Source organism: Netta rufina (genome assembly GCF_964035555.1).
Source record: "Netta rufina genome assembly, chromosome: 1".
NCBI classification, from domain to species: Eukaryota; Metazoa; Chordata; class Aves; order Anseriformes; family Anatidae; genus Netta; species Netta rufina.
In genome coordinates, this window is record NC_140123.1 from 61,100,802 (window position 1) to 61,244,752 (window position 143,951).

Below are 143,951 nucleotides of genomic sequence, written 5' to 3' on the forward strand. Positions count from 1 at the left end.
ATCCAAGCCTGGTGCCCTCAGGTGTCAGTACCAAACCTGGGTTTCATTTTCTGATCTGGATACGAACAGCGCAACAACATGATAAGCACAAATGAGACAAGAGGGGGCTAACAGACCTCTGGCTCCCCCAGCCAGTACTCCTACATCATGGCTACACACAGCTTTTATCAGGATTGTGCTCGTTCCAGACATACGATGTTTCATAATTTATGGCAAGCTCCTCTGGATCTACTGTTATTTTTCTGCAAATTTGCCTGTATAGAAAATGCATTGTGTATGACCATCCATCAAACCACACAAATTCCTTACAACACAAAGCCTCAAATAACAAAGTGAGATAAATTAGAGCTTAGTGGGGAATCCTGTGAGCTTTATCTGTACGTCACATTTCAAAATCTAGTAAATTGCACCAGATTTTGGAAGCACTCAGCTTTTGCCAGAACTCCTTACCCATTGTATATTTTTCTGACAAGTACAGTGCTGAACTGTGCTATTACACTTCTGAACCTGGTTTATTCATTTACCCAGTACAAAGTAGTGACATGACTCATTTATAATATATACAATTTTGTGGTGGAACGCTACAGCACTTTGCTTGTTAACATCCCAGAATTATCTCTAATCAAACATGTTTTTTCTAACCCTGAAGACAGTTTGTTTACTCCCCTGTGACCCCACGTAATGCAAGTACATCCTCTGCTCTTCATATTCTAGGTACATAAATCCAAAGCAAATATTTTCACCTGAAGCACTTTGTTTTCCTCATGACAGTTTATACAATGATAACTTGCCCCATCTATCACCACTTCAAAGTGAGTATTCTGAAATAACTTACCCTGAGTCATCCTCCAAAGCTTGGCAGAAAATACAGCTGATGGGGCTGTCAGTCACCATGTTCCCATTACATTCTCATACATTCCCCTCAGCTTTGCCAGCCCAATTTTGGCAGAGGAGAAGTGAATGTTTACCTGCTTGACAGTCTCAGCTGCAGCAAACTGCTCTGTTCATCCTAACAGGTTTTGTCCCTCAAGTGTGCCCTTTTTGCAGTTTTCACCTGTACAGGTAGCACGTCCAGAGATCAAACCCACTCAAGCCAGGGGCTGAGGAAGATCTCTGTCAGCCAAGTGTTTGTTTTTTCTGCTTCATACAAGTCTTCATTTCCATCTCAGCTTAATATTGATATGGGCACAGCTGTGTAGGTTTCAGATCCATATGGCCAACCTCATTTAAAATACATGCCTTTCTTCCACCTACTGGAGCAGCACATCCAGGCAATCCCCTAGTGCGCTGGGCTGCGGCTATGCTCCAGGACAGCATCTAGGCAGGCAGTGGGAGGGAGTGCTTGGTTCAGAGCAGGGTGCTTTCATGGAAAGATGGAAAAAACTGAGTCCAAGAAGATCAGATTGCATCAGGGCTGCTTGAGGAATGGACTTTTCAGAGCCAATAAACTGAAAAAAGATTGCCCAGGAGCAGAGCAGCCAGCATGGAGCATGAGCTCTGTGCAGTCAAGAGCCAGTAACAGGGACACCAAAAGGAGAAAAGGGTTGGGAACAGTGGCAGACATTGTGCCATGAGCAGGAGAGACAAACACTAAGAGACAAGGGGGTTTGTGTCCATGATAAACTGATGATAAACTGTCTGTGTTAAACTGATGGAGCTGGGTTTTGGTGAGCAAGTTCAATTTTGCTCTCGTCTGCTTTGCTCAAGGTGCAGAGGGCATCTGTAACTCTTTATTTTAGTTTAGTTAGTTTAAACTCTTTATTTTAGTTTCTCTTTATTCACATTTCTCAGCTTATATATATATATATAATTTTCAAATATCCATACTTCACCAGCTAGCTGAACCTAACTAGGTTCAGTTATTGTGGGGAGGGGCAGTGACACAAAAAGGGGACAAACAGAGGGACAAACACCCAGCAGCACAATTCCAAAATTGATGAGCAGCTGTTAGTAAAGTAGAATTTGGCAATTAAACTAGCAAAGCATTATCAGCTTTACAAAGGGATTTTTAGCTGAACTGCAAACATCCACATGACCTTACAGCTGCTCACAGCCTCCAGCAGGTTTCATCCATGGCAGACAGCAGACGTGGACACGCAGGCACCACATCCTGAGTAGCATCTGCTGTTAGGAGTCATTTCTGCTCGCTGATATCCCAGATCAGCAGTACCCTGCTCATCACTGCTGTGGTAAGCACTGCACAAATCCTGTATCAGCACTCCTGGGGGAAAAGCCATGCTTCAGAATGAAATGCCAATGAAAATGGCATTTTCAATAACGTATGACATGGCAATAAAAATGGTATCTCTTACGCACATACAGTTGCCTTCTGCCCCATAAAACAACTGTGTCTGATGCAGCCCAGATCTGTCATATTACTTGCAGTTGTTTCAAGAGTGATGAGCAATTATCTGTTTCATTCCCAGTCTGCATACGCTGCTCCTACTTCACTTTCCTGAGGTACCAGGAACCACCAAATCACTTGGCCAGCTCATCTGCTTTCCATACTCCCTCCTAACCTGAAGAGTTTTTGAACCTCCTGCGAATTTCAAACACGTTTGACAAAGGTTCTTGAATTCCAATTAAGCCAATGCTATTCAGGTCTGAAGAGCTCCTTGACTAAGGATCCTCCTTAAGTCAAGCCAAATACAAATGCTGCCTCACTATGACCGACCATGGACCTCTTCTGAATACTTCAGCAGTTGAGGCAACAGGCAGGACAGCCTCACACCAGCATGTTTTTGCCCAGAAAGCCAGTAAATAGCTCACAGAATAGTTTAATATATCAGGATGTGCACAGTCACCACCTGTAAAATGGGTATATGTGCAGGGTAAACTTCTTCACTGCTTTCTAACCCTACCTGGAAAGCTTCCCCGTGGACAGCTTGAAGATATCCTCATTTGAATGCTAAAAGAGTGTGTAGCCTCCGTGTCATTGCCTGATTTAGAAGACTACCCCACATACCTGACTGTGAGAAAGCAAGCTGTAAGGAAACACACTAAAATTAAATGCTTCTTCATGGTGGGCACCCTGCTGGCTTTCTGTCAGCAACACTGAGAACGCAAGTTTCTGGAAAGCCACCTGGAATCAACAGGGAAAAAGCAGAGGAGGGACCTAAGGCACACATGCAAGAGAGAAAACCAAAGCGTTCAGCAGAGGCTTTTCCAGCTGCCCAGGACCTGCTTCCCCGCCGTTTTGCCTCAGTGCTGGGTCAGGTCACATAGTGTTTCGGATGGAGTCGTAGTCTCTGCCAGACATGGGAGGCATAACTCAGAGGAGAAACAGCGGAGAACAGCAGAACGAGGAGCTCAGTGCTCCGTGGACAAAACCCCACTACAAAATTTCCAGGCTCAGTAGGGACTGTGCCAGTGTGTTGTGCAGTATCTTTAGCCCTGTTTGCCCCTTTGCATCACACCTCTTCCAGTAGCCCAGGCTCTGAGCATCCCCAAGCTCCTCCTCGTCTGCCACTCCCCAGGCAAGTTTTCATACTCACGCTCTTCACAGCGAACACAGCACACAGGACGTGCTGCTGTGCCGAAGGATCATGCCAGTACTTTGCCTGTCAGGATAAAGAGGAAAGTGCATTATTACTGTATTTGTCTCACCACAGAGCTCAGTCCTGTGTCATAGCTCCCAGTTTCCTTCCCCCTATCTCCCCACAGTGCGCTTATGTTACACAGATGCTTCTGAGCATCCACAGCCTTGCAGAAGGCTTAACTGTTCACCGTAAGTATCCCATGGTGGATGCTGATAAAATGTGACACTCTTAATGAGCAGGAAGCCGTTTGGGATAGCTGGAGAATGGCGTGCTTTTCCTTTCAATCGAACGCTTCCCCAGCAGTCACTTCTTGCATTGAAGTGTTATTTCAATTTGCTTCCTAATAAAAGCCAGTTAATCTGAATTGCTTTAAAGGTGCTTCTGAAAGAATTCCAATAGACCACAAACTGACAGAAGCGAAAATAACCGGAATACAAATTGTTGTGCTGAGGCTTTCTGTTGTGTTCAGAATAACAGGCAGACAGCAAGAAGATAAACCATTTCAGGGGACCATTGCAGACTGAATTTCCACTATATTTTCTACAACAATATCGTATGCTTCTGACGTCCTTACAGGACAGCTTTCCTGTTTCACAACCTGCAGCAAGCAAATTATGCAGTCTTGATTTGTGAGGCTATCCACAGCAGATACTCGAGTATGCTGTACTCGTAAAATTGATCATTATAAATGTGTTTTACAGCTCCAAAACAAGGCCTGGCAATATTTCTATATAAAAATCGAAGTTCTCCATTCAACCAGAAATCAAATCTGTTAAATGAGAACAAGCTGAGATTCTTGCATCTATTTCTTTGTTGCTCTCCCAAAGTAACAACATGTAAATCTGCTTATTGTATAGTCGGCTGTCTTTTTCTTCTTTTCCACAAGCAGGAAAAATTGCTTTCAGTACCTAGATGCGCTGTCTGCGCACACACAGCCAGCTACTTAAAACTGAAGAGTGTTCATCACTTGCAACATCTGTGGGCAAAGCTCACCTCCAACCCTCTCTACTGTTCAGCAGGCAAGGTGAGAGGTGTCCCAGCTGCCTCTGTGCAGCGGTGTCTCAGAAGCAAGACTTGCACAAAGTTTGACAGAGTAAAGGAGAGTAACATGCAATGGCCCATGCCGGAGAACTCTGGTGCAGCTGGAAGCTCTGCTGTCAGCCTCCAGCTGCAAGGGGTGGTTGCACCACCGCTGTTTCATAACACACTGGGATACAATCCCTCACCCTGCTGGACAGTTTGAGTGCAGAAGCTGCCAAGGCTTTTAATCTTCTGGCCTTACAGCCAAGTCAGATCAAACGAGGGGATCGGACCTCAAAGATTAAGAAAAAACAAAACAAAACAAGTTCCCTGGCTATTGCAAGCACATAAAGATATTTCAGCCCTAGAAACTTGCTTTCTGTAACCAGGAAAAATATGTTCAAGGGGTCACTTTTGGCACATCCATGCCCAGCAAAGGGACAGGGCTCTTTACAACTAGGAAACATAAAATGAATCCTTTAAGGAGCTTGATCTATCAGTAATGGCAGTAAATACCTGGGTTTACTTCCAGCAAATAGTTTAAGATCACCGAGGCTAAGGGCTGTACCGAAGGGATAGAGGTAACAGACCACCAGGCCAACCAACTGGTCCATTTAGGAGGGAAGTGCCTGGCTCAGAATCAGTTCTGCTGTCAGTAACGTAATGGACAAGAAGCACATGTACGCTAACAACAAAATCCAGCCATCATTGAAGTCAAGAAACTGCATGCAGCAGGACTGAGATAGCACAGGGCCCTGGAAATCTTTATTCATAGCTCATAAAAGAGGACAACATCTCTCCATTGATAGACAGGAGATCAGCACCATGACTACACTGGCCACGCAGCCAGCAGGACCCCTGGAAAGAAACAGGGCACAGAAGGCACTGGGCAGGACCTGAAAACCCTCGGCAGCAAGCCCAGCAGATCCCATCTCACTGGGGTTTGCAGCAGAGGGGTCACAGCACTCAGCGTGTGAATCTGGAGAGGAAGCACAGGAGCACGTCCTACCACGCATCCCAGGCATCAGGATGCCTTCAGCAGTGGGAGATACCCTGACTGCATGGGCAGGCTTCTTATAAGCAACAACTGATTGTGCAGGAGAAAGATTTTGTTTTGTCAGATGCCAAACCTAGAGCCACCTCAGTGAGCTCTGGGGACTGCATTGGACTAAAGCAATGCAATTCCCAGTTAGTTAAAGGGATATGAAGTTTCAGTTCCCTCTTTCAGCTTAAAGCCATTACTCCTCATCCCACTGCACTCCCTGACAAGGAGTCCCTCCCTCCCCAGCTTTCCTGTAGCCCCCTTTAGGCACTGGAAGGCTGCTGTAAGGTCTCCCTGGAGCCTTCTCTTCTCCAGGCTGAACAACCCCAACTCCTTCAGCTTGTCTTCATAGGAGAGGTGCTTCCTAGCACAGGCAATATAGTTCAGTGTCTTCAAGTCCCAGCAGAAATACCACTTGACAAAGTAGGTGGCAGTAGCAGACACAGTGGATGGAGCAGGCATTGCAACAGAGTTCTGTGGGAAGGGATGAGACCTGTGCTAGACCCGTGCTGTAGCAATGGATGTTTCCCAGTTCCTCTGCCTGCCTTAGAATAAGGGCTGAGATTAAACGAGCCAGTGGTTGCAGCCAAATCCCTTGCTTAGTTTTTCCACGCAGTGAAACCTTATCTCATGTCAATTCCACGCTGCATTGTGTTGAGAGGACCCTTGTGATACTGAATGTACAGATGCTGATAAATCACGTGTGCCACAGAGAAGTGATAAAAAAAAAAACATACAATCCCATAGTCATGGCCAGGCCAAATGCTACACCTTCAGGCCCTGTGACTGATTATTTTCATCCAACAGGATAAAACATTAATAGACTATATTTCCTGGGGCTTGGAAACAGCTCCAAAATATTAAAAGAGCTAACTCCTGACAGCTCCAAAAGCATACAGAAGGACGGTATTAACAAATTCAGGGAAACCGTGAGTAGATTCTGACAAAGCAAAAGCTAACACAGTCCCCTGCTGGGAAAACACTGCTAAAACATGCTATTTCTCTATTGCTCATCTCCTGTCTATAATGAAAACAGAGCTGTCATGGTCTGTTTGACAGGCAAGGGGTATATAACAAAAACTAAGCAATATATAGGCTTAAAAAAAAAATAAAAAAAAAATAGGGAATCTCTGCAGGCCTATGTATAACATCATAACCTGGGTGCCACGGATGGCACATCCAGTTCCTGGGATTGGAGAGTAGCCAGTAGGTGAAGGATTTCTCACTGCACCGCTTTTAAAATGTCAGCCTAAATCCATCCTTGTGGTCAGACTCATTCCTTACACACATAGGGATGTGCACAGGGATGAACTGGAAAGCCACCAGATCCACTCACCTGTGTACATGGCCAGGCAGATGGGGGACATGTCCAATTCACAGCCACACGGGGCAGTTACTGGGGTAAAACACCCCTGTAAGCTCTGCCATGCATGGAGACAGCCCGTGGGTGTTCAGGAGAGAAAGGGGAAGAAACCAGAACAAACATCAAGGAACTAATGCGACCATCTGGGCCATCTTTGGGCTGCCAAGATTTTCACTGTTTGAATAGGAACAAAATTTTAATTGTTCACAGTAACTCATGCAATGGCAGCTCTCTTTTTCTTCTAACACAGTGATTAGATTTGGGCTCGGGGGCAGGCACTTGAATTAATGAAAAGCTCAGAAGGCCGACTTGGTTCCAAGGCACAGCTCCCCTTCCAAGATGATACTTGGTTCGTGCCAAGCAAAGAGAAAGCTTAAGCAGAGAGCACACGAGGTGAAACACAGCAAGCCTGCATCCCTTCTCCAGACTGTGAAGCATACTTTACAGAGCGAATTCATCTCAAACTTCATCTCAGCACTTCTCCAAAGTGCAGACTCTGCAATCCTCTGATCCCTCAGCATCAGCAGCCTGTACTTCCAGATACACACACATTTCACCCACATCTCTCCTGATGATTTTAGCCCGCTTTCTCCCATAATTAACAGTGGTGTCATGATTCCTCCTTTCCCATCCCTTGCCCTGTCAGAGCAAGCAGAGAAGTCCAAAGCAAACAGGTAACACCAGGGTTGCATCTAAATTTCTAAGCCTAGTAGGTGTAGCAGATCTGACAGAATATAAATTAAAGACTCCTTGGACAAGCAGCAGCAGCTCAGGGATGCCTAACCTTAAGTGGTGACTGCAGTCATTTGTGGTGAAAAGCATCTCAAGATCTTCTTACTTTCCTCAAAAATCCATCAGTGTATGAGCAGAAACAGCTCTTCGTGCTGTGCTGGCAGCAGGGTACCTTTAATCTGCTGCATCTTTAATCTGCTGCTTCTACCAGCACAGCCTGCAATGCTGCAGTCTTTGGGTCCATGTTCAGCGCTGCCTGAAGGAAGAACAGCCAGCACGGCCAATGCATTTCCTATGAAATACACGAATCTCACCTGTCAGAACACAACTTACATTGTGATTTTGAGGGCAATCCTGTACATGATTGAAAAAAACAACAGGCAGGTAAAGGGGTGAGCAAGGAACTGGAGGCCAATACACTGACAGGAGAAGCCTCCTGAAGGAGGCTGCGGCCCACGGGGGGCCTGGGCAGCAGCAGGCCCGAGAGGCCCTGCAGCCCCTGGGAGGACCCCCACTGGAGCAGGGAAAGCACGAGGAGGGAGGAGGGAGAGGAACTGCTAGGGGCTGACCACAAGCCCCACTCCCCACCCACCCTGTGCCTCTTGGAGAGGGGAGGGGTAAGGCAAAGGAGTCAGGGACGGAGTGAAGTTGACCCTGGGAAGAAGGGTCAGGTTGGGGAAAGGTGTTTAGTTTTTGTCTTTGCTCCCTCACCACACACCTCTAGTTTCAGTGGGCAATAAATTGTTTTGCCCACAATGGTAACTGTGGGTGACATTCTCGTCTTTATCTCAATCCACAAGCTTTTCCATCTTACTCTTTCCCCCTCCTTCCATTAACGAAGAGTGGATGGGTGGAGGTCTGACAACCAACCAAGGTCAACCCACCACAGTAAGACATCCAAGAAGAAGAAAAAACACAATATAAAAAATAAAGGGAGGTTTCAAATTGATGTGGTAAAAAGTCTTAACAATGAAGGACATAGAGAAGAGTTGAAAAGTAAGAATTTCTTCTGACTAAAGCTATACAGTGCTACACGTCAAGTCCTCTGTTCTTTAATTATACCTACTTGATAAACTGAGCTGGAATAGAGGTTTCATTTCAATCTAAGCTCAGTTATCAACCCCCTCAAATGTCTTGTCAAAAGACTGATACCATCTTTTCAAGCAAACGGCTCCCTACACCTTCCACTACCCATCCCATCATCCTGCACGAAGCATTGAAGGCAATGCTCCTGCCATCACACCAGCCCCACCTATTTCACATGGCACCAACCCAATAGTGTCCCTGTGATGTACACTTACCAGCAATTTCTTATCCATTCTGATCAATCATACACCTAGACAAGTATTTTATTTATGCAGTAATTTGATTTTCTACCATTTCTTATTTCTCTCCCTTTCACTAGCTGCTGTCTTTATCTCCCGTGTCTTACATTGCCCTAGGTCAGGTTGCCAAAGAAAGTGAAAATTCCTAAGTGCAAGAAAGTTAAAATCCTATTTTGCACCCCTTTAAAAAAACCCTCGGTTTGTTTCATAGGCATCGATTTGTTATTACAAAAGACCACAAAAAAGGCCCTGTCAAGATACTATTCCAGCTATTAAAAAGCAGAGGTTATTTGTATGAAAAGAAAAAAAAAAGAAATCAACAAGTATTCCTTCTTCATCTCATAACCCACATATTAGATGAAAGGTAACACTTCGTTAGGTAGGGGAAAAAATCATGGTTTAATTACAATAATGTAGCATAAACACTTTAGTAGTCGATATCAGGATATTGTGATGTCTAAGCTAAACTTGACTTCTCCACAGATACTGTAAACAGACACCCTAAATTCCCTAAATGATCAGCATTAAGAAAAATTTATACAAAGGCAGTCAGTTGTTTAATATTTAAGATGACATGACATGGTGAGACAAACACGCACACATCAATAAGTACAGAGAAATGTTATGCTACATTTTGAACAGTTCAGAACTGAAAGTGCTTCACATCTACAGGATAAGAAATGGCTTCATCTCCTCATCCCTAAATGATGAGAGCAAAGAAATAACCCTTTAATAGGTTAAATAAACAGTGCCCCATTTATCCATGCTTATATAAAGTTTCCAACAATTCAGAAGGTCCATGGTGAAATTTACACTCTATGTACAGTATAACAAATTGTAAAAGGAAAAAGTTCAGATATTCCTTGGTTCCCAAAGGCCTGACTCTTGCTCTCTGCACTAGAGCTAAGGACATGAGCTACATATAATGTTTGATTTTTTTTCCTTTTTTTTTTTTTTTTTTGTAAAAAAAATCATCCAAATCCACCTCAAGTAAAATCAGTCCCTAAGTCCCAGTCATATTTAACAACTGCTTGATCCCAGTGTTTAAGGCATGTTCATCAGATGTTGGTATAGGGGTACTGTCAGAAATGATTATAATCACAGGTGCTAAGTGTCAGCAGATTTACACAGCAATGCTACTCTTTACAATATAATGTAAAACAAAGCCATGTTATGATGGAAGTTGTTCCTGAGTTAAATTTTGCTAAATACTGCTAAGATTCATGTTTTTCTTTTATACTTCTTCCTCTGGAATGTCCTTTTATATATGCTCAATTGACAGTTAAAATGCACTCTAAGAATAGCCTTAGTGTCAGGTGAAGTAGAAGTGTTAGAGAAACTTTCATTATATTGGCATTCTCAATTCTAAATTTAGCCAATGTGCCATGAACTTGCACGGCTTAGTGTCACTTAGCTTTTAGCAAGAGCATTTTTCAAATATGAAGATTTACAGATGTCAGTCAACATTTTTGTGCAACCGCAAACAAAAGGAAAAGATGTTGGTATCAAGAATTGTCATAAACTTAAAAGTTCTGTGAGTGCATGTAGCTGGATACTGTAGACTTTCTTAAGTTTTCTTACCCAGTCTGCTCCTTTAGAATTAAGGGAAGACATTTTTAAATCGTAGGAATACAAATTAAAACACCTACAAATATATTCAGCTTGTAAAAATCAGACAATTCATTGTCTATTCAGATTAAGTACCTATTCTCACAGAATTGCTTCTCAAGTCTGTAACGTAATCATTTATGTTCTTTCCTATTAAAAAAGCTATCCACATTTCTCAGCAAAGAACAGCTTTAAAAATATTCTTCATTAGATTCAAATGTGCACAACAATTCTTACCACCCTAATCATTTCTTGCACCAACTCATCGAAGTTTATAGAAACATTTGCTTAGTTCCAAACATTATATTTAAAAAGAGTCAAAGGACACTAGAAAACCAAGAAGGGCAAAAGGCGTGACCTGGGTCTGTTGCTATACCTACACTTCTGACTGTCAAGTGAAGAAAAACCCCTCAGAAAATTGCACCACCTATAGCTTGATCCAAAGTTTGATGAAATCAAGGGACTCTTATAAATGAGCTTGAATGGGCTTAGTGTTTTAAGTGCTCCAACCGAAGCTCAGCATTTGCAGTAACGTCGCATCTCCTATTTTAAATACAGGAAAGGATTGCAGCAATTGAACCTTTCAGACTAGGGAATAAAAGTTTTCTTTCACGTTCATGATAACGTGCTTTCCAAATTTGCCAGCGATGCAAATTATGAATTACAGCATGACGAAAAAATCCGTATTTCCAGATTTGTTTCCATTTAAATCCTAGTAGTACAGAAACCAGCAGTATGCTGAGAAGACAGGATGGGAAAGGAATGACTCTGCTTCCACAGTCTGGGAATTCCAAACAAAGTCTTACATAGTGGTATAAAAACAAAGCTCTGAATGAATTTGGCCTAGCCCATGCATCTTATGCAAAAAAAAAAAAAAAGAAGTTAGCTAGAATTTAATTGTTGTGACCATAAAAAATAAATAGCAACAATTTATTCACAAAATTCTGGATTAGATTGATTTTTTTTTTTGTTTTAACAAACTGCATGATCCATTAAATTATCAGCCAGCTGTATGTTTAAGCACAACAATAGAAAATGTAGTACATAAACACCTAAAAATCACAGTCATAAAAAGCAGGCAAGTACATCAGTCTTCTGGTGGCCAAAGCACAACAGATTAGTCTGCCAAATAAGTGTACATGAATGTAAGTCGTGGGCATTAGTACTGTTAAAAATTGTTTCTACTGTCCAACAATTTTCTGTAGTTTAATACTGTTTTTAAACAATTGTAAACTGTTTTAAGATGTATGTGCAGACATAAATAACAGTAAAGGATTTAAATACACTGGTCAAGAGGAAAAACAACTTTCAAAATTTGCATGTGTGATGAGCGGGTAATTTGGAGCAAATCCGTAATTATCCACAAAGAACTCTGACCCTTCCTAGGTAAGACAGTACTGCCATCATTACTAACACTTGTGAGCATTGTAAGAACAAGAGAAAAAAATAACGTATCAGCCCTGATATACCAACCACATATGCATCCAAAATTACAGATATTTACAAGAAAAATATATATTTAATTAAAAAGCCACTGAAAAACATGGACTTTTAGTCAGGTGCTGCACCTTCTGCAAAATGAGGTAATTTAGATGCAAACAAATTAAGTTTAGTAGAGTTCAGGATCCAGAGTCTCCACACTTAAAGTACAGATTGCTTCAGTAAATGGCTTGGCTGTTTCTATATGTTCAGAGCAAGAAATCACTAGATCCAGTTAAATCCTGTTTTGTAGTGCTCTTGATGCAACACTGACTAATGTCAGAAGGCTTCCCAGCTCAGTTTTACAACTGGTCTTTCAATAGAAAGAAAAAAAAAAAAGGAAAAAAGTGGTTATAAATTGGTTTCATCCCAAGACGGATCGTTCATGTTCTTTAGTACTTTTCTAACAAGCTTCTCCAAGTCCTTGCGAGCTCTTTGTTCTTCTTCTAATGACTTCTTCATCTTTTTGTTATCCTGTTTAACAGAGACAAAACTATTAGTTTGGGTTTTTGATCATTTTGTTTTAAAAAGAGATCTTTTCTGACCAGGCAAATACTTTCAATTACAAATTCTGAAGGCTCTTCTCAGTAAGCCAGTTATTAGCAGCTCAAAAGGATAGCCTTCTATTAAAATTTTACGAGTTACACAGTTAATTCACACAATAAAAAAAAAAATAAACACCAAATGGAGACTGAGCTATTTTGTATTTATACTTAGGGGTCCTTCTGAATGCTACTGCTAGTAACAGATGGCCAATAATCTTGAATTCTTCTGCTCAAAGCTGCTCAACGAACAGTAGAGTATCTGTTGTTAATGGAGAAGGGAAACAGAGCAGAAAGAGTAGAGGAAGTATCCCTTTAAGAGCCTCCTGGGATTATAACTCCTTTCTTAGAAAAGCATCTGAAAACTTCATGCAAATTAACTTGCTTCATCAGGAAAGCAAACAGTTTGAAAGGAGCATCCCGAAAACCATTGTGAAGTGTTTTGTAACTAAGCTTTACGCCAGACAACCTAAGAGGAGTCTGAATTGCAAGAAGCACCAGCGCTGTGTACTGAGTCAGATCTCAGTGTTTGACACCATCAAATAATATTGAAATACCACAAACAACAGGACTGTAAGGATGCCACTGACCAAACCACAGAAATGCTTACATTCCTTAATCCAGTAGAGGCCAAGGTGATGCTGGCAACAGTGGAGAAGCAACCAGCAGATGAGACCAGGCTCCCAAGACAAAGAGTCTAGGGGTGTTTAACTCAAAACAGGTCTGCAATCAGGTCCCACTGGACTCCTGTCAGCTGCCAACTTACCGAAATGTCTAGAAACAGAATGGGACTCCTCAACTCCATTCTCTCCTCAAGAGAAACTCAGAAATTTCCATCTTTTCTTGTAGGTACAGACAATTTCCTTTTCACTTATTTATTGCCAATTCAGGACTGTACTGTTAAAGTGCTGAACAACAGTGATGAATAACTGGTCGTAGCTGCTACAGGACTTTGTGGCCAACTCTTACCAAAAGCCAGTCTGGGATTTACACCAGCTAGTGCCCCATGTGCTCCCAGACAGCTTTCATACATGTTTATGGTTATCTAGGACCCTGCCAGCTCAGAGACTATTTTTGCCACTTCTCCAGTCAGAAACAAAAAAGCAGCAGGCCAATAAATGCTTCTGAGATTCCTGATATACAAGAAAATGAAGTCAGGCTGTAAAAGGTCTTGGCTTTGGAAGATGCCAGATTATGAAGAGTGTATTTGGAGAGGCTCAAGGGAAGTGGGCTGTTGTCTGAACTTCACGAGAATGTGACATTTTGTTTAGAGACACAAAGAGATCTGCAGGGCCTCAGTGAGGCAGCACTTCTACCCTTTGTACAGAAGCAGCCATGCCACAGAAGAATTAGTGGGTTATTTCTGCCTGTATTAAGTGAATTGTGTTTCTAAAAAGACTGCCAAAATCACATCAAACCTAGGATATATATGTTTCAACATATGCTGAAAACAGCAAAAAAAAAATAACTATTTAATACATCAACTGTCCTATTTCAAGGGACAGGCATGACATCCTCAAAAATACTGCGCACGGTTATAGATGGGCAAAGAATTCAGATTCATGTTTACAGCCCCAAAACTGAAGTAATTTGAATACTAATGCATTTATTTTAACACAGGTGATTTTATGAGTCAGGTGACTTTGAGCAATAGGTCCGTTACGATCAGTTGGCAAATTCTCACACTGGACAATGAGGATAATACAACTATTTCACCTACACATTAAACAGTGAGTCTGTACTGTAGCACAAATATGGTTTAAATAGGCTCTGTCCTGTTAAGAAATGAAATTAAAACAACTCATTTGGATATTTAAAACACGCTTAAAACATCAGCTGGAACTACTATACCAGCAAGTCAGCGTGACCTACTCCAATTTCCAATGAGAAAAACAAGCACCAAACAAACAAGTTAGAGTTATCCTTCATTAAAAAGAACACACAGTAGGCAGTGAAAAGAACTCCATCTCCAGAAAGGAGACGCTTTATGAACTGGTTTGTAGGAGGTGGTCAGGTTACTGGAAGACTGTAAATAAAGGCCTAAGTAAATCCAGACATTTATACTACTACAATCCAAAAATGCTATTTCACAGTCTCCATACACTTACTTTGCTGGTGATGCACCAGAATTGAATTTATTTAATACTTTAAATGTTTCACAACTTGTAACATCCCAAACCAAACAAAACAGAGCTTAGTAAGTCCCCTCAGAGACAGGACTCTTCATACTCCTCTCACAGGTTGATGCTCCAACCTTTTGATGACAACCACAAAAGAAGGCATTTTTGTCAAACTGCCATGTTCTACTTTTAAAAGTGAATCTTAGACTTTCTAATCTAGTCCAAAATGCAAGTTAACTCCTGTCAAACTCAATCAGTTTACAAGCTGTGTTTGTTTTTGTTTTGTTTATAACATGCCATCTTTCCATTTTCCATGTTGCTCTAAAGTAGCAAATTACCAACCTGTCTTAGCTCCTGAACTTCATCCTTTAATGCATATACTGTGTCAACAAGGCTTCTAAAATGAAAAAAAAGATGATCTGTTACAACAGTTTTCAGGAAAACATCTAAATCTATTATTAAACAACTGTTCAATGAAAAGCATTAAAAAACAGTTAAGAGGTAATTTCAAATTTGCATTACAAATTATCTCTTATCTTGATTTACATTCATTAATCCTTCCTGGCAGCATGGAAGCAGCAAGGACGTGCTACCAGTTTCTGTGACAGGATACAGCTCTCAAACACGTAAGGACCTAAACTGGTTCCTATATCATGATTCTGTTACAGCAAGCAATTTTTCATTTCTGACATACACCTTAACAAAAGAAAATAGAATTACACTACACACAAACTAAAAAGACAACACCAATTTAATAGTGAAACCCTACAACAATTTAGTGCTATAGGGCTACTTCCAAGTGAAAACTATTTGCAGGTGAAGCATACCACTTCTTGGCACAGAAGAAAGAAACTGAGTACCATACACAGAAGCCAGGCAACAAGCATTTAAATGAAGGCCAACTGCACTTAAAAAGGACTGGCAGCACGCTCCAGACAACTCCGTCCCTTACTACTAATGTACCATACACACACTATTGCAAAAAGAGATGGAAGAAGGAATGAAAGTGCAAAGTTTACTGTCTTAATCCATCATTCATTAAATATTCTCTTACTTCTCTTCTATAACAGTCTGACCATTACTTTTAGTTTCTTCTACAATAATTTTTTCTTCTTCTGGAAGCAGGACTTGAGGAGCTGATTCTTTGCGGGAACCTGTTGTAAAAATAAATTACAAAATAAGAAACTTGCGGACAGAGTCAGGGATATTTTAAAGGTTATTTCATTCATTGCATGATACACCTGCATGACCAAGGTACATCTCTTTCAATTTCTCCCCTTCCCTCTACATACACGGATTACTGACTTTTTTTTTTTTTTTTTTAAACATTTGAATCCACAGCCTTATAACAAAAATAAGTATTGTCTGAGACTTCTATCCTGGTGACGATAACTTCTGTGTTATTGACGGGGATGCTACACAGTTCAATGAACAGTGCACAGCTCAACTATCAGTAAAATCTATACAAATCTACTGTAGCTGAGTCAGAGAAAGATAGATGCATTCAAGTAGTAGCAATTTAAGCCTCAAGGACAGATTCTGATCTCACACAATACAAATCCAAGATGTAATGCCACCCTAAACCAATTATTCTATCAGTAAGGAGCAGAATAGCGATATAAAACAATACAGCAATGGAAGAAAACAGTTAACAACCCTTTCCCCAGAACACCATAAACAACACAACTGTGTTGTGCACACTTTAAGGTAGTCTTCTAGTCCTATAATGAAATACATAGCTCATGTTTAAAATGTTAATAAAGCACTTAATGGTTTAACAACAAAGACTCAAAACATTCTAACATCTTCAGAACATTTTCTACAATTACAATCTTTAACATCAAGATAATTCACACAAATTCTAGTAGTGTAGCTCTAAAGAGAAAATCTGCTGTTCAGAGGTGTGCGTCCATTCATACATACGTAAAGCATGCATTCTAGAAATATTACTCAGGCTAAAACAAATTACAAGCATTTTTAAGAGGGCTGTAAATTGCTACCCAAGCATTTGTTCAGAATTCAAACAGCAGATAAGGCATTAAAATTCCTGTATATTTTAACCAAGATATGAGTATTAACAACCAAGGCATATCTGCCTATTAATATGTTATAATGAGTTTTCACTAGCAAGGAATGCCTTTATTCTAGCACAGTTTGAACAAGTTGATAGGTACTACAGGATTACATGTGTCAGGAGATAGCCCCTGCCGAACAGTTATTTGTGATAATAGTACTTCTCTTTCACTATTCATAACAAATATATAAGACATTTTTTATATATACATTATATATATAAATCTAAACACATAGAAAGTTAAGGAAATTGAGTTCATTGAAAAATCCTAACTTCCTTAACAGCTGCAGTCTTGAGTTCTGAACAACAAGCTTGTAGGGAACACAGTTCTGCAGTACTTGTTAAGCTCATTTAATTGGTTTTAGCAATGGCAAACATCCTTTAACAGATAAAAGTTTCCTTTAGGTAACAACAGCAAGGATCAAACATATCAGTACATGACAGTCACATTTTGTGGAATAGAGGTAACTGCGTATTTGAGAACAGAATCTCGTCCTTGAAAGCCTTGAGTTCTTCATCTTGCCAAGTGAAAAAATCCTTCCCAAAAAAAAAACCCCACACACCGTTTTGCTGGGAAGAAGCAACCTACAAAGCAAGCTCAGCAAATAGGGCTCATGGACGTTTCCTTGTTTGCACTATCAATCTTTAGTTGTAAAAAAAATATTACCTTCTGTTTATTTCAATTAGTTGGTGACTGGTTTTATTTGCCCGAGATGTAACACAACATTGAGCTACATGGTATTTTAGGAAGTTAGTTGGTACCAGCTGCTACTATATCACTAAATTTCAGGTCTCTGCACCAATTTTGACCACTTTAGCCTAGTGTGTGCTGAGGGAGACAGCAGTGCCACGTGTTTCTCACCCATGACGCCCTTCAACCAAAGCAATCAGAGCAACGTGTTACATTTATCTCTTTACAGAGATGCATCCAACTGTCTGCCTGGTCAGAGTAACATGGGTCCTTGCCAAATGCAGAAATAGCATGGAGAAGACAGCTTTAAAAAAAAGTCTGTCCTAACTGTACAGTTATATACACACACCCATGTGAAACAGATGTCTCCACTAGCATATCCTGATGCGTGTGCAGCGTAGCACAGTAAACACTTAATACTACCGAGACACAGCATATACAGCTTCATAAAAACAACACGTTCACCAACATTATACACACAAGGAGACCACCACAGAGTACACATACACACTTACATGGTGTAAACTGAAGCGAACATCGACCTTTCTGTGCCACAGCTATCAACCACTGTGGAATTCAGGACATCGCAGGTCCTACCCTCACCTTCACTGCTCTGGCACAAATGGGAAGTCTCTTTTTTAAACCTCACAAGCAGTTGCTAACTATTAAAGATTTACATATCCTGCAACAAAGGAGGGTCCTGACATCAAGTGAGTACACGCACAGTAATTTGATTACCTCTTTCTGTTTGTTTTGTTTAAAGATGCATTTTCTGGTAGATACACGTCTAGAACGAACTTCAAGCAGTGCCATCTCATGACCAGCATTCAGCAATATTGCCTAAACTACACCCTTCGTCTCCCCCAGTTTCTCTGTGACTATACTCCGTGTGATCATCTCTGAGGTTTACAAGCTACAGCTTTAGGACGTGAAGAGGGGGCTGCATCACAGCGCTGTGGAGCCTGTGCAAAGAGCTAAACTAAACTGACAGTTCAAGAAGTTGTTGCAAGTAACTTAGTCAAAGGCCCCTCCTCAAGACGTATTCCACATTTTCACAAAAATAATGCAGAAGACTCGAGAGTTGCTTCAGGTTGCCATATCTGCCCTTTGTCAATCTCAAATTTGCAACTTCTGTGCTGAACGGTATTAACTGTTTGACTTGTAGTGAAACTGGGCAGTGTCACTACAAGTCAAAGAGGAAAAAAACAGAACATTCAAGCTGACCTCCAAGAACTCTGCCCCTGAAACACCTCGACAAAACAACCAAAAAGTACTGGTTTAAAAATAATGAGGAAGGGGAAAGAAGAAGAAAAAAGAACAACCATCCCAAGCATTACAGCACAGGCTTGGTTTGGTTTGATTTCTTGAGGGAAGCTGTTGGGGGAGGGAAATAAGAAAGGATGTGGAATATAAAAATTGAGGAAGTTGCTGTAACTTTCCAAGGGGGAAATTCATAAATCTGGTGTCCTGGAAGACTTACATGCCCCCATTAGGAGTCTGTTGCATAGCAAAGACAAAGCCAAAACTCTAAACTACCATGGACATCGTTCAAAGTTTCTGTCAATTAGATACCATCAATCAAGCAAAGGTATCTATTCAGTATTAATATGTCACGGCCCTAGAGTGGAGAACAAAGAGCCTCAATGCTTTTTACCAATCCTAAACTGGAGGCTAAGTTTGCTGAACCTATACAAAAAAGCAACAGCAGAGCCCACCTGGGCTAGAGACCTGAGCAACACCCAGTGGGTAACGTCGTACAAGGGGCCTACAGAGCAGGCCTGTCAGGAGCAGGCTGCTGCTTTTAGTTTTCAGTGTCTGACCCCCTTCTGTCCAGGAACCAATTAAGCCAACAATAAAATGGAGGTGGGCATCCACTTCACCTACTGCAAGCTGCTAACTTCAGGGCCTCATTTCAAACCCTGCTCTCCTCACAGTCAGACAAGAAATGGGCTCCTTCCTCCTGGTGGCCATTTTGAGGAAAAGGCTCAACCGAGGTACTTTCCATGACATTCTCTGAAAGTCCAACTTCTTCCTGCAACTGTGAGGTTCCTAATTTAAGCTACTGAAATTAGACCCATAGTGATCTTTACTTAACTCAAGTAAAGTTAAACTTAACTTAACTTACTTAAGTTAAACTTAACAAAAAAGTGTATGGCATAAATTCAGGCCATCAGCAATGTTTCTTCTGCACAAGAAGTAAGAACTGGAGTTTTCTTCACTATAAAGGCACAATAAACATAAAAAAAGGAGAAAGAGTATTTGTAACTATGCAGCCCCTTTTCTACCAACTTTAATAGCTTCTTCACAAGCTAGGAAACTCTTCCAAATTACTTCCTGGAGTTTCAAAGGCAGAAGTCTGACTTGCCTCTTGAAGACAAGTATGTGCAACACAAATTGTTTTGTTTTCTTTTAGATAACTTAGCCACTGTTGTACACAAAAGACACGTCATTTTCCTGTGGAAGCAAGTGATGAAAAAAAACAAACATTACTTGTTATTTAAAACACTCAGTTCTTCATTGTATTAGTTAGATTCAAGATGCTAAAGTGGATGAGCAGACCTTCCAAGTTAACCTTCTCTTTCTCAGTGACTCTTTGATGAAGTCCTAGTGTGAAGAATTGTAAACATGGTGCTCCCAAACTCTGGGTATGTTGAGATTGAAGTATTGAGGGAAAAAAAAAAAAAAAAAAAAAAAAAGAAATCCTTCACGCTATAGATCTGTCAAAAGTCAAAAGGGAGCCCTTTAATATCTTGTGAAGATAACAAGAAAATAGAAACCAAACATCAGGCCAAACTTAAGCACACTGTATAAAATATACTTTTTTTTTTTTTTTTTTTTTTTGCAAACTCTTAGGAGTAGCAAAAAAAAAAAAGTTTGGCACGAAGCTTATTTATTTCTTTTTCACTAGCAGCAGTACACAAATAGGGAAGAACCCCACACGACTCAGATGACAGATCTAAGCAGTTTACAGCAAAACATTTTGATGATTAAAATGAAAATAGACTGAAACAAACATACAATTCTATGTGCAAACCTGAGTCACTTAATAACGGGATGAAGAGTTTGAAAGACAGATACATCATCTGAAGTGGCAGATCATCCCTCAAGATTTACTACATTTCACTAAGCAATAAAAAAAGAAACCAGAGGGCTATAGGACAAAAATTAGAGTTGCTGAAGTCATAGCAAAAAGATATTATATTTAACAGAACTAGATTGTATTTTTGTTCCATTACAGATATTTTAGTATGTGCATTAGGTTATTATTTTATTTTAAATCACTCAAATATAAATATCTTAAGAAGGAACACAAGAAGACTTGCTTTAAAGAGAAAAATGTTGCAATATTAAATCATGAAAGTGTGTAAAGCTTTTAGAAATAAATATCAAATTTATAAACTCTGTGGTAACAGGACCTGCAGTAGTATGTTCTAAATTGTTCAAAAAATTCAAATTTTACTGAAAATACACCAATTCTAAAAAAAAAAGTCAACTGGGGGGAGGAGGGGAGGAGGCAACAAAAACAAACATTTTAACTCTTCAGAAATTTTGCCACTTCACTCGTTTTTGCCATTTCTTTTAAAGATAAAGAGGATACATTATTTTAAAAATAAAGAGTATACTTTACAAGGAATTTCCTGCAGTTGTCAATTACATTAAAATAAAGATTATACACTTATGTCAAAAAAAAGCTTTTTCACTTCAGCATTTGATTCCTTTAAGGAGAGGGGAGGGAGAGAAAGGAGGCATGGGGAGAAATAGGGAGCAATATGTTAAGTTACAAGTTATGCTGTCCTTTCCCCCTGTGTAATAATTAAATATTAAAGTCACAGTCTAGCAAATGCAAAATTTATTTCAACTGTACATAACAGATGTCCTTTTTTATATAAAACAAAACACTTGATATATGCAACCACAAACAATATGCATACTGTACAGTACAATGCAACATTCAGATATACATCCATTTTGTATTTCCAAAAGGCAGTCACCTACTGAAGATGGCTTCTCCCATTCACAAATGAAGTGCACCATATATCATGTTTTCCTATGTTGTACGTCACTATATACACATTACTGTGTTTTGGCAGGATTATGCAAAACACCCAATTCATGTTGGTTGGCTTCAATTTATGGCAAATACTAATTTATGGGAACACTGTGTAAGCTGTGTGAGGAGGGGCTGACAATGGCTTGAACCTACCTTCTAACTCAGATTCTCCATCCTTCCAGTATATCAGTAACTGTACACATATATTTTACAGAATTGCATAAACAGAAGGTACTATTATTACCAGGACTCAAGTTCCACAAAAATAGAAACACTGAACCTTTGGACTGAATACCACCATTTCCACATTGCATTTTTTTAAGCATGGCATAGGAACACGCCTGATCGGTTCACAATAGCGAGTGGCCTGTAACACTGAGGACACTGAATGGTTTAAATGCGTAATAATGTTAATATGAAAGAGCATAATTATGATCCAAGTTAATGACTCAAATGCTACAATAATTAATGGTGGTAAACTGTCAAAGCTTTGGTGCATAGAAAGTCAATAAAATCTTCGGATCTCGACAACAAAACATTCTGTGTGATAAGGAAATTCAAGTGCAGCAACTGTATTTCAAACTCATATTTACACTGTAACATGAAACAGACATAAAAGAATTATCATTTATCCAATGCAGAAAACATTATTTAACTAGAACACCACAGCTCAACAGGAAAAAAAAAATCCATACTTTCCATTTATGTGAAACAAAAACTCAAAGGAAAAGGGGAAGTGAAGTGGCTTACAGATGCACTGTGGAATGGTATGGAGCACACATACATTTCTCTAAGCAATATTCCTCCACTTCGGAAAAAGTTTGAAATATATACTAACTTAATGACCAGGAACGTGTATGATTTCCAGTAAGATATACCCCTGAAAATTCTCTTCAGTAAGCGTTGCTGCTTTTGTTAGTCAATTTTTTTTAATACAAACAACAACAACAAAGGATAAAGCGTGTGTCCAAACAATGCAAGATGAAATGCAAATCAAGCTGTTTTGAAATAGCTTCTCCATGCTGATCACCTTCTGGACTCATTCATATCTAACAATTACTAACTTTCTGATCACGTAACCTGCAGGAAGATATTAATTACCTGGAAACTTTCAAACAGGGTGATCAAGTTCCCAGGCAGCAGTTAATTGCATTATGATTACTCTGAATTTATTCCTAGGCTAATACCTGAACACTGGATAACACTTGGAAAAGGATAAAAGAATTGTATCCAGGGATCCTGGTGAAAATGAGATTTCTGTCCTTTGATCATATGCCTTTCCCTAATGCTAGTGAAGGTTTGGAAAACATTTTGTTTCAATCCCAACTGCATTATCCACAAGACAGAACACACACTTCACCCCAGTCATGCCCCAGATGCAGGTTCAAGACCACCAGCTGTGTATAAGGTGCCACAGTTCTCTGAAATGCCAACACAATTGTAAGTGAAGAGCTGTTGCTGAAAACAAACCTGCTCGTGAGAGAAGTTACAAGACGATAAAATCTGTAACAGACATGCTCCAAACAGTAAAAAAAAAAAAAAAAAAAAAAAAAAAAAAAAAAAAAAAAAGCAAGCATTCTATTTTTAAGAACTTCATACAAGCCAATTTGATTGCAGTTGTACCTAGAGTTTCAGATGTTGAACACTTGAGCTTTCATCTGGGGAACCATTTTCACCTCGTCTTTTCAAGAAGAATGGTCACTTGACAGCTGTGCATTTTAACAGGCAAGTAAACATCTAAACCCTGTTTGCTGCCACACTACTGCATACAGTAAAGTGACAATATGACCATAGGTAATATGACATTATCAAAACACTGCATGTAATGAGCATGGACTGCCGGGCTTTCATGGGAAGTGCCAGACTGGGGGCGAGGGAGAGCAGTGCGATCCTTCGTATAGACGTCTAAGCAATGAGGAAAAGACAGCAGTATAAAAACAGAAAAAAATATGGATTAGCAAACGCTTCTCCAAACAAACGGGCCAGATACGTGAATATCTGAATGATTTTTTTTACAGCTCTTGTACTGTTTATTTTTAAACCGTATTTTTCTTCCTCTACCAGCTTTGTGTTTTGTTAATACGTAGAAAATTCAACAACTAGCACTGAAGTATTTCCATATTGCTGGCACTCAGCTCACAAACCAGTATGGTTTCAGTACAAAATACAAAAACGTGCTGTATCCAAAAGGGAAAAAAAAAAAAAAAAAAAGAAAAAGAAGAAAGGATCTGTTGCTACACTGACCAAGTCAAAAGAAAAGACCATTCAGAGCTACAAATTAGTATCTGTCACTTAAAAAACCCTCAAGAAATATCATCCTTGATAGGACATACACTTTTTAGAATGACTTATTCGTTTGTGCATTGAATTGGCAATAGAGCCTTCCACCAGGTATAACTGAAGTTTCAGAAGCTCCCTCAGAAGTTGTTAAAATATCACATTAAAGAGACAAGGAACAGCAAGAAAACATCTAAGAAAAGCAGGCTGTGATACAACAAGCATTTGTTAAGAAAAAGCTCAGAAGTGCATTAGTTCTGGTGAGAGATATATGAGCAACAGCTCTTACGAGATGTAGACCCCATTCTGTAACTATGGGCTGTCCATATACTGTCATAGTCAGAGTCTTCTGAGAGGTCTGAAGGCTCCAAACGAGAAAGACTACTGCGACGACCCAAGGAGTCTAGACTTGATTGGTCATCATCAGCCAAGACGTGATTATGCATCAGGTCAGTGCCTTGCCATGCTAAGGATGTATAGGTGAAATGAAATGGTGGATGTGGATAGGCAGAGGTGGGATGAGGAGGAGAACGTAAGGAATAGCCACAACCAAACACATGAAATAAAAGCAAAAGGTGATGGGAAGAGAAGGAAAAGAGAAAATATTGTTAAAAAGGCACCAAAGCTTTTTTTTTTTTTTTTTTTTTAATTTGTTTGGGGTTTAGGTATAAATTAAGCTCATCGTAATAGTTTTTGAACTGTTACAATACAATTTTTGGCAAGTCTTTTTTTAAGCTTCTAAGCAGCCTCAGTTGAAAATTTTGAGAAACCAAAATCTCATTTAAGGGTAGATTTTTTGGAAGGAGGAGTTTGCCTCCAGACCACGACTGTCCCCATACTTGAAAAGAACCAATCTGATGCGGAACAGAGCAACAAACCCAGTAAACCAGCAGGGTCCAGTGCTGACTAGCAAAACAATAGCCGCTTCCCCATCACAAATACATACCTCCGTCCTTTCCCTCCCTTGCAATGACACAGCCATTTGTACAGCTGCTTGGTGAACCAGGTCAGGGAACAGATTCAGATGAAAACTAACCCTGCAAGTTTGTTTTTCAAGCAGTTAACTGATTTCCCCACCAGCTCACAGTACAGCCACAAAAGTGCTTGTGTCAACACTACAAAGAGGAAAATGCAGGGGAAAAAGCAAAGGTTCTCATGCAGAGCAGGGCTGCTGACTTTCTAAATCAGCAGCACCATCCTGTACCCACTCAAAGGGGCTGACAAACTAAAGCCTTTCTGTGCCTGCAACCGTGATACTTGTTTAACCACGTGGAAGCTGGACTGATAGAAAATCAGGGCCAAGAGGCTAACAGCAACATAGACTGATCCATCCTGTCCCCTCACATACCTCTTCTTACAGATCTATCTCAAATGGTCTTCCCAGTTAAATACTTTAAGATGTCTATGGTAGCAGACAAAGGTAATTAACAGGACTTTGTCCCCTGCCTTTGCTTTTTTTGTGTATTGTGTGTTTTTTTAAGCCTGGCAATGTCTACGGACTAAAAGCCATGCAAGTGGCCACATTATGAGCCACAAGCCGCATGACACTGCAAAATATTTAAGCCCATATTCAGAGCAGAAATGCAAAGTAAGCAGCAGAATATAGCAAAATTGTTCTTTTATTTCCATGTCTGACCAAATTAATTTCTACATCTTCCCCACCCCAGCAACTGAAAAAAGTTGCCCTGCTACCTCTCATGCCATTGCCTTCCAGTTTGCAGTGGTGCCATAGCTACGCTGAACAGACATTGCCAAAAGTAGCACCCCAGGGGCTTTGGATTAAGTGCAGCTAGAAGAAATGCCACATCAGTGCTGTGAGGGCTGGGCAGAATGTTAACAGAGAAGTAAAAGTGAAGTAAAAGTAAAGAAGTGGCATATTTCATTGACAACAGGCAATTCTTTCTTTCTGTTCTCCTACACTGACTGCTGCTTCCACAGAAGCAATGCAGCATCATTTTTCCCCTCTTTACCAATTCTAATCTACAAAGGGATCTTCTGAAATCTGATGTCCTAGATGACAGCACTTTTCTTTCTAAACAAAAGAGCCATGTGCTTAATCAAAAAATCATTGTTTTTGCTGCAATTAGGAGAAAATAAAAGCTGCTGACTACTGATGTATGCAATGATACCTACTGCACTATGTATATTTCTTAAATATACATAGAAAAGAAAAAAATAGGCAAAAAAGCAAAAAAAAATCATATCCATTATGTGTCTGCACACACACAATACTGTGCAGGTGCAAATGTTTCCTCAACCATTTCTTGTCACATTATCCTTGGATATAACCAACAGATCACAGTCAATACATTTAACAGCAATCATCTCATTTAGTTTTGTTTGGAACAGCAGCATAGCTTCAGAATTTTGAACACATTCGTTTTCTTTTATCCAATTAAGCACACTACTGTAATGACTGTAGCACTAGAAAATAGGTCAATATTAATCAAAAATGATGTAATAGCAGCTAATTTACAAAACTGGCAGTTATCACCTTGGAGACCTACAGTTTGTCAAGAACAAGAAGTTGAAATTGAGGTTGTTGCTGTTACTTAAAAATTTTAAAAGTCTAATACGAGGTCGTATTCCAATTTTAAAGTACAGATGAATACACAATAGCTGTAATTTTTCAAGGTGATAACAGTAAGTGAATGTTATTAGGAAAATCCATAAACTATGTTTGCAAGTATATTTTGAGACTTCTCAATTTTCAGTATAAAGTGCTTTTGCTTGGAAGCAAAACAGGCACAGAGATGCGGTAGCAGTACCAGCGTTTACTACTGCAAATTTAATCAATTTAGTGGACAAGGAGTCTACGATGCCCACTCTTCTAATTCCTGACAACAGCAAAACTGGCCAAGTTTTCCATTAAAGCCATGTTCCATTATACTGTGTTCCAAGGATATCTGAATTAAATCCTTAATCAACAGTGCAAAAACTGTGCAATTTGGAACAAACCCAACAGCATTTCCTCCTTCCTTGTATAAGTGGGACACATGCTGGTGGACTCCCCTGCTTTGTGCAATGTTTTACTTACAACACAGAGGAACTCCACATGGCAACCTTGATTGGGATTAAATGAAGTAGAACCCCAGAGGCACATTACAGGTTTTCAGTAAGCTAGGTATTGATCTGAGAAACTGCAAATGGCTTTAAGCAACACACAGATCTGAGAACAGTTTCTCCTGAAATTATGAGATGGGATTAAGATTTGCAATTAATACTAAAAATAACTGGTGGCAATAAAATAAATCTTCACAGGTCTATGTTACTTTTTTGTACCATATGTCTTTGTTGAACAGATCAAGAGAAAACTATATTCCTCTAAAAATTATCACTTATTCTCCATTCCTCCTACTTACCAGCTTCCTGAAATTTATCAAAAAACATACTGAGCAACTGTCGACAGATGCCTCAAAACCTCTCATTTATTGATGAAGGTTTTATGCAATTTTAAACCACGACAACTAGCCAATTTTTCTTTGTTTTAAATAAACACTTTTCAGAACTATGATCTCTAACCATGGACCTTGGCTCCCAATACTTAAACACACTCAGCACTGATATTAAGCCATAACCAGATTATTACTTCTTCCAGGTCCAGCTTGTAATTTGCGAAGTTCTGAGACCATTGACACTACACTTCTCTTCTTTGCAAACTATCTGATTTGTGGCTTAATTAGTCATTTCAGTATTTTCTAACTTACTTGAATTTAGTGTTTGACGTGTTTTGGCACTTGTGCAATATGCTTCAATGACTTTAAGAATTTGAGCATCTTCTTCTAAAGCAGCTGTACCTAGAATCAATGGGAAAAATAAAATTTTAAACATGGATATATGTTTGTTAATACAAACAGGCCTTTGTAAATCATGTTTGTTTAAAGCTAAATACTATATATTTCAGTTGGGACCAAAGTTTGGCCTAATTAACCTCCCAAATTTCTCTTAATCATTTCAAAAATCAAGCTTCAATGACCAAAACTAACAAGAACTTTAAAAAATGAAAATACTATTACAATATATTTAAAACAACAAAAGACAAAATACAAATCAGAGAAATTACTCATACATTGAAGACATTTTTTGAGTATGTGAATTTGCACAGGACATCTCAAGGATTACAAACCAAACAGATGTTAAACTGAAAAATAGAGTACTGCAGTTATTCTTTCATAATATTATCAAAGAAATGAAGGAACCAAATATAATTCAAAGAAGAGAAATCTTGACAGCTTTTGCAAACGAATCAGATTTACCCTGAAAGGTAAACAGCATTCTACTGAGAATTAAACAAAAAAACACATTGGCACAATTTCAGCCCAGTGTGCAGTAACGTGTCACCACCATTCAACCGTACCTAAGAAAAGTGGAGTACATTCAAATTCCCAGACAGTAAGAAGTTAAGAGCATTATAAAAGAAAATAAATAAATCTAGCCAAACTTAACATTGCAAAATATATATATATATTTTCAATATACAGCAAACACACTTCTGAACAAATGTCAAAGAAGCACCATTAGTTTAGATAGAACCAGGATTTTTATGGGCAAGTCAAGATGAATTTTTGTTTTAAAACCACTTTTCCCGTCCTCCTCCTTCCCCCCAAAAAAAACCTCCTAGTCTTGCAAGTTCTCTGCTGCATGAATGTGAACTGCCTTCAACATCAAGATAAAGCACTGTGAGCCAGTGCATCCAGATTTATTTTTTGTGATTTATTACCACCACCACAAAGCTAACTGTCAAAAGATTTGGCAGGATTGACTGACAAGCTAACTGTTGAAGAAATCATCTTGACTAGGCATAGCTACCCCGCAATTTAAGAGACGCAGATATTCCCAAGTGCAGGTTATTTCTCTTTCAAGGCAGGAAAAATAATTTAGTTTTGTTGTGGTTAGAATGCAGCCCTATATTATTACCATAGCAAAACGAGCATTTTCACTTCTGTAATCAGCACTGTAAGGGCACTCAACTGAAACACCTTATTTAGTTTCATTTGCCTGTTATAAAGCTAATTTCACATAGCAGTTTTCAACACAGCCCACAAATCCTTGGGAATCTGGAGAAGCTCAAGCTTCTCCAAGCCCAAGAAGCCCAGCAGGCCAACTGCATCCTGGGCAGCAGGTGGAGGGAGGGGATTGTGCCTCTCTGCTCTGCCCTTGTGAGGCCCCACCTGGAGTGCTGCATCCAGCTCTGGGGCCCCCAGCACAAGAAGGTTGTGGGGCTGTTGGAGCAAGTCCAGAGGAGGGCCACAAAGATGAACAGAGGCTGGAGCACCTCTGCTATGGAGAAAGGCTGAGAGAGCTGGGACTGTTCAGCCTGGAGAAGAGAAGGCTCTGGGGAGACCTCATTTCAAATACTTAAAAGATTTATTAAAAAAAAAAAAAAAAAAAGGATGGATAAGGACACTTTACTCGTAACGACAGGACAAGGGAGAATGGCCTTAAACTAAAAGAGAGTAGATTTAGACTAGACATTAGGAAGAAATTCTTCACTCTAAGGGCAGCGAGGCCCTGGCACAGGTTGCTCAGAGAAGCTGTGGATGCCCCATCCTTGGAGGTGTTCAAGGCCAGGCTGGAGGTGACCCTGGGCAGCTTGGTCTGGTGGGTGGCATCCCTGCCCATGGCAGGTGGTTGGAGTTAGATGATCTTTGAGGTCCCTCCCAACCCAAGCCATTCTATGATTCAATATTGTCTTCCAAGAGTACAGCTGGTAGTATTAGCAAAGTGAAATGAACTCCTAGGGCTACATCATAAGGGTTTCCAGCGAAGTATAACTAAACTGGAAAATTAAGACTATTACTTTCAAAGTTGAGACTTTTTTTTGTCCTTCTGTTTCTCACATTCAAATAATGAAACATTATTTACAATCTAACTTCTAATACTGGGGTGTTTATTAACGCCCTAGTGGTATTTCAGTTCTCTGCTCCTTAAAAATTGCATCACCACAGAAGTATAAACTGCATATTTAGAAGAGTCAAGAAAGTCAAAAACAATTTTGTTAGGTAAAAATAGTCACTACCGTTTTTTCCCCAAAGTGAAAAAAGTGTCATCTTAAAGATAAAACTTCTATTATGCAAGCAACTGATGGAAACAGTCTTCTCCAAATGTTAACTTGAATGGACTAGAAAAAGATGTCTTCTTTCATATTATAGAGAACCATAACTGCACTTCGCTACAACAGTTTATAAGAGACTGCTTAGATTTAAATGAGGATGCTTCTTATGTGGTCAGTTCACAATAAATCTTTTGAAGACATGATAGAGAATCAAGTTTTTAAATCATGTCAGCCAGATGACAGTCACAAGTATTTAAGAAGCCTCTTGTAGACCATAAAACTTTATCACCAAGAGAAACAAGATGCCCTTAAACTCATCATGTAAATAAGGACCACGACTCCTTCATAAATACACCACCCAAAACAGGTCCAAGTCATGCTTTTTACTATTTCAGCTCTCACTGGTGTTTTTAAGTCTCAGTAACTTTTGTTTCTATATTCCAGATATCCTTCTAAACTATTCTGAATAGAAGCTACTACACATACTTGCTACTTAATGACCACACACGATGCACACAGAATACAATGAGATATACCTAAGAATACCATGCAGTGTGTATTAAGGACATGGCTAGAATGGAATCAATAGAACACAGGACAACCTATTTTCTATTATTTTCAAGTTAAGTCTGACTTTCTTCCTCATGCCAGTAACAAGAGGAACAAAAAGTAAGGAAACCCTGAAAAGCCATCTCTATAGAAGGTTCTCTGATGCTACGCAGGTACTGGTCTTTCATCCTTTGTCACGAGAGAACCCTGTTCAGGCATCATAAAAAATAAAGCTTATCCTGAACTAAAGCCTCCACCTGTACATCCACAAAGAAAGATCATTCTGTCCACTGCCTTAACTCTTGGCTGTTGGAAAGTCACAGCACACTCAGAAGCACTTTTACCTTAAGAGAACCAGCCCTGAGGACAAGCTTTTTCTTTCAAACCCTGCGGATGTTGGTGAGAGACAATGTTTATAGTAACATATTTCATGTATTTATCACTCAGGGCACACAGCCTCTAACTGAAGAAGCTTATGAGCAAAAGACAGACAGAAGCAGAAGTTGCAGTAAAGGAATCTGGTCTTCAAATGTGAACATAGAAAACAATCTATTTTAAGCACCTTATCTTTTACTGGCACAACTAATTGAATCGTTCATTCACACATATCTACAAGGCACTTCAACAGCCCACCTCACCTGACCTAGTTTGGTTGTTCACTTCAGGACATGAATTACATTGGGAAGGCAGCTCTCCGCCAACTACAAAGGAGGCTGAAATGACTAGCTCAAGTAGAAACATATCTGAACAGAGGATGAGTGCCACCAGAACTGAAGGTACCAAAAATAGTTACCTGTTTGCAGAAGGAATAATATTATCGAAGCATCAGAAGTTAAACAAGTTTCTAAACATACCGACATCAAAGTTGCAAGCTACAATTGCTAATTAGAAAAAGGAAGGTAGTACAAGTGCTGCTGACAGACCAGAGACTGGAAATTTTGATCAGAATAAATCTCTATGCATCATCCTGCAACTTCCACCTTCCCCTCACACACACTTTTTAAATCTATAGACACACACGGGAAAGCAGGATGTCTCTCACTTAGCCTTGGACAATTTTCTTCATTCTGTAGTCAATACTAAGTAAGCAAGCAATTAATCCCATCGTAATATAAATACCAAAAATGAGTAAAATAAAGCATCCTCTTTTCTTTCCCCTGATAGGGGAAAGGAAACTAGATGACTTGCTTAGACTGAACATTTAATTTCCACAAAATTTAAATGGATGTTAATTTCAGCCTTTGTAGTATGCAGACATTTGTTCAAGTCTTACTTTTTCTCAGTGCAAACTCTTCATCTGATGGCTTCCGTTCTGGCTTGCGTTTGGGAAGCAGCTTTTTCATGGTTTTAGGGCTTTTACTGAGATCCTGTGAGGGGAGAGCAAAAATACAGAAAAAAGTAGAGCTTCTCTACAGTATTTCAAATCTTAGCTTCTAAGATGCATACAGGAGTTCATAACTAAAAATCTGCTAACAGCACCAACATGTAGTTTACTAATCTTTTTTGGCACCTCAGATTTGCCTGAACTGGCTGATTTCTTCTCTACCCATCCTCCAACTATACACAAAGTCGGATATTTTTAATCTATTCTGTCAACAGAAATACACAGAGAAGCTGCTGCAAAACCATGCAGGCTGTTTGGGAGCTAGAGCGAAGGAAACAGGCAGGCATGTACCAATACTTTTTTCTCCCCCTTAACGTTTGAAGAGGCAACCCATTTGACTTCTCTACTTAAAAGCAGGTTTAAAAAAAAGGACCTAAAAAGGAAGCTTGGAAGGTAGTATACCTATACTCTTTAAAGCCAGAATTTTTAAATGTTTAGAGCTTTCTCAGAACGGACCTACAGCAAAAAAATACAGCAACAAATACAGCATTTCTGCTCATAATGCAGTCATGCTAATTTACAGGAGCAATGCTAATTTTACAGGAACAAAAGGAATATACTGGTCTACCCCTTACCTTAAGGGTACAAGACATCCTCTATAAAAGTACAGAACAAGAAAGTAAAAAAGTGAATGAGCAGGACAGACCAGAGATGATGAAGATAGACTGAATACTATCAATATTCTAAACACTGTAAAGATGAAACTTTACCATGTCTGAGAATTTAGTGCCACACACAAAAGGCATGAAAGGAATTTAACTTACAAAGAGATGAGCATGTAGTACAGCTACACAAGAGAACACCTTATAATAACTAAGCCCAAATATTAACCTTCCAGCTGAAGGCTACCTATCATTTCTTCCCCTATTGCTTATGGGATTTAGAAAGAAAAAGCAAGTTACATGCCCACCACAATCAAAACCAACCAGACCACACTGAGGCACAGCGTTTAGGCTACAGTTTCTAAAACTGCAATTCACATGTCCACCAAATAACATTACTCTGTTAACATCACATGCTTACAAGAAAATTCGTAGGCATAACTTTGGGCAAACAGATCTAGAGGGTGTCCTGGTTCATGGCAGGGGGGTTAGAACTAAATGATCTTTAAGGTCCCTTCCAACCCAAGCCATTCCATGATTCTCTGTTACCCTTTTTGGGTCCTGCTGCTTTTCATTAAATTAGTGCAATGAGAATCCATGACAAAAAGATACCAAAACAGAAGATATTACCATGCCACACAGCATCCTCCTTATACAAACATGGACTTTAAATATCAATCTACTATTTTCTTCGTATTTATAAAGCCATGCAGAATGTAGTGCCAAGACCAAATCGACCTACCACCACCACTGTATTTCTCTCAGAATAGATTCCTGTTTCATACCACATGTTAATTAAAAACTACAACAGCATCTCAAAATCTAAATTTCTTTTGTTTGGTGGTAGGTTTATTATTTGGAGTGTGTTTGTTGTTGCTTGGTTGTCTTTTTTTTTGCTAAATGGTGATGTTAACTGTAAGATTCATTTAAGTAGAAAAAGATTATGTGTATTTTGACAGTTTCTTTTTAATGTTTTCTTTTTAATATGTATTTTGACTTCTTTTCTAAACACATTCGTTACCTAGTACCGGTGGTAAATACTGCAGAATCAAGAGTCAATTACACCACCAGAGCTGTTTAAAGTGATTTGATACAGCATTTTGAAGCACCACAGAATCCCTTGTCCTAGATGCTTCTCAGCACGCTTAGTAAACAACTTACTTTGCAGTAAGCCTGGATGATCAATATAACAAAAGTGCCCTTTTTTAATTTTTTATTTATTTATTTATTTTTAAAAGAATTTCTAATTGTGGGGGGGTTATGGTTGTGGTTTTTTTTGTTGTTTGTTTTTAAATCTTGTTTAGTAACTAGACAGAGGATGAAAGTAAGTGGAAACACAGCAGGGGGGAAGACATCTCCTAACAAGCCTTTGTATTTTCTGAGCTGCAAGACTAAAAGCCTGTTTGAAACAAACAGTTTTCGCTAGTCCATTACCACTGATTCAGCACTAGCTGTTAGGTACATCTTCATATAAAAATACGCACAAAATTTTAAAGTACTGGTATATAAAAAAAAAAAAGTTAAGCTTCTCATCACAGGCCTTTTACAGAGTTAATACTTCTTGGCTGCTGCATCTCACCTCTTTATAGCAAAGTGCTGCTGAAGGCCTTAATGGAGGTGCAGGCCGTAAGCAGCTCAGGCTCCAAGGCTTGGGAGTTTTCGGAGGTTCCAGAGGTCCCCAGTTTATCGTGGTGTGTGGAGTCCCATGATGCGACGGATGAGGGAGAGTGTGGTATGCAGGAGTCAGTGGTATCGGCTTGCTATCTGAATGCTTGCTGGAAGGCGTTACAGGATGGGAAGGAAGCTGTCAAAGACAGTAACAGTTATGGGAAGGGAGAGGAAGAATATTAACATCACAAAGGCAAAGTACCATCAAGGACCAGTGAAATAATCTCACCTGTCTAGTGCTTCTGTTTATTACAGCTGTGCTTTCAAAATTTTAGCACTGAATTATTGCTTAGAAAAGCAGTGCTTAAAGAAGTTTTTATTGTCTACTGTAGATAGAGCATGCACTAAAGAAAGAACAGCCACAAGCAGCTCTGCTCCCACTTCTTTCACCACTAAGATAAATTTAGATCCATTCATATAAGACAACTCAAATTCAGAGTCTGAAAAAAACTACTTCAGGAAATTATTTTTCCACAGACCCACGCACATTGCCAGTTAAAACCTACCGTCCTAAGGACACTTAAAAGATGACGTGATTACTTGGTCATTATAAAAAGTAACTATAACAGATCTTCTTTTATCCTATTAAACTATTACACCAAGAGCTAAGCATTTATTCTGTTCATGCAATTAAAAACATAAGACTTTGACCCCTTAAACTACAGTTATAACCCTTATGACTAGAACTAACCATTAGTGACGAGAACCGAATGTTAAAGAAAATGCTTTACAAGGTCGTATATTTGCCAGATATCCTAATTCTATCTACACTGCTTATTCATTTCACAAGTCATTTCTTACTGTGTGAGATGGCACAGAATGAGGTTTAATGGTGGGATTCCCAACAGTTGTGACTTTGGTTTGCTTCTGCAGATGATCCACCCACTCATGCAAGTCTTGTTGGTTGTTACATGACACTAGTATCCTTTCAATCATATTTCCTAGGTGACAGAAAAAAAAAAAAAGACATGGGAAACCAAAGAAGAACACGGTCTGTCTGACCTGATAATAAATATACACATTTCTTAAAACATTATAACCCCAAAGTACCAAGAAAAAAAATTACTCAAGGTTTTCAGAACCACAGCATCTTACTTTTTCATGTCATAGCATTTCCTCTGTGCATTTGTTCCTCCACAAAGCAGAGGAATTCTACCTTTCTTCCCCACTTAGGATAACACAAACACAACATTTATGATAATAAATAGAGGTAGGTGATAGGTTCATCCTGAGATCCAGAGGTACAATCTAGTAGCCTTATGCTTCTCCGTATTCCCAAGGAAAGCCAACATAGAACCTACAATGTCATTCTTTAGTCTGCAAGCTATAGTATTGGACAAGTGGTAAAATACCATTCAGAAAAGGTAGAAAGTCAGTCTGAATCTATTATTAAAACTGAGGTAAGTCACTTGGGAAAGCAGCAGGATGATTAACCCAGGATTACTTTAATTTCTACAGTTAGCTCCATTTTAACCCATCAAATTCCTTATCTGAGATCAGCTTCGGAGCTATTATCTCAGAAGAACAAGCAACATCAACTGCTTTTTCCCTTCTACCTGCCACCTGAGAGCCTCAAAATTACTTTATTGAAATGCAACCTGCTTGGGGGCAGAATGGATCCAAGAAAAAAATGAAGGTATAAACCTCCATCGTGTAGATCCTTCTCCCAGTGTGTCTTCCTAGGATTCTGACATCAGGAACTGTTCTTCAAAATTAAGTTACATGCTGAAACAAACTACTTTCCAGAGAGTAAATACCTAAAGAAAGCACAGCTGCAAGCACAATTAGCAGAGCTACTACCAGTCTCTCAGTAAAGAGACTGATTGTTTACTTCTAAAGGAAAGCTCTTGATTAAAGCTCTTCTGGACTGTCTGAAATTTCCTTTCTTCCAGAGAGTAGCACAGCCCAAATTGCTTCACCAATAAAGGACCTTTTCCAAGGCTAGTGCCTTAATTAAAAGGCAGAAATCTAGGGATGAACCCCATACAAAGGCAGTTTGTTAACTGCTTAACGCTAGCAGTAAAAAGCAATTTTCACGTGAGGCTCTGTGTAGATGCCTTACCAAATCTGTAAAATCACAAGATGGCTGAGGAGACTGGAAGGGACCTCTAGAGGTCACCTTGTCCAACATCCCTACTCAAGAAGGCCACCCACAGCTGGTTGCCCAAGACCACATCAAGACAGCTCTTAAGTCTCTTAAATATCTCCAAGCATAGAAGCTCCACAACCTCTGGGAAACCTGTGATAAATGCTCAGTCATCCTCAGAATGAAAAACGTTTAGACAAAACATCTGATATTGAAACATTAAATAGCAAATAGAAGTATTTCCAGACAATACCTGATATTTCAAATGCATTTTTATGGTTTTCACTGTCTTCTAGCTTTGTGATAGTCATTCCGGTCATTGGCAGTTTTCCCTGAGAAAAAAAAACACACAAATTAAATCCAAAACACACAAAACCATTACCAAGTAAAGAATATGTAATTTCGAACTCTGAATGAACTCGTGCACATAAAATACATTGCTAAACATGCATACACAACACACTGATGGGTTTAAAATATTTTAAAATCCAAGCAGACACCTTGCAATGCAAGTTTTAATGCCCAACTTCTACAAACGAGATCTGTGATTTTAATGAGACTATTTGATATCTGGGCAGCCTACAAATCCATGTGAACATAAGAGTGGTTACTCATCATAGCCTCAAGTTCTGGGAACTGAGATGTTCAGGGTCATCCATGTTACATGATTGGAGGCAATGACGACTGATCTTAAATCACATTTGTTTGCAAACTGATTGATTAGCTCTCAAAACAAGGTTTGTGGTATGTTTAGAAAGGAGGATTTCATTAAGCAAATCCTTCAATTCTACTGAAGACTTATATCTGACATCCCTGCCACTACTAAATTTACTCTCAAATATTTGGGGAAAAAGAACAAAAGCAGTAAAAACACCTTCAAAGTTTCTGAAGTTTCAGAAAAACATTAGTTTTGCAGAAGAAAACCTAATCTCATTTTAAGCCCAAGCAGTCTGGAAAAAAAAAAGTCAGTTTAGGATAACTTTTTGTCCATTTCGAACCACAGAAGAACAGATAAGATGTAATATTGCCAGGATGAAAGGCTTTACCAAAAATGCAACTTTTATTAAAGTTCTTTTAAGACAGATCCTGTATTCTTCTGCACAGAAACACTATTCAGCACATGCTGGCAGAAGTGCAAATCCTATGTACTCAGGAATTTTGGCTCCAATGGAGGGGATTTTATTTTATTTTATTTAAATGACTACCGGATGGACAAAGGCTTCTTGTAAGCCGAACTAAAACTACTTAGTATTCTGTATGCACAGAGTATGCTGAAGCCCAAGATGCCAAAAATAAAGTTTCCTTGCAACAGTTTCTCTGATGAAGGGAACATGGTAGCATTGTGTCTTACAATGCAGCCTAAAATTCTGTTTTTCTGATTCGTAAATAACAGAGCACACAGCCACGCTGTATGTGAGGTGCAGGAAATGCTGACATAGGTGCAAAGGGAACACAGGGACACACCAGGCAAAAGATTGGTGATGGAGAACAAAGATCACCTGAGCCACTTGGAGACAAAAAGTACAAAGTCAGCAAAACACAGAAAATTGAAACAAACTCAGGAACCACTGACATTCCCCTTCTTTCAAGAAACAATTGTGAAAATTGTGAAGTTCCCATGTAAAATATAGTTTGTACCCTTCACAACTACAACTCTGGCTAAATGTACTCCCCCCTAGTCCATTACAGTACGTGGTAAATAGCAGCACTATGAACTCGAATGCCTGAAGCCTGCTGATAACTTGAATATTCAGACATACATGGAGGATGTACTGCAGTATGAAGCAGCTGCAGCTTATACCTAAACTGCAAGGATCAGGAAATGCTCCTTTCTCCCTGTTTGTAGACATGCACCAGTCAGGAAAAGAGACATGTAAAGATGCTGCTTTCAAGGACATCTTTTCTCTTGGAATGACCGAGGGAGCTGCATCACCATCTGCCCACATCCCACTTCAGAGGCAAGAACCTCAAAACAAAGATCCAGACAGCACGTGCTATGTATTCCCAACACAGCTCGAAGCCACAGTCTCAGACATAAAAAGTAATGAAATAATTCTGCCTTGCTGTGAAAACGTAGACATTAGGATTTGAGAAGTTCATAGCGTCAGGAAAATCACATTAGAACTTACAAAGAAATCAATAATTTTGTATTGAACAGGGGGTTGGGCAGTAAACACTAAGAAAGCGCTGTGAACATGCTGAACAGAACCTGAAGACAAGTGCACAGAAAACTGCTTATTTATTGAACAGTGACATCCACCTGAGGGACAAGATGGGTGAGAGAAGGAAGAAAGTATATGCAGTTTAAAAGCAGGAGAGCAGAATTAAGCCTGACAGATTCATTGCTTAATTTTGTATTGTTTGTTAACGCACTAAACTTCCACTCAGTTGCCTTTGTACTAGAAGCACCTTCCGTCATCAGGAATTATGGCTGTGACACTTGGGATCTGGCACTCACCTGCCTTTCCTAGTATCTTTTTCCATCCACATCAGGATAAAGTACCAGCTAAAAGTTATTAAGAGCAGCACAAAGATAACAGAAGCTTGATAATGTATTTGACCTACATGTCTTACATAAATCTGGCTACTATCATGACTCCGAACATGAATTTGAGTCACACAGTTTGTGACTGGATGTAGCCAACTGCGTAAGAACCCTGAATTATAAACCTTTAGCATTCCTTTGTGGCAGATGAATCACTACTTGAGAGAAAGGAACAGAATGCTTGAAAGAATGGTTTACATAAATACTTAAAGCAGGTGGGATCTCGGGCCACCTTTTAGAATTTTTGTTTTGTTTTCCCTTGCTTTTGGTTGTTTTACTGTGATGTCGGAATCACCCAGCCAGACTTGAATGTTTACAAAAATTTCAGAAACTCGTGGAGTAAGCACTGGCTCTAACTTCACATCCTAGGAGGTCTTTGGAACTACAGTTAGAATGCAAGAGAGCAAGTAGTCAGCTAGAAAACACGCTACAGTGCTTAAAGGCCATCTACCAGGAACAAGTAGTGGATTTGTGAAGTGAAATATCTGGTGGTGCTGAAGGCCCAAAGGTCACAGCATATGTGTTTCAGGTGTTAGCACATTGGGCTAGCTCTAGGTTGGTGCCATGGACTAAGTGGCAATGAGTACTTGAAGCAGATCAAGTGTACTATTTGGAGCATGCCTTCCAGTTCAGCTTCATCCAGTGGAAATCCAGTTGGTAAGCCCTGAGTTCACTCCGACACTGTGACTCAAGAGGCAGTAAAGAGGAAAAACTAGAAGACTCATGTCAGAAGTGCTCTGCTGATTCACAGACGCACCTAAAGAACTAGATGGTAACTCAGCCTAACTCGCACCACTGAGAGTCTAAGAGTCCTGTGTAGTTTTGGTAAGATTGAAGCAGCAGTCAGATCGCTAATGAGCCTGCACAACAGAATCCTTTTCATATGTAGCTCTAAGAAGCTATTAATTTTTCCTCTCATTAGCTAATACCGAGAAGGACAGAGGTGAAAAAATGTCTTGCTGACGGTCACAGAAGTCGCCAGCTGCAAAAAAGTCAAATCCAAGCTTCTAGGCTTCATAAAACAGAAAAACAGTTCCTACTGCAGAAATTACCTTTTTCCTTTGTAAACACAGAATTTTAATAATCCTTCCACGTTTTCTATGAAACATTTGGGAAAAAACACTCCCAGCATTTATACACATATGTACATATATTACTTTACCTGATAGATAAACCCACTCATTCTCGGGCTGGCAGACAACATAAGCAAGATGTTAGGGAAGAGAAGAAGATACCTTTCATTCTTTTCCTTTAAAAAAAAAAAAAAATGAAAATGAAAAAGTAAATACAACATCACAAGCTCCCTCCCCACTTTTTATATTAGATATTATTAAAAACTATCAACAATGTTACAACTCTATAGTTATTCCACAAGCATTCATCTCTAGCAAAATTAAGCCTTCATAAATGTAAAAGGAGTTTGGATTATTTAGTTTTCTATTTCAAAATTTCTAGTAATACATGCCTATAACTCCTTCCTGGAGAGTAGAGCCTTATTTTTTAAAAAGAAATTTTAAGGCCAGTATTTCACCCAGACGGTGTTTCGGTGACTTTAGCAAAGCCAAAATCACATACTGGATATATTTGTTAATATAGCATGGATGGATGCTGTTACTGTAATGTCAAGACTTAGTGTCTCTTAAATTGGAGACATCACATTTTTCTGTAATGTCAGATTATGTTCCAAATTAGCAAAAGATTATGAAAGAAAAGTAATAATGCTCATATTCAATAAAAATATTGTTTTGTTCTGTTTTTAGTATTCTGGTTTCACTTATGAGGTTGTCTTTAGTTTTTTGTTTTGAGAAGTACTTCTCTGGTAAGAGGAGAAAATTTACTCAATCAGCTGGTATAGATGAACACCTAAAGAAAGGAGCATTTACATATTAAGCTTTTTTTTAATGACAAAACAAATATATCCATTCTCAAAGTCACTATCTCAATTCCGAACATCTTTGCAATACAATACAGGTCCTTACCAAGTTTGAATGTTTCTATTAGTTTTTCAGGAGGTCTTTACAAATGTCTACATCATTTAGAAAAGACACTAAAATGACTGTTTTAGCAAAATTAAACTGTTAGATACCTAGTCAAAAAGTAATCTCGTAATATATGTGGAAGCTACTAGAAGTCTATTATATTTGACTTTTTAATCAGAATGAAAGATCGTGGTGGCTTTTAATTTATTTTTAAGACAAGAGGCAACTGCAGAAGATGCACTATGAATTCTACTAAATCTTACTTGAAGTTTAAATAAACACCTAACAATTAGAAAAAAAATTAACAGGTGATGAATTTTAAAGTACTCAGTTGCAAAAACATTTTTCTCTTTCCTCATATGCATTGAAATCTTTGCTCTACAGAAGGAAATCGAATGAGGTTGCAATTCAAAAACCCCCAACAACTTCAAAGTTGATTATACAGGAGAACAGCCTACAGTAAAAACACGCTAGTAATCTGTATACATTTCTCTTTTGTTAACACTTGCTTTAAAAATCTTTTAGAATGTTAACTCTAGTAGGATTTTTTTTCTTTAAAAATCACCCATACTTTGCAATGTCACCTTTGTCTTTTTTCACATCTCCTCTTAGTCCATTTCTCCAAAACCATTGATTTTTCAAACCTGTATTTCAAAAATGTACTGCCTCTGCAAAGTTCCCAAAACACTAAGGGCAAAATTGACCTCAGGCACCTTACAGTATGACTCTTATTTAAATGTTATAATCGTTTGTGAAATGATCCTGTAATATAACTACATATGGAAAAACTTGCTTAATTATGCACTTCAAAAACAGACCTAAAAACATGGTAAGATCATTTTTCAAGTGTTATATTAGCCACGTTTCAGTAAGTTTTACAGATGAGACCATCCATCTTCAAGTGTTTTTTTTTCCCTATTTTATAATAAAAGCCTTAAAGAAGTGGGAAGAGATGCTATTCTAGATTAGTATCTCAAAACATTATTTCTGCTACAAAATTTATATTATGTTGTGCTACATGATTTTGTGTGCGTGTGTGTGTGTATATATATATATATATGTATAATTATGTATAATTATGATTACAATAGGGAAAGACAGACTGACAGTAAAGATGAGAACTGCCTTACCTCACTTCCAGCACACTGAATCATGACCTGGGACATGTAAATTACATTGCCAAGTGTTTTAATATCTTCTCCCTCCCAACAGCGGATTGCTTCTGTTAATATTTGTAGTTCAAGTTCTTTCCGTTTCCGTACTTCTTGACATTGTGCCTAGCAAACATAGGCAAAAATATCATCTCTATCAACTCCATCAATATGGTTAAGGGTAGAAATAGCACTACAGTTGTATTTACTGTTTTCACTGTAGCAAACAGAAGACAGTAGCCAATTTGAGGCATTTTCATTTAGATGACCATTACCAGTATTTCTTATAAAACTAGTTTTGCTATCTTCCCTGTTACTTTTCTTTTCAATACACTGACTTCAATTACAAATTTATAGTTTGAGAAAACTATAGTTGAGAAATCCCATTCCTCAAATTTCCCTTTTCTTTACATTTCATGTTTTTGTTCTTTTAAGACAAACAGCTTGGCTAGAGCAGAAAACAGTAACACAGCTGTCCTACGTACAGATCACTACATGCAAAGCATACTCTTATTCAGTAAAAACTGCCATGTCATTTGTGCAAACACCGTCTAACCACGTGCTCCTATTTTTATTCCATTTCTTGCCAACCTGCCCTACTAGCTGTAATCATCTCACTTCAGTTTTTCAGGATTATTGTCTCTCATTTGTGAAGTACTCAACTGAATGGGGAAACCCCAAACCTCGTCTGAACACAGGTAACAATAAATTCCTGCTTTAAAATGTAAAAAACACCAGGTTACCAGCAGCATGCACTTCCAGCAGGAAACACAAAATGTTAAGTTTATTGTCACTTTGAATATATTAAACATATGCCCGCTGCAGTTGCACTTTTTTTTTTTTTAAGTTAAGAAAAAAAGACAGCCCATTTGTTCAAATCAGGCTTATCCCCTTGATTATTACTGAAAGTTCCTATCTTTAGGAGTTTATCTTGTGCTTCCCTTTTCATCCTTCCTCCCTCAACTCTACCACTACTCTACTAAAACAAATGCACTACAGAATTTATTTTTTTTTTTTTTAAATATAGTCAAGCATTGTGGCCCTTCTTTAGGTCACTAGTCATGTGTGTGCTCACAGAAAGGAAAATAAAGCACAAGTGAGAGGGCAGACTGAGAATTGCAGAATGCTTGCAAGGCTCTTCTGTCAATAGTCTATTTGCTGTAACTCCCCCACAGCTTGCAATCCTTAGCTCTGCCCGTAAACTGCATTGATTGCCAGGGCTCAAAAGAAGTTTCACAAAAATTTCTTATACCAAAGTGTACAAAAAAGCTTCACATTTTAAAAGCAATGGATAGAGATGAAATTAGAGAACACTATACTGAAAAATACACGTTATCTGTTTTTCATCACTCTTACAGAAAGATTTTTGAAGGCAGTCATGGATTTTTGAATATCTGGACGATCCGGATGATAATCCTAAAAGCAAGGGAAAAAGAACAGAATAAAAGATTTAGTTCTAGTAAAAATAATAACAAAGTATTTAGAGGCTTAACTAAATACAAATAATCCTATAAAATAAAAGCTTTTAGATCTCTCTTTTCACAGCCGTCTTACTCTTATATCAAAAACTGGTTGTCTGTCTTGTAAAAAAGAAAAAGTAAAATGCCATTTACAACTTTGCTATTTATGCCTAAAATAGAGACAAGAAAATTTTACAGGAACTATTGGTCAAAAAATTGCTTTCCAACTTGAAATCCTAATAGGAAAGCATTCATTTTAGAGGGTTTTATTTGGCATGTTACCTTTCTTTGTCACAAAAAACACATTCCTTCCATATTAGTATGTCTCGTCACTGACTGACAAACCATGTGACACAACGAAGACCCATATGCCTTCTATTTCTCTCCCTCCTTCACACCCCACAAATCTAACCTATAAAATGCAAATGCAGAAACAGTAACTCCTCAAACACCTTCCCCCATGGGAAAGATCATTTTAGGACAGTGTGCAGTAGAAGTCAAGGTGAAGTGTCCAACAGGTTGAGGTCCTAAGATGGGAAGCAGCACTCCTACAAGATAAAGTAGCCTCAAGTTGTGTGCAGGAGATGAACTCAACATCGAGTCAACCAAAGTCCGTGCAAGGCTGTTCTAGGAGTGAAGGTTAGCTTCTCTGGCTAGCTTTACCGTAAACATTTAGCTTTTGCAGGAAGTGTACTGCACCATCTTAAACTATTGCAGCCTGTATTTCAGGAGGCTGAAGGAAGAGGAAACAAAGGTAATTTTGGGTCCCGTCATGTTTGACATGTACCTTTAAAATAATTGTTGTCAAATCATCATTAAGCTGGAACATAAATGCTGATAAGATATACCTCCATGTGCCTTTCAAGTTCTTTGAGTAACGTGGGGTATTTATCCAGACGCATAAAAGGTTTGCTGAGGCCTGTGGTCAGTACAAGGATCCCAGGGCTGTTGGCACCTTTCATCTCCATGAATTCTCCTAGCTCCTCACTGTGCACACAAGATATTTAAGCAAATTAACATCAAATTATCGAGACAATTAGAATTGTGTTAGATTCGTCACTTCAGGCTTCCACCTGCAATGAATTCTGCCAGTAAAACAAAAAGGCCAAATAAATTTATCAAATAAATCAAATCAAAATTAAGCACAACATAAGTGCTGACATCAGTTTGCTCCTGTATTTTGTTTAATCTAGAAAGACATTTGTTGGGATTTGTTGGGATAATGGGTCCACCATTAATCCAGGGAACAGAAATGGAATTGCATCCACACTCTAGGCAACTGATGATCAGAGACAGCTCCTAAATGCTACCCCATTCAAGCAAAAGTTACAGAATCAAGCCTTTGCACAATGTTTTATTACTTACCTCTTTATTCTAGTAAAAAGACATCTGACCTTAGAGGTGGCTTAAAAAGGTAATTCCCAGGAGTAAACTAGAGAACAGCTCTGCATTCAGTCAGGTGGGCACTGCTGTTTTTAAGGTGGCAAGCACTAACGCGAAGGCACAGAGTGTTTCAAAACCTTCTTCCTCCCACACTTAGGCACTTAACGACCTTGTATCACGCATCCCAGGAGTTACTGACTGACTAACCAGCAGCCACACAAATGGCAGACCACAGCAGAAGTAACTGGTGCGCAGTCTATCCTCACAGGAGCCAGGGTTTCACAGAGGGTATAATTATACAACACGCTTGTTTTGACAACAAAGTTGGTGTAAGAAACCCACACGCTCCAAGTATCATGAACTGCTACATCCCTTACCCACAGCTTCTCATACTTGGATCACGTCCAGGAATGCTGCACAGCCCTTCAGCTTGCCCCATGAACTCCATTAAAAGGCAGCAGAACACCGTAGGAATTTATGCTGACTTTGCTATCAAGGAAACTTACAATATCTACATTCTCAGCTTCCTTAAAAAACAAAGATTTCAGAAAAGTAAGGTCCAGGATGAGATTTAAGAGTTTAAATGGCCAGGAATAAAATCAGCCTCCTCTTTAGGGAAATGAAGCCCAGCAGCACCTAGGCTTATTTCCAGGCTTTAAAATGCACATGTTGCAGAAGTACATGTGATCCTGAAGACAAAGTATAAATAAAGAAAAATCAGAAAGCCACTTACTAAAATCTTTTTTGCATTCAACCTATGCCATCGTAGACATCTGCAGATGAGGTTATTCACGGTTTGAGCAATTGTTATTTTCTCATGCGACACACAAATTCCATGTTAAGTTACGCCAAAAATCTTTACTTTCAGCTGATTAACAGCAGTATGTCCCCAAAAGCCACGACTTACAATATTTTTCACTTCCCTGGTTGTTGACACATTCTCATTTTTCAAAGGCAGCTTCTGCCAGACACTAGATTTGGTATTTTCAGGAATAGTAAAACATCAAAAACCAAGAAAGGAGGAATACTTACTTGTATATTATGGCCCCATTAACAAAAATCTAAACCTAGGTAACATTTTGGAAAGAGCAAGTACCTCCAAACTTTGGAAATAGTGTCATATTTTACATGCAGAAGTGAAAGCAAATTTGATCTGTAAAAAGAACGCTGCTATTAACTTCAACAAATGTGTTCTGGTGTGTATCAGTGAGGTGTGCTACATAAAACCACAAATTAAGGCAAAAGAGACCCTGCCTGTCCACCCACTCTATCCCTTCTGATTTCAGGGTAACTTACAGTTTATTACTGCCATTTGCCCAGACAGATGAAGAAAGCAAGCCAAGGACACGAACTGAGTCTTTCCCACCTCACGCAAGCACTTCACCCATCGGCCCACCCAGATGTTTCTCCTCCTGGTTTCCCCAGGTTCACAGAACAGAAGACACTTCTCCATGCAGATAACGTCAATTTTTTACTTATCTTCACATTAGCTAGGTAGTTTAATTAGATCCAATACTGCTTCTGTACTGCTAGGGAGGGCATAACCTTAACACCACCTCTTCCACAGCATTTCACGCTAGGCCCAGGCCCTTCTCAGAGCACATGCGTGCTTCTGCTGTTCTGGACCAGCAGTGTGAAGGAAGCAGATAGGAAGGAGTTTCCCCAACACCTGCTTTGCATCACGAAGACGCAGAAGGAAGGGTTTGACACACTGGTGAACATCACAGCTCCAGGAGGCGGACCTCCCTTCCCCACCCCTCTCAGGCAGCCTCTATCAGCAACTCCAGGCCTCCCAAAACCAGCCCGTGACATGGTCAGCTTTTAGCCAAAACTGAAACTCATTGAAAAACCTCCTACAGTAAATTATGTGGAAAATCATTATAAAGCAACACAGATAAGCCTGAGTACTTTCCTGGCTTTGGGTTTGATTTAAGAAGAAAAGCTGCCCACTGAATATCTAGATCCACAAGACTTATTTGCCTTAAGCTTTCTTATGAACAGTCTGCATAAAAATCGCATCCATTTCACAAAATGACGACTGATTCTGGTGGCACCTTCGTGAACTAAGGCTTTCTGCTCACACTTAGGTTGGTTTACAGTGTTACCAGCTAGTTGTTCATCCAGGATTTCGACTAATTTGGGCCCCTCACTACAAGAAGGGCATCGAGGCCCTGGAGCATGTCCAGAGCAGGGCTACGAAGCTGGTGAGAGGCCTGGAGCACGAGGCCTGTGAGGGGTGGCTGAGGGAACTGGGGGTGTTTGGTCTGGAAAGGAGGAGGCTGAGGGAAGAGCTTATTGCTCTCTGCAGCTACCTGAAAGGAAAATGTAGGGAGCTGGGGTTGGCCTCTTCTCACAGGAAACTAGTGACAGGACCAGAGGGAATGGCCTCAGGTTGTGCCAGGGGAGGGGTGCAGCTCAGGGGATCTGCTCAGGGGATGTGGCTGTTTCCAGCAGGGTTTAACAAAGCTCAGATGTGAAGGCCCTTTTTTCAGTGCCAGACACTAAAGGTAGTGCTACAAGAACTAACAGGAAGGAAACATTCCTTCTTTGCATTGTTTACTTCAGCCAGACACGAAGCCCCTACAGCCGAACTGTAGGAACTATTTCCTTCCTCGTTATCTCTCACCCTTTCCCATTTCAGGCAGCACAACCCATGCACGTCCACACAACTTTTCTTCTCCGAAATGCCAGCCATGAATACCGCAGGCCGTTTCAATTCAACATTGTTCTCAGCAATGCTGATTTTCAGCTTTCGGTTGCAAAGACACAAAAACCCCCGTCCCTAATTACTTTGGCCATCCCCATGCTGCTGTGTGCACACAACTGCATTACAGAAGTGGCATTTGCTGAGCTATCCCCTAACACAATGCATTTGTTTTCTCCTTTTAATTATTTTATTATTTAATGCCTCCACAACAGGAGGAACACTGTGGTTACCAAATCCACTTCACCCACATTCAACGCTGCTGATTTTTCATCACCTCTGTTCCTTTTCTTCCCAAGCCCGGCATTGTGAAACAGATGTGTCAGAAAACAGGGGAGAGCTTGCTGCAGAGAATCCTCTACTTTGCAACCTGACAAAATAAAGAAACTTTATTTTTTCCTTTTTTTTTTTTTTTTTTTTTTTAAACTGAAAAGCTCCATCCTTACGCAAGGTCACAGCAGTTGCCAGCCAGGGCTGCTCTCCACCATAGGACACTTTGTTGATTATCTCCTGGGTTTCACTTAATCACAGTGTGAGAACCCACAGAGCAAGTTTAAACCACGGCTCTCTTGAAGTGTACACAACGTCCTGAGAAACACGCTTAACAATGGCATCATCAGGAAGCCCTTTACACAGCGCGGTGTTAATCGGTGCAATTAAAACTGAATTACGTAGTTTTCCTCCCAACGTTCCCAGGAGGACAATGTTTTCTTTCATACGCTCCTATACGTCGCCCTGACAAGTTTCGACACGCTGGCTTGTTCAAACTCCAGGACGAACACAGGCACACACACTCTGAACACAATAGGAGCAAAAATATTGTTCAAGCAGCGTCGTGGTGCGGCCCCTGCTACCAGACTGCCCAAGCTAAACCCACCTGCCAACTCCACAGCCTTGAAAACAGAAGTATTTGGCAAAAAGGACATTACTTTGAGCTAAAGTAAATGTCCTTCATTTATTCATGAAGGGCAAATACAAACGTAATGGAAAGGTTTAATTCAATACAACACGGGTGGGTTAGAACACTGTTTGAATATGACAACAGTTCACAACTGTTTCTTAATTAATAGCAGCTTAAAAAAATCCCTGTTGTTAGCTTAAGAGCACAGCTGCTTTGACAAAGACAATGGCTCTTTCATGTCACAATTTCAACCAGTGCTTACACGTCAGAATGTATGCTAAAATAAAAGCTCTGACCCAAAGCTAAACTGTATGTTGTTTTTATTTTAAAATAGAAAAATATATATTGATTTGCTTAAACAGAAAAAAATTTTGAACAGTTAAAACCAACTCAGTCACAACTGGCTATGTAAATACCTTTTTAGAAAGAAGCAGATGAGATTTCAATTCACTACTTGTGTCATTTTACAGACTAAAAAGCAGAGAAGCATACAAAAGCACTGTGCTTCATTTACCCACAAAATCCCTAGCTGAAGAGTTCTCCCTCTTCTTCAAACTAACGTTAGTTCACAGCAAAAGTTATTTTAGAAGTCACTACAAAAAATGTCTTTAAGCCATATTAACATATTCAAATCTTTCTTAGAGCAGCTGTCTCTAAAAGCTGCAAGTCAGGCTGGGGAGAGGGAAGAAAACAAGTTCAGATGTGCCTACAGTAACAGAAAGCAAAAAAAAAAAAGTCATTTAAACTCGAAGAAAACATTTTCAGGAACTAAAATGTATATTTGAAAGCACAACTTACACTTCTGAAGTAGGTCTCTGTTTGTAATAGATGGAGCAGGAGCTATCACTGCTGAGGGGTCTGAGGACTGCACACAGGCACCGCATTTTGAGAGCGTTGTGGCACAGCTTGGCTCAGCAACCCCTCGACTGCAGCTTTGAGTTTCCTAGTGCTAACCTTCCCAGGCGAGCTGCTCACTCGGGGACTGCTGCTCCGCGTATGACATCAGCCTGCACACTTGCAGGCTCAGGGATGCACAGAAGTGGGGGAGGCACAAAGGGTTTTCTGACTCAAGCTGATCTGTATTCCACGCTCCAGTTACTCAGAGTAATTGTAATGTTTCAGCTCCAGAAACTTTATCCAGACTGCTAGGTCAGTGATGCAAATGCAGAACATGCTGGGGATATGTTATCTAAGAAAGCTGAAGGATCTAGCAAAAGTAATATTTGAACAATTGAAGTTTTGCAAATAGCTTCCAGCTATTCTTCCAGCTGAAAACTGGCTCAACACTTGTTTTGCAACACAAAAGCAACCAACATTACTGATTTTTGGCTTCTTTTGGAATAAATTAGTTTCTTCTTTTAGAAACATTTTTCTTACATTTTGTTTAAACAATGCCATGTTTATCTTAAACAAAAGTCAAAAAGCTTAAAGGTCTCTCTCCCCCCAATAATTACATATTTAATACTGATTACAATTGGGTCTATACTCTGTATTTTTTTAAAGCTCAACATCCCACTGACTTTTAGACCACCTCCCCCTCATTGGTATCCAACTGTCAGGTAGTTCTATACTTAAATTATCTTTTCCCTTGTCATTTTGGATATAGTCTACATACATTCCCAGTCCTAGCTGCTGCCTCTTCTTTTTCTTTCCTGGACTTTCCTCTTGCACTGAGCTTTACAGCTTCTGATGTCTGTTCTGATGCCAGGGGTAATACCATCTCAAGTTCCTGAGACTCCTTACTCTTCTGCAATTATCCATTTCTGTCCTTTGTATCCAACTGTTTGGTTTTTGTTTCTTAAATTGGTTTGAGGAAAATTCCTTCTTTCATGCCTGAGGTTGTTCATCCTGTTTCTTCTCTTACTGGAAGGCAAGTATACTTCTATGATCAGAATCTCAAATGGCAAACAACGCTGCTTCAACTAAATGCTATGCCTTTGAGACAGTACTGCACAATTCTCTCCAAAAATAATACAGGATTATTGCATTGGATCATCTACCCTTGGACTTGAACTGGGATCTTCAAGCAGAACTATGGGACTGAAAGCTCATACAACACTGCCAAAGAGGTGTGACTGTTAGAGAATGAAGTAAAGAAAATAGGGATCACATACAGTGGCACTACAGCCACAACTGGAGAAGGGACTGTGGAGAATGAGCCAGGAGACAGTGATGGAAACAAACAAAACACTGATCTCTGCAAGAGTCACCACCCAGCTGCACCTGGTGAGCTCCATCTCTTAAGCTCTAGCAAGTGGCCTAAGACGATTATAAGACAAGGTGACAGACCTAAGTATGTTAAATAGTCGTCATTTTTCCTTGAGTGTCTCTCAAACTGGAAGAATTTTAGGTCTGGAAAAAATAAAAATAAAAAACATGCAACAGCTCTGACCCAATTCCTCAAACAAAAAGAGCCTACAAAATTTCAAACTGTACAAAACTGGAGAAATGATGCTGATTAGCAGCTCTAGAGTGACATGACTGGAATCAGGTAAGACCACCTGCTCACAATGCTCCAAACTTAAAAGAAGTAAGACAGCAGAAGATTTTTGCTGTTGTTCTTATTGTCAGACCCAAATACAACCTCAAAAAACATTTAGCTCTGGAACCTGAACTCCTGTACGGGCTGTACAAGGTTTTATTCCCATTTCTGCACACTCATGGAAGTCTCTTAATAGTTGAACTACTAAAGTGAATATCTATGAACAGTTAAGGAAATTAAAGATGTTTGTGACTTTGAACATTTGAAAATGAAAAAGCTCATTCATGCAGTAATACTAAGATCAACACCTTTCACCCTGTGTATTTTTATTTATGCACACATGAATATATACGTACACGCCATACATGTATACATATGCACATGCTGTATTTTGTAGTAACTGAGTAAAACTACCCATGTTGCTTTTACACATGACAGAACAAACAGGAAACATCAGGCTGGCATTCACACTGAGTGAGTGGCATGGGGGAAAAGTCACATTCCCACTGAATGCCCCACCTAAATCTCCAGCCAATCTCAAGTACCACTACTGAAAAAATCGATTTTACAAAACTCCTATTCAAAAGAGGCTTTTCAATACAAGTTCAAAATAATTCTAAATAGTTTAGGATCATCAGTTTTTAAGTATATGTACAGACTCTTTACCGGGTAGCAAGGACCTCTTAACAGGTACTCAAAGAGCATGCCTGATTTTTCAGAAAATGACATAAAACCTTTGTCTGAAATATTCCATCAAGCCAGATGATGGCTTACAGTAATTTTGATGTTACAGTGATCCAACTGGCTAAAGAAATAGCACGGTTAATGCTTCAAAACAATAGCCAATTCCCTTTGAAAAGCAAGCAAACTTAATAAACTGCAGAGATTACTAATTTTATGATATAAGAACCTGACTTAAAAATTACCTGCTAGTTCTTTTTGACAAACACATTTCAGAAGCACAGCTAAGGCACGTTGTCAGTTTACAAAGTGCACAGAATTCATGGCAAGAAATAATCTGATGTAGACAGTAAGAATTTATGCTCTAATCCAAACCACTCGAGACTGTTCCATTTTCCTCACTCTAAGAGGCTACTGAGAAGTGCAGCTGTTAGAAACTCGATGCTCAAATCTATACCCGTTGGTATTAAAGCACATAACTATATCACAAACAGCCAACACATCATCACAATTTCTTGGGAGTCTAAACCAATCTTTGAGAACTCTGAAGAAATCTCATTCCAATGCTGATCTAGTGTTAACTGCAACGTGGTCATTTTGGTACTACTGCAGTCATGACAATCCTCAAAGCTCACAGTAATTTTCACATTAAAGTTTATGAGAGATGCTTTTACATAATAAAACCATTTCAACTAATGAAACAAGGAGACAGTTCTGAGTGTTTTCCTTTTCCCCATGTCCTTAATCAGTGTATACAAGCAAAAGTGACTTTTTTTCTCTACATTTAAAGTACTGTAATTAAAAGGTTTCTTGTATTCTGAGACAAAAGGCTTGGAATTGCTCAAAGCCACTTTGCCATTTCTTCAAGGCAGCTGCCTGAAGCAGAATTCTCAGTTGAGCCACTTGCTAGCTACAGCAACAGCATCCAGCAAAACCGAAGGGCTTAGAATAATAAAATAGGGGTAATTTAAAAAAACAGGATTCACTTCTGTTGACTCATGCCTTACAAGACAATAGCATTAAACAGAAAGCTGTTTATCAGAATTTATCTCCCCTTGAGCTATCTCTTATGAACAATGCAATTGCTTTGAACCTACTCCTACATCTGAATTACTTAATTGCTCTATGATGCTTATATTGACTCCAGCAGGGCTTGACAGCAGGCTGGCTTTACAGACCAGAAGCTGATTTTTGCTAAGGACAAACAATGCCCAAAGCAACACAGAAGAGATGAAATACTTCTCTTCCCTATTTGCAAAACAATTCACTTTCCTCTCTCATACTCTTAATCGCCGTTTCCCAGACATACCTGTTCCCTCTGCTTTCCAAGAGTTCTGAAAATCCATGTAATTCTTTACAAATATCTCAAAATCTTAAACGTAGGTGTTTACTTTGCTATCATTTACCATCTCCCATCTACAAATTAAATCCCAGACCTCTGTACAGAAAGACTACAAAGGCACAAACAACAACTAAATCTAAACCCAAGAGCATTACAAACATGTAGGCTTAAATCACCTAAGTATTTTAGCATTTACAGATAATGTTACTGAAGGCAGGCAATTTGAAAGAAAACACAGAGGAATTTGATTTTATTTTTTTTTCTGCTCTTGTTTAACTTTGTTATTGTGTCTGACTAAAAATACCTTCTTCCAGCCTAAATTGCAATGTGAATTTGTGGCTCTATTTTCCAAAGGGAACAAGAGATTTACTAACATAAGCAATAGTTCATAGAATGACTCGGGTTGGAAGGGACCTTAAAGACCATCTAGTTCCAATCCCTGAACTGTAGTTCATAGTCTTTAGTAGCTGGAAGCTTTTTGATTTATCCCATTATGAGTAAGAGTCCTAAATACACCACAACCTGTTGCTGTTAAAATAAAATGCAAGTTGGAAGAACTTAACATTACAGAAAACAAGTCAATTATGCTTAACTCTCCCAAAACGAAAAGGAGCGTATTCAAAGAACCTTGTCTTTGGTCCATAACATCAAGAACATCAAGAAAAAGTCTGGAAAAAGCAAAAAAACAGATATCCTGCTAGAATTTGTCCTGTGTCTAACCTTAAAGAGAAGATCGTGGTTCCATCCTGCACCATAGGCAGACAAACAGCACCAAGGTAACAGCTGCTGCAGCATGTGCTCATCAGGAGAATTTATAGGGAAATTTTATGCTAGCAGACTTAAAAATCAAATTCTGGCCTTGACGCTCTTTCCTCAGTGTGAGCTTCTATGTAAATTTGAGCTCAGTCCCAAAGCTGTGCAACCCCTGCAAGGTTAACTCAGAATCCTACATCTTATATGCAGGAAATAGCAATTTGTGAACTTGAAAAGCTCACACTCCTCTCTATCACTCAAAATTGACCTAGGGGTATGCCATTACAAAATGCAGTACATACTAACAAATGCACAGGCTTTTACAGGGCTAAGTTATAATCAGCCAACTGTATAGAAAGCTTTCTAGTAATCATGTCTATTATCACATACTTTAGTAGACTTTTTTATCCTGATATTCTTAAAATGAAGATGACAATAACTACAGTTTGTTTCGCATATCCAAAGTCCAGCAAGTGCTCCATAAATGATAAAATTATCTCAGTTGATAAGAAGCCGTCAAAAGTGACAGGCTGGTCATGACTGCATCAAACAGCTTCGTGCTATGGTTTTTGTTTCAAATAAATAAAAATGAAGAAAAAAATCTACAGACTACAAGGTAAACATACCTGTGTTCTGTGAGCACATTTACTGCTGATGGATGATTGGCACAGTATGCAAGGTATAAGCTTTTCATTTGTGGCATCAGGTTTAGAAAACATCCTCCAACCCTCTGCTGAGCTTCAGGCAACCTAAAAAGAGATGAAGAATAGATAAAGATGAAGTTACAGCAATACAAACCAAAGAAATAAATTAGAGCCTGGCAAGGCAGTGGATATTCTTAATGAGTATCTTTTTTAAAAAATATGAACATGTAATATGAAAATAATATACATAACATTAATTATATAAACAAACAGCTGGATTCCTATGGTCACTGACCAGCAAACAGCATTCTCTTCCTTTACAGCTTCAGCCCTATATCTGTCAGGCCTGCTTATATGATCACAGCGTAGGAATATATACAACGTCATGCCTAAGACGTTCATTTGGTCAGTCTTTTTCAAGAACTAACACACAGTTCAGGAGCTTGATTTTTAGTGAATGTACCTAATGGTTCCTACCCACGTACTTACCCTATGCCAAGTCTCAAAATCAGCATTCAACACTTTGGCAAAACAGGATAGAGTAAGCAATAGGATTCTCTCCCTCTCTCCTTCACCAATACAGACAACATGCTTAAAATATTAATGGAAGTACCATATTAAGTTCTGATAGCACAGCCAGTTATAGTGCAGTTACAGGTAGCTTTTACACAATCATTCATCTTGCCTTTCAAGGACCATAAAGCACATTTATATTCATTTGCAACCAGGGCAAAAATGCTGCTTCACTACCACTGATACAGAAATATTCTCTATAACTTGCATTTTATCATCTTCCATGCCAGAATGAACCACATCTGCTAAACAGTGAAGGAAATTTTCACTTTAGCCCTATGAAGAACAATTCTGTGCGTAAGAGGTTTTTTTTGTCAAATAAGTAATAGTGGCCTCAGTTACTCTGGCCAAAAGCAAAAACAAAAACAAAAAGATGGCTCAGCAAGTGAAGCAGTATTTAGAAGAAAAGGTTACTTTTACAGAGTCTTGGGAACACAATCAGTTTTGACCAGGTTTATCCAAAGGCTAAATATGCATTTTATCCACATTAAGTGATGGAAGCAGAAAGAAAAATAATGAGTACACAGCGTGATTTTGAAAAGATTTTAGTAGAATTGTGTAGTTGCAGTAAGAAAATTTCAGGATTATAAATATCTGACAATGGCTGTGTGACACCAGCTGAGAACATGTACAAAGCAGCAGAAAGCCTGAACTTTGATTTCGCATCTGTATAAACAGCACAAATAAGAATAAGATTGTGAGAGTTTCTTGTAATGTGTTTAGTATCTCCTTCAGGTGCATACTTCGTATGTAGAAGAAAGCCTCAAATACTTTTTAGAAATCTGAAGTGTTCTTCAAGTTGAACACGAACCGATGGGAAGAAGTAGTCGTGCTTCCTTACTACTACCATGTCATTTTTAGAGCTACTCATAGAAAATTATCTAGTATGGGTATTTTTTACGTGTGAAAGAATAAATTGGACTAACAAGATCACCTAAGGGTGCTGGAACAGGTGAAACCCTATTTTCTATAAAGCAACCCTCACTTTAAACACTAAGCCTCTTCAAGAGCAGGTTATACAGCCAATAGCTGATCACATAACCCACACTGAACTTACCCAGAAGATAGGGCAAAGTTTTTAGCAGTCCTAGACCGTGTTTGTCCATGATACCTCACCTAAAGCCCATGTACAACATATGCAAGGAGGCAAAATGTTTTACTTCCTTCAGGTATTTCCGTTTCTTGTACAAATACTGTGTTTCCTTACATAAATATGGCAAGTCTTTGTCTCATCTTGCAAACAGGCTAAAGCAAACAGCAGTTTTTGCTGCTGTTACGTGTTTAACTGCTCTTGATTCCTGTATTTCACGCTGCTCTGATGCTAGGTGAGTCCTCGGTACATACCCAACAGACACCCTGCTGGCACAGGCAGGTGCTTTCATGCTGACATTGGTTCCAACGATTCTCTCAGATAAAATACTGGTTTTATGTTAAGAAAAAGAATTTCTCATCACCCTGAACACGTTCATAACATTTCTAAGTATCAGTGTGTAGTACATTCCCTTTTAAGAAGTGAGGGATGCTCCTGTGAACTCTAGCACAAAAGAACTGCTCAGGCTCTCAGGACAGCTGTTCCTCTACTGATCCTGCTGAAATACATTTGTTTCATCCCACTCCTCCGCTTCATTCAGAGTAGTTAAAATTCACAAGTTCACCCCCACAAAACAGGCCCCAAACTGCAAACCATTAAGTCCTACTAGGCTGTTCACTCCCTCTGCACGGTGCGGGGAGACCTAACCTCTGGGAAACTGAAACTGACTGCAGAGATGTTCAAGCTGAGAGGCAAGGGATAGATGTTTCCTTATCCGAGAACACCATCGCTGCAGATATCCCAAAACCAACAGCCCAGCTGGCACGCCATGCCCCATGCACTGACCATGCTGTCAGGGCTCCTTACGTTAAGAGCTAGGGCCTGTACTTTATCCTCTGTAATTACATCCCTTGAAAAAAAGATTCAATTCTGACACAATGCCACTTCTGGAGGCATTTCAGGAGCAACGGGGCATTCCCCAGCACAGAGGGAAGGCCATTCATAGGGCCACCCTAGCAGGATTCCCCATCTAGCTGCTAGCCTCCTTTACGAAATGTCAGCATGAGCTAACACCACATTCTTCAAGCAACAGAGACAGCACAAGCCTCAGACTGAAGACGTACTGGGGGCATCCAGCTCAGTACTAAATAGTCAGAGGCCCCAAGAAACAATCGCTGCAAACGCTTAAGTTGTCTCTTCATAGCGGGGCGCCTGGGGATAAGGAGTGAGTTATGGCTGCTCGCATCAAGGAGACATCTGTCTCCCCTCAGCCTGCCCTTCTTTCAGGAGAATGAAAGATGGACATTATGCTCTCTCAGATGTTACGCACGCATTGTAACTTTATGCCCCAGATTCTTTGCTGAATTAAGATAATTAACAGACTTTATGAAGGGGGGCGACTCATCCCCTTTGACTTTTAACTACGCACATTAGTTGAGAGTATTCTACTAATTTCACAGGGGTAATTAATAACTCGTGTGCATCTCCTTTAACTGCCTGAAAAACAACTTAATGCCTGTCACCACATCATATAAACCTTCTGGTAATTAATGCCTTCAAATTCCATGAAGAGCACAGTTTGATGATGGATTCTGAAATTGGCATCCCCATAATATCCTCATATATGATAGCTTAATTAAAAAGGAATCACAAGTATATATACAGACACGTATTATGTATATTTTTATAGAGATATATGTAAAGAGTGGTGATAACTTCAGCTGTAAAAAGGCTGAAGACATGTTTTAATTTCATTTACAGAACTAAAGAATGATAACAAAGTCTCTGCTGTTGTACACACAGTACAGGCACCATCAACATACAATGGCACCTACGTTCTCGAACAGATCAGCAGTTTGGTGGACTTAGAGCAGGTAGCTATCAGATATATCTCCTCAGACTTAGAGTGGGTTCCCATCACAAAATCATCTGAGAACAGTAGGAAAGAAATGACCTAGTGGCTCAGTCACGTTTACTTTAAGAACCTGCTCAACACCAGTAAGCATAACGGGACTAAAAGCTACAGCGGCAGCCAGCAAAGCAATAGTGACGTTACAGAATAACTAATTACATCCTGTGCACTCTGAAGAAGTTTACCTGAGTCTTCATGTTACTGACCTTTACGGCGTTCTGGTAAAGGGTGTGGAAACTCTGATGAAGCTGGCAAGTTCTGACACAGGCTAACAAAGTCAGCAAACGTAGATAATGGTGTAATCAGTACTGCATGCTGTACGTGTGCTTCCTTTTTGCCAGGTTGAATTCAGCTCTGTCTAAATCTCACTTGGCTGCAGTTACCAGAAAAGCATTGTACAGTGACATCTACGTCCCTAGTCCCTATACGTTCACCTGCAGAGCCGATCAAAAACTGGAAGAACTTTCAATTATCTGGGCAGCATTTTCTGTTCTTCCCCATTTCCACAAAAACAAAACAAAAAAAAAGTGCAGAATTATACAGGGAATGTTTTGAACTTAAAGCTGGTAGCTGAGAACTTCAAGAACAACTGAAGGTCTGCAAAAATGGTTACAGGACCTCTGTGGCTGATGACTTTGAAGGATGCAGTTTGCGAAAGCAACACTAGGTTATATCATCTCCCAAGGCTTCACAGTTAACAGAGCTGCTGAAATAAGGAAGAAGCTTCACAGCTTTCTGAGCTATTATTTTCACAAGCTGGGGCACTATTCAATTTATTCGCAGTCCACCAGACAGCCTGTCTTCCCTTGTTGAGAATTACAGCCACAGACTGACAGCTTCTACTCCCAGGTGAACAGAAGAATTTTTTTTTTTTTTTTTTAGAGCGGAAGACATCTGTTCAATCTCCTGCTACAAAGATATCCATAGAGGAATACTTCAGAACTAAAGATCACTTAGATAAACAGAGAGAGATGGCTGAGCTTGTCTGTTCGGACCCTCCTGTGCTGTGTGAGCCACAGCAGAACTGGGAGCTGGCACTGGATCACAGATCTGGAAGGAGCTCTAGAGCACCAGACCACTTCGTCTTCAAGAGACTGGAGTGCTCTTGCTCTGTTTTATGATCAGAAACCCTCCTTTTTGTAACTGAAGACTCCAGCAGCATCTCTCCGCCTTGCCTCTTACTGCTCTTTTCCATCCACCAACACTAAGTGCACTCGAAGCTGATCAGTGAAGAAATGCTCTTTTGAAGCAGATTGAGAAGATTGTTACTCAGTGCTACTTAGACTTGTTTCACCTTTTTTGTTTGCTGAATGACAAAAAGAAATGACGAAGGCAGATGTAACCCCAAAGCATCTGTCTGGCGGTCCCCAGCATCCAGACAAGAAATGTTCCCAGGACTACGACAGATGGAGCAGTCAGCAGGAGCACTGTGGTTGTACTGCAGTGGAGGCCAACCTGGACGAGCTCAGAGGACAAACCTGCAGCAGGGAACCAGAGGAGCTCTCGGGTTTGGGAACGCGGCCAGGGCAGGAGGAGGGGAGTGTGGCACACAAAAACCAAACAGCATCCTAACAACTCCCTCCCTCAGAAAAAAAATCACTACAGCATTCTGTGCTTTGAAAGCAACCAGTGTTTAACAAAACGAGGGTTAAATAAGGCAACACAGTGCAGATGAGAAGAGAAAAACCATCAGAAAGCTTCACGTTCAAGGATTAAGAGGTAACTGAAATGACAAACTGACTCGAGTGGGGGGTGGAACTGAACCACTATTCAACTCCCGGGCACAGGAGCAGGAGTTTGTCAAGCCGTGGAGGCTGGCAGCACTACAGCTGGCAGGACATCTGCGCCTGGTCATCGTGACATGCCACCTTAAAAAAAAAACAAAAACATCACACCGGATGCTGCAACTTGAAGTGCCTGAACGAAGGGATGGCAAGCTCTCTGCCAAAAATAAAATAAAATGATAAATCTATTCTCAGCCTGGGAGCTGCTCTGAGTTTATAGAGCAGGCTCACCAGCCAAAAAAACATGGCAAAATGACAAAACAACAAGAGAGCAGGGCAGGCGTTCTTCCGCATGATGGGAATTATCGTGGATTAGATTCAAAACAGGAGGAAGCTGGATGCTCAAGTCGATATGCTACAATGAAAATTAAACTGCAAACATAACTTGGCACGGCCAGCGCATTCACAGAAAGGAAATAACACAAAACATTTGTAGTAACCCTTCAGTAATCCTGAGGTGTCACTTCCTTTGCCCACCTACCATGAGCCATTATGTTTCCTAATTTGTTAGGCAGTAATATCTCACTTCCCACCAAGAAAAAACAAAGGCCATTAGGAAAGGTGTTGTGCAAACGTAGTTTAAATCACAGAAAGAAACAGATAAAAGAATGCAACAATAGAAAGTGAAGTGACAAGAGGAAAGATGACAACATTTAGGTACGAGGATACGCTGTCACTCTCGGGGATTCAGACACCGCTTAGCTAGCCAAGTTTTAAGTTTAAGAAAGGAAGAAAGGCCACTTCAAGATTGTCTCTATTCCACTGATAAGAGAAAGTTATCAATGCTACACCATCCTTTCCATCCTCTCTAGTCTATGCTGTCTGGAGACTGAAGAGAGGGAGAGAAGCCAGATGGCAGGGGGACATGAGATCCAAAGTCAGCAACCCAGACATAAATCAGTGTCTGGAGGAGACACGGCTTACACTTTGTCATCACAAAAGCTTCCTCTTAGCATGGAGCAGCTCAGAGGAACAGAGGAGGGAGAAGTCAAAACAAAACACACAGAGCTCATCTCGAAGATCACTGCTGCCAAAATAGGTGTTTTCTCCTCCATCCAACACATTCTCTCCTGCTCACAGCCAAGTACTCCCAGTAGTTAGTTCCCCTGCACAGGCTGAAGCTTGCCTCAGCCCTCAGTAGCAATTCAAATGATTAATTTGGCAGTAAACAAGCAAATTTGGATTAGCAGCCACATTAGGTCACCACATGGTCAGCACATGGCCCTGTATTCAGCTCTGGGGTCCTCAGCACAAGAAGGACATGGGTGTATTAGAGCGACTCCAGAGGAGGGCCATGAAGATGATCAGAGGGCTGGAACACCTCGCCTATGAAGAGAGGCTGAGGGAGTTGGGGTTGTTCAGCCTGGAGAAGAGAAGGCTTTAGGGAGACCTTACAGCGGCCTTCCAGTGCCTAAGGGGGGCTACAGGAAGCTGGGGAGGGACTTCTTGTCAGGGAGTGCAGTGACAGGACAAGGGGGAATGGCTTTAAACTGAAAGAGGATAGGTTGAGATTAGATCTCTGGAAGACATTCCTTTACTAGGAGGGTGGTGAGGCCCTGGCACAGGCTGCCCAGAGAAGCTGTGGCTGCCCCATCCCTGGAGGTGTTCAAGGCCAGGCTGGATGGGGCTTTGGGCAGCCTGCTCTGGTGGGAGGTGTCCCTGCCCATGGCAGCAGGAGTGGAACAGGATGATTCTTAAAGTCCCTTCCAACCCAAATCATTCTGTGTTTCTATGTGAAGGATACAACCAAGGTTAAGAATGGGAACTAAACTTTCAGTGGAGTTTCAACAATAGAAAACTGTTAGAACAATCAAATGTGATGCTGACCTTCTTTCTTGCACCCCCAGAGTGCAGAGAAACAAGCTAAAAAAAAAATCCAACTACCACTCACCTAACCTATAGAAAGAAAACAGGTTCTCTCAATCTTCTTTCCCTTCTCGCTCTCTCTCTGCTTCATGCTTCTTATATGGTCAGTTCCCCCAGCCTCCACTGCTCCATCACAGTGTAAGTTCCCTTCCTTCTCTTAATCTCTTACTCATCTAGAAATTCCAGCCTCCAAAGTAAAAACCACTGCTTCTTTTTTTTTTTTTTTTTTAAAGCACCTTCCCACTGGTAAGCAATTCATGGCTATTTATAAATTGTTTCCAAGCTATTCCAAAAATTGCAACCTCTGCAATTGCATCCTAGGGCCAATAGCTATCTGTGCGAGCAAGCAGTGATTACCCAAACACCTATCCCTTTTTTGCTGTAGCAGCTATAGTTACAATTAGAGCAACAAAGTTTCATCTCAAACATTAACATACACAACAGGAGAGGTAATATAATATTTGCTTGTTAGGATTTTTCAGCATCTGGTACGCGTTGTACTTACTTGGTGCATTCTTCTAAGGACTGTACAAGCATTTGTTGGAAAGAACTTATTTCTTCCAGGTTTCCCATTAAGTATGAAGTGTTTGCTGAGTTTAACCTGGAGCCAAGGTAAATAAAAGGTGTTTAGCTTTGCAGTTATTGACTAATTGTGCTTTAATAAAACCTACAACTTTAAAAAAAAAAAAACAAAAAAAAACACTTCTTTGATCAAGATCAGCCTGTCCTGATCAGCAATCAAGCAGAATAAAAGAAACTTGAAGCAGCAATCCCTGCCTCAAGGATCTCAGGGTCCACACAAGAAAACATGCATTATTCACTAAAACTGAAGCTTCAACCACATAAACCCTCCCCAGTCCCCACGTGATCTCCAGCCTTACTTTAGAAGCCAAAACAAACTCACATACTTTTCACTAGCTTGCAGTGGTCGCAGGTAGTTTGAAAGCATTGTCTGTAGCTCCTTAGCGTATTCGTTTTCTGTTTCTAATATATTTTGTAGCACCTGCAATAAATGACAATTGCTAATCGGTATTTTTTTTAAGAAATCCTTTAAAAGGCTCAACCTGTTAACAGTTTTAAAATGTACTAGAAATTACTTAGTCATTTAAAAATTTCAAAATTTAAAAGAAGGGTCCTGTATTAAAAATGTTAATATCAAGAGAAAAGCGTTAAATACTATGCATTTATGAAACTCAGGAAAAATTACACACATACGTCCACAAGCCATCCTTCAGTCACATAACAAAAAAGTGGTAACAGAAATACATTATGCTAAAGCAAATTTTTATTGTAGAAGTAGGGAGAGCTATACAGAGTGTTCTTCCAGAGCAAGGAGTAGTTATTCCTGCCGTGTACTGCAAAACACTCAAAGAGCAGAGAATGGTAACACACATTAGAAGTTGTAAAAAACAATGAGCATTGTTTTCTCAGTCTCAATTACAACTGAGAACAACTTATCTTGCTTGCTAAGTGTTCACTGACTCAGATAGTGGAAAGGTCAGCTTATAAACACCAAATAACCATCACCTTCACTTAGCAAAATCCTTAGCCTCGTTGCATTCCTTTTAAACAGGGATGCCTAAGCTTCAACTGTGAGTGTAGTAACGTACACTACCACGAGGAAATTACAAGTGTATAAGACACAGCACACACTTGCTTTTGGGCTGAATATAAATCCAACAACTGGAATACTCCCAACTACATACAAGGAAGCATTTTACTGGGCCATCTCCAAGCAGTCTGCTTTAAGATATCCTCCGATGTATTTGCATCAAATTCTACCGTGCTTCTAGCAATAAATTAGTTTTTGTCTTCAAGAAGATAACGATCTAGCAAGGGAATCGTCAGAATTAAATGCAGCTCACAGGACAGAGTAAGCTTCGAAAACTTTCTGTAATTTATTGCTCATAAGCCACACCAGAAACCTTTTCATTTTGGTGCATGCCGTATTTGTCAAGCCTACAGTAATATCTCATTTCAGCATTTATAGTAACGACTGTAATTGAGTGCATTATTCACTGTTCTAGTCAATACTCTTTCTTAGGAAATAAAAAAAAGCCATTCATTCCTAAATGCAAACCTGATGAAATAACTTTAAATAGTTCAGTATGTCAATGAAGAATTCACTGTTCCTTTCATTGGTGTCATTGATTCTGCTTATTCCTTCAATGCTTCTATTCATTTGGAGAAAGAGAGAGACCACTTTTGAGTTCATTCTTTTGTTGGAAATCTGAACCGAAGATTAAAATGTCTCCATTCTCTGCTAAACACGATGGCAGAAGAATGTCACAGAGAAAGCTATAGCTGTTAAATAGAAAACTGCAGCATGAAGTACAATATGGGTGCACAATTTATTAAAAAAAAGCTAAAAACCTTTACCATTTAGACCAGAGGGAACCAAAAAAAAACTAAATCCATATTTGCACTGATCATAAAACAAATTAAAATCCCACTTTCTAACACAAATATAATACAAAAAAGTTGCTTGTTAAAATGGAAACCTGTAAGTACTTAGGATCCATACAATTCAAAACTAAATGCAAGATGAATCTTTTCCAGCATTGCTTTTCCTACAAAAATCTGCCAGCCAGAAGTCATTATATAGCCATTGGTTAGGAAAAGGAGACAAAACCAAGGATGAAAGTGAAATATATTGACAAAGCACTGAACACTATCAGAAAACATCCAAAGACAGGGGAGAAAAAAATTGCTAGCAATCTTGAAGGGCAGATCCATTTTTGCAAAGAGTATTTTCCACCCTTTGCTATAAACAGCTGTCTGAGGAGGCTGAAATGAAAGTTGTTTCATGTTTTAAAACTCAATTATTTTCTCATCTTATTTGGATTTTTATTTGAAGGCTTTATTTGGAATACGTAAAAGGTAGGAGGAAAAAGACTTAAAGGATGGGGAAAAAAGAATGAGAAAGCTTCAAAAGCAAAAGCAGCAACCTGGTAAGTTACTGGAATAAAGAAAATAAATGTAACTAAATAAAACTATGCTACAAAGCCTATGCAAAGCACTAGATACTGCTTTACATTATTCTAGGAGTTCACAGCACTGCACAATACTTTAGACATGCACATAGCTTTAAATGCCTCTTAAAAGGAGTTAAACCTATTTCCCTTTTTTACAAGCACAGTTTCCACTCCATACAACATTCTTTGAAAATTGTTTTTAAGAATAATCTTGCTTACACAGTTCTAAAACAAGAGTTTGTGACCTCTCGCATCCTTCCAGCTTGACTTACCTACCTCAGGACGAAGCTATGAGGATAAAACGCCTGGGCTACGCTTTGAAGCGATAAGTGCTCAGTGTTGCAAGTCAGTATTTTGGCACCAGAGCACCCTGACATTCCTCATATCCACATCTCGCCCGCGAGCTCTGATAATCACCTTTCTTCCCTTTCCTGCCTTCTGCGTGTTCTGGCTGCTGCAGGACCCCATGAGACCTCCAAGACCTTGTTTCCACAACTCCACCACAACATTTGCCCAGACAAGGCTGGGTACCAAAAGAGCAGCATTGAAGCGGCAGCTTTTACAATCCCTAACACTGATGAATGGCAGGCACAGAAAACTGAGCTCGGAGAGCACGAGCTCTCTCAATCACAGGGCATGGAAAATTCAAGCGTGGTTAACAGCTCCGTCACACAAAACCCCAGTCATCTCCCTAGGGCAAAAGCTACCACCCAAAAATGGGTGTAAGTGATCTAACACAAAGCTGATCACCTTCCACAGAGGGAGAAGAGGCAGATTTCACAGCTATGCTTGGGCACGATCCCGTAGTCCATGCCCATTTTATGGGAGCAGTAAGGCACTCAGCTGAAACATCACGTTGTTCAGCACTACCTTGATCAACACATAATTTTCCTGGGTCACAAAAATCAGAGACTGCCTTCTTAAAAACAGGCCCTGAAGAAGGGCCACGTAAATCAGCACAAAAGCATTCCGTACCTCAAGGCTCCTCAAAAATTTTCATGAACTTTGATAAATAAAAACGTTTGATCCAACTTGGAAAGCATGACAGGCACGCTCTGTTTTCAATCACTTATCAAATACTTAAATGAAAAATGAAGTCATCCAAATGCTCCCATTAGGGAGAAAGCTGCCCGTTTTGTTACCTGCTTTTAGAACAGCTGCTTAACCTCCAGGCAGTTGCCTTGTAAGCAGAGGCAACAATTTTATTTGGGACACCAAGTTTTAAACTCCCAAGGGATTAATGAGTCAGTGTGCCCTGTACTCTCTGCAACACCTAGTGCAAGGAGCAGCTATTAAAGCACATTGAAATAAACATCTAGGTGGTCTGTATTCCCAACTTCAGATGGAGCTATGTGAATCCACAAATACAGAACATGTTTACAACGGGGTAAAGGACAAAATAAAGCGGTGAAAGCAGTCTCATCTTCATTAAATGCACCGTGCCATTAGCCTATGCAGTCATCTTCCCAGAAGGGGAGATTAGCAGAGCCTCCCATACCCCTTCCTGAGCTACCTCTGAACCTCTTTTGATTCTTTTTCCTCAGGCTGACCAATGCACCCACAGCTGCTGCCTGCACCACAAATCTCTCCCTAGGAAAGACAGCAATAAATAATCATGAGGTTTACGTATGGAGGAATAACACAGTCACAACTTACAGGTAGCAAGGAGTCCCAGGGTACTGGTCTCAAAACATGCAAGTCAAGAGACTTTAACACGGCTTTTAATTTAATTCAAGCTACAAACTTTCAGCTGCAGTTGCTACAGGTTTATTAGGAATGCCCTGGTCCTCCCTTAGTCTGGGCTCAATTTTGGTATCAGCACAGACTGATAGAACAACAAGCACAGGGAAGTCCCACGCCTGTGAGAAGGACCAGCTACAAGAAGCTGAAGTTGCAGCTGACATAGCAAAACAGAACAAAACCTCAACTCACCGTTCAAACTGTTTGAACATTAATCTACATATAAATATCACTACGTATTTAATAATTACTCTAAATCATTATCTTGTAGTTATATTGCAAATGCAAGCACTTATTTTTTAAGAAAATGTAGATGCCAGCTATCCTAATTTAGGGTTTAGGAACAGCAATAAGGTCTTACCTCTCTGAAACAAAGCACATGCTATAGCAAAGCCTCTCATTCTTTAAACAAAAATAAAAACATGATGAGCTTAAAAATTGGGGGCATTTGCTACACTGTGGAAAAAAAGGTGAAAACAAGATAATTATCCAGTTCGCTGCAAACAGACTTAAGAACACTACTCTAGGGCCATCTACAATGTTCATCTACAATGAACGGGTCATTCTTCTACCTCATGACATAATTTATCCTCTACAGTTCATAAATAGCTAGCACTCAGACTGGGAATCTTACTACATCAGTTGAACACACCAAGGTAGTTGTACCTGAGCAAGGTGAAAAATAACCTGATTTTAAGAATATGATGGTCACCAATATCATATATTTATTTTTTTTTAATAATTTAAAACAAAAAAATACAGACAACTTTAAAAGGCAGCTATGGCTAGCTGTTTCCAGAACTGGAGAGTAACTCAAGCCTCCACAATAATAAAAATAAGGTTATTCAGTGAACACAAATATAAAAAGCAAACAAAGATATTACTTCAAAATTGCATGGTCTTTTGTAACTTCACCTCCTTAGCTATGGTTTTAGGCAAATTCAAACATTTATTTCCTTTTATTTTCACTGAAGTACACTGGTACTCCAAAAATTGTTCTAAATAACTAAATAAAATTGCAACCACCAGTTTACCGGTGTCCAAAATTAATTGAATCTTGAGTTATAACTAAGCCACTGTTACTTTACCAGCACATTATGTATATTTATTATTACTTTATGTAATATTAGGACCTATCAAGAGAAATCACATTATATTTTAGGAAGATCTTTACCACTGATTTTTTTTTTTTTTTAACCTAAAGAGCTGCCAATTTCCTTTGACTAAAATTTCCACATAGTTTTATAATAAATGGAAGTAAAAGCATCATTCTACCTATAGAAGCAACTAAATCCTTCTTTCATTGCATTCACTTCAGTTTACTCATAAGGAATATGTAGGCTTCAACATCTTTGCTACTACACACTACAGCAACTTTGAAAAAAGCTGACTATAAAAAAAGACTACAAAGAGATACAGTGCAAAAAATAAAAATGAAAAGCTATCGGATATTTTGTTGCTTGATATAACACAGTAAGAGCATTACTTCCTGCAATTTGAAGGAACGGGTCTGCACAGGTATTATTCATTGTGACTAGCAGGTGGGGAATACAATAGCCAAAGAATCACAGCCCTCCATTGATTCATTAATTCACTGATGATGAATTAGGGCTGTTGGCAGAGGCACCATGTGAGTGGGGAGGAGCAGGAGCTTGCTTCAGTGTTTTCAGTTAGGGCCCAACATGCAGAACTGCTCTGTTCTTCCAGGTGGTTCATGTTATTTATGCCACAACCACAAGAGATGAAAGCATAAAATGATGCTTTATGAGCCTGCTAAAAGCTGACAAATAAAACAAACTTGAAAAAAAAAAGAAAACCTGGCAGTGGAACCAAAGAAAAAGGAAAGAAAAGCTTGTGCTTTCTTTTTACACCAGCAGGGAGCAGTGGTTAACAAAAAGCATCTTACTGCTTTTCCTTCCAAAAGTATTCTGTTAGTAAACAAAGGTTTCTCAAAATGGTTACAACAGGAATAAAGATAATTTGGGTATGTTTCTTACATGCATCTACTAAAGATATATGGGTACTAGACTAAAGAATCCTCGTGTATTTTTAGAGGCTGATCCTGATTCTGTACAGCTTTTGCCATGAAATCAATTGATCAGCGTAAGGACACGGTTCCCAAAGTTAATTATTGAGTTGATTCATAAGCGTAAATACAAAGAAGGCAAATTCATTGCAAATGTTCAATGTCGTCTTCAACAGAAAGTACAAAATATTCTTAATCCTTTAAATTCAGCAAAATTTCGTTAATTCTTGGTGATCAGGGAAGAGTGCCCGCATATTTGGGTGGGGGTGAGAGGAGAAAAGGGAAGTTAACAGCTAGCCAAGCAAGCAAAATGAGCACAATATATTACAGTAATGCATATCACTCACTTCAGACTACGATTTTGCATCACACTTAAAAAATCCATGTGTGTGATATTGCATTTAACAGCAATCCTATTTATAGAGAAGTCACAAAAACCCCTATCTAGTTTTGGCACTGAGGGTCTGTAAGACTGCCCATTTCTCTGTAGCAATACGAGCATTTAGTGAAATGAGGTTCTACTGTATATAAAAGCACACAAGGAAGAAACAGGCTCACTCACCACATTGTAATAGCTTTTGTTGATTGCAGACGTATCGAAGCCTTTAGGTGGACTCTTCAGCGTACCTGATTTGGGGGAGACTGGCTTTTCTGAAATAAAAGGTATTTTTTGTGTGAATTCGGTGCAGTTTCATAGCTCAACACTAGAGGTCAAACAAACTGCTTTCAAATATTTTTAGTAAGATACAATGAAAATAATGCTTCCCTGACAAATGCATATATTTGTGTTTGAAATTAGTGATAAAGAATCAAAACTGTTTGTATATTCACGATGAATGACATGTACCCTGTACTCTAATTGAGGCTACCATGAGCTACAATGAGCTACTTTTTACCTTACTGCATCTCTTTTTGATCTCTGACACTTGACCTAGTGCACAACCAAGTGAAGATGCTTGTGAGACTGTATTTATCAGGACACTACGGTGTTTTGGGTTGTTTTAAATAAGCAGGATTGTCTAATATGCAAACACTGGATACGCCTTTTAGTTGTATGTAATCCAAAAAAAAAAAAAAAAAGAATCAAAACACACCTACCGAAAGTTTTACCTTTATTTTAAAAGCAAGCTGGTTTTTCAAATGCATTTTAATAAACATCCATGAATAATTTAACTTGAGTTTACCTGATACCTCAGGCCTTTAAGAATAAATTATGCAAATCTCAGAGAGCTGCCTTTACAGCAGAAGCCCAGCCAGCCACATTAAGGGACAGCTGTGGGAAATTCCCATTTCAGTGGAGCCGACCAGGGAAACAGCATCACAAGCAGAACAGCCCATGGGGTACCAGCTCTTGCTGTACTGTGTGCTGGGTACAGTAACTGAGTGCTTCTTCAGGCTGCCCAGCTGCAGTCCCAGACATGCACCCTTGCATCTCCGCAGGCAGGAGGGCTGGATGGGCTGGCAGGACCAGAGGGTTTAGCCAGCAGTCCTCAAGGGGAATGCTCAGTCCCCAGGAGCACTCGTGGGGCATCTTTAAGGGAATTTTCTCTGTATTGTATTGCCACTCTCCTCAAAGAAGCTATTCTAAAAATGTAGTATGGTCATAAAGCTACTAAACACGCACAAAAACACTTCTTACCACGTTCAGAGACAAGATCCTTTTAGTTAAGATCCCAGCAGCCAGAGTCAGCCATAAGCTGCCACACAGCTACTCATTTATGTATGATAGATAATGCTACGCATTTATGGGGCAGTCACTGTTTGTTTCCTTGTACTGAAGGATGGAAATGATGCTGTTTGTATAAACTTGGTGATTTACTTTCATTCTCTCTGGGAGCACTCAGCTGATCCTATGATTTATAGCGACTTTCAGGTCCACCACAAACCTCGAGTGACATTAATCACATGCCCAAAAACATGAAAGGAGAGACCAAACAGCCTGATATGCTTGGGGAAGAAGGTAAACACCCATCACTGAACTCCATCAGAATACAGATGTCCAACCCTCATTAATCTAGCAGGAGCTGGCTGCTCATAGAATAGGGGCTCTTCTTCCAGCTACTGTCATCTTAAAGGGTGTAAGAACACATCTATTTCCCCAACGCTGTGCTTCTGTCCTAAGCTGCTGAAGACAGGAGATTTCTGCTGAAATACACAGTTATTTCTGTTACCAGCTGCTCAGCTGAAATCAGTTATCCAGAAGAAACACAAGAACAAATTCAGGTTTAAAAAGAGGAAGGAAAAAAGCATCACACATTAGAGCCATTTTGCCTGAACAGCCATCATCAACGCTCAGCTTTTAAAACGCAAAGGCCATTTCTGTTGTAGAAACACAGAATCAGACACAGCAAATCAGTCCATCTGTCTGTCACGTCTGGTATCCTGCCTCCGAGCCCTGCCTGGCTTCACAAGGAGCAGTAAGACAGTCTTGTTGCAAGGAGCTTATTACACAGCGCATCACAGAGGAGAAAACCCTGATCTTGCATATAAGGAATCACTTCCTCAGCAAAAAAAAAAAACAAGGTAAGTGTCACTTATCACCCTGCACGAGAGAACAGCAGAGTACTTGCACAAGCATACAGCATAATTCAGTCAACGTTTCAAGCAGGTGTCACCCCAATCAAAATGCTGGGAACACGTAAAAGGTCTCCAATCAGGGAATCCACAGGTTTCAGAAGCAATAGCAAGGCCCTGGCACCTTGCCTGCTCCAACACAAGCGCCGTTCCTCAAAGCACTGCGAGCTGCAGCTTCCCAAGTGTGACCTAAGCCAGACACCCGGCTTTCCCATACAGCAGGCTCTTCCTTCTGCCTGCTTTTCTCCTCATCCCAGTGTAAACCTGTCCCATTAGTGCTGAAAACGCGGCAAGAACATGTACAGCACACAAGCAGATCCAAACCAAACAAGCACCTGCTCAAGTACTGGTCTCATCTATTCTTGCCTGTAGAACAGCACTTGACAAGAGAACAAAATATCCCTCCAAGCGTGCATGGGTGGTGAGAAGAAAAGCAGCACTTCCCTTTCTTTTTTTTCTTAATTATTTTTAAAGCTGAAAGGGTGTTTGTCCTTCCCTTGAGCACCACAGGATGGGACCAGCAGATACACTTCACTCTTCCACTATACCCTGCCTTTTCCCATGACCTGATTTATTGGTTTATTTTAAAGCCATCCAAGTAGAAGAACTATTAACACGGATGTGCGCTGGGCCTGCTACCAACAGAACTGCCAGGAGAGCCTGACAGAAGAGAAGCTAGACAGTAATCAAACACGAATTTCATTGAAGGGTTAGAAAACAATGTTTGCAAAACCAAATGTCTTTTTTTTCAAAGCTGTATCATCATCTGCATAATCGTGCCATTTAAAGGGGTTACAATGTTAATACCCAGAAAGTCACCACGTAATGTTTTGTTACTGTTTTTTAAACTGATTAGCTAATAGCAGTCGCTATATAAGTGCTTCCCAGCTTGGCCAAATGCTAGTCTTTTCCTAAGGTAACTCTCAAAGTCTCCAAACCTCTCTACTGTGCAAGCCAGAAGCAGCATTACAAGGTAAGACCCCACCTAAACCCTAAGATTTCCCCCCCCTGCTGCATGTAAGAAATAAAAACTCATTAAGGCCACACTGTCAAATACCTGAATCTTCCATCCTGTCATGTGGAACACAACAGCAGCATGAAAATTTGGAAAAAAAGTATTTCAAACTACTTCTTGACTAGAAAAGCAAGGTGTTAGAGGGCTTAAGAAGGGAACTGTAAGCATGCTCATGGAAGATGCAGAGAGAAATGGACCGTCTTGCTTTGATCCTTACAGTGTAGGCATATACCTGAAAACAAACTACGACTACTACAGTTTCACTCTTTTATTTGGAAGTTTGATCATAAGCACAGAATTCCAAACAAATCCTCTTTTATCCATTCTAGAGAAGAGAAAGAGTCAACAGCAAAATAAGTTTGAGATGGGAAAGGATTTTTATTTCCCCTGAATTTATAGTCATTTTTCAGCCTAAGAAAACTAAACGCCATACTTTGCTCAAAAAGCTCATTATCTTTTCTACAACCACTCGTAACGAGCATCATACACGTGGCACCGTTCTTTCTGTGCTGGCACTACTTGAACCAAGTGCATGTTCCCTTCCCCAGGAGGAAGTGAGCACACAGGAGTGCTCCAGGAAGGCGAGCAGTCTCACAGAAGCCAGAGGGAGCTAGCCCTTGTAGCACTGGGAACGTGCCTACAGAGCACAGGGAGAGGAAGAGCTTAGCAGCAAACTCTTCTGATGGTGAGAAGTCGAAGTTAAACCTGGGAGCAGCTCCTCTCAGCCCCAGGGAATCAGGCATCAGGCAGGGTTGCGAGGACTGGCAAGAATCCAAGTGCACTCGGTACTAACCTTGGCCTCACAGCTTTCCTGCTTAGGAAAGTTACTTTACCCAGTGAAGTATACTTGAAAGACTAAAATAACCTCAGCTTCAGTTGCTGGCAGCTTTTGGTTCTCTTATATTCACTGCTAAAAGCTGCTTCCATTCTGGAGCAGGTTCAGGAGTCAGGTGACATCAGAACTGATGAAATCCAAACAAAATCTCCCCAACAATGTTTTAGATGAGTAACAATGGGAAGAGATATTCAGCCCGTTTGCTGCAAAAGGCTGCTGCAAAACTGCAGACAAGAAGAAGCATGCTTTGGGAATTGTTTTTCAGGATAAGCCCCATCTGAGAGACCTCTGAAGAACATTAAAGCTAAGTCTTTATATCCTGACTACACCTAAGAGGATCTAGTTGACAATGACAGAGACACACAAATCTAAGAGTCCAGCACTCTGCAAACAGGGACTGTAGGCAGCAGAACAAGGAGGAAGTAAGATAATGCAAGTGGGGAAGAAAGAACAAGTTTAAAAATTGAATTTTAACCTCACAGCTTGAGTTAGCAACCAAGCATCTGTCTGGCTGCCTAAAAAAACGTTATGCCAATGTTTTTAGCGTAGCCATGAAGAGGTGTTTTGATTGGAGCTATGACAAGGTACAGAGTGGTAAAGCTTCTCAGAGCTCATAGGTAGTTACAAGAGCAAAAGGGTTGTCCCCAGTCTCTGAAAGCAGAGACAGGGAAGAGACAAACAGAAGATTGCATCACCCACATCAACATCCTGGTAGGTTAAAAAGCATGGTTAGTTATATGGTTGTGAAGATGACATTTACAGACGGCACCTTCACTATGTGATTTTCAGGGTAATCTTTGGTGTAAGAGTGCAGCCTGAACAAAAAAAAGGGGAAGGTATGTGAACAATAAAGGGAGAAGTTATCACAAATACTTTACCTTACGAAGCTGTCTCTAATCTAACAGTAGATTTTGCTATAATTCAGGATATTTCCTGCAGGAGTCATTTGCTTCCATTTGCTTCAAAGTACTAGAACTGTGTAGGTTTGGGGTTTTCTGTGGGGGAGGTGGCTGGGGTGGCAGGAAATCCCACACTATTTAAGCCCAAAGTACCAACTCAAAGCACATCAGTGTCAGAGCCAGCGTCTCGCATTCTAGAAATTCAGACTGAAGAAGTCACAGCAGCCCAACTGCAACCGACAGACGGCAAAAGGACGTGGGAGTTCTCTGCAAGCTTCGTGTTTCCTCAAAACCCCTACAGCACTCTTTATAGTGAGCTGGGGGAGGAGTACAAGTTCCTAAGCCCTAATGATTTCCGTGAATGAAGGTCAGTAAATGCAGTCAAGCTTAAATAAGAAACATTAGTTCTTAATCAGTCCCAACTACCCACCTCCATGCAAAACAGAGTTGTATAAATACACCCTCCTTCAGAACTCACCATTGGATTTTATTTCTCGTACGTAATTACTTGGAAACCACCCTGTTTTGCCATTCAGAGTTCCTTCCCACCAGCCTCCTTCTTCCACTCTTGTAACGTGAATAATATCGCCTTTTGAAATAGAAAGTTCATCTTCATTCGTCTGTTGAAAATTAAATTTCGCTCTCACCACCAACTGATGGTTGCTGTTATCTGTCATGTCCTAGAAAGGATAAAAATGGATAACTTTAGATATCTAAACGATTATTTCATGAACAAACAAACATGCATAAAATTAAAATAGTGTGTGTGTGCACATGCCAGCCCTCTCCCCACAAACATTTTTATTCTAAGGATTTGCAAGGATGATTTGCCATTTCTGGTGCCTCTGACATTTATATCCATGGATTTCTACCAGTCCCAGGTGCGTATCGTCTTATTACAGCTCCTTCAAATCAGAAGCAGGTGAACGGAGCTAAAAAAACGAGACTAAATCTTACTCTCAACAAACAAACAAAAACCCACAATTTCTATTTTGTGTACAAACTGAAACTGCCCTTGGCAACTAAAAAGGCATAACAGCTTTACATCAGAGAGTTTTCTAACCCATTCTGGACTGGGAATAGTGGTACTGAGTTAGGTTTAACTCAAAACCTCTAATTCTGGACAGCGGAGAGCTTGCAGCTTCCCCCCTGCCAATAATGGATCGTGTTGGAAGGTTCCACACCGGGACATGCACGTCAGTGCTCTGCCCATGCATGAAAACGGTGCTCTTCCCCAAAACCTAAGAATCAGTTCAATAATTGAGTACTTTTAAGTACTTTGTGCCATACTCACAAATCATTTGCCACAAGGTTAGCACAGGTGCAAGTCTGAAGCACGTCAGACTTGCAGCTGCCCATACACGTGCTCATTCCCTGTCAAAAATGTGAAGGCAGTTGATGGCTCTGTAATAACTAAATGCTAACAGCTACTCTAACAAGTCTTTCAAAGGAATGGTGTTCAAACTTGGCATTTTGTTCTTGGATTTCTCTATTTCATTTAATGAGAATTAGGACTAACTGCTATGTTAAAATAGCTAAAAAATAGCTAAATACATAAAACAGCTTTAAATAATCCGAACACAAACCACTGCATTGTAACCAAGAGAACAAGATTACTAATCATGCCTGTCTTTACTACAAGTTAGGCCTACTTGTAACCAAAATAAAAGTAATTTAAGTGAGAAAACAACTGTAAGCGATCCTAGTCAGCCATCCAGGTAAGAGATTTTCACTTACACGCTGGCTGTATACTTGAGGTGATTAAAGTATCTGCTGTGTAATGTCATTAGAATCATACTACATGTCAGCTCAGTTGATATTCACAGCAATTACGTTATTGTATCACATCTCAATTTAACAATCAGACTGTTAGTGGCTGAGAAACTGTAGGAAAATGAGGGCAAATGAAACATTGAAAATACACAGAAAGCCCCAGGATACCGCAAGTCACAAACCATCTGACAGTGGCATAGATCCAGTTAAGTGTCTCCGCCTTAGTCTGTGCTTGCACATCACGCGTTCTCATCTATTACAATTGCTCAACAAGAAAACTCATTTTGCCTTAGTAAACAGTGAAAAGCCACAAAATAGACAACAACATTGCATAGTGACATCAGCTACAGCCCATGCCCTTTCTCAGGCTCTCCAGCAGAACCAACTGAGTAACAACTGGTAAGAACTCTTCCCAACTGATCATCTACAGCAACAAAACCAAACCAAGTATTTTCTTGGTGTCGGTCACTGACTCTTCTCCTTGCTCTAGCATTTTTCCACCCCTTTGTAACCATCTACAAACCTGCTCAAGTCACTAGGTTGATACAAACACTTAAATTTCATTATTTCAGTGATCCAGTTAACAGCTGGTCTCACATGGTTTCACCAGCAAAATGGAGTGGGTGGCAAACAGCAGAGTGGGAGCTGGAATTAGTGGCCTAGGGCAAGAACTTGCATGGGCCCTGCTACCAGAGAAAACACGTCAAACCACACCTAAGAAAATTTAAGCAGAGCACTGTGGTAAGGTTCCGCATAGCAATCATCACATAGTTCAAAAATGCCTCCCCTAAACATGAAAAAAGCAGTTTACAGTAGGGGTCTGAACCCTTCCTATAAACCTTTTAGTTGCTAAAAGCACCTTTCACCAGTTATTTTCAGTGCAGTAGTCCACCCTGATTTCAGCTGCACTGTGAAACAACTGCCCGTGCCACCCAGTTACCCGAAAGCTATTCGGAGGATTCACCTTGAAACCTAGCAGCAAAGAAGAATAACTACCAGTACTACCAACACAAGAAGTACTACTCTTGCTGAGGTTTCATCCCTAAACTCATTAAGTCAGTATAGCTGAAGATGAACATGAGATTTTGCCTTTATAAGAGTAAGTCCTTACACTTCAGAAGTAATTTCTGGAAAGACACTCCATATGCAGACAACATGGAATGGTAAATGAGGGAGGTAAAAAAAAACAATAACAAAATACCTAAAAGTTCTCAGAAAAGTTGCATGTATTTTGGAACACAAAAAGCTGTAAAAATAGAACTTCAGTCTTGAACTACAGAGGTGAAAGAGAGCAAACACAGTAAACAGTTGTTTGCTACGCTATTGTTTACTTATCAATTTAGTCAAAAAGAAGAAAAAAAACACCTCAGCATGTTTCAGTTCCAGAACTTACCAGGCTCCGATACTGTCCCTGAAAGAGCTTCGAAGTTCTACTGTGTAAAGACTGCGACCCCAGAGAATCAAAAGACTTTATCCGATGAGATGAGGGACGTGCACATACAGAGTCGCTGCCCAGCCCGATGTCTGGAGAAGGGAAGAAAAAGCAAATGTCAGAATTTGACAGATTTGCATACAGCTTTCTGCCCACTCCTGAAACGCTCACATACTTAAAGCAGATTCAAAGTATCCGTGGTTGCTCAATAATTCAAGGTTTTAAGAAAATGAAGCAATAGTATGAACTGAAACCCAGAGCCACTGTCTGTTTCTTCCACGTACAGACAGGAAAACAGTCTGAGCTATTTAGGAAGAGGAGGGTTAGGATTGTGTTTCTCCATTCCTACCCCCTACCAGTCTATTTAAAGGTAATTAACCAACATCGTTTTAGCTAGTGGCCAAGACATTTGAATGCAGAAAGCTTGCTTGAAGTAAAGCCAGCCACATCTGTTTCTTAATTCTTCCCCCCAGCCACGGCCATCTCCCTCTCAATTAAGACATTCTTTCCACCGCCTTCCTACGGCCCTCTCTCCCGTCCTTTTTGCCAGCTCAGCTACTTCTTCTCTGAGGGCAAGGGGGAAGAAAGGGGCAGAAAGGAAGCAAGCTGCTCGCTTGGAACAAGGAATACCTCACCCCCTGCAACTTCTCCCCGTTTCCACTTGTTCCTCTCACAAAAAGCTTGAGGAGTTCACCCAAAGGGCTGACAGCGAGGGGGCAGCAGGGCCCAGGCCACCACCCCAGCCGGGAGCGGGGCAGTGCAGGCCCAGCAAGGCCTGTGTGTGACAAGTCGATCCTTTTCCTCATGTTTTCCACACCCAAGGATATTATTTAGTGGGCTTCTGAGCTTCAAAGAGCCCTGAAAGCAACATAGCAATGTCACTCTGCCTAGTGACATTCAGGTTTGGGACGAGCCAAGTCTCCCACCTGCTCTCCTGGCTTTTATGCCCCTTAATCTTTCCTAGCAGCTCGCTGTGTCTCCCATCACTTGACCTGGATCAGAGGTACACAGAGACAAACGCAATCTCCTACTGTCCCTTTCAGACTAAGGCAAACAATGGTTACACAATCCTAGTTATTTTGGGTGAAAGAAGCGACACACACAGGTTCAGCTCCATAAAGAGACTGGTGAACAAAGTACATCTGCTGCTCCGTGGCACATCTGAAGGGACAACTCGATTAACCCGCAAGAGAAAGCCTTCCAGCTTCAGCACAGCATCCAACAGCAGCCGAGGTGCAGCAGAAGGGTGAGAGTGACACGGGCAATGAGGACAGAAGGGAAATGTTGGCAAAGGATGCTCAGCCACTGCAGGGTTGCAGCAAACACCTTCCTCACGTGCATCCTTAAATGAGTCATTATTATGCTCCAAAAAGCATTATCCTTCAGGAAATACATAGAGATGAACTCCCTAGTCAAATGGTGCGATATTAGAACTATTCATCCTCACTTGCATATTTCATATGGGTAGTATCATTACACATTGAAGTCATAAAAAACCTCACACTTTGAACTTGCTTTCTTAGAAGCATTTGAAGGGCACTGCATTAATATAAATACTGCTGATTTGATTATAATCCATACAAAAAAAAACAGGCATCTTTTTTCTTTTTTCAAAAGCTTTATTTCATTCATCTTTTCTTATAAAATGCTTGGAGAGAAATGAGACTAGATCACGGCCTTAATTTGTAAATCATACCGTTATGGTTAATTCCAGTGCTCCCCAAAGCTTTCAAGTTGTAGTAGTAAGAGAGCCATGAAGAACCGACAGAACTTCAGGATTAAAAGTAACCTGAAACATTGCCATGCCCATTTTGTTATGGTTCCTGTTTGCGGTCAAGTAGGAGAAGAGACACACCACCAAATCCAACATTAAACCTAGGGGCAGTTCACCCAGGAAAAGAGCATGAGGTTTATTCACTGTGGCGTGTTCCAGCTTCTGGGCAACCATAAAATGCTCTACGTAAAAATCGCTTAAGCATGGCCTGATTTCCAGTGTTTTCTGTTTTACAACAGCACAACTAATATGCCACCACAAGAGCACCTTTTGAGGCTTGAATTATAAGCTGCCTCTGTACAACTTGAAAAGAAGAAAAAATATTACAAAAAAACAACACAAATTGCAAGTATTTTTACCAATAAGTAGTAATAATAATTTACAAGTATTACTTAGACACTTTGATAGACTTTAAGGGCTTCCAGACTCCACGTATTCACTAAGGTTTCCATTAAAATACCAAATAAACATGTTAAATGATTTTCTCAGTGGCATTATTGTCAAGGGAAAAAAAAAGAAATCATCTCTGCTGCCAAAAACTGAAGAATCTTGACTGGCAACAGGATTTGCACGTTAGGGAAATACAAAATTCTGTAGTTTTCACAGAACTTTCACACTTCCATCCAATGATTTCCAGTGTTTGTAACACCTTTTCTTCCTCTCCACAGTCTTCAATTTCCCTACACCAATTCTTTTCCCCTCATCTGTCTAGAAAAAGCAACTGGTACCTCGGTCCTATCCTCTCCAAAGTCAAAGAACCTGAGGGAGGGAACATATTTAACATCCTTTCATCACGCTTCAGGCTCATTACTCACGCTCCTCCCTTCACAAAAAGATTCATCTCAGAAGAATCTGCATAAGCCTGATGTTTCTGCAGACTCAGATCTGAAAGTCATCTTCCAATACTACACTAGGGAGGTAGGGTCTAAAATGCCTTCGACACAGTCCCCAATTAAAATTGTTTGGAAGTACAGTTGGTCAGGAAGATTTATGCAGCTCTGCTTGCTTCTAGGAATGAGGCAACAACACAGTTTGCTTGCATGTGGTTTTGATTCTTGTTTTGATTCTTGGTTTCCATACCAACACCAACACCTCCCTCCCCCCATGAAAGGGATCAGTCGGGGTCCCCCCTAAGGCCAGCTACAATTGTGACTTCTGGATGTGGATATTAGTCTACTGATGTCTGGACCAAACAGCTGCACTCGTCCCTCTCTCCTAAAGACTGCAATGGGTCAGCGTGCTGTAGCAGCTTTAAAGAAATAGAGAAATGATCTACATTTCCACTTGAAGTTGAGATGACAGGCAGCATCTTCAACTGGCCTAAGTAACTTCAAAGAAATCCGTGGTACTGCTCCATGCCCACTCACTACAACTAAGAATTCAACTGGGGAAGTCGCTCCTAAGGGGTATTTTCTGATGCTAGAAATAAATAAATAAATCCATTTTCTAATGGACCAAAGGAGGACTATAAAAGAAAAAACATAGTTATAACACTAACAAACAATAGGTTCTTTTTTTTTTTTTAAGAATTATTGCCAGCTAGAAGGTTCAGTCTTTGGCCCACAGCAAAACTTTCTTCTGAAGAAGAAACTGGAGAACCCAGACAGGCTGCTGCTAAAATCTTAATAGAGTGCAACGAAGAAACTCTTCTAAAATGCTGCAGAGCTTCTTTTTATCTGAAGTATAGGAACAGGCATAAATATACGCTGATGCAAGTTGAACACAAGGTAAGAGAGCAAAGTAAACAGAGTGAACTGTACTTACCTGCAGTTACCTTGTTTAACGCAACTAGAGAGCTGAGAACTTTGCTGAAGTTCTGTCCCTGATACAGATCATTTGCATCAAAAGTCTGAAAAGAAAAGAGCATACATTAAGTCCTAGAAACAAGCCTTTAAACTGAGCGCATCTATCATCATCACGATGATTAAGGTGATCAGTCTTCCAGTGGCTGTCATGGATCAGTTATAATGTGGGGGGTTTCCCCCCTTTTTTCAGTTTTAAAACTTGTTTTTTAAATAGAAAGAAAAACACAGAATCAACTGCATTTGATAAAGAAATATCAAAAAAGATATAAAGTGTCATTTAAACTACAGGAAAGCTGAATAAAATGCCATCATCACAAGAGAGCACCTTTCCTCAGACATTTTGGCCAACCAAGTCACCTGGTAGCATTCAAAGCTCTGCACGTTCTTCTTTTTCTGTAAGTAGCTCACAGCCATCCTACCTGATCGTCCACACAATGCTTTTATAAGTATTACAACGTACTTGCCATCTCTTTATTCTACAAGGCAGAGGAATACTGCATTTCTTAAGACTTAATGAATCTTACGTTGCTGGATAGGTTAGATGAAGAATGATGTCTGGGAAGGGGAGGAGTGAAAGGTGAAGGTATTTCACTTGATTTAATTTTTAACTGTGGGAAGCAGATCCAAACCTCAAACTATCTCTTAGAAAACACACCAGCAGCTTTCAAGCACTGGGTGATGACATTGAACATCTGGATTTTTGAGGGGAAGGAAAAAAAGAGAAGAGACCCATAATATTTGCCTGAGGCAATGGAAACACTCATCCACCATCTCAAGAAAATCGCTCTCGCAGCAGATTCTGCACAGGTTGAAAGGAGTCGCACTATTCCCTTGTGCAAGATTAAAAGAGGACAGCAAAAAAGGCTGCTATTACAGTTGTTCCAGCTGATTTAAGAAACAGAAAGATTCAGTTTCCTGCAGCGTCACAGCTTTTATCTAAAAAAAAGAGTCAACAAGAAGTGGGTTATTTTCCTGGCAAGACCCAGCCCGCAGGCACTACCACGGGATGCCTGCAGTGCGGAAGGCAGCCGGCAGGGGCAGGACAGGAAAAGGCTCCATCCCCAGAGAGGGGGGCACAGGAAGGCTGCAACGAGAAGGGGAGCTTGGTTAAAACAAGAGTAGGGAAAGCTTTCATGGAATTTATCTAAAGTAGCCACCTAAGGGACTGACAGACCAGTTGAGACCTGTTGTGTTATCTGCTAACAACAGCAGATTTAGGGAACATTTAAGTGACAGACTTATTCAATAAAGGGGGAAAAAAAGGTTTCCCAAAGAATTCACTCTATTCGTGCACCAAGCCACTATTGCTCGCATAAAGTCAGTCCTAATTATTTCATCAAGTTTCACCGGGCTACAGATAATTTCAGGAGTATTCATATTTATTTGAAGCTGTAAGGATAAAGTAGAGGGACCAGGGAATTGCCCTGATGTGGGCTCTGTAACAGACTCTCACAATCACAGAAAGGTTGGAAGAAACCTTAAAGATCACCCAGTTCCACCCCCCTGCCATGGGCAGGGACGCCTCCCACCAGAGCAGGCTGCCCAAAGCCCCATGCAGCCTGGCCTTGAACACCTCCAGGGATGGGGCAGCCACAGCTTCTCTGGGCAGCCTGTGCCAGGGCCTCACCACCCATAGGTGTCAATTCTTTTCCAGAAAGACTGGCAATTATTTTAAAACGCACACAAGCAAGATAAGTAAATAGCCTAAGTGACAGCAGAACTTACACACCTAACTTAAATGGGAAATCAGACTGTTGCGAAGTGGTTAAACTGATCTAATTGGAACAAAGAAAGCTCCTATGGAAGAAGAAAGCAACAGGAGTTTATAGCTTTCCTTACTAGCTATATGCTTACTGTGGCAGTTCTTAAACTAGCAAACTGAAAAAATGAACAAAATCACAAAATAGCAGCTCTGATCCTAAAAAAAAAAAAAAAAAAAAGGACATATGAGAGCCGAGCGCTTGTGCAGACTCCAGAATTGGTCAGAAAGGCACCAAAAAGCGGGGAGAGAACTATCAAAAAGAAGTATTTAAGATAATATTATAAGCTCTAGCTTAAACCTTACCACTACCAACACTGATAATAGTTATCCTAGATAGATTTAAGCTCACCTTCATTCTGAACTCGGACTCAGCGGAGCGCTCTCCCGGGCAGGCTAACCGGAGCACAACAGGACACGGGCGCGCCTGGCTTCCTGCTGAGCTGGGCTAGGAGGGACCCGAGAAGGAGGTGAGCGGGCTCTCCGACACGCTGCGGGCCATAAAAAGGCCTGGATCCAGGGCATGCGCCCAGCCCGCTGCCTCCTCGCAGGAAACAGCAGCACAATGAGAGGATACGAGAACCGTCTGCTTCCCCGCGGGGCCGGGCAGGGCCAGCGTGACAGGAAGCCACCCGCAGCACCGTCCCGGCCAGGATGCCATTAATAGCTTTTAATAAAAGGAAGGGGGCCAGGACACCCTCCAGAGGGGCTTTGTAGTGCTGTGACAAATGCTTAAGGATAAACTGATGGAGAGATAAAGCAGGATGGAAAAACCGCAGGTGCTCTGAACTTGTGAGGCTGCTGCGCATCAACACCGAGTTCAAATCCTTGATTATAAATATCTTGTGTCCAAAAAAAGACAAAACACCCACAACAACAAACATCCTCCTTCTATTTTCGGGCAGAATTGCTGGTTTCACAAGGCATCCAAAGCCTCTCCAACTGAGTAAAATCATCTCAAGATGTTTTCAGTAGAGCTTATGGGGAATTGCTGGAGAAAAAAAGATTTCATTCCGGGTTTTCGGCAGAAGTCAGACTGGTATGTGGTTTGCTGCCTTCATTCTGGCACCTACAGGCAGGTCTGCTGGGAGAGCTGACCCTTTAAAACATCCCAGCTGGACCTAAGAGTGTCATTTGGGAACTCCTCTGCTCAGCATTGCTGGACAACACCAGCACGCCAATATCCCAGGCACGGACTGCACTCTTAAAAGCAGACCAGACCACAACCCTCAGAAGCTGCCTTCCCCCTCCGTACCGCCACTTCTCATTGTACGAGCCTGGCTCCCCGTAACTACACCTGTGTTTTCTGCCCTGAGGACTTCAGCAGGAGGCAAACTGTGTTGGCAAGAATGTCCTGACCTCTTCTGGGTGATGCATGAAACATTAAACGTGGTCACGTATCAGTGGCAGCAAATACCCTACAGAAAGATGCACGTTTGAAGCCAATTCCTCACTTGTAATTGTGTTAAAAGCTATTAATTAGACAGTTTTAAAATTCATTACATATGAGCTATATTGATTTTTCCATTTCTGACATTTCTTCACCACCACACTGAAACACCTCGGAGATGCATTTCATCCCCATCATGTTCTGCAGCTACCAGACCCATCCTCTCATTTCAGAGCACAGCTGACTCCTGCCTGTGCCCATTTAAACTCCAGCACATTAAAAACAGTCATGGCAATACACTCGGGTCAGCCTACGGCACTTGAACTGCTCACCCTCTGGGGGTGGAAATCTGCTCAGGAGGTGGTTATGAGCTAATAATGATGAATTAAAACCAATAAATACCCATCCTTCACATCCCTGCAACAAGCAGTGCCTTCTGAAGTGACAAAAACATTAACAGAGGAACATGTGAAAGAACAGGTAAAGAGGAAAATAAGGTCAAGAATGCATCTGGTGAGAGCAAACCCAGGCATGCCAAAAGCCTGCAGCAAGCACTGATTTTTCTTTAAACTCTCCACTTCCAAGTCCTCAGGCATCCTTTATCGTATTGTGCTTCTTCCCTTTTAGCCCACAAAGTCAGAAGCTGGTCACGGTGGAAATATTCTCAAAATACCGTTTCTCCAATGAGAAGCTGGGGACAGGAAAAACCGGGGGTGGTTGAGACAAGCTGCCGGGCAGGCACTTTTTCATCACCTAGGTCCACCAGCAGATTGGAGATGGGTGGAACCCTTAAACCATCACAGCACCAGCAAGGCTGTACCTCACAGTCAGGGTAAGGAAAGTTCACATACTGGTTAACAGAAAAACGGGAAGATTTTTTTTAAATAAATATTTTATTGCTGGACTGGTGCCCTGAATAACCGCACGTACCATATTCCAAGCAGATATTAGCATCTTAAGCACCTGACAGAAATAGATGGCAGCTTCCTTTAAAGCCCTGCACTGGGAATCACAGCAGCCGAGGAGCTGCCCCGTGAAGAGCCCAGATATCTGCGTGGCACAGATCAGGCTGCCCTGCTCGCCTCGCCAGCCGGCCCCACAGCAAGCTGCAGCCCCGGGGCTGAGCACACAAAACCAGCAGGAGGCTTTCCAGCTCAGCCTGGTGGCCTAGGGCCCCTTGTGGGAAAGATTACAAGCACGTTGGCTCGCTCAGCCGGCGGAAACGAGAGGAAATGAGCAGGGTCTCGCGGCGTCACCTGCCGAGTCTGGCAGCGGCCGGCACGACCGCAGGGAATGCGTCATCCCACCTGGTCCTGGCGGGCAGGCTGCGGAGCTTTTGGCCACGGGAGAGCCAAGAAACGAGGGGCAGGAAAAAAACAACAGCTCTGTTACAAAATGGTGACCTTCTTCACAAATATTAGGAACCTCCTGGTCCTCCAACCCACTCGCCCTGTGTATTTCTGCCCCTACAGCAGCTGGCAAGGGGCAGCCAGGAGTGCCGTTCCCCTTGCACCTTCCTGTGATCACGCCTAACACGGCCAGGCTGGGGAAGAGATGCCATCAGTAAGCCCACAGGCAAAGCACGGACTGATGTCTTCGTTCCTTCCAGCATCAGGTCAGCTGTGAGTGTGCTGGGTCTCATTCAGCTCTTCTGCAGCAGCCGGCTCCGAGTAGGGAATTATCATCTGAAAGCTGCGGCAGCAAGAGGAAAGATAAGAAAAGCGGGGAGCTATGACAACAGGGAGGAAGGAAAGGGGATGGGGGAGGAGAGATGATTACAAGTGTTCTGGAAATTGGTACGAAGCACGCTGTTTCCCAAATCATAATGCACAGCACAAGGGAAAGCTCAAGAAAATAATACATTGCTTTTAATTTTCAGAACAAGACAAATAACTGGGAAAACAGATCTGCAGTGCAGGATGTGTGTGACCTGGGAACAGTTTGCAAGGGAAATTAAAACTCTTTGGTGTATATATGCAAAGAATATATAAAGAGATCTGGAATTAAATTCATTGCTCATAAAACTCTTCCTCAAAACCAAAAACTTAATTATATTAAGAACACCTAAAAAGCTCCGATTTCAATAATGAATAGTGCTTTAAAGACCTAACACATTATGTACTAAAGCAGGCACAACCCAAATTCAAAGCATATATGGAAGTTTGCAGTGTGTGCATGTGTGCACATACCTGAATCCCAATACACATCTACAACACAAATTTGAAGAGGACAAAGGTTAAAAAAACATCAGTAGAGTGCCCAAAGATGTACTAAAGCCTTTCATCTCCAAGATTTCTCCCCCCAAAGCCAGCTGCATCAAAGCACTAATGCAGAGCATTCACTTCAAACAACATTTTTGCCATTGCTTCAAAGTCACCACCTAAGCTTTCCTAAAGTTAAACACATACGACTTACTTGTCATGAACCCCAGAAAAATGACGTGGAAAAACATCCACACAAAGATACCAGGCTCCTTTCTGGAAGGGGGTGGTACAATTGGAGGGGCTTTCTGAAGTTGTTTTTAGGATGTGACACAGCAAGTTAGCATCCTCAGATGAATTCTGGAAGGGCTTTCTTTAGCAAGAAAGTTACAGAGTTTTGTATTTTAAGCTACAGGCTTTTAATAGCAGCAAAACAACATGCAATTACAGAGAGAAAAGTGTTTGCAACACCTGCATTTGTATTTTTATTCAAGAAAAAAAAAAAAGTTTGTTCCAAATTTCTACTTGTACAACAAGAACTACACCTATCACATTTTCATCCTAACTTGCTTTAAAATTGCTTTGTAGGTTTTCAATCTGACAGATAATACCAGACATGATAAACTCACTTGCCACTAGAAGAAACAAAAAGACATTTAGTGACATATTAGTAAGTGATTGAGCACTAAGGGCTTAAAATTCACATTCTTGGAACTCCGGGCAAAAATAAAAGCCGATGAAATGAAGTTACCAAACATAAAATTTGATCAGGACACCAAAGCTGAGATTTCTCGGTGATTTCCAACACAACAGCTCACACTGACTTGTTCAGCTGGAACAAAGCAATTGCATAAGCACCTCCTAGTGTTCATGCAGAGAGGGATCTCAACTGGGAAAAAAGAAACGTTTCCTGAGGAAGATCCAGCCCTGTAAAACTCACCTTTCTTTCTGACACACATATATAAGCAAGAGCTGTGTAAACTACTTTCCTAAATCAGGAAACCCAGCTGGGGGTACGTAGGCCAAAACTCATGGGGAACTCTGCTATCCAGCTTCATCCCTGCTTGCACAAGAGGAAGACTGCCTAATGACCAAGTCATCATTCTGTCCCTCTGCCTGCGGCATGCTGGTGAGCACTCCGTGATAAAAATGACTGTCTGGCTAGGAAGTGAACAGGTCATCACAGGCCGCCAACACATCTGACGTGTTTAGAGAGTCATACAGCCTGGGGAGAACCATGCAAGAAAGGTTAAAGGCTGTGCTACTGAACTGTAAGAAGCTTTTCTTTCCAAAAAGAAGAAGCAAATATTCTACCTTATCCTTGTCCCAGTGGTCCAATTTCTAAAACAAAATAACTAAAGATATTTGAACGAATGTGGAGTAAAAACTAGAATTGAAGCCAAGCGAAGAACTTGAGCCTGGTGATGACCCACTTAGCTGAAAGCTGCCTGTACAGAACAACAACGATACTTTCTGATGGCCAAGAGCAGGTTCTCAGTTAGCCCACATTCACATTAATTTCCTCACTTTACTGATGGCTTCTACCTGAGCTCTACAATGCTCCAGAGGCCAAAGCCACTGCACTCCCAGAACCGCTCCTCAAGGCACCAGTAAGAAGTTTCTCAGAAGTGTCAAAGTATTTTTCTTCTTGAAAAGCACTGTCATCTGGCCCTATAATGGAAAAACAAATATTTCTGAAGTCTCTATCAGCAGATATTACAGCAAGTTGTAACATATCAGCTACCTTTTACTAAAGAAAAAAGCTCCTGCTCTCATAAGGCTTCTTATAGACAGCACAGATGAGAAGTGCACGCAGCCCTGAAGGCTGTGAACGGACTAGAAGCCAAAACTACAAATGGGATTGGATACAGAGCCATAACTCACAAGAAGGCCAGCCCAAATTTTACAAACCAAAGCAAACAAACCACAGAGAACTACCAGGAGGCTCTCTCAGTATAAATAGGCTGCAGAAGAGGAAGGCAGTTTCGAGTCCTTGCTTTTTCTGAGAACAATGCCAACATCTACCCAAGGGTTGCTCTTTCAATTCGGAGAGTGAATAGCTGCTTGTGCTTCATGAAGCCACTTTTTCCTGTATGAATAGCTTATAAAGGTCAATGCAGCAGGACAAAACTGGCCAAGTCAGTTGAGTTTTTAGGCCTTTGTATGAGACAAACAGTTTGAATTAGTTCGTAAATAAACTTGCAATTGCACGCAAGAAATGAAGCGGCACATTTTGGACTTCTAAATTCATGGGATGCCTACACCAATACCGACTGGTCACGTCGGTAACCCTGTGATCCTTGTTAGATGTCAATGGATGCAAGTTGCTGGAGTGGCTGGTTGCCAGAGCGGCTGCACTTCTTTGATGTCACAGTAGTAGATCGTGGTTTGGGGAAGCTAATCCTTCCTCCCAAGTCTTCTGCTGTTTCAGATCCTTGTTGGGCACCTATCTTTCCACCAGCCCCATCCAACACCTCCATGAAGGAGCAGCAGAGCACACAAGCATTCCTGAGTCAGGGTTTAGAGGAAGCCCGGCATGACCTGCAGCAGATAGAGGCAGCTCTGCACCTTCGTGCCCATGACTTACAGAGAAATGCCATACTCACAAGAAAAGTCACCCTAATGGAAGCTGCAAACTCTGTCCCAACTTGAAGTATAGGCAAGTAGATGAATCCAGTGCTAGTGAGTAACCCACACATCACGGCTGCATACATTTTCACGCATCTACAATTTATTAGACTTTTTTTTAAAAAAAAAAAAAAAAAGCTAGAAAGAAACACTTTAGGAAAAAAGCTTTGAAGGAAGAACGCAAGAAATGGCTCTTCACACTGAAACACTAGACCAACACCTCATGCTAACTGAACGTATCAAAGTAACGAAGATGAAGACTGACCTCAAACAGATCACATGTAATGACTGCAGAAACCAAAATGACTTAACAGCAACAAGTGAAAGTTGCTTAAGATTACAGAAGCAGACTGCCCGTTTGGCCTGAAGAACAGAGAAAACTCACCCCACTAAGAGGGTTCTGAAAGCAGATCTTGAACATAAATATTTAAGTCAATCTCTGCACTAGGTTTTACAAACTGCTGTGTGCCAATGACTGAACTCAGAAGTGATACATCAATTTATTTTTTAAGGCTCAAAATCAACCAAGTACTGAAAGAGTTGGTATATTTAGGAAACTTGTAACTAGACTTGAGACATTAGGAAGCGAGATGGCCTATCCTGGAATATTTGGATTTTAGATTTACCTTTTAAAATAAGGAAGCAAGGAAAGGGCTGTGTAGTGAAGCAAAAACCTGAAGTTACACCATGAAGAATTTGAAAAGGGGTAAAAAAAAGGAAAAGCAGTTTCTCTGGGTCCCAAACAGGCAGCGTTACCTGTTTCACCTGTAATCCAGCTCTCCATTTGCAGAACAGGGCTACCAGTAGCTAGATACCAGTTTAAGGCACTGCCATCAAACCCCAGCACCAGGGGTGCACAGTGAGATTGCCGAGACTTCAAACATCAGCGCTCAGACACAGACACACCCAGAGCGTGGCAGGGAGCAGGGGCTGGGGGTGGTTCCAAGGGGCTCATCTCGCTGCAAGAGCTCTTGCACGCCCAGCCTCTTAAAATAGCCCGCAGGCTGCTTCACTACAGCACCACGTGCTCTGCCCACAGCTCCAAGGCCATCACATGCTCACGTGTCATCTGGAGCAAATGCATTCAGTGTCAGATGATGTGCAGCTTCAGGATCAATGGAGGAGAGGCTAGAGATGAGGCACAAGACAAAAAGAGCCCCCACTGACCTCAAACAAGCACTGCGTGTGGCCTGCTACTTAGCAGCATGCAGAAGTGGCTCGCCTCGTGGTGCACACACCACCTCTATTAAAAAGAAAAGTATAACTAAGAACCAGGAAAATGCTCGTGCAGTTGTGTGCTAGCAGCTGGAGGTAGCAGGCTGAAGGGGAATTGGTGTTTTGAGGTTTCTGGCACGGGGCAGGATTTGACTCACCGTGATCAGAGCACGCACACAAAGAAGTGGGAAGGGAAAGGCAAGGTGACTTAGAAATTCAAGAAGAACAACAAACAACAAGGGAGCGCTATCCCCTTCTGCTCAGAGGGGATTTATCAGAAATCTCGATTGCTTCCTGAATATACCGCGGGAAGTGCCAAAATAAAGAACAAAGGCTTACTGAATTTCTATGCAGCCCGTTGAAGCTTTCATTTATGATCGCCAAAAGGAAAACGGCAACCCCAAAGCATCGAGCAGAAGCAGAGCAGCTCCCAAAAATGAGAATTCAAGTTTCTGTTGGCTCCGAGTGAAGCCCTTTGTAACACTGCCATGGTAAAATCCACTGAGAGCCGTGCGTGCACTCTGAGCTGCAGCTCCTCTGAAGATGCTTTTTCCTTTTCCATTCTCTGCTTACACCTCTGATTTCAGCAAGCACAAATGCTGCTAGCAAGAAGCCCAGGGAGCGCCCCCTCTCTTCCAGGCACCCACAGTAACGTGATCCAGGAGCAACCAGCACTTACAAAATTACAAAAGTCACCACTGCAGGGCTGGTCTGGCTGCCTCGGCAGCAGCGGGAGAGCTCAGCATCCTCGGGCAAGGAGCAGGGAAAAAAGCAGAAGCCGATTTGCTGCAGCAAAATGCAGCTTGAGGCCATCCAGCAGCAGCTGGGTCATCCCTGGGAGGGGTGGAGCAGACACCCCGGGGCCAGAAATGCAGCCCAGGCCCAGGTGAACCATTCCTGTGCAGCCCTCTCATCATGGCAAGGCTTGAGGCAGGGAATTGCTCTTCTTCCCGTCTCCCAGCCCCGCGCTTCCACACTGTCTCATGCTCATTTAGCGCGGGATTGATTCATTAAACTCTCACAGCAGCCCTACTCAAACAGCTGACCTGGAAGAACGCTCACTGGGGAAGTGGGAAGATTGCTCTAAGTTTCAGGAGCTAAAGCAGCCCAACGCAGGGCCAGATTAGCACCCAAGCTAACGTGTGGGAGGGAAACATTTCGTCTGGCAGGGGAAGACGATTCACTCGAGGCACTGGGAAATGTCACAGTTCAGCTATTTTCCAACAGGGAAGACTTGGCTACAATCTCCCCCAACCCAGTCTTCCAACATCATGCTGATGTTCAGTAATGTTCCTCTAAAAAACTTCACACAGCCTATGGAGTTCAGAAGTTTTTACAAACTTTTCCAAACATTAATAAATGATCACCTCTAGCGGATCACAAACAACAAAAAACAAATCCACAGTGATTCTGCTTATTCACAGTAATGCCTGGGGGCACGAGCTGAAGGGAATCGAGAAAACCTGCCCAAGAGATTAGCTGCTGCAAGGATCGTCTGGCTCTGACTCACTGCCTGATGGGCTGGGGACCCCAGCTGGCAAGGAGAGCTAAAGGCATTACAGTGAGCAGACAGCCTCAGCACTATCTCAGTTCCTCCTTTCCACCTGAATTTCCTTATCTCCACAGCCCAGCAATCTTCTAGTCTCATGCCATTGTCTTACCTATTACAGACGCCCTAACTTCAACATCCTCCCCAAAACACCACCTCTCCCACCCAAACCCTCACAGAACAGCCCTAAACCCAGCCTGCCGCTTGTGCCACATCCTACCCACCTCACCAACACCGCCTGGACCCCAACCTGAAGGAGTTGCTGGCTTTCCTCAGCAGGCACTGAACAAAGCAGTCATCTGGTCAACAGTACCCATGTGGGGGCATCTCGCTGCCACCACCTCCTGCAGCCAGGTGGCTGGATGGAAACCATGGGGCCAGGAAACCATTTGTCTGCAGGCTCTGAACCTTGGGACATCCCAATGAAGACTCGGACACAGCAGCGTGGGCTTCTACCAGGGCAATTCAGTGACCGGTGTGGTTGTTTCAGCGTGAGTCCTTCTGTCTCTCTCGCAGCAACACGCAGGGGTTGAAGCTGCTTCTCCTGGTGGAAAGGATTTCCACTACAGAAAAGCAAATATTACATAGTAGTACTTGACCAAGACGTTCTCCCAACAGTTCGTCTCAGGGACTATCAGCATTTAAAAACTTTAAATGGATTTTGTAGACTTCTCTAGCCACTTCTGTAATCCGTGCATCTTCAGCTTCTATAAAAACCCACAGAAATTATCAGCACGGTTCGGTTAGAGTGTGAAGAATCACTTCCTTCCATTTGCTGCAACCTTGCCAATTGCTTGTTTTTTCCCCCCAAGTAACCCTTAGCTCCTGTGCAAGAAGTAGAAATTCCTTACTTTTTCTTGTAACACTTGGTGTTAAATCTTCAAATGGCAGACTCCTTGCTTTCCTTTAAATACAACATTTCTCCTGGGAACTGCTATAATATAACTCACCACACATGCCAGAACAGGTTTTTGTTGTTGTTGAGGATACCCAACCATTGAAGTTAATCAATAGTTGAATTCATAGCAAGGATTGTTAGCAATCCGGTCCTAACAACAGCAAGAACACCACTTCAAGGGGGTACCTGAATTTCGATGCATAAATAGATGAGCCCCAAATTAGCTGTCCCACCAACAGATGAAAGAGTCAGCGAACAACTGCAGGTGCAGGATCAGCCAAATCAGGAAGTCCAAAGGAAACAATACTAGAAATAATAAGAAAAGCCTGAGGCTGCAAATGAATTGCTTTTGTTATTTGCATACTGCCTCCACATCTCAAATACTGCTCTGGTCCATCACAATATGGTGGCACAAGAAAGGGTACAGAGATGCAGCATGGTACACATACTACAGTGTCACACAAAGTCATGTATATTGTGGAGATCATCCATAAAGTAAGAACAGATCCACTCCCAACAGCTGCAGCAGCTGAACAAACAAAAGAAAGGTTGGGTTTTTGTTTTTCTTCGTTGTTTTAAAATAAAATGCATGGTTAAACCATTGAACTCATTGCCATTGGATGCTGTGGAGGTCAACAAAGCTCAAAATAGCTTCAGAAAGACACACAAAAGCCACAGGAGGTCCATGGAGCTGTCAAAAATACAGGGTACAAGTAACATCCATGGCTCCTCAAGAAGCTCCTCAGCTACAGACTGTAAGTAGCTGGGTAGATTTAACAGAATCATGCTGTATTTTTGCCATTTCTCAGACCTTTTCTCCAAAGCACCTCTTACAGACCACTATCTCTCAGGGTTACAAGCTAAACAGACATTTACCTGTATTTGTACACTCATCCTTGGAGTACTGCATCGAGCTTTGGTGCCCCCAGCATGAGAAAAACGTGGACCTGTTAGAGCAGGTCCAGAGGAGGGCCATTAAGGTGATCAGGGGCTGGAGCACCTCTTCTACAAAGACAGGCTGAGGGAGCTGGGGCTGTTCAGCCTGGAGAAGAGAAGGCTCCAGGGAGACCTCAATGTGGCCTTTCAATACTTAAAGGGGTCTTGTAAAAAAGATGTAGAAAGACTCTTCACTAGATACTAGGTAGATAATGGTACGACAGTGGGGAATGGTCTTAAACTAGAAGAGGGCAGACTTTTATTAGATACTGGGAAGAAGTTCTCCACTCAGAGGGTGGTGAGGCCCTGGCACAGGCTGCCCAGAGAAGCTGTGGGTGCCCCATCCCTGGAGGTGTTCAAGGCCAGGCTGGATGGGGCTGTGGGCAGCCTGGGCTGGTGGGAGGTGTCCCTGCCCATGGCAGGGGTAGAACCGGGTGAGTTTTAAGGTTGCATCCAATGCAATCCATTTCATGATTCTGTGATCCTTAGCTCAGCAGTCAGATTATTCCTACGTTTTTAACCTCCAAAATCAAGATAGGGAAAAAAAAAAGTTTTCCATCACTACAGAAAACCCCTCTGTCAGACACTGCTCAAGCACCAATAGCTAGCCTTTACTTCCCAGAGTCTCAAAGCACCATAATGCCAAACTACCCACAATAAACCTGGCAGTATGTTTTCCCTACACCACTACAACTGCACCCCACCACCCAAAGGGGCAACCCTGACTCGGTGCCCTCCGCAGGTGCACTCCACACACCTCCCCGGGGCCAGATCTGGCCACTGGGCAGCCAGCTGCCGGAAGCTTTTCAGCTGTGGCCTTCCACATGAAACACCTTGCCCTGCAACCGTGCTGTCCGTCTGTCACAGGGGAAGTGGGACTGCTGGGATGAGCAGCCCACAGCTAACGAGCTGCACCTACCATTAAGAGAGGTGAACACAGCAGGGCCAGCATCACCAAATGCACGGCTTAAATGCCAGCATGCACTGAACTGCACCAGGCCAAAACTAACCAGCAACTGTGTCCAGGTTTAAAGAAAAAGAGACAAGTGAGAAGAATTCACAAGATATATTAACACATTTTGGGGGTCGTCCCCCCCCATTTAATCTTTGCTGTTTAAACAGCATGAAGACCAGGCTGAGCCTGGAAAAACACGCCATGGATTATTACCTTGCCCCATCTTTGCAGCTGGTGCTTTGCAGCTAGAGTCACACACTGGAAACAGAACCCAGCCTCAGAGGAGTTCATCACAAAACCAAGCAGGGTGCCCTGCGCAGGGCAAAAGCAGGCTTCACACCAAGCAACGCCCGAGGTGATGCCCTCCTGCTGCCCGTTTGTTAAAAGCAGGGGCAGTAACATCTAGACTGGCTACAAAAGAGGGAAAAGTTTTTCTGTGTCTAATCACACCCAGAAGCACAGCCTGTGACTCAAAGATATCCAAGAACTGCAATTTATCACCCATTTAAAGCCTACTGCAGCCAGTGCCTTACCCTGATCAAATAAAAGCAAAGGCTTCTCCCTTGTGCCCAAGTGGGCAAATAGCAGAAGCAGGCTGAATCCACAGAGCTGCCCCCTGGGAGCTCTTCGTGTGCTGCTGGATTGCTCCGGGAGCAGCAGGAGGCAACTGCAGCAATTTTTAATCCAGACTAGGATTGCAGCAATGCAACGGCAAAGAAAGCACTGGCAGCAAGACTTCAAATCCTTAGCAAATGCAGGAACTAAGGGGCTATGAATAAGCTGTTCAGTAGCACAGCTTCCACGTGCAGAGCCAGGTTTGTTCCGTGTGCCTGGCACAGCGATGCTAACGCTCACCTTCTGTGGAGGATCTCATTCACCTCTGCCTAAACCCAAATCTCACCCGAACAGTCCCTGGGTATCCTCCTCTTTCCCAATCTAAAGCAACAAACGTTTGCAAACTGACAGCTTTCCAAAATCACTGCTTCCTCTTGTATGAATGAGAAGTGGCACCAGATGCTGCAAGTAGGAAGAACTGAAGTTACAGGATAATTTATCGGAGCACAATACGCACTGCTAGGCTGAAGTCTTTCCAAAGGGATGTTCCAGAAGCAGAGAGCAAAGATGCAGCTCCAACAAACTGGAACTGCTTCAGAGACTTCAGCAACACTATCTCAAAAAGCTGTTGGCTCAAGTGTTATCTTCATGGAAGACAACACCAAGAAGTTGCCTTGCATGCAGAAGAACACAGTTAAGTTCTTTCAGAGGACAGAAATCCTTTTAGATATGTTGCAAGAAACAGAAAGCCAAGCTAACAACAACAAAAAAATCTAGGACCGTATTGGAGTTTTCCAACACATCCCAACTCGGAGTGAACAATCCCAAGTGAATACCCTGTTTAGTACCCTGAGTACCTTCTTGGAAGCAACACAGTGGGGTTTGGAAGGAAACATCCACCATTTAGACACATCTGACCCATCAAATAATGATGAAGACACACTTCTTATTCATTTTTAAGAACAGCCTGAAAATGCTTGCTTTGTACAGTAAGTTAGTCAAGCAGCCCTGGCTTTACACCAGCCTTTGCAAGGCTTCTGGAATAGCCTGCCTCATTTTGTACAACACTGGCATGCTGCCCAGTCCTGCACACCTGGTAAAATACTACACACACGGTACATTCTCCCTATCTTAGTGCCTTGCAGCAGAATTAATTCTAGAGCACCCAGAAAATAAATCCTGCTATGAAGACTGCTCTTAAAGCATCCGCAGTAGCTCCCGCGGTACCTTCTGGCAGCTCTAAAAGCAGCTTCCCGAGACACAGACACCCTCTAACCTGCACCTTCACCAGCTTTTAAAACTAAATTCCCACTTTTTAAAACTGAGTTCCTACAACACACTTCAAATGTCTGGATTGCACCTAAGTAATGCAAGTTCTGCTTCGTGACAACTCATCACCCTCAGGCTGGGATCGGCCACCAGTGCTTCCCAAGTGACTTAACCCCTAAAGGCCTGTGAAACACCCTAGTACCTTCTGGCACAAGGGTGTCTCCCTTGCAGTGCCGTTCTGCTGCCCAAGGCGTTCTGCCCAACCCTTTTCCAGCTCTGACTGCAGGAACCTGCAGCTGTGCTCACTGCAAGTTGCTTGAGCAAAGGGTTCTTCAGCTATGGAAGAGACCAGCTCACTGACTCCAAAGGCAGGCTGCATCTGCTTGCATGGATCCCCTTGGAGAGGCTGTTTTAAAAAAGCCAGGAAGGCAAGGGAGAAGGGTTTCATGCTGTGAGGGGAATGTCACTTCGTTAACTTGCAGGAACGGCACCTGAGGCAGCTTCTTCAAGACTACAGAGCCTCCATATTCTACTGAGGCAGAAGAAGTGTAGAAAGATGAAAAAGGACCTTAATACTAAGATCAGGATCATTTCAAACTAACCTCAGCGTACCTCACCTCAAGCACCACCAGTTTCCTGAAGGCAGGCACTGCCATGAAGGTGCCATTATTTCTCTCGGGTAGTTTTATCCGGAGAAACTGCGAGAACACCCCCGTAAGGAGACCTGCATTAACCGCTACCAAGAACAAACCCGAACTTCAAAGCCATCACAGATGGCAATGAGGTGAACATCAATCCTGCTTCAGGACTCTCAGTGGTGAAGCAAAACCACCAATGCCCCATTTCAGGCGCAGAGCACGGCAGTACAACATCACTCCAACAGCTCCAGTCCCTCCAAAAGACACCCAGAGATGCCAGGCAGGCTTTACAGCAGATCAGCAGGCCATCCACAACCAGAGTATTTCTGTTACTTCACTGCAGTATGTATTTCGCTTACTTTAACAAAAGTTTATGGCTGATTTGGGTCGATTTTGTCCTGCTGAAGCACTGCATTAACGACTGACGATGATACCACAGCTCCTCTGAAGGCCAACTTACGACCCCTGCACAGATGCTCCATCTTCAGGTGATGTGCACTACACAGGGGTGTGAAATCTTGTCATTAGTACACGTGTGGCATCAAGGCTGGCAGCCCCATCAATGCTTTACAGTAATAATTTTTTATTTTTTTACTTTCTCTTGAGCTTTCTCAAAGCTCAAACGTTTGTGAGCTATTTCATGAAGTGCACTTGCCTTGTGCTTTACCTGATTAGCAGAGCTCTGTGCAGACCTTCCCCATTCTGCCCTCACCAGAAATGAGAACAAGAAAACGATGCTCGTCAGAATTCACCCTGGGGGAATGCAAACTCTGAAACACTTCAGCTCCCCTTGCTTTGGATCTGTCCTGTCAAAGTTTCTCTCAAAAATGTACCAGAAACTGTCCCCTTAAAAGGGAAAAAACACCCAATTTTAATCAGCTTAAGACCTTTCATTTTTCTTCTTCTCTTTAAACCAACCTATCTGCATGCCAAGGAAAGACTGAATTTGTCAGATTCCCAGAGGACTCCACCTGCAGAGGACAGAGCAGAGCATTTCCCAAAGTCCCTAAATGTTCAGATGCTAACACCAAAAGAGGGAGCCCCTACGAGAAGGTGACAGTCCAACTCCATCACCAGGACACACCAGCTGGATGCAGAACTGAGGAGCCAGGGAATGGAAGAATGACAAAGCCATGACTGTGTCTCGTCTCATTTTAGGAAACTGATTTTCAGATGTCTGCTGTCTCCCTCTCTGTCCCCAGAGGGATGAACATCCCACGCACCACAGGTCACCCTCTGGAAGGGTTTCTTTTGTTGCCTGTAAAAGGCAGGCTCTGTCTGGGTTCAGGAATAGAGTCAGACTTGTTTTTTTCCACCTAGAAGCGATCTGCATATCCACTGTGCAACTGAACATTTCCCTCGAGGTCTCTGTCCCCATTCAGAACCGAGGACAAGGCAGGTCAAAGGATGGATCAGGAAGCCTTAAAATGCCCTGACTGGCAAACTCATTTCCCACAGCCCATCCCTGCCATCCAGGATGCCTTCCTAAAACACTTAATGTCTGTGAGGATTCAGCACTACGGGTGTGTGTTGCAAAGCATCCATGCTATGATTTTGCCTGCAAACTACGACTCCAGCTGTATCCAGCACCAGGCTGAGGCCACCTCCTGCAGCCAACACAGGGAAGAGCACCCGACAGCTCGCCAGCCAAAACCAGGACAGGTTCCTACAGAAAACCAAGCAGTGGCACGCTATCACAGCACACACACACAGTGGAGCCAATAAAGTTGTTACGCCGAAACCAAAAAGCTCTCTTCAGTCTTTTCAAAGCCTTAGTAGCATTCACAGCTACAATAATTTGAGGGCAGTCTGGCACAAGTTACTTTATGGTCCTGAAATGTTTTTAAAAACCAGTCTGTGTCACTGTAAGTTACAGTGCTCTTTCTCACTCCTGCCTCAGATGGTGCTTTCCCAAGATCTGAGGGTTTTGGACTGCTCTAAGGGAACACCTACATTTTCTTCTTGCTGACAGCAGCTATAAATAAAATTACAATCACTCACTTAATTGAGAGTGACATACTGACGTCTGAAAGCAGGGTACTTCTCCCAGCAAGCAGCATTACCAAGAATTAAAAGATAAGCCATCTTCACAAGCAAGCACAGGCAGGAAAGAAGTCAGCAAGCTGACAGGCCTCTTCCAAACTGCAGAGCCCTCTAAGCCAAGTAATTAACTCAGGCCATAAATAACACCCAGATGTGGTCAATTTAACTATCAGCAGTTTACAATATCAAAGCCAGCTAATTACAACAACTTATCGTAACAATGAAGGATTGCTCGCTCGGTTCCTCTGCCAAGTCCCACGAAGGCTTCGGCTGTGTTTGTACACCCGAGCTACCTTCCGCGAGACGTCCGTGTGACACGGGAACCAGCCTGAGGAAAAACGGGGGGGGTATTACCCCATCTCTGCACACTCAAAATGCTTTAACACACACAAGGAACCTGAAGAAGTGACAGCAAACAAACTGCACGGCGATTTCTGCTTTTACACCGCACACGGTCATCAGTTCAGGGAGCACTTCCACTCCGTGCAGCTACTAAGCACACAGAACCTGCAAGAAAAATATGTTTCAATGCATTTTGCGTGGAGACCCAGTTAGTTTAACAGAGGTAGGAGCATTTGTGGCTGCTGGTTTAAATAAAACTGCTCCTAGGCACTGACTGCCAACAGGCTTTCAGCATTAGGGGCTGTCTTTTTCCCTAAACCTCATTCTTATTCATCACTTGAGCAAACAAGCAAGAGTGTCGGGGGGTAGGGGGTTGATCAATTCCCCCTCAAATCAACCTCAACGAGAGGTTGCACTACCTGTATGTGGAGGTGGCCTCCCTGCTGCTCACCCACTGCCCCTACAAACACTGGTGCTGGCACCCAGCGAGGAGAAAATAGCCTCATGGCTAAATAGTCCTGATGGGAGAAAATAGCCTCAGTCACCAGAGACCGGCAGGGAAGCAGCAAACCCTTAACAGCCACCGTGGCAGCTTGTGTAGAAATACAGCAAGGGGTGCTCCTGCTCAGAACTCATTAGAAATGCACACAAAACAGGCTAAACACAATGAAACGCAGTAAGAATAATGCTCGGGCAGTGGCTGCTTGCAGCCAGAGTTACAGGGAAAGCCAGACACCGAGCTGGTGGAAGCCTCCCACCTGGCCCTGCCTCCCTTACAGGATTACCAAAACTGATTGCTTTCGTTTGAAGGTTAGAGCAGGATTTCAGACCCCATCCAGACAACTGCTGAAGCACACAGCCTTAACAACACGGCCCTAATTCCTCCTCTACTTTTTTTTCTTTTTTCCCCTCCAATCGAACCACGCTCGCTACCCCAGCAGCGTGGGCTTGGGGGAAGCAGGACTGTGCACTGCGGGCAGTGTGGTTGTTTCCTCTTTTAGGGGGTGGGAGGGAATGGGCTGGATTCCTGTGCTGGAGCAGGGAACAAACCCATTTGTTTCCTAACTGGGACCCAAAAGCGACTCTAGTTAATTGTTTCTGAATGTTACGCACAAAGGAAGCCAAAAAATTAAGGGGTTTTTCTCGGGTGGTGGTTCCCCCCTCGACTTCAGCGACAGCTTATGGGGAAAGAAGGCTCAGCCAGATGTTTCACCTGCTGGATATAAGCCTTCATCTTTAGCCCAGCCCGTCAGGAAACACAGCTCACTCTGAAAACACCTGGCCCTGTTTTCCAGATGCAAAGTCTGTCAGTGGGGTGAAAAAACCTTAGGAAACTATCTAGAGCACCCCTAAAAAAGGATTTTCCCCTTTTCTTTTTTAATCCACCAGCACTCAGAGTCTGTATTAATGCTTGGCCCACAAGATGGCACTGACAGAAAGAAGTCTCTCTCTCTTCTCCCCTCTCCCAGAGCAGGCTGCAGCACCGGCCCTGGGTGGATTCAGAGAAGAGACTGCCACCTGCTGAAACACCCCATCACCCTCCCACAAACCTGGCCTTCCCTCTGGACCTGCTGTCAGGACACCACTTGCTCCATCCGAGAGGACTGAGGCAGCACGGCTGAAGACACCTCATTTTCAGTAACAGCAGTCTGAGGTTACCACCACTATTGGTAAATTCTCTGCTATCGAGAATTTTTCAGTATTTCCCGGAAGATGCAAAGACCTGGAAAAAGCTGGCAACATAAAAAAATGGCACATTTCCCACGTTGGGCGGGCTCACTGTTCCAGCTCTCAGTAGCACTGACATCTGATGAAACACCTCCATCCAGGTAGCTGCAGCAGAACAGAGAGTTCAAGCTGGGACACGCAGGAGTTAGAGAGTTATCCTGGTGTTCAGCTGAACTCAGTAAGATCAGATTAATTCCCCCCAAGGAAACGCAAAAATCACCATATTCTAAATAGGTCTTCTCCTTTAAATTAGAGGAAGTGAGCGAGGTGCTTTTCTCCTCTCAGCAAGACAATAATGCAAAAATCAGGCTTGCAAAGCCTCGTCTCCAGAGCAGACTGCACAGCACCTTTCCCACACATACCAAGAGATCTGCATGCAAGCAGAAGTCAGGAGTAGTTGCTAAGCTGAAAGCGTTTAAGAAATCACAGCAAATCACAGACCATCTAAATTAGATATTGCATCATATCCACACAGCATCAACCTAGAACACCTCCTAAGTCAGAAATAAAAATCAAAAGAGGATTCTGCTGAAATCAGTAAACAAAAGCTAAAGCCACGGCCTGTTTCTGTGGACTCTCTTCTGGATAGTTCTCACCTCAGGTCGTCTTCAAAGCCACTGTTCTGCCAGAGCTGTTCTTCAGTCTAGGGGAAGCTGAGTGGAAGCCTCATGGCGGCCTGCAGCTCCCTCATGAGGGGAGCGGAGGGGCAGGCGCTGAGCTCTGCTCTCTGGGGACAGCGACAGGACCCGAGGGGACGGCATGGAGCTGGGACAGGGGAGGGTCAGGCTGGGGGTTAGGGAAAGGGTCTGCACCCAGAGGGCGGTCAGGCACTGGGACAGGCTGCCCAGGGCAGTGGGCACAGCACCGAGCCTGACGGAGTTCAAGGAGCCTTTGGACAAAGCTCTCAGACACAGGGTCTGATTTTTGGGTGGTCCTGTGTGGAGCCTCCATTTGGTTTACCTCCATGGTTTACCTCCATTTCTGCTTACAGGACACCCATCAGTTACATTTCTTACAAGTCCTGAGAAATACGTGAGGAAGGTGGCAAGGCCTCTGGAGCACAACTTCACAAGTCACCTGTAAAAGCCACAACAGCAACCAGCACGACCACAGCCATTCCCTGGAAAGGGGCAGGGAAAGAATAAGAGGCAGCGAGGCTCTGACACGTGCACAGAGCTGCCCCCCGGAGCACGCTTCACAGCCCGGCACTCACCTCGCAGCAGCTGCTCAGGGCCAGGCAGAGAAGTTCAGAAAGCGAGCAGAGCCCTTCCCCGCCGAGCTTCCCAGCAGAGAGCTGGAGGGCAGGGGAGGCGAAGGAAAGCAGACAGCCCGAACCCCTCTGACAAGGCAGGAGAAGAGCATGAGGCAGCAAGCAACCTTTGCGTTCTCTTTTCTTTCTCCGCAGGGTCTCTGAAGCTCTGCCCAAAGCCTCCTCCCCTCCAGCTCTCTGGTTTCCCTGGATTTCCTAGCTCCCACACTTCCCCTCACATGATCAGCTCCTCTTCTACCAAAAAAGCACGGCCACCCTTCAGTGAAAGCCGTGGGCTATATTTGAGCGTACGACTGCAGCGCTGAGATCTGCTGCGCGCTCTGCAGTAACAGCACAACACGCTTTTTTTCCTTTTAATTGCAGGACGAGGCTTTATTCAGACCTCAGGACTAAAACCAGCCCCACAAACGAAGCGGTTGCACTGAGGCCTCTCCCAAAGCACAGGGCAATTCACCCGGGCAGTGGCACAGCGTGCCCTCAGCAGATATATCCCAGGCGAGAGGCAGAGCAGAGAAGAGCAGCACATCTCTGCAGCTCTCTCTGTGTGCACTGAAGCGTCCTGGAGCGGGTCTGCCCTGCCACACACCCCTCACATGTGGCCCACGCAGTGAGGGTGGATAGATCGACGTCTGCAGCAGGCTCACATTCGTGCTCCAGGGGTTGTGTCAGCATGCAGTGCACAATAATTTGCAGGTATACAAACATTTAAGGTCTAGCTCAAAACTTCTGAACAGATTTTTACTCAAGGAACATTCAATACAGACCCTAAGTAGCCAAAAAAAATGCTAGTACATTCCCCAACCATTTTTGTGACAGTACTCCGTAGGGAGGCACACACCCGTCATTCACTTTTGTAATTTTTGTGAGAGCTTGGTTTTTTTTTCCCCCACTTTTCAAAATGTCAATGTTTAAATCGGTATCAGGTGCTTCTGAACATGTACTTCAAAGAAAATCATTCCTCCTATTTAATAAAAACCACTGAAATCAGTGGTTTGCCAGCCATAGTACAACATAACACTGAGTGCTGCAACAGCTCAGGCAGAACCCCAAAAAAAATTGCCCTGGGAAGAGCAGGAAGGTTAAAGGGAGCAGGGTGAGAACCTGAAATGCTGTCGGGCACACTCACGTGTGAGGCTGTGTCTTACACGCTAAAGCTGTGCCAGCTTCTGGCACTACCAATCCTCCCTGCCCCACACCGTGTGGCTCTGCCTCTGCGTCACCTCACCACGCACAGCGCCATGCGAACAGCACACAGATTTGGTTTGACCTTAAAAAAAAAAAAAAAGTATTCTTAATAAAAAAAAAAAAAAGGATTTCCCCAGCATATTATTGTAGGACACCTCGAACAAAGTAATATTCAAAGCCTTCTCCTCAATGGGAACACAAAGAATTGGTGAACCTGTGAATCGCCGCTCCAGGCATCCTCTGTGCACAAGAATCCTTCGGATCACACAGGAGCTACTCTGTAAAAATGTGTGTAAACAGCCACGTAACAGCACCCTCCTCTTCAAAAGGATCTTCAAAAGGATCCAAGATGTGCCAACAGGACTCCAGTAACACAAGTCAGGCTGTACTTGACTTATTTATGATGAGAAAAACAGACCAAGGAAATCAAGAAGGAACTGCATGAAACAGTCATTTGCAGAACTGTAATACCAGTACAGGAGGAAAAGGACAGAAATCAGGAAGGGGGGAAGGCAGTGGACACATCTTGAACAAAAGAAGTGTAAATTCTTTGTATAATCCCTCTCTTACCAAAAATCTAGCCAAGATCTCAGTCTCCAAATAAAAGCTTTCCAGTGTTTAACTGGAAGTAAATAGCAGTAACTTTAAAACATCAAAATGCTGGAAAATATTTACGACAAAGCAGCAGAAAGGCGTTCAGCTAAGACATCTGGTAGCACACCTCCCGTGCTAGAAAGACCTTCTTTCTACTGGAATAAAACCAAGGAGCAGAGCTAAAGAAAATATTTCTCTGACAAGGCAAGATGAGAGTCTGAACAAGTGCCAGAAGGGTAGGTGTGTGATTGAATTTCTATAATATCATTGTAATACTGGCCTGAAGCTCTTCTGCACGAGAACCCTCACCACTCCTGATTCACTGGCAGACGTCAGCTAAGCCCATTCATGTTAGCAGCTTAGTTCAACCTAAATCTTTGTTCAATCTGCACCTTGTACAAATGGATCTCCAAACGCCAACGTGCACAGTACCTTCCCACAGCCACACAGGACTGCAGCTGTAACAAGCTACAGAAATGCATAAGGCTCGGGGAGAAAAGTAACATCGCCTAACAGATGAGCTGCCATGGCTGGGTGGGAAGAGAAAGACAGGCAAACCTGCTCCCAAATGATCACCTGGTCTAGCAGAACATTGGCAGCCCTCACGAACTTCTCCCCAGGGCCACAGCTGCGTTTCGGGCACATTTGTATATCTTGATAGAATTCATAACCCTTGAGACTTCATTTCCCACATTTGCATGTGGTGTTCTGAACCTTAAGGGTAAATCCTTCAAGATTTACAAGAGACCAGGCTTGCTTTGTTTCTCCTTTAATAGATTTACTAGAGAAATAAAATCCCGATTTTGGCCTTGCTGTCTCTGTAGTAAGGTGACCAACCTGAATGACAGAGGCACAGGTATGGAGAAGACTCGACTCCTTGGCTCACCTATCTTTCTCCATGAGCCAGTTGCCATCTTTCCCATCAGCATAACAAATACAAAATATTTTGGAGCTCACGCCACACTTGCAGTTAAGCAGGCAATAATCATTTTCCTTCCATGAAAGCCAGCAGAAACATGTTGCAAGATGGGACTCGGGAAATTTGAGGAAGTAGGACTTGGTGGTGTTCACAGGATACATCAGCAGTTCGCTCCTTTAAACAAGGGACAGCAACGTGTAGCTTTGTTCTTCTATTAACCTACGCTTAACTGTTCCCCAAACAAACCTCTCTGCTGCTGAACTAGACAAAGATTTCTGTAACAGCCTGTTTTTGGCCCCACAAGCTGTTAAGCAGCTCTGATCAAAGAAAGAGGAAAGTACATCTATCCAGGAAGCTGAGGCTCCTTTGAAAAAGGAACAAACCCAGAGTAATGACACAGGTACAAGACAATCATTACAGAGAGACATATTAGGGCTCCAACAGGAACAAATGCTCTGTGACCGTCACCTTGTCATTTCTGTCTCCTGCCAGACTTCTGTGGAAGATGCTGCGTGTCTGCAGCGAGTCCCACACCAATTACATGGATCTACTGATATTCCTCCAGAGCAGAGTCCACCACGCACAACCATCATGCTGCAAGCCTTTTCCCCGAACCCATTTAGCCAAGCAGAGCTTTCTTCCTTTAAAGGCAACATAGCTAAGTGTTTTTTTCACCCAAAGATAAAACTGTGTGGGAAAACGACCCTTAAAACAGGGCTGGGAAGAGCAGCATATAGCTACTGTACCTCCCGGAGGAAGCCGCGCAGTAAGTTGTGAACTTGCAACGCGGGCAGCTGCTCCACAGTCTGTTCCCTCGACGTAGACATTTGTCGTATGCAACCGAGCTTCGAAGCTTTAAACTGCTCCACACTCCAATTATTCTAAGCAAACATTAACAGTTTCCAGAAGGGGAAAAAAAAAAAAAAAAAAAGCAATATGGAGTTCCATATTCAGGCCCTAGCTGAGATCTCGGGAACATTTTTTCACGAACAGGTCTCAGTTTTTAATGCATACATGAGAAATCTTTATTTTAAAGAAGTATTAAAAGACAATACTTACAGAACAATCTTCTGAATATTTATTGAAACTATTTCTGCCTTACCAACACAGATTTCAACTTACAAATTATTACTGCAAACTCCAGAGTAAGCATTCATTTTGCTCTGGAACACTTAAACATCAAGTACTGCAGGGGCAAAAAGGAGCCATTGGTTCCCTTTGAGGAACAGGGGTCCTCATTAGCATCTGAGCTATCCTTTCTGGATATGCAATTTAACTGCTCAGACTTACTGAGGAGAGGAAGAAGATGGTAACTTTCAGACACCTGAACATTCCCAGGCCATGAACATTTCTCACCTCTGTTCCTTATCTTTATGGTAGGAAGGCAGCAGCCATCACATCCTCCATAAATGGACATAATATAGGAAAACGTTCAAAAAAAAAAAAAAAAAAAACAGCTACTGCAGCACAGCCCTCTATCTACCACAGCCATTCATCAAGTTCTCAAATGTGCCATAACAGAGGCTCCAAAGGCAGAGCCACACAGACTAAGAAGCAAGGATCTCTGACAGCTTCATCAAGTTACAGTTCTACTACACCTGTGACTACTTCAGATCTAGGAACTAGAAGTGCTTGTGCAAGGCTGACCCTTGGCTAAGCAACCCAGTGCTGTCTTTGTACCACACTCCAAAAACCCTACAGAAAATCACCCAACCTGGCCACATATAACTCGACACCAGTCTCAAGTAGAGCCATGCAAAGCTCCACAAGGAACACGTAGGAAAATCACATTCACAAGGTCGCATTTCCCAGCACCATTCCAGAGCTCCCTCTGATACCTGCACTGTTCACATGTCTCTTCTGTTTCAATGATCACAGCCACTGGTTTATCAATCATTTATACTCACCATTAACTCTTCAGTGGTGAATCTGCCCTCTGAGATAATCTGTCCCTGAAAAAAATCCCTGTCACAGTTTCCAGAGATGCTCTTCACTCAGTGCAAAAACCGAAGGCAACCTTCAAAGCAAGCAACCAGCCTCTTCTAAAGCCTGACCACCAGCAAGGCAGCGTTACAGACACTGCACGGAGAAGCTATGGCACCTCCCCAGTTCCCACAGCGAGCGAGGCAGAGATCCACGAGGGCTGACTCACACCTTGTTAAAGGAGGCAGGAAAAAGAGCCCAGGCTCAGCGGTCCTACCAGATACCCACTTGTTGAGTCTGGGCTGCCATTCCTCTCATCTTTGGCCACAGCTAGGGGGCTGGAGAAATTAATGAGAAAACAACAGGGAACAGCCAACCTGGGAGCACAACCAGAGTTCGTAAGGCTCGCACAGAAGGCTCCATACGCCCAGGCATTTGTGCCCCTTCCTGCCAGCCTCTCACCTCTCCTGGTAGCTTGGGAACGATTCCTGCTCCGACACGCTGAGCTGGAAGGCAGAAGAAAGGAGTTTCCGGCAATCTGGCTGAGAAGCCCCTGAGGCCACGTCAACAATTTGGTTATGCCCAAAAAATATTCAGGTTCTGAGAGGAAGACCAAAATTATCTTTTTTTTTTTTTAAAATCTTTTTTTTTTCACCTTCTCAGCACAAGAGCTGACAAAAGCTCACCGCGGCTACAAAAGACCGAGCTGCAACGCTGCCTGCTCCCAGCCTGGTACCACTGAAATGACTCCAAGCTTGGTGAGAGACCTGCCTGAGGGGATGAGCGAAGAGAGATGGATATCCGTGGTGGTTTTCTGCCACCTTTGGCTCTCACGTTTGCAATACTGCATTTATTTCTGAAGGGAGACTCGATGTGTCTCCCTCACCGCCCCACTCTGCTTCATACACATCCACTACTTGAACCTTAGATCGGCTCCCACACGTGAAAGCTCAAAATATGACTTCACACAGGTGTTAAAAATAAAAATTAAAATTAAAATTATAAAAAAACAGCAGCTGTGAGGCAAATCTGAAGGCTTAAGACAACACAAAGCTGGCTCCTGAAAAGCCAACCCTGGGGGGGGGGGTTTATTTGCCTCACATTTTATTTGCCCTCTCGATTTTAGAAGATATTTTTATTTTTTTAGGGGGCATCAAGCCTTATTTCACAAGGAACGGGATAGAATTAAAATAAAAAAGGCATGTTTCAGATCTTCCCCCGTGCCAGCAGCCGTTCCCCCCCCCCCCCCGGGGCGCCTCCATCTTGTGGCGGGGCGGCCCCGTCCCCCCGTCCCCCCGCACTCACCTCCAGGCGGAGGGCGGCAGCGCAGCCCCGCAGGAACTCGCGGATGTTGCTCAGGCACTCGGCCTCCGTGCGCGGCTCCGGGAACACCTGCAAGGCAAGAGGCGGCCGTGCTCAGCGCGGGGTCCTCCCCTCCATCCCTTTTACCATCCTTTTTTTTTTCTTTTTTTTTTTTTTTTAATCCCCCCCGGCTCGCCCCTCACCTCCCCTCCCCTCCGCGGGCGGCGGCGGCGGCGGCTGGGCAGGGCTCGACCCGGGAAGTAAACAGGGAGCGCAGGAAATGGCGGGCGGGGCAGGAGCCCGCCCCCACACGGGGCGGGATGAAGGGAAGGGAAAGGGGAAGGGGAAGGCTGTGGGCACGCTCGCTGCTTGTTAAAATTAGGGATTAAAAACCCAGCCCGCGGCCGGCTGGCTTCACCCGGCGTGGCTCCGGAGGTGGTGTGAGGAAACGCCGCGTCCCAGCCCACTGAAGGCGCCTGAGGAAGGGGAGAGCCCTGAGGGGACTCAGCCAGGAGGTGTCCCCTTCCAGGTGCCCACAGGAGCCAGACACACGCTGCACACACTCACCGCCACTCAAATGCTGTGTGTGTGTGTGTCTGTGTGTGTAAGCATCGTCTCACCCCCACAAAAAATAAATAAATCACCATTGAGTTCTTACGAAGCACTTTACCACTGAAAACACTGCTCAAACCATGAGGTAACCAGACCCGGAGCCCTGGACGCGTAGCTCTGCTTGAGCAGCAAAGCCAAGAGCAAAAGTGCACTTTAAGACATTGAAGGCAAAGGTGGCTCTGCCAGCCATCGCATCCTTTGCCTACACAGCACAGAATCAGAATCACAGAATTTCTAGGTTGGAAGAGACCTCAAGATCATCGAGTCCAACCTCTGACCCAACGCTAACAGTCCCCACTAAACCATATCCCTAAACTCTACATCTAAATGTCTTTTAAAGACTTTCAGGGATGGTGACTCCACCACTTCTCTGGGCAGCCTGTTCCAGTGCCTCACAACCCTCTCAGTAAAGAAGTTCTTCCTAAGATCCAACCTAAAACTCCCCTGGCGCAACTTTAGCCCATTCCCACTCGTCCTGTCACCAGGCATGTGGGAGAACAGGCCAACCCCCACCTCGCTACAGCCTCCTTTAAGGTATCTGTAAAGAGCAATAAGGTCGCTGGAAAGGAAGTTTTGTTACACGCACACGTGTGTCAAGGCAACACAAACTCACACATAATCCGTCGTCTCCAGATGATGGGCATCCAGAGTGCCTGAAACTTAGCACAAGGCTGCCTCCAAACACTGCATCAAGCCAGAACCAAGGTAGGGCCTTCCTGCAGAGCTAGTAGAGCATCACAGATATTTCTGACCCTGTGGTACCACAAGCACAACAGCATGACAGGCTGAACCTGGAACAAAGGTATGTAAAACACAAGTCGCTTTCACTTTCTAATCACAAAATTCAGATTAATTTTAAATGAATGCCTCTATTTCATCATACAAGGAATTGCTATCAATATCAACTGAATCACAGAATCGTCTGTGTTGGAAGAGACCTCAAGATCATCGAGTCCAACCTCTGACCTAACACTAACAAGTCCTCCACTAAACCATATCACTAAGTTCAACTTCTAAACGTCTTTTAAAGACCTCCAGGGATGGTGACTCCACCATTTCCCTGGGCAGCCCATTCCAATGCCTCACAACCCTCTCAGTAAAGAAGTTCTTCCTAATATCCAACCTAAAACACCCTTTATGCAACTTTAGCCCGTTCCCCCTCATCCTGTCACCAGGCACAGGAAGAAGTCTCCTTTTCTCAAGCAAGCACACACACACACCAAGCTCCTCCAATTGTTTGGTACTATGATATACTGCTGTGGGTTAGGAATAACCATAACCCTTTCATTATAAAAAACGTAAAGGGAGTGCCAAAGAAGTCTGACGTGAGTACAACAGCCTAAATGGGAATCACAGTAAGTTTGGAAAAGATACAAACAGAAACAGAACCCCCTCGGAAATATGATGAGCTTCATCCCCCTTGCATTGTTTTTGCCAGTTTTGTGTTTATTGTTTGCTACATGTTTTGATTGCTCCAATTAATTTACTTCTTAATTTTCTTAGGCAATCTCACACTTAGCTAATGATCCCAACACCCGCTGTTAGAAATGTTTCTGGAGAATTCTGTTAGTAACTCCTGGCTTATGCTTCTGGCATGCTCCTGCCTCATATTGCTGTCTAACATGGGACACACAGTAATTACAGAGTTGCAATCTGTAACTTTTTTCTTATACTGGTTGCAAAATATCTGGTTTTGATCTCCCTTTACAGGTCATACTGCCTCATCCCTTTTTTAGCACCCACTATTTCTTGGTTGCTTCTACCTCATCAAGGCCTCTTCATCCTTAAGCTTAAAATTACCCTTGATCTCCAAGCAAGAATAACATCTAACAAGAAATCACTTGAAATCTAGATTTCTCTTAAAAGAAACAAGCTTCTTGCTTCATAATGTAGTCAGGTGTCTCAACTTAACACTCCTTATTCCCAAAGTGCTGAATAAGTTAAGCACCAAATTCAGTAATGGCGAGAAACCCAGATATGTAAATGACTACCTCAGAAGAGACTGCACATACCTCATAGAAGATTTCACAGTACCAGGGAATAGGTCAAAAACAAAAAAGGATTAGGAAGGACACCTGATTTAGAGGGCAAAAACTTCTGATTAAAGAAACAATAAGAAAAAAAAAAAACATGCCAGATATGTCTGTGAAATCTCAGTCCAACCAGAACTCAAATGCATGTTTGCTGTTAAAAATCATCTTCCCTCAAAAAGAATAGAATAAGTTATCGTAAATCTTTTTAAAATAATTTGTTTTCTCTGTCAAAACAAGGGAGGGTAATGGACTTGAGCAGTACAGGAGGGTGACACAAGCAGGCTACATCTTCTCAGCTCCGTGGGTACAGTGGCATTTTTATCCAACGGGAGACAGAAGCATATGGGTAAAGAATCTAAAAATATCGCAGCATTTGTATCCTGCTGGAAATGTGAAGTGTTAATGATCCCATAAAAAGAAGCAAATCCATTAGGTTATTTATCTGGGAAACCTCAATGTGACTCCAGCAATCTTCTACCAAGAAGCACGATGACCCGAGCGGCACACACAGAACCTCTGAGCGAATCTCCAAGTTCAATTCTGTGGGCCAAGTCAGTGTTAAAATTACACCTGTGGTAGCAGACACTTGATCCCATTACAGGCAGCGACACAGGTAGCATTTATAGCCCACGGACTATTCACAACGCAGCATAAATGCAAGCAGAGCACAGGCAGGCAAGGATTAGTCTGCCCGAAAGAAACCAAACACGTTCAGAAAGCCAGAATAAATAAACCAAAACCAAAGAGGGTCATACTCCAACATTACTTAGCTTAACAGAAAGCCGATTGCATGTACGTAAAGGCAATGAAAAGAAGAGGTTGCATGCTTTCCTCGCCGGTGTTTGCTTCCTCCTCTTGCTGTCACAGCCCAGCGCTGTCAGTTCATTAGCAGGGGCTGTCATCTTGTTACAAGCCTATACCACCCGCAGTACAAAGAAGCCTCAGTGTCCAACTGGAACCTCTACGTGCTAGAGTAACACAAATAAAAAAGAATAACTGTAATTAGAAAAGACAGGACTTCCAGAGGGACCTGACAGATTCTTAATTAGGGACCGGGGCTCCACAGAGGAATCCAGCGCGATGAGCGGAGGTAATGCACAGAGCGGCAGCAACAGCCTCAACCACTTCGTGGTTCAGGGACAGGTTCTGATTAAGCCTTCATCCCTCGGGGAATAGTTCCAGAAATGATGGGTAGTTCAACAAGGACACGCATGCGAGGCACCGCAGCTGTCAAGAAGTGGACTACATTGTTCTCCATCTTCTCTGGAGGGTAAAAAATGTATGATACAAATAGATGGTGCCCAGCTAGAATTACCTCTGTTTTGATTCAGTTTAACTCTGCGATGTTAATCAACAACAACAAATGCATAAAGAAGGGCAAAGCAGAGACAGGAATTACTGGGAAAAGGAATGACAGGGGCTGTCTCAGGAAAAATGAAAAAGGCTACCTGTTGGACAACGAAAGTATGCCAAGAAAATAAGCAAGGAATGTATAACTATAAATGAGTTTAAAATGCAAAAATATATCCCTTCAATTGCAAAGAGTAAAATCTATAAATTAATAGCTGCTGATGTCTTCTACTTCCCTGTATGGAAAACTGGCTGTGCACTCGCATTCATCTGATGAGCAAAATGGGCCAACATAAGAGAGGTCTTTCAAACAAACTGGAGTGAAGGCAGTAGGAAGAGACTGATTTTTGGAACTGCTGTGTAGGAAACTTGCTGTCATTCAGTCATTTATCTAGCACGGCATACGATATGTACAACACAGTTTGGTACGAAGGGAGACTGTCCCAGTGAGAAGAAAGCAGAACCAGCAGCGAACAGAAGGGGTACCTGCCAACTAGCAGGTGTGTCCAGCAGACACTTGAAAATGTTCTGTGCCAGGAGCGTGGCTTCCTGAGTCCAGAGTTCAAAGACTCAGCCTCCAAGCAGGCACGCTAGGGGAAAAATTCCTGTAAAGAGGCAGTCCTGCACTTCAAAGAGCATTACAGAAGAATGAAATCATAAGGGGACGTGTTATGGACGAGGGCGCTGTCCTCTGTCACTACGTGCCGATCATTTTTCCTGTTCATTCTGCCCGTGGTCTTTTTTGCACCGTATCCGCCCAAGACACTGACCATAAGGGCCCATCCCTTGGGGCAGAGACACCAACAGCTTTCGGGTTCCTGCTCTGTCCCTCCTTCCCACAGCACCCATCCGCATCAGTCGGATCCAGCAGGAACAGTAAAGAAAGGAGCACGGAGCCACAGTCACAGCAGAAAAAAGAAAGTAGAAAGACACATTCTGGGCTGTAGGCACCTTGATGGAGCACCAGACCTCACATTGAGTTTGTTTCTGCTGTACAGTGGCTCTTTAGTACTGATTTTTCCGAATCTATAAAACTTGCTGCCCAGAAAGTTTTAATAATCAGCAGCACAGCAGCTGCTGTGTGCTACACACCTGCACTCTGGCACAGGGAAACCCGTGCTCTGAAAACCCAGCAGCAGACACAGTGTACAAAGTGAGAGCTGGATCCAACAGAAGACTCTCACAAGCCACATACTCCAGCAACCAGATTTTTAAATTCGCAGTGCTCACTCAGAAAACTTATCCACAGACCCAAGAAGGGAAGGTAGGTGCCTTAAAATACAACCTAAATGGCTTGTATGCTGAGAAGGACACCCAGACTGAAGTAAACCAAGAATCAAGCCACCTTTCAACCCAGCAATTCCAGTCCCACGTTTAGCCCCACTTTTTTGCCTTGCAACCTTATCCCACTGATCAGGAGCCTACCACCCTTCCTTGACCATCCCGTGGGCCATACCAGCTCACCAGCCACAGCTCCCTGCTCCCTCGATTTCCACCCCGTTAGAGCAGCTGGAGCAGGAGCACTTTGGTTGTCTGAAGACTTCTCTATCTCCAAGTTCTTTTTCTGCACGTGTTCAAAAATGCCCCTTTGTTGGAAACAGCCCTCAAAACACCAAGTTCAGCTAATGCTGGCAAGTCTGGGAAGGAAATTTACAGCCCTCTTAAAATGCCAACCACTTCTGTGGCTGCCTTGATAAACTGGTTCTCTGAGTCTTACACAACACCGAGAGCCACTTTTCTCTTTAAACTGCCTTGTGGAAATGATACCGTGAGACTGATACAGCTGTTTGAGATCATCCCTTCAGATCTGCACCTGTATTAAACAACGCTCAGGAAAACAGTATGTTCTCTGCCGTGGAAGTACTGGATTTTTGTTACCTTCCTTGGACCCTGGTCAAATTCCCATCAAAGTCTACAAACAGACTTCCATGGGACAGGTATTTGATCACTCCCTAAGATACAAACACAGTAAGTTAAGGGCATCGTGGTGTTCCAGATGCTACAGCTTTGTTTTCAGAAGTTTCCATTATATTTTTAGATTTCACACACACACAAAAAAAAGGCAAACAAACAAACAAATAAAAAAAACCCTGTAAGACAGCACAGAGAATGCCAAGCCTGTAAAACTTAGCAAATACAAGACTGAGAGTTGCATTTGCAACTGCAATTACAATCCACCTGCAGGCCCACCTTGTGAACTAGATCAGGCTGAGTCTGCTGACACGCATGCATGTGAGAATGCATAAATGCATAAAGCATCACACATCGGCACACAGGAGGTCTGGTTACAACTGCACAAGTAATATTTCCACCGTTTCCAAAAATTCCTAGTCCTACATCCCCCTGGCCACCATTTTTTTTTCCTTATTTTCTTGTCTATTTAAAAGAAAAGGTGGCAGCAGCTAGCAGGCAGCTGTCGCAGCCCCCTGTGACTTTACCAGCCCGCGGCTGCTGGGCTCCAGGAGCGACCCCTGACGATGCGGAGCATTCCCTGGAGCTGGAGTGGGCGAAGCACCGTGACGTGCTGCTCCAGCTGCCAGCAGCGTTGGGGCAGCAGCCGACGAAACCCAGCTGAAGGGGTAATTTGGGAGCTCTGTCAGCAGCGGAGGCCGGTAAGCAGGGGTGCTGCACCCCCTCCCACGGCCCCCTGCAGTGCCCCCGGTGCGGCAGGCAGCGCCGCTGTTCAGATGCAGCGTGCGCAAGGGCTGCAGGAGTCCAATCGCTCAGGGTTTGTTTACACTGGAAGAGCTCTGCTGCTAGCGGTGCTGGCATCGCTCCTCCGTGTGGATGTAACATATGCCAGAGAGGGAATTCCTCTGCCAGTCTAACCGTACCGCTTCCCCCAGTGACATCGACGCAGCCAACTAAAGCACCGCTCTGTCAGCACAGCTGCATCGGCTGGGGGCGTAGGACTTGACGGCTTTTTTCCCCCCTCTGCGTGTGTGAAAATACTCCACGGGCCTACAAAAACCCTACAGCGGAGACCCTGCCCCGGGCAAGCTGCCAGCATTTTCCTATGGTGCTTGCTGCAGAGCTGGAAAATGGAGACCCGAATGCTCCTGGACCCGAACAGCGTTTAGTGGGCCAAGAGGGGACTCTACCCACAAGGTCTGCAGGGAGGAACAGAGCTAGGGGAATTTTAAATAAATGTATACTTATATCTATAAAATGTGTAAACTTCACTGTAAGGCCAGACATGCAGTTTTTTCCAAGGTTTTTCCAAGTTACAGTCGTAGACATCGTCACCTGAACGATGCGCTGCACTCTGCCCCCTAGCATGCTGTATTAACCACAGGGAGAGCACTGACAGCACCCCAAAGCTCCTCCTCTTCCCCACAGAGATGTGGTGCTCGGAGGACGGTCTGGGTACCCAAGGGCTACAGTATCACCTCTTCTGTTGTCCGTATTACATGCAGACCTAGAAAGAACACATCTAGGGGCTGTAAAAAGGATGTTAAAGAGGGTGAGATCGGCAAAACTACACTCTCTCTGTATTTTTCTCACAAAAATGATTTCCTCACAAATACTTTCACAAATTTCCCCCTCTTCTCTGGGTCTGGCATTCCCTTATTTAACTCAGCCTAGATCTTTCAGCTGTACGAAGGTCTGATATTTGAAGGAGAAAGGGACACCAAATGCAGACACAGGTCCTCTGCTTCCTCAGCATACCGCGTTTCTCTGGACAACATCACAGCCACCACAGTTACACAGCCAGTGAATAAATGCAAAAAGCAGTAGCGCTCTCCATCAGCGACCCTCCTGTACTCCTGTGCTCACAAGGCAGCAGGAGCAACGTGGTGACTGACAGCGTGGTCAATGACAACTCCGTAATAAGACCAAACGATCCCACGAGGAAGCTCACAGTAGCACTTAAGAGAATGAGCCCTATTTAGGAAAAAGGCGTTTTAATGCTCTCACCTGGGCTAACCTTCCCCAAGAGCCAGGCTCACCCTCGCGGCTCCTCCGCCCCGCAGCAGCACCACCCGCACGCACAGCGGCCACACGGCGGCCTGCCCGCAGGCGCAGCTGCCCGGCGGGGATTATTCTTGCCAGAAGCACAAATAATCTCCTCGGGAGGCTCTGCCTGAGGACTGTTGCCCGGGGGAGAGAGCATATGCACGTTGAAATGCAGATTTAGCTTCTCATGTCCCTGGTCTAGCCCTAGGTTGACCTGCTGCGGCAGCACCGTCCCTGTGGTTTCAGTGAGGGCAGGCTTTTGGCCCGCGCGCTCCGCTGAGGCACCTGGCTGCAAAAGCACTGCTGGTTATTAATGGTCCTCCTAAGCACCTTCCCTTGCTTTGCAATGCCTGAAACACCACGGTCAGGTCCATCCTCCTCGCCAGGACAGAAATACTCGGCCCCGAGATGTCCATGTGAAACCAGAGCCGAGTGAGCCCTGCCTTCACCTGCTGCTTGCACCTGTCCTAAGGCTGACAAGATGGCCACCGCAGCCTGGGCCCTCCTTCTGGGGCCTCACGTAGAGCAATCCTTTCGCCTTGGGAGCCATTTCTTCCTAAATTAAAACCCAGAATGCCTCTTTCCACCAAAGACCTCAACCTCAAACCTCCCACCAATCCTGTCACGGTGCCAACAGATAACCAAACACCGACACCAGGCTCCCCACATGCCACAGATATCAGCCCCTGGACGCAGTGCTCGATGCTGGGCTGACCCCAAGAGCCAGACTCCTTCCCCTGAGGCATCTTCCCTGTTTTCTTCTTCAGGCGAATGGAGCTGTCCTCAAAGACACGCTTATCAGTCGAACAACCAGCCGAAAAAAATGAAAGTACAAACGAAACTTAATGGAGCGCGAAGTCTAATATGACAAGGAAAATTCCCGCCCCAGTTCTAATCTCTATTTACAATGTCAAAAGTGGGTCAAACGGGTCTGCAGTGGAGGGATTGGTTTGGAGAATGATCTCTGCAATGAAAAGCATCCACGCAGCGAGCAGTATCGCGCCGTGATACCTCCACGGCGATCCTCTCCCTGGCCCTCTGAGCCACTCAATTCTACAGCGCGGGGGCGAGAAGCTGTAACTCGAAACCCTGGCTTCATTCAAACATGATCTTAGTGCGACTCCTCAAGGACTTACAAGAGCCGAGACACCGCTGGATTTGGGCACAGGGTGCTGGGTTCGGTAACAGCTCTCCCTTTTCTCTCTTTCCCTTATCCTGTTCCCCAGGCACAGGTTGCTCAGCAGTACCATCACACCGCCCAACCCAGCCCTCCTGCTTTACCTCAGCACGTCCTCCCTTGAAACGCAAAGGAATCACAGGGATGTCCAAGAGCAGCCCCAAAGTGAGAGACACAATTCACAATAACATCACTTTCCAACGTGTTTTCATTCACAGATCCTGGAATCAGCTCAATTTAATATCTGTCTTCTGCTCTTCTCCAGGACAGATGACTGTCATGTAAGCAAACGTAGCCAAAGCTTCCTGACAAGAAGTTATTCTGTGCAAAGACGGCGCACAACTACAAAGCAGTCCAAAGGAAGAGCACGCTACCCAGCCTTCAAACCCACCAATTTGTTTTTATCGACTGAAGAAAAATCTGTTCTTTGACCTTCAAGTGCTTTATTCCTTTTATGGTCAAACAACCTTTTATTTATTAAAATTCTTCTACTAATTACTCGCAGGGTACCCAGACGCTTTAAAAGCACAAAATGCCAAAAAATGTACTATTACATTCCTACACATATCGAGTCCTCTTTCTAAACAATTTTGGGAAGAAAGAAATGAACTTAAAGCATTTTCTAGAAAACATCTTCAAGAAACTGATAAACATTCCTGCTTATTTTTAATTTGTATATTTTTTTAAGGTTCTTTTTGGTTTTAGTTGCTACTTTGTATTTACAGGAAAGGGAGCTCTGTCAGTCTTCAAAGTGCCTGCTGATGTCAGGTATTTATAGAAAGTTCCGATCTTAAATGAGTTTGAGAGCTGAATCAGCCTACATCTGTGGGCCAAACTGTGTATTGTTTAAACCTCAAAAAAAGCCCAATTTGAAGTGTCAGCTTTCACGACAAATAGCTAATAAAAGGGCTCATATTTAAAATGCTCTCAGGATAAAAATAATGCATAAATAACAGCAGTAGCAAAAAAAGGCATGGAAAAAAATAGCTGAATTCAGGGAAGGATGCAAATTTTATGTCTTATTAGCAATGCAGAAGAAAAAAAAAAAAAGAAAGAAAAAGTATTATGGAAATATCTCAGTTATACCTCCTTCAGACTTACACTACTTTCTCACTGCCAGCCTGTGTGGTATACACTCTGAAGCTACAGAGAAAATATTCACACAGTTGGATTGGAAAATGAGTTCATGAGTCCTTCAGATGCATCTGTGAGTTAGAAAGTACAGTGGGAAAGACCCACAAAAATAAGTTGGGACCCCCTCACAAAACAGGTAAGCAAAGAAATAGCCCTTCAAAAAAAGAAGAAAAAGGGGCAGAAAAAGTGATTTCCCCCCAGACTAAACTAAAGCCAGAGGAGAAAGGGACCTCAGACCAGCATGGGACCTCGGGCAGCTACCTGCCCCATGCCCTGTCTGGCGGAGAAGCAGCAGCCTTCCTCCCACGGCAGCTCTTCCTCCTCACCTCTCCCAGCGGTCCCAGCCTGCCCACCACCACCTGCTGCCAGACCCCGTGTCTCCACACCACCAGGTCCACACCGACGTGCACAGGACAGATCCTAGCACCCCACAGACAGCTCCTGGTGCGCCCCGCTGGGCACAGGGCAGGCTGCGGGCAGCTGTGCCCCTCTGCAAAGCCTCCCCTGGACTTGGGGTCGGGAAGGGACCCCAACACCTGAGGTGTTGGCTGCTCTGAAGTGAAAACAAGAGAGAACCTCTCGTTCACATCAGCAGAGCCACTCCTGGCAATACCGTACAGAGAAAAGCACGTGAAGTTGGGAAACACTCTTCCAGCACTTCTCTCTGTCATGCTCGTGTTTGTTTTCGAGCCTGCCGTAGAGCCTGTTCCTCATGACAAGCTCAGGGCACCGTCCCACCAGGCTGGCTGACACCTCCAGAAGGGGAAGGACCTTCCCCAAAGCCTCTCCCTACCTCACAGCTCAGCACCCAAAGCCTTGGAGCTGCCGCGCAGCGTTTTCACCTCCAACATGCAGCTGGCAACTGGAGGGGAAAGGTGGTGGCGGCCATCCCGGGCAGCTCTGCCCGTCACCCGTGGTGGCTCCCATGTTGCTCATGGAGGAGGTCTCATCCCTCTAATCATCTTGGTGGCGTTCCTGGCTGGTTTCCGTGTCCCCACTTTGCTCACGGGGACGGGAATGACCCCACTGAGCCCAGGGGACGCCAGTCCTGGACCTCGGTGCCATGGCGCAACGCAAAGCGGCGACAACTCCCCGTGTGCGGCACACCGAGCCCGGCGCCCTACCAAACTCTGAGTGGTGGCTCCCAAACTTGGTGGCTCCCAAACTCGGTGGCTCAGCGGGCGACGCGAGGAAGCCCCGAAAACCAAAAAAGTTGAAACCCCCCTCCCTCCACCAACATGGGGAGTGCCCTTCGCTCATCCCCAGGGGGAAACTTTCCCCAGTAGGGCACCGCAGCCCACCGAAAATAATAAAAAAAAAAAGCAACAAGAACACCTCAAACCAGGGGGTCGTTCTTACGATTGGGAACGGCGGGGGTGTGTGGGGAGGGCGGGGAGGGGTTGGGGGGCTCCCCGAGCAGCCGGGTGCCCCCACGGGGGAGCTCGGCACCCCGGGGGCGGTGTCGGAGGCCGCACAAAGGCGGTGCAGCCCCCCCCGCCCGGCCCCGCCATGCCGGGCAGCCGCTTACTTTGTCGATGGAGCCCGGCAGCAGGCGCTCGAGGAGGCGGCAGAGCACCACGCCGTCCTTCAGGGAGGACTGCAGGAAAGCCTCGGGGTCGGCCACCGTCTTCTTGGGCGACTCCAGCACGCCCAGGGCGATCAGCCACGTAACGGTCTGCTCGGCCGAAGTCATGGCCGCGGAGGCGATGAGGAGGAGGAGGAGGAGGAGGATGATGATGAGGAGGAGGATGAGGAGGATGATGATGGGGAGAGGGGGGGGGTGATTTTTAGGGGGAGGGGGGGGGGGGCTTCAAGCGGATGCCCCCGCCTCCCCCATGTGAATGCAGATGACGACGCCCCGCCGTCACACCGCCACCCCGTGTCAGACGCCCTCACACACACACACACTCACACCCTCACACACTCACACCCTCTCACACACACCCTCACACACTCACACACACACACACATGCAGCCGCAGAGCCGCCTCCTCCCCGCCCCCTGACATCACGGGGCTTGCGCGCCCGCGGAGGCTCCGCCAGGGCCGGGCGGAGGCTGCCCCCCGCCGGCCGCCCCGGGCTCGGGGGGAGCCCGGCAGCCCCCCCAGGGAGGTTTTTGGGTGAAAAAGGGAGGCTCTGAGGCTGGCACAGGCTGCCCAGAGAGGCTGTGGGTGCCCCATCCCTGGAGGTGCTCAAGGCCAGGCTGGGTGATGCCTTGAGCAACCTGCTCCGGTGGGCAGCATCCCAGCCCGGGGGGGCTGGAACTGGGTCGGCTTTAAGGTCCCTTCCAGCCCAAATGGCTCCATAATACCCCAGCTGTGAGCAGATCTGCCAAAGGGCAGCGGTGCCTTTGGACCCATGCCGAGATAAGCCAACCCTAACCCATAATGCAGGCAGATTTTCTTAAACTCTGACGCCCGAGGTGCAATATCTCTTCCAACATTTCTCGGCACCAACCATCTGAGACTTCTGCTTCCCCGCTTTGCCTTCTTGGTGCATATTTGGAGCAACAGCTGCCTACCGGATAGCTACAGAGAAGGCAAGCTCACCTATTTCTCGTGATCGGAAAGCAGCACAGATGGCTTAACCACGTCCAAGAGTTCCCCAAGGCTGGGGAACAGCCTCCAAATCTTTCCAAACCTGGGTGGAGGTGCCCAAAATGTTGAGGAGCATGCCAGTCTCTTCCCAGCTTCCTTTCCTTTCAGGCTTCCCCCTGGAAGGTGCTTACCATCCATCCCACCGCACTGCTTGCCTGTTCTGTGCTTTCCTCCTTCTGGTCTCAGTCCCGTTTGTACCAAAAGCTGCTAGGACTGACCGATATCCTGCATCCATCTCATCCCGTGAGCGCAAGCTGTATTGGGAGGGAAAGTTCGGAAGTAACACAAAGGATGGGGCACGTCACTATGACCAGTTTTTCCTCCTTACTCTTCTTTGTTTCACCATCAAGCTGTTCAGATTATCTTATGTCCTGACTTCAGTCCCAGTTTTGCTTCTAAATCATTCATAGGCTGATGATGCCCTGTATTTGGGAACCCCATATGGTAATATTTAAGCAACCGAAAACCTTTCTGAAGACATCAAAAGGCATGATTTTAACTACCTTTTCCTATAAAACATTTTTAAATATAGGCAAAGATGAAAAAGTCATTTTGGTATTGACTCATAAAGTATAGATACAGAGCACATATGTACTAGGTTCAGGAAACTCTCTTTACACAAAGAGATTTTTATATTTTTAATTTTACTTCTAGTTTAGCTTACTAAGAAGATCTGGACCCCTCTTTGAAAGAGATTAAGACATATGCTAGCCAAATTTGGCAGAGATCTTGTAGATCTAGCAGCACTTCATTTTCAGCAAATAAAGATTTTATACTTGACAATTTCTTTGGACTTTCAGAAGCTTTTGTCTTCCAAGAAGTTATTAAAGAAACCAGGTAGTCACAAGATAGAAGGTAAATTTCTGCCATGGATTAGCAAGTGGTTGAAAGACAAAACAGCAGGAATAAATTGGCAGTTTTCAATTCGACAAAAAGTTAATGCTGGAGATACCTCCTGTATTCTGCAACGTAGGCTGAGTTGTCCGGAATATTTATCCCAAGCTTAAAGTGATGAAAAGGCAGTTGTACTCCTGCATGTTTTATTCCATCTTTCAGCCTGCAAGCAACAGTTTTCAGAGGAGGGGGAAAAGGAGAGGAAGGAAACAGCAGGTAGAGAAAGCTGCTGCTCCATTTTGGACTCCCATTTTCCATTTTTCATTTCCAGCTATTAATACCTCGCCCGTCAGCTCCTGGAGCAGCAATGAGGTGCTCTGGCCAGATACACAATTCTCTGCTTTCCCTGTGCCAAACCAAGGTCAGCATTTCGATGGGGAGGAGGCTAATTAAATATCAGTCCGGCTTGGATAGAAATCACCTTGACAGACTGTATTTAGCTATGTAGGGGTCTTACTGGATCAATCACTGTCCTGGGATGCCCGTGCAGTAGTAACTGTCTGTGTAGATTTGCCTATGGAGGTTTACATCCCTTAGAGTAAAAGCCTCGCCCCAACAAAGCAACACTTGTATGAAACTCAGAGGTATGTTTCCACGTCTGGTTGAACCTACCTTTCAAAAGTGCCCTGAAGTGCCTCCAGCTGGCAGGGGAGCTAGGGCTCTCGCACATACATCTGCATGCCAGAGATGGAGTTGGAGCTCTCTCTCGGAAAGCAGACCCACCAGCCCCACGGTACCAGCACAGGTGAAGATGGAGAAATACAGAGTAGAAGACCACTCTACATGGATGAAGCCATGTGGTCAGGTTTGCTGGGCTCCCATTGCAAATAGGAGGCTGCTGCTTCTGACAAAGCAAGGGTAGGCACTTGTAGAGCTGTCTGCCCATCTCCTCTCGGAGAGATGCCTTTAGTAGCTAAGGCAGGACAGAAACCTGCAGCAAGCGTAGGCTCGGTCAGCCTCAGCTTCTCTTCTCCAAAAGCATTAATCTTAGTGAGGGGGGCAGCAAGAGAGTATGCTTTCCTCTGGACTGAGCTGTGCTAGAAAACTAACTAGAAAACTAAGTTGTTTTCTAGTTGTTTTCTAGTGAGTACAAGGAAGGCAGAGAGAGAGGAAGGAAATAAATACAAATGGATCAATAAAATAAAATAAACTTGAAGAGAAAAATGTGTAGGAGATACGAGTGGGGGAAAAAATAGACCAACAACAGAGAGACAGTTATATTTGGATAACTTTATACCCAATACATTTAATTATCTTCGAGGTGCCAAAGTATTTTGATAGGCAGATGCAAAATTTCTGGTGCCGAGAGCATGTCAACCAAGCATAAAGGAATGAGTACATAGGGAGTGCAGTTACAGTGCTGGTGCAGAAGCACAGAGAGGAGACTCCTGAAGCCCGTGTTTAGCAATGGGACACGGGCACCCTGATGCTCGGGCCCATGGTGCTCAGCTCCAGGACAGGTGGCCAGGCAGATTGGCGATCTTGGTCTTAACAATCAGATTTTGTTTTGAAGGTCTGCTTCATTTCGAAGAGCAATTAAGACAACTCTCTGTGTTATAAGCTTTATCATGACCATTGATGCTTCTGTAGCTTTTATCCTGGCTATCATCTTTAGATGGAAATACCCGCAGAGTCCTCTGGCAAGCCTGTGGTAGCCCCAAATATAGCTTTGCTTCCGTGCTCCTGAGACCATCGATTCAACAGCTACACTACCTGTGTCTTCTAAGTGCAATTCAGGATAATGGCATTGATCTGTTATATCCCTCATTCTTTCAGAAACCAATAATAAGTATCTCCACTTCAGGCAGAGATGAATATAAAATGACGGTCCTCGCAACTGAGGGCTTAGTCTAAATCACGCACGATAGAAGATGAAGGATAGACCTGAGAAAGGAAGAAATGAAGAAGGACAATAGTCAGCGGTGCAGTCACACAAGAGGAAAGAAATCTATTTTAATTGCCATTTTGGAAGTATTTTATTCACGCTTAATGAGGACCGAGGAAGAAATGAAGGACAGGGATTGAATGTCTAGAAATCAAAATGGCTAGAAATGATTGAAAAGGGCTTGAATTTAAACCAAAAAAGGAGTCAGGATTTTCAGATTTTTGTCTTTTTTAATGTGTGAATACTGAATGGACAGTATTTACCAAAATTTGCCCTACATTTTGTTAGCATGAGATGGAGTAAGTGCTTTTTTAACAACACAGGCTGGGCGGAAGCAAAGCAGCAGTTCCCCTGGGGAAGGTGTTGGGGGAAGGGAATTTGGCAGTGCCTCCGCACTTTCAGGCCAGTCACAGAGAAAGCCGTGTCCTGCAGGCTGAAATATCAGATGCAGATCCCCAGCTGGTAGCAGTTGTCACGGCTGCCTTGAAGTTGATGAATCTGTGACGTTTTTAAACAGCGAGCCCTAAAACTTTTGCTCTGAACTCTCACGACAGAGCCCTGACATGACCGTCCAGAAACAGAGGACTGTAGGATATACCTGATGGAGAGTTCTGGGCAGAGTAAGGGTTTTGCAGAGTCATCGGTGAAACCTCATTTAGAGTACAGCACAGCAACTTGGACAACCACATTCAAGAAAAATTAAATCACACTGGAACAGAGTCATTGGAAGAGTGACAGTGATCTTCTGAGAGCCTGGCTTGTTTAGCCTGGCAAAACAAAGCCTGAGAAAGGGGATAGGATTGCTGTCTATAAATACACCAGTGAGTAAATATCACAGATAGACCAGAGCTATTTAAGCTTAAGGACAATGCTAGCACAAAAACAAATGGATACAAACAAGACCTGAATCAATTTATGCTGGAAATCAGAAAAGGGCTCGATTCTTCTGGCCATAAAATTCTTCAACGCGAATAAGAAGTAGTGGGGCGAGTTGCCCAGCCATTTTTTGAAAGAAGTGCAACGAGTGGAGTGAAGTGATTATACCACTCGACTGCAGTAGCAGGGACTGGGCTTTGCCCGGGCTCCCTTCCTCAGCAGAAATCGCCCGGCAAAATTTGTGCTTTGCCTACCAGAATCAAAGTGGGCCAAGCATTCATCATGATGGATGCTGTTTAGTGTGAGGAGTCAAATAAGCAGAACCACAGTCAAAGCCATTCCTTCACTCCCAGTGAATGCTAATGACACTCGTTCAGCGCTGCATGGAAAATTCACTTGGTAAACTAGGTTAATGGAAGAAAATCCTCTTCTCTGAGGGACACGGCCACTGGGTTGGAAGCCACACGCGGTGACCCTTGCACGTATTTTGTAGTGTCCTTTTTTGTAAATATTTTCCAGCCCCATGAAAGTTTGCCACAGACCTCTGCCAGCTTGCCTTAAAAAATGCAGTCCCTACCAGAGCAAAGTAGGGTCCTGCTAGTGGTACCAATAGCCTGTCCCCTCCCTGACTCCGAAGGTCCGGGCAGTAGACAGGCGTTTTTCCAAGTTCCTGGAGTACGGGAGGATGGAAAGGCAGCACACAGGGTGGGAAAGGGGAGGAGAACAGCAGGATGCTGGAGGTTCTTGGTCACTGCATTGGTCGGCAGCAACAAAAAGAGCAACTCTCCAGTCAGCAGACGTGTGATAGCATTTCCACACTTCGATCCCAGTACATTTGATACAACCAGAAAACTGGATTACCCCCTATTTACACGGGAAATCACTGTCTCCACATGGCACAGCAAGTGTCACCGCCTCCCTGCTCCCCTCTTTTTATTTTTTGGGCACAGGGTTGCACTGCTGGTACTGGCAGGGAGGGCTTTGGGAGCCTGCTCCCTTTGGCTCCTGGCCACAGCCCGCGTGTGGCACGTAGCAAGGCTCAGCGAGAGTGGCTATCGGCTCGATCAAGCTTTTAAGTGCTCCCTGGACTATTTCTGCAGCAGACCACGTGAGTTTATGGAGTTTTTATTTTTAGTCCTACAGTACAATTTGTTGACTACGTGCGTTTCGCATGCAGTGGGTATCGAAGTGCCAAGGTGAAAGAAGCCGTTTAATGATCTGCCAATATATGTTACAGTCAGTAAACGCTGCAGATAACGAATGTCACCGTTTGCCTTACAGTTAGCGTCTGCACCCTTTCAGCCCTCATGATCATGTATTTATATTACATCCATTTAGGTTGCAGACCTTCGTATCACCGCTGGTTCGCTTTAGACTTGCTTCAGCCCCTCTCAGCCAGCAGTAGCACGTTCCCCAAGTGCTCCTTCTGAAAGAAGCCAAGCACAAAATGAACTGTTCCAACAAAAATCTCTCTGAAGACCCAGCTAGCTTACCAAACCTTTACCTAAAGGGCTTGCAGTGGTGCTGCTACCAGGACCAGGTCCACCTGAGGGAGCTGCCCCTGCCCTTCTGCTTCTCCTCACCAGCTCCACACACCTCTGGCTGCTCTCTTTCGTGCAGGTGAATACTGCAGTCACCTGATGGAGATGGATTATGGAGATGGTTATTCATCTCAGCCCTTCGCCTTTTTCTCTTTGAGCTCCCGGTGTTAAAGAAATTGTGTATTGTTCCTTGGCTTTTTTAGCCCTGTTTGCAGCAATTAGCATTTTTAGTGCTTTTAACTTTAGCCAAATAAACTTGCAAAGTATGTTCTGATTAACTAGTAACCACATGACAAGCAGCTTTGTACACAAGATTGTCCAGAGGCCTTGAATCCTGAAGATCTAGAAATTTATAAAAGCCAAGGTGTATGCACAGAGTCACATCACAGCTGCTCGGAGAGGAGAAATAAGTCACCATCAAGCTGGATTTTCCTCAAGTTTAGGTAATGTCATCTCTTAGCGATTAACTATCTGCTAGGTCTGCCCTCTCTTAATTTCTCCTGGCGTTTTTCAGGTGAAGCTATTGCCCCACGTGAAAATGCCCCTGGTAAGGAACGAGTCAGGCCTCCATTACTCAGTGGTCTCATATAAAGCCTCATGCTTCCGACAAAGTAATGGGATATTCTTGCTTTTAAGCACGGGAACCGGATAATAAAACACTGCAAGAACCCTGGGCTGAAGATTGCCTGAAATTTTTGTCTCCTTTTCCGGTGCTGATGTTTCCTAAGCTCCCAACGGAGATTTTCTACATCTATGTAAAACATTTTTTGAAAGACAGCTCCGCAGTCATTGCTTCCACATCACTCATCTAGTTTCCAGCAGGCATATTCCAGCTCCTTATCAGATATAGCTGCAAAAGGGAAACACATAGCGAAGGTAAGATAAAATCTGCTTTTAAATTAAGCAAAAAAAAAGTTTTTCAGTGTTTACCTTGGATTTTCTAGGGCACTTCCAAAGCACTGGAGATCTCCATTTATTTTCAGCGTATTACCTGCCATGACTACATGCGATGGCTGTATTACATTAATCGGGAATTGCTGCAATGGACTGACTCTGTAATTGCTTTCCGATCTGAAGAGTGTTCAGTCTCATCTCTACTCATAATCACTATCTGATCAGTGAAACGGTCCATGATAAAAGCTGGGTAAGAAAGTTTCCCTCTTTACTAATTGGACAAGACTTGGAAACCAGAGGCTTTTCTGGGAGTGCTGCCTATTTTCCTCATAATTATTTGCATATTCAGTTCAACAGCAAAACAAGTCCATAATTGTTCAGTTCAGAAATGAAAAGCTTCTCATCATGTACATCGGTCAGAAAAAACATGAGCAATCACTACATCAATTCTAAATAGCACTAAATCAGTACTACCTGCACTAATTTGGGATTAGGAAGTGTATAAAACAAAAACTTAAGAAGCTTAAGAAGGACATGAAGGGAAGGAAAGCTGCTAGAGACGTTGTTTTATGTATGCTTGTTAGTACAAGGAAGAACTTTTCCACTGTTCAACGTGTAAATTACATTCACCATCTAATCACACCGAGACAATCTGAGGTGTTTCCACATTCAGATATGTTTTCCACATATCAGATATAGCTGATGTGTAACTCACAACAGCGCTGCCATCGCCTTAAATTTGATAACAAGGGTGGGGTCAGACCTAAATGTGAGCCTCCCGCTTTGATGCCTGACATAAATAATGCACACAGAGAGTCTCAAATGTTATTTGGCTCTACTGCTGTGGATTGAATGTCATGGCTTAATGCCACTGTGCAGAAATAACACCACCAAAATAACTTGATCTAACTATTTAACCTTGCAAATGCATAGTAGGAAATGAGGCAAAGCCTGAAAAAAAAAAAATATGGGGGAGGGAGTTAAAAATAAATAAATAAAGGCTGAAACTGAGTCTTTGAATCCTTGTGGTTCAAACCCACATTGCTTTCACATCATTTTGTTCCATCCAAACTCATAAGACTGTCTGGACCAGTAATGGTTATTACAACATCATTACACTCCCGCATAGCTGTTTGTGCCTACTGATCAAATAATTCTCAAAAATAGGCCTATTTAATTAGGTGATAGAGAAGGCAAACACTGAAGTCCATTCTCAAGCAAATTCTCAGAAAGTAACATGAGAGTTTTACATGAGAAAGGACTGACAAAATATTCAACAAACACTCAGTGTCTGGCTTTTTTTGTTCTCCTAAATTTCAGTGCAAAAGAAAGGGAGAGTAATGCTTTAAATATAAAGTATATAATTTCACATTATCTTTTTTTCAAAAGACATTGCAGCACATCAGATTAATCTGTGGCAACTTCTGTCTGCAACTTCTACTGATGAGAATAATCCTTTCCATCAAACGCATAGATGAGTAATATTTAAAAGCTAGCAGTTGTGTTTTCTTCAGTGTAACTTCCCAAGCTGTGGTGTTGACCATCAAAATCTGTCTAGGGACAGAATTTCACCAGGACTGCTCCACCTGAGATTTCAAGCTCAGACAACTCAATCAATACAAAACAGATGAGGCTGAACCACCAGAAAGCAGATCACTCAAAAGTGGGCTCCTGTGCACCAATTCCAACTTTTTGTTCTTGACATTAGAGCTGTTCAGAAGTTCAACTTCAAGATTGGCTTATTTTCCAAGCCAGCTAGGAGAAAAATGCACTCAGCCACTGTCGTGCCTGTACGACTGCACTCTTTGCTCAAACCAACTTAAAAATAAGTCTTTTGAGCATCTTCCACACACACGTGAAATATTTCAAGAGAAAAAGGCAAACATCACTGTTTCCTGTTGTAGAATCATAGAATGGCTCAGGTTGGAAGGGACCCCAAAGCTCATCTAACTCTAACCCCCCTGCCACAGGCAGGGATGCCACCCACTAGACAAGGTTGGCCAAGGCCCCATCCAGCCTGGCCTTGAACACCTCCAGGGATGGGGCATCCACAGCTTCTCTGGGCAGCCTGTTCTAGTGCCTCACTGCCCTTACAGTGAAGAATTTCCTCCTAATATCTAGTCTAAATCTACCCTCTTTTAGTTTAAGGCCATTCCCCCTTGTCCTATCTTTACTTACCCAAGTAGAGTCCTTCTCCATCTTTTCTATAAGTCCCCTTTAAGTATTGAAAGGTCACAATGAGGTCTTCCCAGAGCCTTCTCCTCTCCAGGCTGAACATCCCCAGCACTCTCAGCCTTTCTTCACAGGAAGAAAGGAAAGTCATTGACAACTTTCTGAAATGACAAATGAAAACTCAGAGACACCACCCACTGTTGCTATCTCCTTAAAAGTGGAATTGGACCGTTCACCAGCTCCAGCAGGGGAGCTCACCTCAGAGCCTGCACTTTGCACTCATTGGAAAATTGCACCCTCGCTTTTGCTGCAGAAGATGGATCATACCCCACCACACACCTATGCACTTTCCTGCCCCATGGAGAATGGATCCAGAGCCTCAACTGGGTATGGAGGGAGTGCAAAACAACCAGAGAAGCACCGACACAAGAAGTCCGTATGTCTTCCAGACTCCTTCCCCCATTCTGTTGAATACAAGCTTCATTTTTCCCAAATAAAAAGACCATGGAGAGAACTGAAGAGGGAACTTTACAGGGATTTTCCTTCGTCATTTTTTCCTCTTGATTTTAATTCATGAAGAAATAATTAATGTCTAGGGAAAATTGTTCTGAATCTCTCAGGATTTTTAATATTGATCTAAATAAAGGTTGTTTTTTATACAGAAGCTGCAATGAACTATTCATTAAACAGATGCAACACTGCATTTGGACCAGAGCTATTTTTTCGCATGAATAAAAAATAAATGAAAATAATAAAGCAATGAGTTCTGCAATTACTGGAGATCTTTATCTATGCTCTTTCTGCTAGTATCCCAGTTTCTTCAAAAGTTTGAGCCTTAGAAGCCTCCAGCCAGTGAGAATTATGGACCAAGTAGTCCTACACCATGTAAGTTTATTTAACCATTACACAAAACCAGCTCATAGCACGTTTGGCTTCATAGTAGCTACGGATTGACTCCACGATTTTTATTCAGTCCCTATTAAATGCCGTGGGATCTTTGCCTAAACATCTATAACAGCAGATCTTCTATAGCAGTAATTAAACATAATTATACATTGTGTGAAAAAGCTGGATAGTCTTATTTGTGTGGAAGGGGCTTTTAATCCTCAAAAAGACACAGCAGGGCTGTTTGAGGAAGAGCTACTATTCCATACAATAAGATAAAAGTCTGGACCCCAGGCTCTTTTATTTAATACTCTGTTGTTATGTTTTAATTTGCAAAGCACGAGGCAGATTATTTGCTTTATTTTAAAGTACGTTTTAGAGCTGCATGTATTAAACTGTATAGTTCTATCTGAAATATACATATTCATAATTTACGGCAAAATAAACTAACAAAAAGGGAAAAAAAAAAAAAAAGTAGTGATGACATGTCAAGCCTGCTGGACTACAAAGCTGGATATAATTTAGCTTCCTCTTCCAAATGGTGGAAATAGTAACTCTGAAAAAATACTACACAAAGAAACTTTGAAAGAATTTAACTTTTTATAGTTAATTAATGTTCTTTTTGTTAGGTTTGTAAACACTAGAATCTGTCTCTCATAAGCTAATTTAGCTTCAACAAAGGTATTTCATTGTTTACTGTAAATTACAGCTTTAAGTTACCATTCAAAGCCAAGAAGAATCGTGTTTCAAGTTAAAGGACCGAAAAAGAAAAAAAAAAAAAAATGACTGTCAAGAACTCTTCACTTTTAGACCATGAACTTTCACACGGCCCTTTAGTCATAACTCTAAGAATAACAATAAATAAATAAATAAATAAATAAATAAATATATAAATAAAAGCTCTGTGCTGGGACTGCATTTCCTGTAACATATGTTCATGATTGAGGTATTTAACCAGCACATGATGTGCTCAGGCGGAGCGGAAGCTGCCCCTCTGTAGCAGCCAGTTGAGCTCCCAAAATAAAGCGCAGAAGGAGTTTGCCAACCGCAGCACAGCGCAGCCTCCGCTATCCACTCCTGCAGGGAGGTGTTAGTACAGCGACGGGAGGAATGCTGCAAACGATCTGAATATTCAGTTAATAATGTTGACACATATTGTAGACGAAAATGAGATCTGCAGAGAGTTATTCCTTTAAACAGGCTTTATACAATGCAAGCCTGCAAACAGATCAATTTCCAGCACGGCCATTAGTTCCCATTTGTTTAAAGGCCTGGGAAGCATATGGTGCTGGTAGCACAAAAGAGTGAGAAGGACTACAGAGAGAGATAAAGCTCTAGGTAAAGCTGTGTGCATGGTGAGTAGGCAAAAATACTGCTTCTGAAGAAAACTCATTGGAACAGCCTGAAGCAAAAGGGGAAAAAAAAGAATAAAACTTTTAGGCCAGTACAGAAAATTTAGCTTGGTCACATTAATGCCCTGCTGCCTTGTGCACTCAGTGCCAGAGTGCAGCCAGCAGGGCAAGGGAAGGGATGCTTCCCATTTGTGAGGCCGCTTCTGGAGCACTGCATCCTGTCCTGGGCTCCCCAGAACAAGAGATTTCTTGGCCATCTAGAGCCAGTCCAGCACGGGATGAGGATGGCTGAGGGGCTGGAGCCTGTGAGATAAAAGGAGAGACAGAAAGCTGGGTTAGTTCAGCCTGGAAAAGAGCAGGCTGAGGAGGCAGCTGTTTGCCGCCTCTGCTTACCTAATGGGGGGCTGCAGAGGAGACGGGACCTGATGCTCCTCAGAGACACGCGGTGAAGACTCAAGTCACTGCAAGGAACTTCTGAGTGGATGTGGGAAATCAAGTCACAGGGAGAGCAATGAGGGGCTGGGACAGGCTGCCCAGAAGAAGCAGCTTCCAGGGTGTGTGTAGTTATTCAAAACTCAACTAGAGAAAGGCCACCACGAGCTGATCTAACTGCAGGTGGCCTTGCTTTGAGCAGGAGGCTGGACTAGAGATATCCAGGGGTCCCTTCTGACCTCAGTTACCCACGGTTCTGCTCAGCAATGAGGTGAGATGCAATTGTGGAGGTGTGCATGGCAGGCAGCACTGAAGTTTCACTGTTGAAAGCTGGGCATGGAAGTGAGTACCATCACACAACAAGAGCTGCCTGCTAGGCAAACTCTCCACCAGCCTGTAGCACCAGTCTTCTAGCTAAGTCAAAGCCAAATCTTTCTGGAAGACAAGATATAGAGATCTAGATATCTGTATCTATTATGTATGTATGTATGTATTTATGTATAGATAGATAGATAGATAGATAGATAGATATAAATATAGGTATAAATATAGAGAAAGATAGAGATAGATAAATAGAGATGTAGATGTAGATGTAGATGTAGATGTAGATGTAGATGTAGATGTAGATGTAGATGTAGATGTAGATGTAGATGTAGATATAAATATTTAGATATAGATTCCTTCACTGGAAGGAATGACACCTTCACAAAAATCATTGAATGTGACATCCAGAAACTGGAGGCAAACAAAACTGTTACCTACCTGTTTTGCAGGTGGAGAGCACTTTTATACTGGGGAGATTAAAACTGAAATTGGTATTTATATAAATACTGAAGTCAGTATTTAAATAAATTATTTATATTCCAATGACTTGGCAAAAATTCTTGATGTATTGACTTTATAAATCCTGTGTCTTTATCAGTATGGATAGAATAATACAGCTAAATTATAAAAACAAGCTTTGATGATTCACTATCCAGGAGTTATTCCCTGTGAAGCTTCTATCTCCAAGTACTTGAGGCAAAAATAAAATAATGTTAAGAATAACAACAAGCACATGTGCTAATGAAGCTGCTGATAACAGCAAGGGGAAAGTGAGAATGCGAGGAAGGAGCAAGACACAAAGCGTATGACCTATGAGAAAAGATGGAGCAAATCTTCGAGCACATAGAAAGGCTGTTGCAAAACAGATGGAAATAATGTGTTTCCCGTGTCTGTGGTGCATGAAATGAGAAGGAACAGGCTTAAACTGTGGCAAGGCAAATTCAGATGCAACACTGGGAAATGTCTTTACAGCTTTTCTGGGGAGCTGTTGTAATCTTAGCATTGTTTGCAACCTTTAAGAAAGCACGAGACAAGTATCTGTCAGAAGTGATGTATCTCTGCGTGTTCCTGCCTGGGAACAGGAAGATGCACTACGTGAACCTTGATGCCCCTTCAAGCGTGACGATTTCATACAGAAGCTTTTATATAGCGAACACAGGAATAAAAAGATAGCACCGATTCTAAATTACAGCCTAAAATACGATCTGAACTAGAGTTACACCTCTAAGAGAAAGATCAATAATCAAGAGGTTTTAGATGGTATTTGCTAAAGAAAATTCATATTAATTACCTTGACATTAGAAAAACTGTATATATATATACATATATATATATATATATATATATATATATATATAAATGCTCAAGGCATTTTATTACTCAGTACTGAGCAGGCAGATGAGACAGCAGCCAGTTATCTAACGGAGCCTCCATGAATATGACTTCAGATGTGATCTGAGATATGGAGAATGTCAAACTAAATAATCGCTCGTGCTTCTGGCCTTAAAATGCAGACATAAAACAGAATTTCTCTTTGGTCACCCATGGCCAGAAAGACCGAAACAACTCCAGTGGTTGCTTATGGATTTCCAGGACTAGAGGCTGCATTTATAAAAACGGTTCTGATTTACTCCTCAAGAATTTTCAGGAAAGCAAAATGAAACAGGGGAATCCCAATTTCGCAGCATATTTTTCAGAATAATGAAAATAGCAGCCCAAAATGAACCATCGTGTGTTAGCTAGAGGCTCCTTGATTTCTTTAGCAGCACAACCGTAGGCAACCCACATCTTTTCTCCTTTCTCTTCCTCTCAGCTATTTTAAAAGGTGACCTCATCCGTGTATCTAATAAAATCACAAAAGCTCAAAAGCTTAGTATGCTGAGCTCAGTGATGTTCTTAGCTCTGTCTCTTAATAATTGCTTTCACAGTGCCTCCCCCTACCCGTAAGACGAGCTAGATGAATTGGAGCTAACTTCATTACAGATCCAAGCCAGAGCAGCTTCTGCTTCCTGTCACGTCCCCAGCGGTGAAAGGCTCCCTCCAACTTTCGCTGCAGAGTTCAGACTGCAGCATACATACAGATTTTACTCAGGCACCATGATTTTATCCGTCCACACAGGCTGATATTATGCACCCTCATGTGTAATAGTAGCTAAAAACTATAGAGCCACTGCATGATTTTCTTAATTTTGCCCTACTGTGAACGTCCCTCTTTATTTTAGCAAAGGACAAAGGCAGCTGTACAAGCAATTCAAAAGAAGCAGAGCTGAACACTAACCTGGAGAACATAAAGAGTAATAAATCACAAAATGCTTATAGAAAGGTGTTACAAACTATCCTCACATAACTAGCCATTAAACTGTTTTGTTGTGTTTGTTTTTTTGTTGTTGTTGTTGTTTTTTTTAATTCTGAAAAAAGAAAAAGGTCAACAAAATGAGTATTTTTTTCTCAAGACTTAAAACCAGAGGTATTTAAACAAATAATACTTTTTATAAAGCAGGTAAGGAACAAGCCCTTCTGGCAACACTTCACACTGGCTTTCCCTTAGCCTCAAGCTATATATAAGGAGGTACTGCTTGCACACACAAAGGCTACAGAGCAAGCAGAAATTACCCCATGTTTTTATTTGCAGTTGCAGAATCAGGAACAATTTTTGGAGAGAAAAAAAAAAACACAACAACAGACATTGAGTTGTAGCAAACTCATTGAAAAAAAGCAAAAATGAATGGAGTCTTCTCTAAGAAGGTCCCATCTTATGTATAGCTCTTAATTACTCTTATTTAATTGAAAGATGAAGTGATATATATAAACTCTCTTAGGTGTATTACATGCTATTTCCCTCTTTGACCAGTTACATGACACATGACTTTATTTCCTTCTATTTTTCTTGATGCTCTCTTCTTCATTCATATTTACTTTATTTATCCCCTGTCTTTTTATCCTTTCTTATTTCTTTTTATTATTATTATTATTTTTTTCTTTTATTATTGTAGGTAGTTACTGTGAAAACACAAGATTTTCTTCCCAGAGGAATTTAACTGCGTGTGCATAGATATCAGGAGTTAGTACTGCCAAAACCATTTCTGTAACCAGAGTTTGGCCTAGCCCAAGATTTTTCGGCCTGCCCAAGATGCAGGATGCTGGCAAAGGCTGAATTAAACACCGATGAATACCACAGATGGTATTCGAAAAGTGGTGAAAGAGAGGTGAAAAGAAAGTGAGAGATTAGAAAGGCGGGAAGTTTTGGTTGGCAGAAAAATTGGAGGTATTTGATCTAGTCTTGAAAACTAACCAGTAGAACTAGTAAAAATATCTTCTGATGAGAAAGTAAGTAAAATATCCCTTGAAAATAGGTTTTACCGATTAAAAAAAAAAAAAAAAAAAAAAAAAAAGCTTTTTTTTATTCTTATTATTTTTATTCCCTGTATTTATTTTTTTTAATTAAAATGCTTTGGTTTTCCCAAAACATTTTTCAATCAAAAGTGAGGTTTTTTGTTTGGTTTTGTTCTGGAGTGGTACATACATTTTAAGGAAAACAAATCTGCCCAGATGCATTGTCCAGTTAACTATAGAGATATGCAGAACATTTCTTCCTTCAGAAAAGCAACTCAGGCTTTTTGGTCCTACCGTTTTTTGTATCCATGGCCTTCCCTTACCTTAATAATCATTAGAGGACTTACTCTGATGTAGCAGCTCAGGTGTGTTCCTGCTGTGTAAGGGGAATAAATGCTTTCAGTTTTGCTCCTGGTTGGCATTTTCTTTATCTTTGAGGGTTTTTCACCCTTTTATCCCAGATATCCCATGCACTCAGTCACTTGGCCTGAATTTTTGAGTACACCTGTGTGGTGCCAGGAGTTGGGACTCAATGATCCTTGTGGGTCCCTTCCAGCTCTGGATACTCTACAATTCTATGGGTTGTCCAGCCCTGTGGTACTCCAGTAGGCTGCGTAATCAACACAGGAATTAAGGCCGGAGGATGGATCTTCTGTTTCCTGAAGCAATGACCAGCCAAAAAAGTGGGAACAGAGATGGCAACTGCAGTTTAAAAAAAGAAAGGTCTTGTGACCACTGGATGTCTGCTCCACACCCAGACGTGGATGCCTTGGTTTGATTCATCTCTGAGGCTCTGGAGTGCCAGCATAAAATAATATATGATCAACACAGTCCAAGCAGGCAACATGTATGCCTAATAAATAGCTGAAAATAACAACAAAAATGTGACAGTGATGATAGCTGTCTATTTGACAGCCCAGAAAAAAAAGCATGAATGATTTTACGAACTGCTGCTCAGATACAGTGACAACACTCAGCTGTCTAGGTCACTCAATTAGACTTCTAGCCAAATCTGCATGATGCTTCAAGAGAGTAACTCGAACCCATTGCTAAACATTATCCTGAGCTGTCAGCAGTCCAAGAATTCACTAATCCTTTCGCTACACTTGAAGAGCTTCATGTTTTATTGGAAATATTATACAGATAAAAATTACTTGCAGAGTGGAGATGGATAGACTCATGGTTTAACTCAGACAATTTGAAGCAACATATAAATCAAGACTTTTATCAAGCTTGCACTTTCATTTCTCCATGCAAGTTCCCAAGTCAAGTGACAAGATGTAAAATGCCACAGAACATATAGCCTCAGTATAGGGTAATGACCCTTTTTAAGTGGTAAAACCTAATGACATCCATAGAGCTGTTAAAAATTTTCTTCATTTACATATACACATCTTAGTCCTCCAAATAATTTTATGAAGTGTAGCATTCATTCTTTCCAGGACACGATCCTTTCATAAAATCAATCAAGGATACATTTTGCAAGCTTCCAAAACCCTCCAGAAATAATGCCAGCACCTCTATGAGCTGGCAGAGTTTCATGCATCTCTGACCTAGATTGTAGGACTTAGCAATCAGGAACATACAACACTCAGCTGCAGATCAGCAGAAAGAAATTAATAAAAGATAGCTCTCCTAACGAAAAGCAGATATGTAAATCCATATTATCCATAAATCATGCTTCAAGTCTTCCTCAGAAACTAATCAAGCTTAAAAAAAATCATGAGATTGGCTTAAAAATCCTGAAATTTGAAATATGAATAAATTTGGAGTTATTTATCTGCCGTTGAGTTTTTAAGCCTCTAGAGTGTGCTCCAGTCATATTTTCAAGCATTTCTTTACAAAGTGAAATGTGTAGATCTTTATTTACAATGAAAGCTGAGAGTAGTGTATAAAGCTAGTAATTCAGAAGTTGAATTCATCAGAGAAACGTGGAAGCTCTACCAAAAAATTCCTAAAATGACTCGATTAGCAATACAATACTGTACCGTCCTAGAAATGTAGTTGTGGAGAAAATAACCGGAAAGCCAGCAAATGCATCAGCGTTTCTGAAAGGTTTAAGGAAAGTTTCTTGTGCTGCCAAGGAACATAAACTCCAAAAATTTAGGGGTTAACGTAGCAGGCCACTTCGTGTACCAACTCATTCACCCTTTCAATAATCATTAATAACAATAAACTGCAGGAAAAAGAGGCTTTTTGTTACATATATTTTTTACAGTTTTGAACACACTACACCTTTACAAATTCCAGATTTATTCCTCAGATGCAAAAAGGACGAGCCTGCAAAAAGTTTCCGATTTGCTTCCCAGTAATTCATTCTCAGCTCCATTTATTTGCCCTCCAGGATCCTTCCCATGTTGTTTTTAATCTTTCCAGGCAGCTCCCTCCAATACCTAGGGCTAGAGGCTTTACTATTATTTGGAAGAAATGAGGTTTTTAAAGAAAAGCTGAAGTTTCAAGGAAAATACCAAATGTTGCAGTAGAACCACGCAGGTTAGCAACCTGCATCTGTCTAACCTGAGGAATAACTCGAGACCAAATGACATGAGGCAGCAGTGCCCGCTGGCTTGGCTGTCCCAAGGCCACCCTGTGTCCCCATGGCTCTGTCTACAAATAAGAAAGCTCTGTTTTATGCATCAGATGTGGCATACATATTAGCCACACCAATAATCTCCTCATTTACGCAGCCGTTCTGCAGTAAGTGTGTAGAATTAACCATGGTAACACGCACAAGCATATTCAATTAATAATTGTTCATTGACATGACACATTTACTAAATAAATGGCTGTAATTTGATAAGCTAGAAGCTTCTACGTGAGGAAAACAGGCAGCACCCTGTGCACACTCCTATTGCATATTCAGACTCAAAGATGACTTTTTTTTTTTCTGTGCAGAACACAGGTAAACCTGAACCCACAGAGTTTAAAAACTGTCATCTTTTCTACTGCCCACAACTTGAAGGTTTACCACTTCAGAGTCTCCTCGAGCTCCCCATGCCACACCGTGGCCCAGTTTGCACAAGAGTGATGAAAAACTTTTGCCCTCACCTTGGCCTATAGCCCAGCAGCTAAACCACCCCTGTGACCTATGTCTGCATTCAGCGTGCACCTGGGTCTGTGGCTTGTGATGTGTGTGCCAACACCACCAAAATCATCGCAGTGAGATTCCTTATGATGACCTTACAATAGAAGGAATTGCTATCAAATTATTCTTTTTTTTTTTTTTTTTCTGTAAACATAGGAATTTTTCTATTAATTAGGGTAGCATGTTAGCTGTAAATGAGGATGAGAATCCATTGCATGAGTCAACTTATGCAACTGTTGGACTGCAAAATACGATTCCCTGAAGATAAGAGGTCAGCAACACCGTCCTCGCCCAGGTAACACTCCCTTAGATTTGTCTGGAGATTTACTTAGCGCTCGGCATAGTACTCGTGTGTACACACTTTGCTGCACAAAGGCATGCTTGGAGCAGGCGGGACTGCAGGCGGATTTCTCCAGGCAGTATATGGAAACATGGATTTAGGTCCTCGATGAGGCATTTTCGCAGCACTCACACACAGACTTACTCTTCTACCCCACAGGACAGGCTGTGTCCACCTTCCTTACAAGCTCTGTGCGTGCTTTAAATGCTAGAGAGACAAGGAGCCTGGGAACACTGCAGAAGCGGGCACCACAATTCAACACAGTTGTGCATTTATTAATTGAAATAAAATACTATTAATAAGGAAACCTCGTGTTGCTCATGAGACTTTGTGTCAGCTAGGATTTAGTCAAAGTAATTTTTAGCTGGGCTACAAGAGAATGGAAAACAGGCTGGTAAATACCAAGAAGCTGGTACTGAGTTCACATGGCACTTCATGAGGTTGGACTCGATGATCTTGAGATCTTTTCCAACCTAGACAATTCTGTGATTCTGTGATTCATGCTGAAGAAATTTTTAAAAATTCTTTTATGAACTAACTAATGAGGAGTGCTCCTGAATGCACACTGCTTGCTCACTTAGAGATTGCCTTCATAATCTTCTCCAGCTACAGAACAGCTTGTATGCAGTCAAATCGTACATCCATACAGGATACAATTATAAAAATAAATAAATTAAATAAAACCACAAGACAAATGATTTTGGCTACATCAGAAAATGCCAAAATTCAGAATACTCAGAAATTACAGTGAAAAGTATGGCTGTGAAATCAGCGTGAAGCAGAACGGAGTTGGATCCAGCAAGTGGAACGTGTAGGTGAATGACAATGTGAGGCGTGACTATTCAGCCCTGGGTCATCAAAACAGGCTGGGCAGTGAATGAAAATAATTATTACACAATTTCCACTTGTAAGTGAAACATCCAAGCAGTCTCTAGCCAGGCCTCTCCAGGGAAGTGCACACACTACCAAATCATTGTTGCATTTGGTAGCGTTTCTGCCAGAGCACACACTAGCTAGAGGTTAAGCTCCCTTTTGCCACAAGAAAGGCAATTATCAAGAGCTGTCTGATTGCACTGATGATGCAGAGTAAAGACTGACCTAGCTGTGTTCGTACTGGTACGCACTCCAACTGTGCCGTCACTCACAGGACACAGCGATGAACCAGCCAGTTCCTTCAGTTTCTCATCTCACACAGAAATACTCTGTCCCTCTCTCAGTTCACGAATCTTTGACTCTTTTTTCCTTCAAAGCTGAAGTCAGCTGCTCCATTACACACATACAAAAACAAATTCTGCAGCTGAGCTGCCCTGATGCATATAAATCTCCACCAGTTTCTTAATGTTAGCCAATAAACTTCTTGCAAGTGTTTATCACAGCTTGCTATGGCTTTATCTAGCACACCAGGCAACCAATTTAAACCTACTTGATTTTCAAGTTCAGATGGGTAAGAGTTCAACAGGTAAAAGCAAAGGCAGATCATGAGTAAAGTATAGACTGTATGCTAGTGAGCATTTTCAGCTGTAGGAAAGTTTAGGGCACAAATCTTGATGTAGTTATGTATCCTTATTGCAATATACATTTCCTTGCTCAGCTACCGTAGCACATGTAGACTTTCTCCTAAAAACTTGCTAAGAACTACTATAACTTCTAAGAACTGTTTTAACTTCTTTATTTTGTGAGACAGATTTGTCACAATAAAAACTGCTCTGATTCTTAATGTTGTTGGCAAATATGGCAAAACCATAAGAAAAAAAGTTCAACTTTCTACCAAAACACAGGTGATACTCTAAGGCTACATGTTCAGGTCAGCAACTGCACTGCAGATTCCTCTGATTTCCTGAACTTATTTTGTGAAACTCAGACGAACCAGAACTTTAGTTTGGTCTCTTCCTAGATATTCCCAACAGAAAGAAACCCCAAATGGAGTACCTCTTATATTATGGTGATTACTTTACGATCTCCTGCTCCTCAACCCTCCCAATAACCATCGGCAGCTCCAAACACCAAAGCAGCCATATGTTGACACAGAATGTTCCTTTTTTAAAACACGTCCCTTCATTTAGATTGACTGCAGGCACAGAAGTTCAGCTTAAAAAGCTAGTTCAACATTTGTATCCAGACATGCCCTCTTAAACATATTTCATGTCCATAGATGGGTTTTTGGCTCCCCGCACTTCTGACCATCTGTTGGGAGGGCATGATGCCCACTTATAAGTTCGCCAGATCTTCTGTCTGTTGCCAAGGGAAGGGGGATATATGGTCCTGCAAGTGACATCTGTTCTACCAGAAGCCCTTTTCTCTCTGAACAATGTTCCTGTTTAATCCCAGCCACACTTGTAAAGAACAGTGTTTAAAGGAAAAACTAATGAAAACCCCTGGAAAGTCTTGGAAGGAAAGGGAAACATAATGATGGTCAGCATAAGGGTACATTTCACAGACCTATGGGGAATTCTTCCAGTACTATAATGCTGGGGATGTGGGAAGAAACTTGTAGGTGCTCTGGCTATACAGGCAATCTTACAGATGGATGAAGTCACCAAGGGATAAAGTGAACCACAAAGGACTCCCTATAACTGAGCCCAAGGTAACAGCTGTGCTCTTAAAGGGTCTATTGGAGGAAAAGGCACAACCGAATGATTAATAAGGTAACATACAATGCCATTTCATGTGGATGGACAACAAAAAAAAGAGCAAGCCTTTCTGAACTCATAAAAAATCTTATTGATCCAGTGAGAAACTCGACAGTTTGTGTGTTGGAGGAGGGACACCAAATGATGCAGGCTGACACAGCCTCGGAGTGCTAAGCCAGACTGGCACATCTTTGAGTCAAGTCCCTAATATAAAGCAAAAACTATTTAATCCACTAACGTTCATAAGATTTCTACAAAAGTGTGTGAAGTCTCTGACAGTTATGTCCCAAACAGACTCAAGAAGTATTACCAACAAATGGGAAAGAGAAACAATGACAAATAAGAAGAAAGGCACAGGGCCTTTAGTACTTGCAGAAATAAAGAGATGAGTATGAGTCGATGAACATTACTCATGGCATGGTCAGTGAAAGGAGAGGGCATAACACACAAAGATACAGAACTGGTCTCAAGGCTCCATTGACTGTAGTTGCTGCATCTTTTGCACATTAAACACACAGCTCATGTAGAAACCCACACTACAGGCATCTAAACAGGTTTGTGAATCTGGAGCTGGCTCCCACTCTAGGAGTTCTGACTGATGATCAGAGATAACTTATCTTGGATGTGCTTCACCTCAACTTGAAACTGGGTTAAGGCTGTGGCACCTACTTCACCCAAAGAACCTGAAAATGTTCCTGAGTTTCTCCACACAGTATACATAATAACTTTTCTCTCATCCAACCTCTTGACTCTTTGGAGCCACTGGTAGAAGTCCTGTCTCCCTTTCCCCAGAGATTTTTGGTTCTGGTGCAACTCTGTCTCAGTTGGAGAACAGCTGCTGAAGAACTGCAGTTGTCAGGCCAATATTTTAAGGTAAGCCAAAAATTATTTGGGGTTACCTTCATATGCTGAGCTGCAAATTGCCGAAATTCAGCAGCTGCTACATTAGCAGCTGAGCCATGTCTGCACTGGGGCCTGGAAATGGCATGTCAGAGGGTGGAAGGGCAGCTGGGAGCAGGACGTGTCACAGCCATCACAAGGTGAGCATCACCAGTGGTGAGTCAGAGCCCTCTCTGCTCCTGCTCTTACCGTGCTGCTGCTATAAATACACTGTCCTGAGCGATAGTTTCCCATTCATGTTCCCTGAAGTATGTCAGCTGTATAATAGTAACTGTAAAGCCTAGGTAATGCTATAACACATACATCGTGCAGGAATTACATCACTATCACAAGAAAAAAAAAAAAAAAAAAAAAAAGTGAAGCATCATACAAACTCCCAGCAGTTACAGGTTCTTTCCCATAATAAAAGACGCAAGGGAAAATTGAATTACTCTCAGTTAAACTGCCTGGCAATAAAACCATGGAAATCCTGAATAAAACGGAGCTAACACTTCTAGGAAATAGCTAAGTATGTCCCAGATCTAGGCTGCTGGATTAAACTTGAATAATGGAACTTCTTATGCAAGACCTGTGCTGGCAGAGCTCCCTAGTGGTTGGGCAGAATGGTCCAGGCAGGTGGCTAGAGGTGAGGAGCAGAAAGTTAGGCTCAAACAACCAGCATGATTTTCCTTCCTGACGCTCATTCCCAGGAGACAGCCCATTAATTTGAAACTCTGGCAGTGTGCTCGTTCCCAACCTGTCGGCTAGCTACATCTGCCTGCAGCAGCTCTGCCACTAAATTCGCTGTAGACCCGATCCCCAATTATCCTTACAGTTCCTCAGTGAACTTCTGAATTCGTATTCCCATACAGTAGAGCTTTTTCCCCAAGCTGAAATGTTCAAATATACTTCATTTTCACGCCCAGCCCTATGCATTTTGGAGAACAATTAAACTCCAAATTAAGGTTAAAATACATGTGGTACATACATAAAGTTAACTTCTGAGGTCACAAACCTCAGCAGTTTCAATCCAGAATCTTTAAAAGCATTGACAGTGGTGCACATCCACTTCTTTTCTAGCATTGTTAATGAAAATGGAAGGTTGAACAGACATCAAAAATGAGCCATGAAGATTTTAATCTTTGGTCAAGGCTGAGACAGACCAGCAGGGCAGTGACTCTGAACACCGTATTCCTCCTGCTGTCTTTGCCAGGTCTGTTGTTACACAAAGGACTTCATTCTTCATTCTGGCACTATCAAAGCCTTTATACACTAGTTCTACAAACTGATTTAGATGTTGTGATGGGGAGCACTGCTACATCCATCCCTGGATGTTTTTAAACCCAGAAAGGTGCCTTGACTCTGATACAGTGCAGCTGGGGTCAGGGGGAATTCCAGGTCAGCGTGAGCATTTTGAAATAGCAGATTTTCTCCTTGCCTGCCCCCGAGGGTGGATATGGAGCCACTTGATCCATGGTAGTGGCAGCCAGACAAGAGCAAGCTGAATGCAGAACAGAGGTGAGCCCTCAGAGCAAATCTGATCAGATGGGAATTCAAAACAGCCAGTATGCTCAGTCTGGGCTCCCTGGACTATCCAGTAGGGGTGCTGAGGGAAAGAGCATCATTCACATCTTACACCACATGCACCTGCAAAATTGATGGGCTTTAACCTGAGGTTCAGTGAGGTGAATGCCTGTAATTACTTACCTACATTACTCCCTTCAAAATGCGGCAGAAACACCTTTTAGATGAGGAAGAAAGTGACGGTGCTGCTATTTGTTTCGGAGAATAGTTACAGCAGTCACCTGGTGAGACAGCAGAAATCCACAAGCTCAAGGTCACGCGTACTAAGAAGTCAGAAACATTGATTTTTAAAGGTGACAAATGTTCCAGCTTGATTCTGACATACAGGTGAACATGTAAGCATTTAGCTTTCAATCTATGAAACTCAAGTACAACTCATAAATTGCATTAAGCTAAGAAAACAGGTTAATAAATATTACCTTAGTCTGCCAAAACTTCACG

At 42.4% G+C, this 143,951-nt stretch overlaps 1 protein-coding gene across 4 annotated transcripts; it reads right to left on the reverse strand.

Moving 5' to 3' along the window:
- Positions 1 to 9,460: 9,460 nt before the first annotated feature.
- ARHGEF7 (Rho guanine nucleotide exchange factor 7) lies at positions 9,461 to 119,500 on the reverse strand (the record flags this gene model as incomplete). 4 transcript variants are annotated; one of them, XM_084302980.1, is made up of 22 exons in its annotated part: positions 9,461 to 12,582; positions 15,113 to 15,167; positions 15,825 to 15,924; positions 27,571 to 27,660; positions 31,741 to 31,834; positions 34,033 to 34,257; positions 34,923 to 35,062; positions 36,461 to 36,539; positions 39,915 to 40,001; positions 41,862 to 42,008; positions 43,239 to 43,298; positions 44,191 to 44,329; positions 54,215 to 54,337; positions 61,903 to 61,998; positions 62,306 to 62,400; positions 68,701 to 68,789; positions 73,940 to 74,141; positions 76,628 to 76,758; positions 80,205 to 80,289; positions 106,227 to 106,271; positions 107,548 to 107,634; positions 107,748 to 107,810. In XM_084302980.1, 20 exons carry the CDS (start codon positions 106,227 to 106,229, stop codon positions 12,460 to 12,462), a joined length of 2,163 nt encoding a protein of 720 aa, XP_084159106.1. In that variant the 3' UTR covers positions 9,461 to 12,459. The 4 variants fall into 4 exon arrangements, with proteins under 4 accessions (XP_084159106.1, XP_084159104.1, XP_084159107.1 ...); XM_084302978.1 differs by lacking the exons at positions 106,227 to 106,271; positions 107,748 to 107,810 and adding an exon at positions 119,336 to 119,500; XM_084302981.1 differs by lacking the exon at positions 106,227 to 106,271.
- Positions 119,501 to 143,951: the final 24,451 nt, after the last annotated feature.